General features: G+C 51.3%; 6 protein-coding genes and 1 pseudogene across 13 annotated transcripts in view; 4 read left to right on the forward strand and 3 right to left on the reverse strand.

The window, feature by feature from the left end:
- The first annotated feature begins 307 nt into the window (after window positions 1-307).
- On the forward strand, window positions 308-2198 carry LOC111160737 (G protein-coupled receptor 4). The gene has a single exon (XM_022524064.1). The coding sequence runs from the start codon at window positions 336-338 to the stop codon at window positions 1422-1424; it is 1089 nt and encodes a 362-aa protein (XP_022379772.1). The 5' UTR covers window positions 308-335; the 3' UTR covers window positions 1425-2198.
- A 3413-nt stretch (window positions 2199-5611) lies between these two features.
- LOC111160554 (OPA3, outer mitochondrial membrane lipid metabolism regulator) lies at window positions 5612-49112 on the forward strand. The gene is made up of 2 exons (XM_022523741.1): window positions 5612-5769; window positions 45738-49112. The coding sequence occupies exons 1-2, from the start codon at window positions 5628-5630 to the stop codon at window positions 46154-46156; spliced, it is 561 nt and encodes a 186-aa protein (XP_022379449.1). The 5' UTR covers window positions 5612-5627; the 3' UTR covers window positions 46157-49112.
- Window positions 49113-72915: 23803 nt separating this feature from the next.
- LOC111160591 lies at window positions 72916-74173 on the forward strand (annotated as a pseudogene).
- A 1184-nt stretch (window positions 74174-75357) lies between these two features.
- LOC111160553 (vasodilator stimulated phosphoprotein) lies at window positions 75358-88250 on the reverse strand. 4 transcript variants are annotated; one of them, XM_022523740.1, is made up of 13 exons: window positions 87881-88250; window positions 80956-81127; window positions 80695-80860; window positions 79528-79621; window positions 78980-79029; window positions 78582-78820; window positions 78327-78424; window positions 77708-77759; window positions 77516-77549; window positions 77257-77302; window positions 76996-77086; window positions 76359-76416; window positions 75358-76235 (listed from the first exon to the last, which is right to left on the reverse strand). In XM_022523740.1, the coding sequence occupies exons 1-13, from the start codon at window positions 87883-87885 to the stop codon at window positions 76198-76200; spliced, it is 1143 nt and encodes a 380-aa protein (XP_022379448.1). In that variant the 5' UTR covers window positions 87886-88250; the 3' UTR covers window positions 75358-76197. The 4 variants fall into 4 exon arrangements, with proteins under 4 accessions (XP_022379448.1, XP_022379447.1, XP_022379446.1 ...); XM_022523739.1 differs by having other exon boundaries at window positions 77516-77552; XM_022523738.1 differs by having other exon boundaries at window positions 78327-78427.
- Window positions 88251-92904: 4654 nt separating this feature from the next.
- On the reverse strand, window positions 92905-96560 carry LOC111160552 (protein phosphatase, Mg2+/Mn2+ dependent 1N (putative)). Of its 3 annotated transcripts, none has more exons than XM_022523734.1 (5): window positions 95593-96560; window positions 94667-94784; window positions 94484-94589; window positions 94332-94392; window positions 92905-93176 (listed from the first exon to the last, which is right to left on the reverse strand). In XM_022523734.1, exons 1-4 carry the CDS (start codon window positions 96508-96510, stop codon window positions 94332-94334), a joined length of 1203 nt encoding a protein of 400 aa, XP_022379442.1. In that variant the 5' UTR covers window positions 96511-96560; the 3' UTR covers window positions 92905-93176. The 3 variants fall into 3 exon arrangements, with proteins under 3 accessions (XP_022379442.1, XP_022379444.1, XP_022379443.1); XM_022523736.1 differs by having other exon boundaries at window positions 92912-93176; window positions 94336-94392; XM_022523735.1 differs by having other exon boundaries at window positions 92912-93173; window positions 95593-96510.
- A 1323-nt stretch (window positions 96561-97883) lies between these two features.
- On the forward strand, window positions 97884-105863 carry LOC111160551 (reticulon 2). Of its 2 annotated transcripts, XM_022523731.1 has the most exons (10): window positions 97884-97977; window positions 99672-99716; window positions 99835-100305; window positions 100412-100672; window positions 103030-103237; window positions 103582-103720; window positions 103860-103929; window positions 104067-104113; window positions 105061-105119; window positions 105364-105863. In XM_022523731.1, exons 1-10 carry the CDS (start codon window positions 97944-97946, stop codon window positions 105443-105445), a joined length of 1416 nt encoding a protein of 471 aa, XP_022379439.1. In that variant the 5' UTR covers window positions 97884-97943; the 3' UTR covers window positions 105446-105863. The 2 variants fall into 2 exon arrangements, with proteins under 2 accessions (XP_022379439.1, XP_022379440.1); XM_022523732.1 differs by lacking the exons at window positions 97884-97977; window positions 99672-99716; window positions 99835-100305; window positions 100412-100672 and adding an exon at window positions 101263-101342.
- A 7935-nt stretch (window positions 105864-113798) lies between these two features.
- Window positions 113799-115141, reverse strand: part of LOC111160766 (FosB proto-oncogene, AP-1 transcription factor subunit) — a 4316-nt gene continuing 2973 nt past the window's right edge. The window contains exon 4 of one of the 2 annotated variants that reach the window (XM_022524108.1): window positions 113799-114327. In XM_022524108.1, coding sequence (XP_022379816.1) covers window positions 113866-114327 — 462 coding nt within the window. In that variant the 3' untranslated portion in view covers window positions 113799-113865. The remainder of the gene's footprint in view (window positions 114328-115141) is intronic. The other variant, XM_022524109.1, reaches the window with a different exon arrangement.

Here is a 115141-nt window from a genome sequence, read left to right on the forward strand (position 1 = left end):
GGGCTACCCCTCAACTCCCTCCTTTCCACTCTGTTTGGGTCTGTAAACACCCCCTTGACAAAGCTTTTTTTTTTTAATACCCCCTCCCACCCCAAGCCTCCCTCTGATCATAATTCTATCCTTCCCCTGACTTTTCCCTCTCAAGCTCTCCCCTTCCCTGCCCAGGCCGGTCCAGGATTCACGGTCACCCTCATCTCTCCCCCGTGGACTGCCGCCCACCATGTTCCCCTGAGCCTCCAAGGAGGGGGCTCAGGGGGCCCGATGGCCTCCCGCCCCCCGTGGCCCCACAGCCCCCCTGGGCCGGGGGAAGAGCCTCGGGAGCCCCAGTGCCGAGGATGGGCAACCGCACGTGGGACGGCTGCCACGTGGACTCGCGCGTGGACCACCTCTTCCCGCCGTCCCTCTATATCTTTGTCATCGGCGTGGGGCTGCCCACCAACTGCCTGGCCTTGTGGGCGGCCTACCGCCAGGTCCGGCAACGCAACGAGCTGGGCGTATACCTGATGAACCTCAGCATCGCCGACCTGCTGTACATCTGCACGCTGCCGCTGTGGGTCGACTACTTCCTGCACCACGACAACTGGATCCACGGCCCCGGCTCCTGCAAGCTCTTCGGCTTCATCTTCTACACCAACATCTACATCAGCATCGCCTTCCTGTGCTGCATCTCAGTGGATCGCTACCTGGCGGTGGCCCATCCACTGCGCTTTGCGCGCCTGCGCAGGGTCAAGACAGCCGTGGCTGTGAGCTCCGTGGTCTGGGCCACGGAGCTGGGGGCCAACTCAGCACCCCTGTTCCACGACGAGCTCTTCCGCGACCGCTACAACCATACCTTCTGCTTTGAGAAGTTTCCCATGGAGGGCTGGGTGGCCTGGATGAACCTCTACCGGGTTTTTGTGGGCTTCCTCTTCCCCTGGGCCCTCATGCTGCTGTCCTACCGTGGCATCCTGAGGGCTGTGCGGGGCAGCGTGTCCACCGAGCGCCAGGAGAAGGCCAAGATCAAGCGGCTGGCCCTGAGCCTCATCGCCATCGTGCTGGTCTGCTTCGCGCCCTACCACGTGCTCCTGCTCTCCCGCAGCGCCGTCTACCTGGGCCGCCCATGGGACTGTGGCTTCGAGGAGCGTGTCTTCTCGGCCTACCACAGCTCGCTGGCCTTCACCAGCCTCAACTGCGTGGCTGACCCCATCCTCTACTGCCTCGTCAATGAGGGGGCCCGCAGTGACGTGGCCAAGGCCTTGCACAACCTGCTCCGCTTCCTGGCCAGTGACAAGCCCCAGGAGATGGCCAACGCCTCACTCACCCTGGAGACCCCGCTCACTTCCAAGAGGAACAGCATGGCCAAGGCCTTGGCAGCTGGCTGGGCGGCGGTTCCACCCTCCCAGGGGGACCAGGTGCAGCTGAAGATGCTGCCACCCGCTCAGTGAACCCCCAACTCGTGCAGAAACCCCTCACTCCTCCAGTCTTAGCTCCCTTCCCTTTGGGTCTGCTGTATGCAAATTGTATGTAAATGGAGCTGTGCTCGTATTCATAAGAGTAGAGGAAAACAGGAAAACAGTGAGGTTGGTGGGTCACTGGCCAATCATCAGCCTCTACCATGACCCCCTAACAACTCGGTTGAACAATTCAGGGGCACTGGGTGCTGGGTGGTGCTAGTGACACAGTGGTGACAAATGACAATCCTGGCCCTCCATCATGTGCTCCCACTCCCATGGGGGAGACAGACCTGCCCCCAGAAAGGGATGACCCAGAGGGGGTGAGGCTCAGACAGGGGCACCCAGAGGGCCTCTGACCCAGTCTGAGGGTCAGGGAGGGCTTCCTGGAGGAGGAGACAAGTAAATTAAGTCAAACATTTGGTTTCCAGAAGGTAACGACAAGAAGGGGGGGATGATAAAATTTGGGGACTGAAGAAGATGGGAGAAAAAATTCACCGAGGGGTAGCATGGTCATTTTTGCCCTTGGGAAGCCCCTGGTCTTCTAAGGAAGTGAGGGCATGAAGGGCACGTGTGAGTTTCTGGACAAACAGCATTCTCCAAGTCAGGACTGGGGAGGAGGGAGACTCAGAACCCAAGCAAAGGACAATCGGGGCAGACTAGCTGGAGAGCTGACTAGGCAGGCCGGGGCAGGGGCTCAGGACAGGAGAAGGGTATTTATTCATTCATTCAACAGAAATTTATTTATATCCACTCTTGGCCCAGCCCTGTGCTGGCTGGGGCTGGGGAACGCGAGGGTGACCAAGATAGCCTAGGCCCCCACCCTCATGGGGCTTACGGTAAACAAGTAAATAAAAATAAATATAATGTTTGGAATTGATAAGAGTGCTGGGGGCAAAATAAACTCAATGTGGGGGGGCAGCCACTGGCATGGACTCGGATCTGGAGGAGGTGGTCAGGGGAGGGCTCAAGGGAAGGTGAAGGTGAAGGTTGGAACAAAGAGCAGGTGCTGGTAGGCCCTGAGGCTGTCAGGGGGAAGAGGACTTCGGGCAGAGGAAACAGTCAGTGCAAAGCCTCTGGAGTGAGAGAGTGCCTGAGTTTTGAAGGAGAGCAAGTGGAGCAGGGCAGCTGGAGCAGAGGGAGGCCGGGAGGGTGAAAGGAATGGTTGATGATTGATGGGACTGGCAAGGGACCAGCCGATCTTTTTGGATCTTTTGATCGGGGCTTTGTAGGTCCTGTTGAGGACTTTGCCTTTTACTCTGAAATAAAGGAGAGCCACAAGAGGGCTCTTCGCGGAGGAGGGATGGGATTTGACTTAAATGTTAACAGGATCCCGCTGGCTGCTGAGTGGGAAACAGAATATGGGAAGGGAGCTGCCAGGAGGCCAGTGACAGGTGACTGCAGGAGGCAGCTGAGCAGGGTGGTGGTGGGGTGAGCAAGGAACAGTGGTCAGCGCTGGGATTTGTTTTGGAGGCATACTTCAAAATGACGGAAGAAGAACAGGGCGTTTTGGGATTATGTAACACAAGCCCCTTGCCCATCTTGAGAAAAAGGGCGACCAGGGGCCCTGAACTGGAAGGACCTCTCAGAATGATCCCGGGCCCTGTTCCAAGGCGGTCACTGGAGAGGCCAAATGACTAGGCCAGGGTCACAAAGCTGGTGAGTCAGCGCTGGGGTTATCCTGGGCTCCCTCTCCCCTCTCCATCTCTGCCTCTGTTCCCATGCCCCAGGGTGGCCGAGGCTGCCCGCCTTGGCTGATGGGGTCACCCTCCCTCTCTTGGCCCTCGGGGATCACCAGGAATGGGCATCCTTCCATAACCAGGCTGGAGAGCAGGAGCAAGCACCCAGCTCTGGATAGGCCTTGCCCTTTCTGCTAGGTCACCTCCCTCCCTTCCTCCCAATGGATGTATAATAGGCTCCAAGCTCCTGATGAGATGTGAAGATCCTCCTACACATATACACCCCGCCTTGTCCCAGAAGTTCCCAGAAGAGGTTCCTGGAAACCCTTCTCAGAGAAAGGAAGAGGAGGGCGGAGGGGAATGAGAAAAAAAAAAATGAACTTAATGAGGAAAATGGTTTTACAGGAAGGGAGGGGGGATCACTGAGATGCAGGAAGTTGGGGCTTTGGTACTGGGTGCGGAGAGAAAAGAGGGAAGCCTGGGATCTATGGGGCCCAGTAATTTTCCCACCCTAAAGCCATAAAGCTACTGGGATGGAGATGTAAGGGGCCAGAACCTTTTGGAACACACTGCCCTCGGAGAATCAGATGAAAGCCTGCACTCCACTCCTCCATGAAATGCTCATTCCCATTCATTCAATAAATATTTATTGAGCATCTACTGTGTGCCAGGCACTTTTCTAGGAGCTGAGGAAACAGCAATGAAATAAACAGAAAAAAAGTCACGTACAGTTTGGAAGTTTCCTAAGTCCATCCTGGGAACCTCACCCTTCGAGTAGGCCCCTAGGCCCCCTGACTACCACCCTCAGGAATCAGGAGATGACTTGATTGGGACTCAAGAAATCCCAGCCTTGGCTCCATCCTGATTATGCCTGGAACTTTGGGTAAATCCTTTTCTTCCCCTGGCCTCAGTTGGCCCGTCTGTAAAATGGGAAGGGGGGTATCCCAAGGAGATAATGGACCTTGAATAGACCCCAAGCTCTATCACACCTTCAGTCCAGAAGGGATCTTGCAAAGTGTTGTGGTTAGTTTTTGTTTATTTTTGTTTTTTGTTTTTTTTTTAAAGGTTTTATTTATTTGTTAGAGAGGGAGTAGGGGCGGGGCGGAGGGAGGGGCTGAAGAAGAATCCCAAACAGACTCCCAGCTTAGTGCGGAACCTGACCTGCTAGGCTCCATCTCACGACCCTGAGATCATGACTGGAGCTCAAATCAAGAGTCGGACTCTTAACTGACGGAGCCATCCAGGCGCCGGGGAAGGTTGTTTTTATGGAGTCTTGGTATTTTAAGGAATTTAGAATATCTGGGTTCATGCATGTCAGTGCCATCATTATTACTGATGGAGAAATGGAAGTCTATTTGTGTCAGGGATTTGACAAAAGGACACAAAGGAGCTGGAGTGGATGCTGAGGAAAGCCCTGAAGGCCAAGGGGCCCCGATGGGGTTTCCGCCTACACACCGCTCCGCTGCTCCTCTCTTCCCCTTTCCCTCTCTTAGACGTTCTCAATTACCCACCAAGACTCGCCATCCAGAAATTTCTCTCAACCCTTTCCTGACCTTGTTTATATGATCTTGCTCCCTGCTGGCTAAAGGACGACAGCCTGAAACATGTCCTTAAACTCCTTGAGCCAGCTCCCTGGGGACCCTCGCCCACCAGTGGAGGAAGTGGGGCTGCTTGAGAACGGGTGTGGTTTTAGCAGCCAAGACACGGGGCCATCACCTTCGGGGGCTGAGAGACCTTCTCCCGCGGCCCCCTCTCTGGGCCTCCGCTGGTCAGTTCCTCAGGAAAGGGCTGGATTCGCTAATTCTGGGATGAAATGCACCCTCAGGACAGTGTTCAGACCCGCAGAGCAATAAGGGCTGCTTCTCCGGGGCTTACTGTGCCTGGCACCATTCTAAGCACCTACCACGGTTCCCTCACTGTTTTTACATTCAAGATTTGCATGCAAGCCTTACAACTACCCAACAAGATGTTCTTATAGTTCCCATTTTGTAGATGGGAATACTGATGCCCAGAAAGGTTACGTCACTCGCCTAACATCACAAGCAAGTAAATGGCGGAGCTGGGATCCCAGCCCAGGTCTGTTTCACTACAGGGTCGGTTTCTTCTTATTCCCAGGGAGAGGTCTAACCTGAGAGGAAAGCGTATCTGGGACTCATTATCCCTAATTAGGACTAATTAAGAGCCTCTTTTAAGCGGGGAAGCCACCTAAGTACAAGACGTCACGAAGGAACACGGCGACAGCAGCCAAGGCGGGCGTGGGAATCCAACCACGCTCCCGCGAACAGCCGTTTAACGGCACCGCCCCCTGACCCGCCTCACTTCCGCCTTTATTTGCATATTCAGCGATCGGACGTCAGGCGTCAGCGTCGACGCGGTGACATCAGGGAGCGCTCCTGCAGTGCTCCACCCCCGAGCGTACGCACGTACGCACGCACGGAGACGAGAGGGCGGGGGAGGGAGAGATCGGAGGCGCCCCGCCCAGTCAGCAAGGTTGCGCGTGCCCCGTGCGACCGCCAAGATGGTGGTGGGCGCGTTTCCTATGGCGAAGCTGCTATACCTGGGCATCCGGCAGGTCAGCAAGCCGCTTGCCAACCGCATTAAGGAGGCCGCCCGCCGGAGCGAGTTCTTCAAGACCTATATCTGCCTCCCGCCGGCTCAGCGTGAGTTTGACCCCACGTCCCTCCAACCTTTTCATTCTCCAACCCCTCTCTGGTGGTTGCTCAGGGGATGGACTTCTGTTTACAACCAGTCACAGCCCGAACCGGCAAAGTCCTGCAGCCAATAGGGAGGGATCCTGGAAGAAGGGCATGGGGGTTGCCCAATAGTCGGCTCAGGCGTGGGGCAGGGAGCGGGGCGGGACGCTGGCCCCTGGGTTGGGAATACAAACCAATAGAGGAAGAGAGCGCGTGGAGACTGACGTCCAGACGAACCAATAGTAGGGGAGAAGTGAGTAATATGGTTGGGACATCCCAGGACGAGAGGAGTTGGGGGCGGGACTGAGGAGAGACTTGACCGGGTGGTTTGCCCGGCCGCTCTTAGATAATTTGAGTTCCAAAACCCCACCCCGTGCTTCAGTTGCCCTCTTGTCCTGGGCGGTGAGGTGCCTGACCTGGCATGGCGTTCAGGGAGGGCTTTCTGACAGAGGAGACCTCTGGGCGGGGATCTGAAGGGTGAGGAAAACCTCACCAGACCGCAGGGATGATGTCGAGGGGGAGCGGGGAGCAGCAAGGCCAGGTGGTTAAGGGGAGCGTACCTTTATTCCTTGTGAGTGTGGGTGCACTCACAAGTTTGCAGAATTTTTGGTCCTTTGGTGTTTGTGGGGCCTCTGCCAGAGTTGCGGATCTGAGAATGGAGAAAGTTAACAGAGTGCTCTCCTATAAGCTCTCTCCTTTGACTCTCGCTTGTTTTTGTCCCCACGTCAGGGAGGGGAAATGACTTCCCCAGTTTATAGCAAACAGGCCTCGAGACCAGAAGTGAATTGCTCAGGTCACACGTGGTGTCTATGCCAGGGTCAGGACTTGAATCCCAGAGCGAGTTTCTGTTTCCTGCCACTGGCTTTCCCATAAACCGTGTGATGTGTCTTAGCGCCCCGGTGTAGAAAGTGGCTTCTTGGGTCAGACTGGCATGGGTTCTCATCTGCACAACCCACCCCACCCCCTGGCCCAGTCACTTAACCTCTTCGGAGCTCCGGTTTTCTCTTCTGTACAATGGGTATTATATAATAGCAACATTTAATGGGCACTCGGCTTTGTGCCAGACCCTACGCTAAGCACTTCACTGGCCTTCCATCCTTAAATCCTCACAAATTACGAGGTAGGCACTGTTATTTTGTGTATAGGCTCTGTGCATTTATGCTGTAAATAATACTTATGTTGTTATGAGGAGTGAATGGATTTCAAATGTTAAGTCAGTGGGTGGCACCAAGATATGGCTGTTGTGTAGATGGTGTGGTTACAGAAAAGAAGCAACGGCAAAAAAAAATCTTGTCCTTGGGAATTTTACATTCTTGGGGCGGGGATGGGGTGAGGGAGTAGCCAGCCAGTAAACAAAATAAATGAATATGAATTAAAATATGAATTATATTAGCTAGCAGTACTTGCTCTGGAGAAAACATGAGGGAGGCAAAAAGAGGACTGTCTGGGGGAAGGCTGGAAGTTTCCATGGGGTGTCAGGGAGACCTCAGTGAGAATAGGAGGAGAGGAAGGAACAAGCAGTGCAGGTACCTGAGAAAAAGCATTCTCTCACATGCAAAGGCCCTGAGGTGAGTTTGCCTGGTAGGTTTGATGAATGGCTACATGGACATTGCTCCTGAATGGATGGGTCTCACCAGAAGGTATCAGCGGAGGAGGGACAGGGTCTGAGGCATATGTTAATAGGATCCCTTTGGCAATCATAGGGAGAGGTTGGATGCAGGGAGGAGGTGAGCCCAGTACTCAAGGTGGGAGGTGAGTGGGGAGGAAGGGTCAGTTTCTGGAGACTTTTCTTCTCCCATTCTTTTTAAAATTTCAGACCCTCAGAACAGTTGAAAGAAAAAATGGTATAGGGGCACCTGGCTGGTTCAGTCGGAAGGGCATGTGACGCTTGATCTTGGGATCATGAGTTCGAGCCCCACATTGGGAGTAGAGATTACTAAAAAAATAAATAAACTTAGAACAGTAATTATTAAAAATGAAAGGAAGAATGGGATAGTCATCAGTTACATACCCTTTACCGCCTAGTTCACTAGTTATTAGCTTCCAGCAGATTTGCTTTGTCTTTATTCTTTTTTTTTTTTAAGGTTTTATTTATTTATTTGACAGACAAAGATCACAAGTAGGCAGAGAGAGGGGGAAGCAGGCTCCCTGCCGAGCAGAGAGCCCAATGTGGGGCTCAGTCCCAGGACCCTGGGATCATGACCTGAGCTGAAGGCAGAGGCTTTAACCCACTGAGCCACCCAGGTGCCCCTGTCTTCATTCTTGTATATGGATGTGTTTATATATGTATACACTTTTTTTTGGTGAACAATTGGAAAATAAGTTATGGATGTAACACTTTACTCCTAAATGTTTTAGCCAGTGTTTCCTGAGAGCAAACACATTTTCATATATTACACAGCACCGATATCACACCTGAACATTTTAACATTGATAATAATGCTATTGATACCAATATTATTTAATATATAACTAATATTTAGTATGTAGCTCATAATCTGATTTCTCCAGTTATTCCCAAAATGTCCTTTTTAGCTATTTATTATTATTGTTGTTATTTTTTTTAAGATTTTTATTTATTTATTTGACAGAGAGAGAGATCACAAGTAGTCAGAGAGGCAGGCAGAGAGAGAGGGGGGAAGCCCCGATAGGGGGCTCAATCCCAGGACCCTGGGATCATGACCTGAGCCAAAGGCAGAGGCTTAACTGACTGAGCCACCCAGGTGCCCCTATTTATTATTCTTTTTAATCTAAGATCCGCTCAGGGATCATGCACTGCCTTTGATTAGCGTCTGTTTTTAGTACATGTGCTGCCAAAGCGAGCACAGCATGCCTCTTTACTGTCCTTTAATCTACAGAGCCCAGCAATCCCGCCCACAGCCTGTCTTTGTAAATAAAGTTTTATTGGCACACCCGTTGGTTTGCATATTGTCAGTGGCTTCAGAGATGGGTTTTATGGCCCAGAAATCTAGAATATTGACTCTGTGGCTTTTTACAGAAGAAGTTTACTGATCCTCCTCTCTACTCATGTTCTTGTTTTTCTTTTTTTTTTTTTTTTTTTTTAAGGGCGTTGACATTTGGAAGAATCCAAGCCAGTTGTCCCATAGTGTCTCACAACCTGGAGTTTTCGGACTACTTCCTCTGATTTGATTCACACTCAGCATCTTTGGCAAGAACCCCACACACATGACGGTGTGTCCTGAGGACATCACCTCAGGGGGCTCCTAATGTCTGTTTGTTCCGTCATTTGTGATGGAGACTTGGATCGCTTGGTTAAGGTGGTGACCACTGAAAGAACCTTTCCTTTTCCCCTTGGTAATGAATACCCAGTAGATTTGTTTAGAAGACCATGCCGGCAGGATTTCCCCTGGAGTGGGCGTGACCTGGTTGGACAGAAAGGACCAGGCGCCCCGTTTGGGATAGGTCTAGTGGGCCATGATGTTATTACATATTGGACTGTGCTGATATTGATACTTTAAAAATCACGTTGTTTCCATCTTCATGCTGCTGCTTGCCCTTTGCTGTGCCCTTCCCCGTGTGATCGGAATTTTCCAGAGCTGATAGCAGCTGTGTGTTCTGGGTCAGGCCTCCAGTGCTGACCGGCACATCTAGCATCTGTGCCTCTGGCTGAAGTTCTTTTGACTCAGCAGGGTGGGCTGGCTGTCTTCCCCCAGCAGAGGCCGGAGTGGTGGGTGTGAACAGTAAATGCAGGAGCATAGATCATCAGTGATGCGCTGTGGTGGGGAGGCAGGGATCCTTCTTTCTTTCTTTCGATAGAAATTTATTGGATACACAACAAGGGAGCAGCAGGCAGGACAGCAAAGGAGAGACTGTCTGCCAGGAGGCAGTGGTGGGGGCTACAGTTAAGAGGGGGAGTGAGGAGGTAGGGGAACATGTGGAATTTTCCTTTTTTGGTACCTGTGCCTGGTTATAAGTAACCTGTTGGGCAGCTGGGGCTTATGGATATTTCCAGGTGGGCTGTCTGTTGGGCCTCTGCATTCAGCCAGAGGGTCACCGTGGGCCCTTTGAGCTTACTCAGGTTTCCATTGCTCAAGTCTGTTGCCTAAAGGTGGCCTCTACACTGCTCCCCCCCCCACAACACAGATGGACAGTGATGGATCTCTGGCACTGGGGCAGAGTTCCCATCTTCAGTAGCTGCTTCATGGTGGCGGGGGAGGGGGGCACTGTCCCTTCCTGGACAGGCGGTCTAGCAGGGGTTCTGTGCAGTGACAGACCAGAGCATGGTGTTAGTTTAACATGCTGATAGATGATTTGGGGGAACATCCTTGGTGGCCAGAGCCAGGGGATTTAGGAAAGGGAACCCTGGGATGGTATGGGCTGGAATTCTTGTTGGACCACGACTTGACTCATATATGGAATTGGTGGATTCACTCAGACGCTTAGGAATGTGTCTGTAGATCAAGATGGTGGCTGGACCCACGGGAACGAAGGGAAAAGGTGGAGAGGAGGAGGAGGAGGAAGGTGGCTGAGAGCCGGCATCAGGGGAGGGTCCCATCTGAGTCCATAATGTGTTGTCTGAGGGGTATGGTATGAGGGTCAGGCTGTCGAAGGGCCAAAAAGAGAAAGGAGAAGGGAGGGAAGGATCCCTCCCAAGGGTACGAGGGGGAAATCCTTCACCCTTTGGGGCAAGGGCAGGTGGGCTGGATCCCCCTGGGGCTTCGGATCCTCACCGAGGGGAAGTGCCAGGAAATTCCCAGAGAATCAGGGGAGAGTCCTGGGCTGCAGAGGGTCCCCACGAGGGCCACCAAAGTGGGGCAGCCGCATTGGGTGGGGGCCTGCAGCACGGGCTGGGCAGTGAAAGAATTCACCCGAGGCCCAACAAAGGAGACACAAGTTTATTGAATCTACTGCAAGGAAGCAGTGGGAGAGCAAAGGAGAGCCTGTGTGCCGGCAAGGATCTTTTTAAACACAGCTATCTGGGGGAGAAAAAAATAAAAGGTTGGCGACGCTGGGCGGGTTGGGACCGCTCTTGCTGAGGGCGTCGCTGATGTTTTCCAGAGGGGCCATGGGGTGCGTCTGGGCAGTGGGAAAATTCCAGTTTGTTTCTGCCTATTCATTTAGAGTATGCTGGTCCTTTGTCTAGTGTACTACTCATGGTAGGCCGCAAATTGCCCCCCAGAGATGTCCCCATCTTCATCCCAGGAACCTGCTGAATGTGTTACTTCCACGACAGAGGGGACTTTACCGATGTGATTAAATCAAGGATTTGGGCCTAAGGAGAGTGTCCTGGCTTATCCAGGCGGGCCAGTGTAATCATAAGGGTCCTTGTAAGTGAAAGAGGGAGGCGGGAAAGGGACCGATTTGAATATGCTGCCGGGCTGGTTTGCAAGGTGGAGGAGGGGCGGGCAGCCTCTGGAAGCCGAAACAGGTGAGGAAAAGAATTCTCCCCTGCTCACACCTTGAGTTCAGCCTCCTGAGCTCTGTTCTGAGCCACCAAGTACCCCTCCTCTGGAGCTAGGCCGCCTGTGTGTGGATCCCAGTCCCACCACGTTCCTTGTCACCCTGGCCAGGCCACTGAGCTTCTTTGGGCCTCAGTTTCGCTGTCTGTACCCGTATTGTTAGGCCGATTCCATGGGTTCCTACCCGTGGAGTGTTCAACAGTGCCCCAGCCCTGAAATGCCGCATAAACGTTTGTTGAGTGGCTAGAAATGCCAGGCATCATGGTCATTGCTTCTGTCTTCATCCTCTTCGTCCTCTTAATGCAAAACCTTCCACTGAGATCCTTCGCGTGCACTCCTGGCCTGCAGTACTTCCCACCTGCCCATGGTATGGGTCCCTCTTCCCTCAGTCAGCACTCGCAGGCTGACCACAGGTGGAAGGCTCTGGGCTTTCCCGAGAATGCTTCTCACTAGCAGGGGGCAGTGACCCTGTGTGTCTGATTAGGAGCTGGGGTTGGAGTTCTGTCTCTGAGTCAAGCAGAGAGAGGGCAGTATGGCGGAGTAGAGGGCCTCCCACTACCTTATGCTTCACAGAATACTTAAAGCATCCTTTGAAAGGAATGTTGAACCTGCAGGGAAGGAAACTGACTCCTCCCAGAGCAAGGAGAAAGCAGGAGCAGGGAGCCAAGGAGGGGAGTTAAATACTGAAGGTGGCTTATATACTCATGGGGATATGGGCAGATGCATATGGTCTTGGGGACAGGGGCTATCCTGTGGGAACACTGGGCAGGGGACCATCTTGTGTAAAACCAGATCCCAGGAAAGGTACCCCTTGGGGACAGGGTAAACTAGGAAAAAACCCACCCTGCAAAGGCACAGCCTTAGGGGTGGATGGAGATGGAAAATGTCTCCTCTGAGAACACTGCCTGTCCCTCCTGTGGGCCTGGGGGACCGAATTATACTCTCTGAAAGGCCGGAAGCAGCAAGCTGAGAGTGAATCCAGGTCTGTGTGCACTTGACAAGGACAAGCCCTCTCTGGAGGAGTGCTCCCTCTGACTGAGCCTTGGAGAATTCCTTCAGGTGGAGTTGGGGCCTATCTCGTGATACAGAATTACACACTATACAGAAAAAGAGGCACCATGAGTGAGGGTCAGCAGACACAAAACGTGGGAGGTCAAGACCTCCACTGTGGCTATCAGAATGAAAAGATGTGGGTATAAAATATGTTTATATAGGAAAAGGATAAAATAGGGCTATGGAAACATGAGTGCAATCAGAAATTACCAGGAAGTTGGAACAAGAACCAACTAGAACTTTGAGAAATGATACAGTTGACGTTCAGAGCTCAGTACAAGGACTAAATAAATACCAGATGAAACGTAGCTGCTGAGAGGATTGGTGTGCTGACAGACATCTGAAGAGGGGAAGAAAAGTTTTGTGGGGTGCTCCCCCTAGCTACCCAGTAGGGCCACCTGTGGGTCCTGATTGGGTCCATCTGGGGAAGGAAGGGCTGGACATTTTTATTTTTAACATTGTCTGGAGGATCGCATGAACGTTTGAAAAATCACTTCCCTGGAGTCTATTTATAATCTCGAGAGCAGCACGGGAGTTCTGTTGCCTGATAGCCAGGCTGCTGCTGGTGACCTCCAAACACTGCTTTTATTATGGTCTCTTGGTAAGGAAACATGTTGCGCATTCTCCGTGTGTGTGTGTGTGTGTGTGTGGTCAGCACTATAATACAGTGAATATGTTGTATGCATTTTAAAATGTTAAAAAATTAGAAAGTGTGGGGGTGCCTGGGTGGCTCAGTGGGTTAAGCCTCTGCCTTCGGCTCGGGTCATGATCTCCAGGTTCTGGGATCGAGCCCCGCATCGGGCTTTCTGCTCATCAGGGAGCCTGCTTCCTCCTCTCTCTCTCTGCCTGCCTTTCTTCCTGCTTGTGATCTCTGTCTGTCAAATAAATAAAATCTTTAAAAAAAAAGAAATTAGAAAGTGTGGCAGATGCCTGGGTGGCTCAGCCTGTTAAGCATCTGCCTTCAGCTCAAGTCATGATCCCAGGGTCCTGGATCAAGTCCAGCCTCAGGCTCCATGCTCAGCGGGGAGCCTGCTTCTCCCTCTGCCTCTGATGCTCCCCCTGCTTGTGCTCATTCTCTCTCTCTCTGACAAATAAATTTAAAAAATCTTTTTTAAAAATTGGAAGGTATGGAATTAATATACACATTTTAAAGATTTTATTTATTTGTCAGAGAGGGAGGGAGGGCACAAGCAGGGGGAGCAGCAGGCAGAGGGAGAAGCTGGCTCCCCGATGAGCAAGGAGCCTGAGGCTGGGCACCCGAGCCCAAGGCAGATGCTTAACCCACTGAGCCACCCAGGCATCCCTGGAATTAATATCTTAAAAATATTTTAGTTTATATATTCATGGCTTTCCAAATATTTTTGCTCTCGTTAAAAATATTTTCTTACGCAGACATTGTTAAATACATTTGGAAACTCTTGGTGTAGCCCTTCGTAAGAGTCTAGTTTTGACATTCTTTGTGTTCAGCTGTCAGAGCTGGCAAAGACCTAAGGGAGGCACAGAGAGCCAAATGAGAGAAGCATGCCGTTGGCTCCATATAATCCCGCTGCTCATTTTTCAGGCCCACCCTTCATATGCAGAGGCACTTGTTGGAATTTGCCTGATCTCACGTTGTTTAAATCTTCAGTCCATGGTTTCTGAGCAGGAGTCTTTTTTAGGAAGGCCTTTTGTGCGGGCTGGTTTGAATCACAGTCTGGGAATATCCCCAGGAGTCCATCAGCCTGGGCTGCCTTACGCAGAGTGGCCAGGAGAGGGCGCCCGTGCCGCCCTTTCAGCATCTGGGGTTTGCTGAAGACACCTGTCTGCTGAGAGGCACTAGAGAAGCTCGATTTCTTCTCTTCCAACCCCCATTCCCTTATCTTGTTACTCTTCCCTTTTCCTTCTTCTTCCTTCCCTCTTCCTCTTTCAAGACATAAGCATAAGCATAAGTTCTGACATTTTCTTCCTGTGCCCCAGAGAAACACCTTGTCTACTCCTCTGTGCCCACCCCTCCTCGAGACTCTAGTCATTTCCTGAGAGACCTTCCCTGAAGGCTCGGCCCCCAGGATGTCCCTCTGTCCCTCCCTGGAGTCCTACCCCCCTTCCAGCTTCTTGGCTCCTCTTTTCCTGCTCTCCAGCTCCAGTCAGCCCCAGCTCATACCCCCATATAGCTGGTGATGGCCTCAGGAGCTCCCTCAGTCCCCCTGTGTACTAAGCTGTCCCTCTGCTGTCATACCCACTCAGGCCCTGCCTTCGATGAGCATAAGGCCACAGCAGCTACCCTCTGCTGCGGGCCTAATGTGTAGCCATTATTATTTCTCTTCTTAAATTGGATCAAAGTTTATGTTATTTCGGGGTTTTAGGTTTTTCTTCTCCGTTGAGGTTTTCTTTTTTTAAAAGATTTTATTTATTTATGTATTTATTTATTTGTCAGAGAGAGAGAGGGAGAGAGGGAGCACGCAGGCAGGGAGAGAAGCAGGCTCCTTGCTGAGCAGGGAGCCCAATGCAGGGCTCGATCCCCGGACCCTGAGATCATGACCTGAGCCGGAGGTAGACGCTTAACTGACTGAGCCACCCAGGCGCCCCTCCTTTGAAGTTTTCTGAAGCAACTTACTAAATTTACGAAAGTCATATATGTTTATTGTGAAAGAAAGAGCAAGATACGAATCGGTTTGTGCTCCTCTGTGCTTAATTGAAAACCCAGCCAGGAAATCTTAATTAAACCTAAATCAAAAGGATATTTATTGTTCGTGGAGGAAGGTGACTCTGTGGTTGGTTTGGTGGCTTGGTGGTGTCATTAGGGACCCGAGACTCTTTCTGTCTCTACCATCTTCGTGTTCAGGCAGTAACTCTCCTCAAGGCTTCAGAGGGCTGCTGGAGATCCAGACAGCATGCCTTTATACAGCAGTGTCCAAGGGAGGGAGTGTATGTGTATGTGAGTGTGTGTGTGTGTGTGTGTGTGTGTGTGTGTGTGTGTGTGTGTGGAGGGATGGGGTGGGGCTGGGAAATGCGAGTGTGCTCTTCAGATAGAAGAGCCTTTTCCCTGAAGCCCCCAAGAGACTTCCTTCACTGTTTATTGGCCAGAATTGAGTCTCATACCACTGCTTGCTATTTGGGAGGTCAGGGGGCTGAATGGTGCTTCTAGACTCTAACAGCAGGGAAGGATATTATTAATAAGACAGTAGAGACTTGTATACAGCAGGGGCACCTGGCTGGCTCAGTCAGTAGAGCACACAACTCTTGATCTCAGGGCTATACGTTCAAGCCCCACATGGGATGTAGAGATTACTTAAAAACAAAAAAGAAATCTTTTTTTTTTTTTTTTTAAGATTTTATTTATTTATTTGACAGAGAGAGATCACAAGTAGGCAGAGAGGCAGGCAGAGAGAGAGGAAGGGAAGCAGGCTCCCTGCGGAGCAGAGAGCCCGATGCGGGGCTCGATCCTAGGACCCTGAGATCATGACCTGAGCCGAAGGCAAAGGCTTTAACCCACTGAGCCACCCAGGCGCCCCAAACTAAAAAGAAATCTTAAAAAAAAAAAGAATAATATAAAGTCGCCTTACTGGTCATGTAAGCACGAATACTACCTTAATGGCTGAAGAAACTGAGCAGAGTTGTTCAGTGACCTGATGTAAGTCATGCAAAGCCCTGAATGTGCCAGCTTCCCCACAAGCCAAGAAGAACGATCTCCATTTTGAGAAAGAGGAATTGGAAATGCCAAGAGGTGGAGAAATTCGCCCAAGGTCACAGCAAGTAAGTAGCAGAGGCAGGACTTGAATCCAGGACCACCCGGCTCCGAGCACCCTTAGCCTTGAGCTGCCTCCCTTGTGCCTCCGAAACTCCCCGATGCCGCGTGTACTGAGTCGAGGTGGTCTCTCCGGGTATCGGTGGGGGCCAGCGGTGGGGTTATTCTCTGGGACAAGGACATGCTTGTATAATCCACTCACTCCACGGAGCCTTGCTTAGTGGCCGCTGGATGCCAGGAACTATTCTAGGAGGTTTGACTAACTCTGCAGTCACCAAAACAGACAAAAATCCTCTACTCTCGCAGAGCTCACATTTGAGGATATTAATTAGCTGCCTGGTGACTCTGGGGCCCAGAGAGGTCCTTCTTCCCAGCAGTCCCACCCAGATTCCCAGGTTGAATCTCGGTGGTCCAGATGGCTCGTGCCCATCTTGAGCCAGTCGTCATAGCCCGAGGAAGGCAGTCTGATGGGCCTGTCTGAAGGGCAGGGTTCGTCACTGCTGAATCCTTTGGACCCAGTGTGGAGGACATGGGATTCCCCTAGATGCTGGGTAGACAGAGCCAGTCGTGTCCCCTCTGCTGACTGGTGGCAACGTGTGTCCCTGCTGTCTCCAGAGGCAGTGATGGAGGAGGGGACCATGTCCCTCCGTCCGGGGGTGGAAGCTTGAGTCTTGAAACGCCCGGGGCAGTGTTGGGGTGGGCGAGCAGCGGACTGGAACACAGCCAGGAAGGGCCTTCCTGGACAGGGCATGGCTCGAAGCTATTTACTCTTGATCATAATTTCTTAACTGATGATAACAGTTTTCATTCATTATGGTTCCTATGATCTCAGCAAATATTAATCACTTTATTAGGGAATTTATGTGATTGTCCTGGTTTTTATGAGTGGGGACATGTCTCAGCGAGGAGCAAGTTCCCTGAGGAACAAAGAATAAGAAATCAACCCCTTGGCTCCCACATTCCTCTTGCGTTTAATTTTTATTTTATTTTTTGCATGTCATTTATTGTACAATATCTATATAACAATGTACAGATCTAAAAGGTGTAGTTTAGGGGCGCCTGGGTGGCTCAGTGGGTTAAAGCCTCTGCCTTCGGCTCAGGTCATGATCTCAGGGTCCTGGGATTGAGCCCCATGTGGGGCTCCGTGCTCGGTGTGGCGTCTGCCTAGGGTTCTCTCCCTCTCCCCCCACCCCTCCCCGCCACTCGTGCACGTTCTCTCCCTCTCTCTAAGAAAAATAAAACAAAATGTCTCGTTCAGTGAGTACTGATAAATGCATATGCCCACGTAACCAACTTCCAAGTTCTAAAACATCTCCATCACCCCTGGGGTTTCCTTCCTTTCCTGTTCTGTCACCTGTGGGACCGCCATCACTATACGTCACTTTTACCTGTCATTAAGCTCGCCTTTGTTCACAGGCTGCTTTAGAGCTATTTCTGCTGCAGGTATGAATAGTTTGTTTCTTTTGCTGCTCTTCGTATGTATCTTTTATTCCAACATGTGAGCCTGCTTTACTTGGTTTATCTAGTCTCTTAATGATGGACATTTGGACCCTTGGGTGTCCTTTTTCTTTTTTTTTTTTTTTTTTGTTATTACCAGTAAGGCTACTATGAACATTCTTGTACAAGTGTGTTTTCATTTATTTTGGGTGAATACCTAGGAGTGAGATGTCTGAGTTATATGATAAAGATAAAGTTAATTCTTTTTTTTTTTAATTTAAAGATTTTTATTTATTTATTTGAGGGAGAGAGGGAGAGAGCAAGGGGAGGAGGAGAGAGAGGGGGACAAACAGACTCAATGCCCAGCGCCGAGCCAGACGCAGGGCTTGATCCCACGACTCACGTGATGGGACCCAAGAATCAGACGCTCAACTGACTGAGCCCCCCAAGCGCCACCAAAGATAGGGGGTCTTCATTTTATAAGAAACCACCAAAGAGTTTTCCTGTGGGTCTAGTTGCTCCATGTCCTTGCCAATAATCCTTGTTTTCACAGGTTAATTTTAGCCATTCCAGTTGGTGTAAAATGGCAACTCACTTGCTTTTCTCTGATGAATTGTGATGTTGAGTACTTTTTCGTAGGAAAATAAACATTTATTATCTCACACAGTTCCTAAGAATTCAGGAGTGGCCTTGCTGAGTGGTTCTGGCGCAGTGTCTCAAACAGAAAGCTCGCCAGGCGCTGAGAGGTCTGCTTCCTGGCTGACTCATTGGCCTGGTCGATGGCAGGGCTCAGTTTTTCACTGGCTCTCAGGCCAAGGGCTCCGTTGCTCTGCCCATGGACCTCTCCTTAGGGCTACTCATGGCCTGGCTGCTGGCTTCCCCCAAAGAGAACGATCCGAGACTGAAAATGACTAAGACTGAAGGGTCAGCGCCTTATTACGTAACTGTGGATGTGACATAGACCACTGGGCCATATGCTGTAGGTCACACGGACCAACTCTAGCATAACGTGGGAAAGGACTATAAGGCTGTAAATGCCGGGAGATGGGGATTATCTGGGGGCTCTCTTGGAGGCTGGCAACCACAGTTCTATTGCTACCACGAATGCAAGTTATCTTTTTTTTTTTTTTAAAGATTTTATTTATTGTCAGAGAGAGAGAGAGGGAGAGAGAGCAAGCACAGGCAGACAGAATGGCAGGCAGAGGCAGAGGGAGAAGCAGGCTCCCTGATGAGCAAGGAGCCCAATGTGGGACTCGATCCCAGGACGCTGGGATCATGACCTGAGCCGAAGGCAGCTGCTTAACCAACTGAGCCACCCAGGCGTCCCTATCTTTTTTTTTTTTTAAAGAATATTAAATCAGTCTTGTATTCCGGATAAATGCTGCTTAGTCATGGTATGTGATCCTTTTTATATATTGGTGGCTTTGATTTGCCACTATTTTCCTAAAGATTTTTTTTAATACCTGTGATCATGAGTGATATATTACAGAATTTTATTTTCTTGTAATGTCTTTGACAGGTTTTAATATCATGGTTTTGCTGACCCTGTTAAACAATTGGGAAAATGTTCTCTCATTCTCTATTCTCTGCAAGATTTTGTATAAAATTGGAATGATTTCCTCCCTAAATATTTGATACAAGTGTCCATCTGGGCTTTCATTTTTCTTTAAGGGAAGGTTTTTTATTTTTTATTCTATTTTTTTAAAAAGATTTTATTTATTTATTTGACAAAGATCGATCACAAGTAGACAGAGAGGCAGGCAGAGAGAGAGAGGGAAGCAGGCTCCCTTCTGAGCAGAGAGCCCCATGCGGGGCTCGATCCCAGGATCCCGGGATCATGACCTGAGACGAAGGCAGAGGCTTTAACCCACTGAGCCACCCAGGCGCCCCAATGGAAGGCTATTAATAACATTCAATTTCCTATCTTTGGAAAGGAATTTTATATGTGGTCAGGATGGACTAAGATCGAAATAAATGGATTTTTAAGTATACTGGTATAGGATTGAAATTCTGCTTTTCTCTCTTAAAAAAAAAGGACAGTTTTCTCGGATAAGAAAATGTAAACGGGGCACTGGCAAATTAATTATTAAATAAATAATTTTTAAGTTTCATCATGATCTATAATGTTATTTAAGCATGTGCTTTATAACTTTAGGAGGTTTTTTTAACAAACTGCCCCGAGATTTAAATTGTAAATGAAGTCTCTTTGATTAGGCTTGTTTATTTGGTGTATTATGTTCTGGTATAAGGCCGTCACTTAATACTATGATTATTGAAGTGTTAGGTGTCACAGAAATAACTGGATTTTCTTGTCAACTATAGTATAATAAATTCTAATCAGATCTTTAAAAACAAAACAAAAGTAAATTTTCTTAGTATTTATAGGACTGTTCAGATTTTCTACTTCTTTGTGTCAGTTTTCATAAATTATGTTTTTTTAACATATATAGCATTCATATAAGTTGTTGAATTTGTTGGCATAAACCATTTCATATTCTTTTAGTACTCACTGATAGATTTTATTTTTTTAAGTAGTCACTAAACCCAGCGTGGGGATCCAACTCACGATCCCAATATCAAGAGTCGCACACGGGCCGACTGAGCCAGACTGCCCCTCCTGCTGTATCCTTTTAATAATCGTAGGATCTGTAGTAATGTCTCCTCTTTCATGCCAGATAATGGTAATTTATGTTTGTTTTTTTCTTTATTCTTTTTTTTAAAAGATTTTATTTATTTATTTGACAGACAGAGATTATAAGTAGGCAGAGGGGCAGTCAGAGAGAGGAGGAAGCAGGCTCCCTGCTGAGCAGAGGGTTAAAGCCTCTGCTTTCGGCTCAGGTCATGATCTCAGGGTTCTCGGATCGAGCCCCGCATCAGGCTCTCTGCTCGGCAGAGAGCCTGCTTCCTCCTCTCTCTCTCTCTCTCTCTGCCTGCCTCTCTGCCTACTTGTGATCCCACTCTCTGTCAAATAAATAAAATCTTTAAAAAAAAAAAAAAAAAGAGAAATAGTTGCTGAACGCCTACCTGCCAGGCACTGGGGCTGTATCCATTTAATAAGAGACCCAAGTCTCTGCTGTCCGTATAGTATTGAGCTTCTCCTGATAGGAGACAGATAATAAACAAGTTAAGGAAGTAAAATATATTCTGTGTCTGGTGACAATGAGTAGGAAAGAATGAAGCAAGGAAGGATTAGGTGTGATGGGAGAAGGTAAATGCTCTGTGAGGTTGGGTTTAGGAAGGCCTCTCTGATGAGGTGAGTGACTGATTAGAGACTGGAGTAAAGTGAGGAAGTGTGGATATTTGGAGATGTGTGTTTCAGGCATAAGCCATAGTAAGTGCAAAGGCCCTGAGGGCAGAGCATGCCTAAGGCCAGAGGTCAGAGGGGGAGCCACCAGAGGTCACCCTGAGCCACCTTCCAGAGGTATTCTGTGCATGACCAAGCATAGTCTAGGTATGTGGTGTTTAATTCACATAAACGGCAGTATATTTATTCACTCTCTTTTGTGTCCAGTTTTTTTCTTCTTCATGGCATACCTTGAAAATCCATCCCATGTTCTTTTTCATAGCAGTTAGTACAGAGTGTGAATGTACCAGGCCCTGTTGGTGGACATGGAGATTATTTCTGGGTTGTGCTTATCCAAAAGATGCTGACAGCAGTGCTCCAGCTTATGTGGCACTTGGCGGGCAGCCTTCGGACCGAGGTACATGTGCCCCACATCCACCCTATCCCCGTACTCCTGCTTGGAAGGTTTTAAGGGAATCCTTTCCAGATCTCCAACTTCACCTGACTTGCCTGAGGAATCTGCTGGGTTTTCCTTCCTTTCTTCCCTTTCCGATGGCCCAGCTCTCCAGAAAAGATAGGGGGGATGTAAAGTATGGAAAGAAATCTCTTCCTCCTTTCTAGTCATACAATGATGCCTTGCTCCACGTGTAAAAACCTCAAGAATCACAAAAGAACAATTTGAGATGTCTATGACAAACACATTTTCCAGCCCACCTTATTAAGGCATGTGACTCTGGTAAAAAAAAAAAACTGGGGGGGGTGAGGGCACCCAGCTGGCTCAGTCCGTAGCCGTGCGACTCGATCTCAAGGTTGTGAGGTCAAGCCCCATGTTGGGCGTGGAGCCTACTTAAAAATGAATAAAATTTTGGGGCACCTGCGTGGCTCAGTGGGTTAAAGCCTCTGCCTTCGGCTCAGGTCATGGTCCCAGGGTCCTGGGATCGAGCCCCGCATGCGGCTCTCTGCTCAGCGTGAGGGGGGGGTTGCTTCCCCCTCTCTCTGTCTGCCTGTCTCTGTCTACTTGTGGTCTCTGTCAAATAAACAAAATCTTAAAAAAATAAAAAATAAAAAAAGTTAAAAAAAAATGTCAGTATCTCGCAAATGCCAGAAGTTCATGCTCTTTGCAGTTATTTTGACTTACGATGGAAAAGTGGATAGGACAGTCTCAAAGTTTATAAAGACTATGCTAAGTTTTTTGAAAATTTGGTAAGAGTGTATAGGAGCAGCAGGTTGTGCGGACACTGATTTAGCTACTGCACAGGTGTGTCTCCCTGTAATTATTCCCTGGGTGTGTGTTCTGGGGATGTGAGCGGTATTATCGTTGCTTGCCACCCAGAGTCCCCTCCCCACTGAGCAGCATGGTCCCCTTCCTTTGCCCACACACAGGGCCAGGCCACTTGATCTCTTCCAGTCCAAGAGGTATAAATCAATTTTTCGTTTGCAGTTTCCATTAGTACTTCCCTGTGAACAGAGGTGTACGTCTTCTCATCTGTCTAAGAGCCATTTGAATTTTTCAGTAATCACTCTGAAGTCTCAGCCTGTTTTTCTAGCAAGTCATTGGGGTGTTCATCTAATTAATTTACAGGAGCTCTTTCTATGAGAAAATGAACAAATCTTTTTTTCCAACATTGTCATTTGACTTTGTTTATTGTGTTTTGTTGTTTAGCATGTAAAACCTTTTTTTTTTTTTAAACCTTAGTCAAATCTCTTCATTTTTTCTCTTATTACCTTTAGGTTTTGTGGTGTATTTAGAAAGATTATTTCTAGATAATAAATGGTTTCTCTTCTGTTTTCTTCTAGTAGTTTTTTTTTTTTAAGACTTTTTTTTTTTTTTAATTTGAGAGAGAGAGAGACAGCACAAACGGGAGGAGCAGAGGGAGAGGGAGAGAGAGAATCTCAAGCAGACTCCACACTGAGTGCAGAACCGGTTGCTGGGCTCAATCCCAGGACCCCGAGATCATGACTTGAGCTGAAACCAAGAGCTGGATGCTTAACCGACTGTGCCACTCAGTCACTCCTCTTCTAGTAATTTTATAGTCCTGTTTGTGGACATGTTTAAGTCTTTGATGCATCTGCAGTTTGTTTGGGGTATTAGGTGTGAGGTAGGGATCCTTATTTTATTTTCTCTTGCCGTTGGCTGTCCGCTTGTCCCAACAGCATTGATTGAATAATGTATCTTTTCTTCACCAAGCTGATATGTTTTTATCTCATTTTCACTTTTGTTCTCATTCTTTGAACATACCTCCCATGAACTTCTTTTTATTCCATGCTCTGTGCTAGGTGCCTAGGACACAGGAGTGAAACAAACCCTGTCCTGACCTTGTTTGTTCATCTTTCTCTCATTCATCCACCCAGTGCTTCCTGGAGTCTCTTCCCTGTTGGGTCCTGTGCTAGGTAGTGGTCACTAGACAAGTGGTCAATGCTAGGCTGGGGGAGCCTTGGGGGGAGGGTCCTTAGCGAGTATGGAGCTTGGGGAGGGCCCCCAGAGAAGTGGATGGCAGAGTCAAGGAAGAGTGTGCCAGACAAAGTGGAAAGATGGAGGCGTGGGTAACCACATGTGCCAGAGTAAAGCTGTAACGGGGAATTTATGGGAGGCTGGCTTGGCTGAAAAGTAGCCAGTGGGACCGGAAGTGGTAAGAGCCTGAATGGCTCTTCAGGGACAGATCATGTTAACACATTTAGACTTGATCTTGAGGGCAGCGAGGACCCTGTGTCATGGTCACAAAAGAAACCGAGGACAAAAAAGGAATGAAAGAATTTGCTTTACTGTTTTTCAAAGACAGTTGCCCTTACTCTGTGCAGAAGACCTACCCGTGTTTATCCGCCTAGGCTTTTTGCTATGATGTTGGTGCCTACTTGAGATTTCTGTCTGTCAAATAAATAAATAAAATCTTAAAAAAAAAACAAAACTTAAAGGGTCAAGGTCACAAAATACTGTTTCTCTGTGCTGTCTTCTTTCTCAGGCAAGCTCTCTCTTTTGGGGGGACAAGATGGCCTCGGTGGCTCCAGGTTCACATCGTGTTCACGAAGCAAACCCAAGGGAAGGAGAGGATGACTCTTCTGACATTCCAGGAAAAATCCCAGGGCTGAAAGTCAGCACCTAAAGCTGGGGGGTGGGGTTGGCCTTCCCTGAACAATGTGGAGGAAGAGTGAGGGATGGGCTTCCCCCAAAGAGAGTTAGGGGCAGTTTTCAGAGAAAGGGGAGTGGATGGTGGGCCAGCAACACTAGCTAATACCCATTTCACTGTGGCTTTGGAGGGCGAGAAGGGAAGGGTCCCTGTGTTCCTGGAGAGGGGAGCAGGATCTGGAAGTTACTGAGATGTCCTTGGCCCAGTCTTTCTGAGCTCCTGGGATGACCAAGGCTCGTGGTTGAGGAGAGCCCTTTTCTGCATCTCGTGGGAAGGCGTGGTTTCACCCCCAGCAAATCCATGCAGGGTCACTGAGGTTCAAGTCCAAGGGCTAGCAGATGCCTGACCTCTGTGCATTGGCCACCAACCCCATGCCAGAGGGGCAGGCCTGTGTTCACCATGGTCCCCCGCCCTCCACTGTTCCTGGAGTCCCCCTGTTTCACCCTCTGAAGTCTCCTATGTCAGGCTTGGGGGGGGTCCTGGGAGTCCTCAGCTTATCTCCACTCTCAGAGTGACCTGGTGCCTGCTGTTCTAGTCTCTCGGCTCAGCTGCCTCTCGTTGCCCCCCACACCCCTCCGTGGGTACCCAGAGCCTCCCTTCTGGCTCAGTCACCTTGCCGCTGTCCGCGTCCCCTAGCTAGGCCTGTGTGGATTTCCTTCCCTTCGCTTCCCTCCTTTCCCCAGGGTTCACGTGACTTCTAGCTTCTTTCTACCCGACTGCTGTCTTTGTGGGCTTAAGGAGAAAGTAGTGTTCAATCTAACAGGCTTGACCAGGAATCCTGGGCTTGGGGTGGTTTGCTTGTTGACTGATTGATTGTTGTTTGTTTGTTTGTTTTTTTAACCACAACCTGTTTAAAAGATAATCAGTTCGCATGCCTTAAGGTTCAAAAGAGGATGTGATTGGTAAACTCTCCCTCCACTTCTGTGCCCTGGGCACCCTGTTCCCCTCCAGGAGAGCAAACCACTCTTACCTTGTGTGTTTTCTGGGAAAAAACAAAAACAAAAACTGCCTTTCCAAGCAAATGCTGATACGCACCCCCCTCCACCTCGCCTTTTTTCCCCATGCGTAGCAAACTGAATGTCCCGTGCTGGACCTCACTGCTTCTCACCTACCTCGGTACCCGGGAGAGAGGCACCGATCAGCACGTAAACACCCTCCTTACTCTTCCGTTCAGCTGCTGGCTGAATGACTGTAATTCAGGAGGCCGGAGGTAGTCTTGGAGGGTCTCTGCTGGCTTTTCTTCATTGCTTCTGTAAACGGTGCTGCAGGACTAACGTGCCGGGCCAGGCTTCCCCACCTGCGTGGGTGAAGCTGGCATCCGTCCCCAGAAGGAGAGTTACTGACTCTGGGGTGCATAGCGAGTAGAGAGGCTCCCTGTAAACACGGAACCACGAGCAAACCCAGGAACAAATGAGTCTCAGCACGGTCACCGCCACGACGGACCTCATTCATGGTTTACCAGTTTTCCCACCAGTGTCCTTTTTCTGCCCCAGGATTTTATCCAGTTTCCCTTTGTATATAGCCGTCCTGTCTTCTTGGTCCACTTTAATCTGTGACAGTGTCTCAGTCTTTGTTTTTTGTGACCTTGACCCTTTAAGTTTTTTGTTTTTTTTTTAAAGATTTTATTTATTGATTTGACAGAGATCACAAGTAGCAGAGAGGCAAGCAGAGAGAGAGGGGGAGGCAGGCTCCCTGCTGCGCAGAGAGCCCGATGCGGGGCTCGATCCTAGGACCCTGGGATCATGATCTGAGCCAAAGGCAGAGGCTTAACCCACTGAGCCACCCAGGCGCCCCACCACATCTTCTTAATCCTTTCGTCTCTCAATGGACACTTGGACTGCTTCCGTAATCTGACTGTTGTAAATAATGCTGCACAAACATCAGCGTGTATGTATCCCTTTTAATTAGTGTTTTTATATTCTTTGGGTAAATACTCATTAGTGTGATTATTGGATCATTGGGTAACTCTATTTTTAATTTTTTGAGGAACCTCCATACTGTTTTCCACAGGGGCTGCACCAGTTTACATTCCCACCAACAGCGTTAAGACGGTTCTTTTTTCTCCACATCCTTGTCAACACTTGCTTACTTGTGTTTTTTTATTTTAGCCACCCTGACAGGTGTCAGGTGATATCTCCTTGTGGTTTTGATTTGCATTTTCCTGATGACAAGTGACGTTGAGCATCTTTTCATATGTCTATCACTTCAGATGTGGCCATCTGTATGTCTTCTTTGGAGAAATGTCTGTTCATGTCTTCTGCCCATTTTGAATTGGATTGTCTGTTTTCCGGCTGTTGACTTGTATAAGTTCTTTATGTATTTTGGATACTAGTCCTTTATCAGATATGTGATTTGCAAGTGTCTTCTCCCATTCCATAGGTTGCCCTTTAGTTTTGTTGACTGTCTCCTTTGCTGTGCAGAAGCTTTTTATTTTTTTAATTTTTTATTATTTTTAAAAAATTTTATTCATTTATTTGACAGAGCTCACAAGTAAGCAGAGAGGCAGGCAGAGAGAGAGGGGGAAGCAGGCTCCCCACTGAGCAGAGAGCCCGATGCAGGGCCCGATTCCAGGACCCTGAGACCATGAGCTGGGCCAGTAGCAGAGGCTTAACTCACTGAGCCACCCAGGTGCCCCCAGAAGCTTTTTATTTTGATGTAGTCCCAAAAGTTCATTTTTGCTTTTATTTCCCTTGCCTCAGGAGACATATGCAGAAAAATGTCACTGTGAGAACTTGGCCCTTTTGAAGAGTACTGATTAGTTATTTTATAGACTGTCCTTCGTGGTTTTTTTTTTTTTAATTAAATTTTATTTTATTTTATTTTATTTGTCAGAGAGAGAGAGAGAGCACAAGCAGAGGAAGTGGTAGGCAGAGGGAGAAGCAGGCTCCCCACTGAGCAGGGAGCCTGATCCTGGAGTCGATCCCAGGACCTGAGCCAAAGGCAGGCACTTATCAAGACTGAGCCACCCAGTGTCCCTGTAGACTGTCCTTCGATTTGAGTTTGTCTCATGCTTTCTCGTGATTGGAAAGAGCTTCTGCATTTTTGGCAGTAATGCCCCAGGAATGACGCTGTGTCCTCCTCAGCACACTGCATCGGGACATCACAGTGTCAGTTTGTCTTATTTCTGATCGTACTGCCCTTGGTCATGTGGTTGCTAGGTTTGTCCACGGTATTACGTTTTTCCCTTTGTGAGTTAATAAATATCTTGGAGAAGATAACTTTGAGACGATGCAGATATCCTGTTTCTCCTCCAACTTTTGCCCACTAATTTGAGCATCCATCTATGGGTGATGATGGGAAGGTGAAGCATGTGCTTCTGGAACCCCTTACCCAGAGTTCTTTGTGGCAGAGGAGACATGCTAACATCTGTTAGCAAGCGCGCAGGCTGAGCTGAAGGCCCCAGGCTGCCGAGTGCACCCCAGTGCGGTGTAGGAGCTTCTCTCTGCAGTTCCTCCTTCCTGGCAGTCCTCCTGAGCTGGGGCCTCTCCCTGGACATCCTCATTGTACACTTGGTTGAGCATCCGACTCTTGGTCTCAACTCAGGTCATGATCTCCGGGTCATGAGATCGAGCCCCGTGTTGGGCTCCACGCTGAGCGTGGAGTCTGCTTGAGATTCTCCCTCTCCTTCTGCCCCTCCTGCTCGTGTGCACTCTTCGCTCTCTCTCTCAAATAAGTAAATAAATCTTTTTAAAAATTCACCAAGAGGGGTACCTGGGTGGCTCAGTGGGTTAAGCGTCTGCCTTTGGCTCAGGTCATGATCCCAGGGTCCTGGGATCGAGCCCCGCATCAGGCTCTCTGCTCAGCGGGAGCCTGCTTCTCCCTCTCTCTCTGCCTGCCTCTCTGCCTACTTGTGCTCTCTCTCTCTGTCAAATATATAAATAAAATCTTAAAAAGAAATTTAAAAATTACCAAAAAAAAAAAGAAGTGGTGGCAGGCTCAGGAGGAAAGAGGAGAGGTCGGGAGGGGAGGATGCTTCCCAGGACCTTGTTGTTCTTCCCATTGTATTTCCTGCAGCCGTCATGTTCTGACTTGGTGTTGTCCTTGGGGATGATGAGGATATCTGGGGTGCGCTGCACCACTGCGAGCCACCCACAGCAGCCCCTCATGCCATCCTGGGGGCCCTGACCTCCGTGTGGATCACGAGCACCTCTCCTGGGCCGCCCTGGGACCCCTCTCCCCTCCTCCCTCAAGTTCAGCTCTTCTGTCTGTTTAACTGGGGGGGAGGAAGGAACCGGCTCCGGGGCTGCTGAGAGCCGCACAGGCGGGGCTCGTGGTCAGATCTGCAGCCCAAGGGGCTCCTCAGTCTGGGGTCTGCAAGCTGCAGGTGGAGGCGGGACAGTTGAGAGGCAGAGCGGTCAGTGCAGGCCTCAGAAGTCCAGGCTTTCCAAGCCCCTGGGAGGCTGCCCTCAAATAGGGTCAAGTGCAGCTCTCATCTACCTTCCAGGAACTGCTCCTCATCCCCCTGCCAGCTCTGACTCCTCCTTCCTGGCCGACTCAGTCTATCTGGCTCTGTTTTATTCTCTTCTGTTTCTTTTCTGTTTGATGGCTCCACTGAAGTAGAACTGACGTACAGTAAGTTCATATTTAAAGTGTACAACTGGTAAGCTTTTCTTAAGATTTTACTTATTCGTGAGCGAGCTGGAGCGGAGAATGGGGAGGGTCAGAGGGAGAGAATCTCAAGCAGACTCCGTGTTGAGCACAGAGCCCGATGTGGGGCTTGTTCCCACGACCCTGAGATCATGACCTGAGCCAGAATGAAGAGTAATCCATCAGAGAGTGGCCACAGCAGGAGGCAGGGGGCTTCAGGGGAGAGGAGAGTGAAGGCTGGCTGCCGGGGTCCACCTGAGGAGCAGAACCAGTGTCTGTCTAGCGGGAGCAGCCCTTGGCCCCAGCATGCTGGCTGCTGGCGGAGCCCACTGCCGTGCTGGTACATGACCCACTCGGTGGCGGGAGAGCTTCCCGATGGAGATCCAGAGGCCCCTCACATCCCAGCTGACGTACTTCCCACTGAACATCCCAAGAACCCATCATCCCAATGAGGATTATTCACAGTAACCTTGCCCTGTGGCCATAAGACCTTTGGGTCACCATTTGCCGTGCACCACTCACATGCCTCTTGCTGTAAAAGTCACCCGTCCACTCCCCTCCTTGGAGTCCCAGCAATCCTGTAGGTCAGCCCCACAGGGGCGGCTGGTGCTCACATTGTGTCCCCGTCCACTAGGGGCTGAGGGCAGAGCAAGTGCCTGGCCCGGATGTTGAAGGAAGCTCCCCGCTAAATGGGCCAGGGGTGTGTGGGGCAGGGATATGTTTCTCTGGTATCTTTCGAAACTTTATATAAATCCATGCTTCCTGGGGACGCCTGGGTGGCTCAGTTGGTTAAGCATCTGTGTTTGGCTCAGGTCAGGATCTCAGGGTCCTGGGATCACACCCCGCGTCGAGCTCCCTGCATAACGGGGAGTCTGCCGCTGCCTCTCCCTCTGTCCGCTGCTCCCCCTGCTTGTGCTCGCGCACTCTGTCAAATAAATAAATAAATAAATTCTTTAAAAAGAATCATAATAAATCCCTGTTTCCTTTCTTAGAAAAGAAAGTGATAAACTCCTAGAATCAGAATTGTGGTTCCCAGATTATACAATAAGCATTTTTCCATGTTTATTGTAGAAAAAACTTAGAATATAGATAAGAAATAAAAAGACCGCATACTCTGTATGCTAGTGCTGTTAGTGCTGACTGATAACCAAAAGTTAATGTTTGGTATGTTTCCTTCATTTCTTTTTTTCATTCCCTGAACCCTCTGAATGCTTACTCTGGGTCCAGTCTCATGCTGGACATCCCTGGGGACACAGCAGCAACCCAGACAGCCCTGTCCCACTGTCCTGGGACTCAGAGTCTATTGGAGGAGACAGACTCCTCCTTAGACAGTGATGGCCCCAAGTGGGCATAACTCAGCTCCGGAGGCTGAGAGAACCCAGAGGGGTACCTGACTTAGCTTAGGGGTCAGGGAAGGCTTCCTGGAGGAGAGGCCCCTGAGCTGAACCCTGGGCCGAGGGAGCACACATAAAAAATGTTTTGAATATCAAATATAACTCTGTGCATTTGAAGGACTGGTAGTAGAAGATATGCTGATCATATATATGGGACCTGTAGGTCATTTTAAGGAATCTGGACTTTATATCTTGGAGTCAGTAGAAGCCATTGAAGAGTTTAAGCAGGGGAGTACCTTGATCTGATGGTCTGTTTGTTTATTTATTTATTTATTTTTATTAAAAGATTTTATTTATTTATTTGACAGAGAGAGATCACAAGTAGGCAGAGAGGCAGGCACAGAGAGAGGGGGAAACGGGCTCACCGCCGAGTAGGGAGCCTGATGTGGGGCTCGATCCCAGGACCCCGAGATCACGACCCGAGCCGAAGGCAGATGCCCAACCCACTGAGCCACCCAGGCACCCCTCCGATGGTCATTTTATTTTATTTTTTTTTAAGATTATTTATTTATTTATTTGACAGAGATCACAAGCAGGCAGAGAGGCAGGCAGAGAGAGAGGAGGAAGCAGGCTCCTTGCTGAGCAGAGAGCCCGATGTGGGGCTTGATCCCAGGACCCTGAGATCATGACCTGAGCCGAAGGCAGCAGCTTAACCCACTGAGCTACCCAGGCGCCCCCGATGGTCATTTTAATATGTTGACTTCGGATGTGGAACATGCATGAGGATCGGACCAGAGATCGGGGAGGCGGCTGGGCCAGGGCAGAGGCCTGGAAACCCAAATGCACTGTTTATGTTTCTGGCTTGGACAAGTTGTTTGGTTTTGTGTTATATTGAGGTGTAACTGACATACACGATTATATTAGTTGCAAGTATAGAACATGATTTGGTATTTGCTTATATTGCAAAATTATCTCCACAGTAAGTCTAGTTAATACCGATCACCGTGTGTAGGTATAGAATGTTCTTTTTTCTCATGAGCACTTTTAAGATTTGCTCTCTAAGCAGCTTGCAAATTTGCAGAACAGTATTATTAACTGTAGTCACCATGCTGTATGTGACACCCCCAGACTTGTGTATTTCATAACTGGAAGTTTGTTCCTCTGAACTCTCTGTGTGCACGGGCCTCCCTCCTGCCCTCTACTCCTGGCAACCGGAACCAGTCTGTTCTCCATATCTGTGAAACTTTTTTTTTCTTGATTTTGTTTTAGATTCCGCCTACAAGAAGATCATACAGTACTTGTCTTTCTCTGCTGTGTTTCACTTCGGGTAATGTCCTCAGGGTCCATCCATGTTGTTGCAGATGGCAAGATTTCATTCTTCTTTTATGGCTGAATCATATTCCATTGTCCATATATGACACACTTACCACATTTTCTTCATCCATTCATCTGTTGATGGACACTTCGGTTGTTTCCATACCTTAGCTTTTTTTTTTTTTTTTTTTTTTTTGAGATTTTACCCATTTATTTGACAGAGATCACAAGTAGGCAGAGAGGCAGGCAGAGCGGGAGGGGGAAGCAGGCTCCCTGCTGAGCAGAGAGCCCGATGCGGGGCTTGATCCCAGGACCCTGAGATCATGACCTGAGCCAAAGGCAGAGACTCATCCCAGTGAGCCACCCAGGCGCCCCTATTGCTGGGAACTTCTGTCTTAGAACTGCTTTTGCTGCGTCCTACAAGTTTTGGTACATTGTATTTCATTTGACTCAAGATATTTTTGATTTCTTTTTTTTTTTTTAAGATTTTATTTATTTGACACAGAGAGAGAGATCACAAGCAGGCAGAGAGGCAGGCAGAGAAAGAGGAAGAAGCAGGCTCCCTGCCGAGCGGACAGCCTGATGCGGGGCTCAATCCCAGGACCCTGAGATCATGACCTGAGCCGAAGGCAGAGGCTTAACCCACTGAGCCACCCCGGCGCCCCATTTCATTTCTTTTCTGATTGCTTCGTTGGCTTGCTGGTTGTTCAGTAGCATGTTTCATGTTGACGTACTTTTGAATTTCTCAGTTTCCTTTTTGTAACTGATTTCTAGTTTTATACCACTGTGGTCAGAAAAGATGCTTGATACGATTTCAGACTTCTTTTTTTTTTTTTAAGATTTTATTTATTTATTTGAAAGAGAGAATGAGAGAGAGAGAGAGAGAGAGCATGAGATGGGGGATGGCAGACTCTCCGCTGAGCAGGGAGCCAGATGCGGGACTCGATCCCAGGACTCTAGGATCATGACCTGAGCCAAAGGCAGTTGTCCAACCAACTGAGCCACCCAGGTGCCCCAAATTTCAGACTTCTTAAATTTGTTTGTGGCCTAACATATGATCTTGGGGTTCATGGGAGGGTCTGGGTTACCCTGGAAGTGGATGCAATGGAGAATGTTCCATGTGCACTTGAGAAGAAAGTGTACTTTTTTTCTTTTAGATTTTATTTTTAAAGTAATCTCCACACCCAGCGTGGGGCTCAAACTCACAACCCCGAGATCAAGAGTCACACGCGCTACCCACTGAGCCGGCCAGGCGCCCCATGAAGAATGTGTATTCTGTTGCTTTTGGATGGAATGCTTTGGCTTGGGCAGGTTTTTAAAAATGTGTTTCTGTTTTAAACATTACATTAATTACTGATGTTTCAAAGGAGTACAAGTACTTAGTTTAAAGAGTCAAATACATTTGTGATTTATGATAAAAAGAAGAAAATGCAGGGGCGCCTGTCTGGCTCAGGCTGAAGGGCGTGCGTGTGTGCGACTCTTGATCTCAAGGTCCTGAATTCAGGCCCCATGTGGGGTGTAGAGATTACATAAATAAATAAACTTTAAAAAAAGAAAAAGAAGAAAATGCAGCCATTTCCTTCCCCACCTCAATTCCTGCTCCCCACAGGTATCCACTTTAACTCTTTCGGCTGGTTTTCACATTTACCACCTTATTTATTTAGTTAGTTTTTTTAAGATTTTATTCGCATTTACCACCTTATTTATTTAGTTAGTTTTTTAAGATTTTATTTATTTGACAGAGAGAGAGAGACCTCAAGAGAGGGAACACAAACAGGGGGAGGGGCAGAGGGAGAAGCAGACTTCCCGCTGAGCAGGGAGCTCGACGCGGGACTCGATTCCAGGACCCTGGGCTCATGACGTGAGCTGAAGGCAGACACTCACGGCTTGACCCACCCAGGCGCCCCGACCACCTTATTTCTTTTTATTTTTTTATTTTTTTATTTTTATTTATTTGACAGAGATCACAAGTAGACGGAGAGGCAGGCAGAGAGAGAGAGAGAGGGAAGCAGGCTTCCTGCTGAGCAGAGAGCCCGATGTGGGACTTGATCCCAGGACCCTGAGATCATGACCTGAGCCGAAGGCAGCGGCTTAACCCACTGAGCCACCCAGGCGCCCCACCGACCACCTTATTTCTAAAGGAGGTGCCGACACTCCCAGTTTTTAAATTTTTCCTTTTTTTTTTTTTTAATTAACTGTTGATCTCCTAATACAGAAGATAAGGATTCAGTGCTTTTATTCCCCTCATACTTCAAAAGGCGCTTCTCTCTCAAACAGTTAACTGTCCCGTTACCAGTGACGTCCGTTAGCAGTTCCGTGCTTCATGTCCCTGTCGCGGCCCTTCCGTCACCCGGGCCACCCGCGCAGTACGTACGCTCCGTAGGCAGGGTGGTCACGATGACCCTTCATGGCCCACAGTGGGGTGATGGCCAGTGTTAGGAACGCGCTCCCCTCGTTTTACGAGGAAGCAGTGAGCGTGTGTGTGCAGACGAATCTCCAGCAGTGGGGAGGAGGCCTGTGTCAGCCCCCAAGGTGCCCAGCCCCCACTGCGGAGGAAGAGGAGCCCTTGTCTTCGCAGCACAGTTTCCTGAGGAAAGAGCTACATTCCAGCCACCTGCAGTTCCATGCTCAGGAAGACACTTTCACAACGGTTAGCTGTGGCCAAGTACTTCATCTGGATGGACTCCATGGGTTAACATAGCCTTCCTTTCCCCTGGAGAACTCCTGGGTCGGCCATCGTGCTGTGGCCCGGAGAGTCCGAGGTGCCCAGGGCCTGGAGCTCTGGGGCTGAAGAGGGAGATCCGAGCCCTGGAGTTGGGGTCATGAGGGTCTGAGTTGCCCCTGGAAGTGGTTGTGATGGTTGAGTTTGAAGAGGACCTTGGGCAGCAGTGTCCTGAGACGTAGCAGTCCCTAAGGCCAAGGAAAGGCTTCTCACAGGAGACAGATGGGCAAATGGGGCAGTCTGAGGGGGGAGGGCCTGGAGCCAAGAGATGCCAGCACCTCCCAGAGGAGTGGGTGCTGTGCAGTGCCTCCTTGTGTTGAGGGGACAGATGAGCTGGAAAGCAGGAGGGACATGGGTAGAGCCAGGTGAGAGGGAGCCATGCCTGGGGTCCATGGCTGCCGCCTGTGGACTTCCACGGATCAGCCCTTTCATTGAATACCTGCGCTGTTCCCCCCTAAAGGCTGGGGACACTGCAGTGACCGAGTCAGCCCCAAGCCCAGCCCTCATGGGGTGCAGTCCGGTTGGGGCAATAGGTTTGTCACCACACAGTGATTACCCAGAGTGGTCAGAGCTTTGGCAGGGGAGCCCAGGGCTCTGGAAGTCAGGGCAGGCTTCATGGAGGAGGGGATGCCTGAGCTGGGATACCCTGTGGTATGGAGGACAGATCAGAAGGAACAAGACTAGGACACAGAGACCAGTGAGGAGACCGAAAACTATTTTATGTAGCCCAAGGTCAGAGCTGAGACCAGTGGGTAGGACATATTTCCAGGAATAAAATTCCAGACAGGAGTCAGGAAGAGGATGCTAGGTTCACATTTACTAAACGGAGTGATTTCTCACTTAAGCCTCTCATCGCCATTCTCCCAGTCCTCACAGTTGCGTATTTTGACCCCCAGTTTACTGATGGGGGAACTCGGGCTCCGCTGGCACATCCCGAAAGTGAGAGAGCCGAGATTGGAGTCCAGGTCTGTCAGACTCCAGAAGCCTCACTACTTTCGTCCAGCCTGGCCCTGAACTGAGAAGGTTTCTGCAGATCTCATTTCATTATTTCAGCAGCACTGTCCCGCAGGTGGAAGGGTCCTCATTTTGAAGATGAACTAATAAGGCTTAGGGAAGAGCACTCCTTTGCCCGCCGGTAACTGGCAGGACGTGGCCAGCGGGTACACAGGCAGGAATTAAAAGCTGCACGCAGGGGTGGGGGTGGGGGTATTGTTAGAAGTCCCAGCTGGGTGACTGAGGGCTGACGAACAGGTTAGACGAGTATTGCCTTTTCCAGGGCTAAAACAACCTGTTACATTCTCTCCCCCTCTGGAAAAGCAGCATTCTTTTGATTCTTTGGAGGCAGGCTAAACAGCAAACTTTAGTAAAAGTTTAAAATCGGTAACAGACAAGAATGTGAGAAGATGTGGATGCTCATAATGACATTATATACAGCGAATTTGAGGAAACTTCAAGGAAAGATGGGCAGTTCGTCTATTCATTAAACATTCCGTGGTGCCTTCTTGATACCAGGTTCTGGGCTGGGTGTTTCTGGGAAACGGTCTGCCCTTTAGGGACTCATAGTACAGTTTCCAGGCAGTGACAGCTGAGTTACCCATGGAACAGGGAGAATTTGCCAGGGCCTCAAGGAACTTGAAAACAGTGAAACCAGCCTTTGGGGGCTGGTAAGATACATAAGGCTAGTTGAAACATATTTATGTAACTATTTTAAGAAAGAAGAGAGTCTGGATCATATTTTAAAAATAATTTAACCCAGAAGAAACAGTGTTGTGATGAGGGCAGCGCAGGGAGCTTTGGGAGCATTAGAGATTGTGTCTGACTTGGCCTCAGGATCAGGGAGGGCTTCCAGGAAGAAGGGCTGCTCCAGCTGAGATCTAAAAGATGAATTAGGGTGAGTTAAGAAAAGAGGAGTGGGGGAGTGTTAGCCCTGGCAGAGGTTAATTTAGGTGTGAGATGGAAGGGTGAGCCCAGCCGTTGCAGAGCCCATGATCCAGTGGGGGAAACAGATGTCACCAGGGACACCCAAGATTGATCAGGGCTGAGATGTAGGAGCCCACGGGGCATCTGACTCAGTGCCAAAGAGGGAAACACCTGAGCTTCCTCCTTGCAGGACAACTAGGAGTTAGCAGACACGTAGTAGAGAAATGCAATAAAACCAAAAGATGGTCCTTTGAAAAAATTGATACTACTCAAGGGAAAAAAAACCCATAAATTTCCATTAAAAGGAATGAAAAAAATGAGGCATTAGTACGGATCCTAACTATAGGATGACAAAAGGATACTGATCAACTTTAGTCAATAAATTTGATGATGCAAAGGAAATGGATGGTTTCCTTGGGGAAACACAATTTAACAACATTGGCACAAGACGAAATAGAAAATCTGAATAGTAGGGGTGCCTGGCTAGCTCAGTAGAGTGTGTGACTCTTGATCTCAGGGTTGTAAGTTTGAGCCCCACATTGGGTGTAAAGATTACTTAAAATCTTTTAAAAAAAAGGAAAATCTAAATAGTTCTGTATCTGTTAGAGACCTTGAATCGATAATGAAAGACCTTCCCGTGAAGAAAACTACAAGCCCCAGGCGCCTGAGTGGTTCAGTTGGTTAAGAATCGGACTCTTGATTTTGGCTCAGGTCATGATCTCAGGGTGGGAAGATTGAGCCCTGCGTTGGGCTCCATGCTCAGCAGCAAGTCAGCCTAAGAAGATTCTCTCTCCACATGCCCGTCCCCCAGCCTGCGTGCACGCACCCTCAAAAATAAATAATTTTTTTAAAGAAAAGAATACTACAGGCCCAGATGGTTTTGCTGGTAAATTCTTCTAAACATTTAAGAAAGAAACAATACCATTATCTAAACTCTTCTAAGTAATAGGAAAAGTGGAAACACTTGTTTAATGAGTCCAGTAGAATACTGATAGCAAAAACCCAACAAAGTCCTTGCAAGAAAGGAAAATTTCAGGCCAAGATCTCTTGCAAACATGGGTTCTGATATCCTAAACTAAAGTATTAGCAAGCAGAAGCCAGCAATATGTAAGAATAACAAGTCATGATCTAGTGAGATTTATTTCAAGACTGCAAGGTTGGTTTGCATTTATTTGAAAAGCAATCAATGTAATTCACCTTAGGAATGGGAGAAATGAGAGAAACCATATGATCATTTTATACAGGAAAAGCATTTGATAAAATCAGCACCTACTCATGATAAAAGTGCTCCAGAAACTAGGAATAGAGAGGAGCTTCCTTAATCTGACAAAGCTTATTTTATCAAAGTCGTCCAGTTAACACCATATTTATACTTAAAGATTAAAATGAATACTTTTCAGGGCGCCTGGCTGGCTCGGTCACTAGAGCATGTGACTCTTGGTCTTGCGATGTGAGTTTGAGCCCCATGTTGGGTATAGAGATCACTTAAAAAAATAAAAGCTTTAAAAAAGGGGGGGGGTGCCTGGGTGGCTTAGTGGGTTAAAGCCTCTGCCTTTAGCTCAGGTCATGATCCCAGGGTCCTGGGATCAAGCCCCACATCGGGCTCTCTGCTCTGCAGGGAGCCTGCTTCCTCCTCTCTCTCTCTCTCTGCCTGCCTCTCTGCCTACTTGTGATCTCTGTCTGTCAAATAAATAAATAAATAAAATCTTTGGGAAAAAAAAAAAAAGAGAGAGAACACTTCCCCCGACATTTGGAATACGACAAATTTCACCTCTTCTCGTCAATATAATATTGGAGGTTGTAGCTACTATGAAAAGGTGCACACACACACACCCAGAAAATTAAAATTTTAAAAAAGCTAATTAAGAAAAACTAATTAAGGGGCGCCTGGCTGGCTTAGTCCATAGAGCATGTGACTCTTGATGCTGGGGTCATGAGTTCAAGCCCCATGTAGGGAACAGAAAAAAAAAAAAAAAAAAAAAAAAAAAACCCAAAAACCTAATTAAAAGCATACACATTGAAAAAGAAGTAAAACTGGTTTTTGGCTGATGATAGGACTATGTACATAAATAAGCCAAAAGAGCCTAAAAACAAGCCATTAAAATAAATAGATGGTTTTTGGAAAGATTGCTGGATACGAGATGAATACACAGAAATCAGTTGTATTTCGATAAGCTGCAAACTAACAATAGGACAGTGGGTCCTAAAATACCGTTCACAATAGCACCAAAAGTCTTCAACTATCTAGAAATAAGTTTGACGAAACACGTACAAGAACTCTACTCTGATGACCTAAAATATGGCTGAGAGGAATTTAAAAATCCTTGTAGAAAACAGATAAAGAGGCAGCTGGCTGGCTCCATTGGTAGCGTGTGACGCAGTCTCAGGGTTGTGAGTTCGAGCCCCACACTGGGTGTAGAGATGACTTGCAAAGAAAGTCTTAAACAGTAACAACAACAACTACCAATCAGATATTACCCTGTTCGTGGACTGGCAGACTCAGTGATGTTGTTAAGGCTCCGCAAACTGAACTCTAGATTCGGTGTAACCCCAGTAAACATCTGCACGTGCCTTTTTGTTGTCAGGAACAAGTTGATTCTAAAATGTGTAAGACATTTAGAGATCCTAGAATAGAAGATCTCAAGGAAGAACCAAGTTGGAAGATTCACATGAACAGACCTAAAGACTTTATTTTTTTATTTATTTTTATTTTTATTTTTTTAATTTTTTAATTTTTTTAAAGATTTTATTTATTTATTCGACAGAGATCACAAGTAGGCAGAGAAGCAGGCAGAGAGAGATAGGAGGAAGCAGACTCTGCTGAGCAGAGAGCCCAATGCGGGGCTCGATTCCAGGACCCTGGGATCATGACCTGAGCCGAAGGCAGAGGCTTTAACCCACTGAGCCACCCAGGCGCCCCTATTTTTTTATTTTTTAAAAGATTTTATTTATTTATTTGACAGACAGAGATCACAAGTAGGCAGAGAGGTAGGCATGGTCTGGGGGAAGCAGACTCTCCGCTGAGCAGAGAGCCCGATGCGGGGCTCGATCCCAGGACCCTGAGATCATGACCTGAGCCGAAGGCAGAGGCTTTAACCCACTGAGGCACCCAGGTGGCCCAAGACTTAGCTTTAAAGCTGACGTCATTAACACAGAGGAGTGTCGGTGCAAGGACAGACAGCTAGACCAATGGGACAGGATAGACTGTCTAAAATTAGACCTCCACGTGAGTGGCTTTCCAACAAAGGTGGCACTGCACCTCAGTGGGGGAAGGATGGTCATTCGGTAAATGGCGCAGTTGCATAACCATATGGGAAAAAAACCCTTGGTTCCCTCCTTCTCTTGTACGTTGGCAATGTCGGGACATACGTTTGGTTGTCAAAACTTGTGGAGGGCTACTGGGAGGGACCAGGAAGCAAAATTGCCCCCCAGCTGAGAACCCCTGGCGTGTACAAGTGTAAAAAGTCATGGAGCTGAACTCAATGGGGCATTTTTTGTATCTCATTTCTCAACTGAGAAGTGAAAGCACACACACACACACACACACACCACACACCTCTTGCTAAAAAATCAGCCCCTCGGTCTTAACCCTAGAGAACAAACTGATGGTTACCAGAGGAGAAGTGAAGGGTAGGGAATGGGTGAAATAGGGGGAAAAAAGTCGTTTCGCATGTTCTATAATTATACATCAGCTTAAATTAGACTGAACTAAATCAAAATATTTCCTTCAAGAATTTAGATTTATGTCTTCTAAAGATATCACACAATTTAAGGCTACAGAAAGTGTATTCATATTTTCTGCGATCAGATGATAAAAATAGCATTCTGCTTTGTGTGTACTAAACACACCTAACAAGAGAGCTGTGGGGGCACCTGGGTGCCGCAGTCAGTTGAGGGTCCGACTCTCGGTATTGGCTCAGGTCGTGACCTCAGGGTCGGAAGTTGAGCCCCGCGTCTGGCCCGGGCTCAGCGTAGAGTCTGCTGGAGCTTCTCTCCCTCTGCCTCTCCTGCTCGTGCTCTCTCTCTCTCAAGAGAATGAGTACATCTTTAAAAAAGAAAAAGATGGGGCGCTGGGTGGCTCAGTGGGTTAAAGCCTCTGCCTTCGGCTCGGATTGTGATCCCAGGGTCCTGGGATCGAGCCCCGCATCGGGCTCTCTGCTCGGCGGGGAGCCTGCTTCCTCCTCTCTCTCTGCCTGTCTCTCTACCTACTTGTGATCTCTATCTGTCAAATGAATAAATTAAAAAAAAAAAAAATCTAAAAAAGAAAAAGAGAGCCATGTACTTTAATTTGTCTGATATTGAACGAGCTGGTCTGTCTCCACCTTATTAAACTTTATTTATTCATTACCAACATTTTACTTCATTTTGCAAGAAGCCTTTTCTCTGCTTTTTATTTATTGACGACCTCAAGAGCATCCGTTGCAATTCCGGGCGTGATGAGAGAAAATAGAGAGCTAATAAAACCTACTGTATGAATCAAAAAAAACAAAACAGACCAAAACAGCCTCTCGAATTCTCTGGAACTTACCTGGGAGGCAGCAATGAAGGAACCCACTGAAGTCAAACAGTGAGCTGTGGCCCTTTTCACGTCCCTGGGACAACCCCAGCTGAAAGGTCCCCCTGCCCTGGCCGCTCTCCCAGGCTCTGTGAGTAAAGCAGCTGATGGATAAAGAGCGCTGCCTCCCCGTTTTCTGTCTCCGGGGTGAGGCAGTGTCCTGTGACTCAGCCATCTCAATGCTGGGAAAAGTACTGCTCTAGGCTCCCTAAATGCCCACGGGGAGGGCATGGTCCCCACGGGTCCATCCACACGATGAATGACCACTCTGCGATAAAAGGCAGCTACGAAAGCCCACAGCAACTCAAGCGATCTCACAGACGTAACACGAGCAAACGGGGACAGAACAGGGAACACAAATGATTTACTACGAAGAAGTCAGAATAGGACTTGAAGCGTATATGTATATCTATGGGGGAGGTCAGATGGTGGTTTGGGAGGGTACTGACTGGAGGAGGGCTTAAAGGTAGGAAGCCTTTTGGAGTACAGGAATGTTCTAGATCCTAATCAGGGTGATGCTCAGGTAGGTGGAATGTAGCAATGTTGGGAGTGTTTGAGCCCCACATTGAGTGTAGAGATTTTTTAAAAATAAAATCTTAAAGAAATTTTAAGATTTAAAATTTAAAATTTTAAGAATTTTTAAAAATCATCCCTCTCTACACTTGCTAGTTGTGTATTTTATGTAAGTTATTTTTCATTGAAAAGGAAAAAAGAATGAATTTACTGAGGTCATTGGTTAAAAAAAACCCATTTACGTAACTCAGTTGTATTTCTGTAGGCCAGCTGCCACCAAATTGAAAGTGGAATTTTTTTTTTGAAGATTTTAATTTAAAAAAAAAGTTATTTATTTATTTATTTGAGAGAGAGAGGAGCATGACTAGGGGAAGGTGCAGAGGCAGAGGGAGAAGTAGGCTGTCCGTTGAGCAGGAGTCTGATGCAGGACTCGATCCCAGGACCCTGAGATCATGACCCGACCTGAAGTCAGATGCTTAACTGACTGAGCCACCCAGGTGCCCTGAAAGTAGAATTTAAAATACCATGAATAATAACATTTTTAAAAAAATCAGTACCTAGGAATAAATATAATCAAAGAGACTTGCAAAGAAGAATTATTTTATTATTTTTTAAATTTAAGTAATCTCTGCACCCAACATGGGGCTCGAACTCACAACCCTAAGATCAAGAGTCCCGAGACTTGCAGAGAAAATTAGAGGCTAAGTGGAAATCAGATATTACATTCGTGGGTTGTGGATTGAAAGACTCAGTATTGGGGAGAGGTCGCTATCCTGGAAATGATCTGTAGAGTCACTGGAATTCCAGTCAGAGGCTAGGACAGTGACTTTCAGCCTTTTGCCTGGGTTCCAGTTACACATGCAGTCACACACAACACAAGAACAAAAGTTTTGGGAAACCATACGTGTCCTGACTAAAGGTTGCCTTTGATGCTTCTGTTACATTCTAGAGTTTTGGGGTTTTTTTAATTGTATCTGTGAGCTTGGCTTTGTTGTTATTTCATTCCACATATAAGTGAGATTATAGGATATTGGCCTTCCTTGGACTTATTTCTCTTAGCTTGATGCCCTCAAGGGCCATCTGATGGTTTCTCTTAGATTCTTGATCATATATATATATTCTTAAAGATTTTATTTATTTATTTGACAGAGATCACAAGTGGGCCGAAGGGCAGGCAGAGAGAGAAGGGGAAGCAGACTGATGCGGGGCTCGATCCCAGGACCCTGAGACCATGACCTAAGCTGAAAAACCCACTGAGCCACCCTGGTGCCCCTCTTGATCATATTTTTTTTTTAACTTTATTTTATTTTATTTTTTCTTGAGACTTTATTTATTTATTTGACAGAGAGAGAGAGAGATCACAGGTTGGCAGAGAGGCAGGCAGAGACAGAGGGGGAAGCAGGCTCCCTGCTGAGCAGAGAGCCTGATGCGGGGCTCGATCCCAGGACCCTGGGATCATGATCTGAGCCGAAAGCAGAGGCTTTAACCCACTGAGCCACCCAGGTGCCCCTCTTGATCATATTTTTAATGCCGGTCTGAAATGGATTGCATGACCCACTACTGGGACAGGACCTGTGGTCTTAGCAATATCACGTGAGGGTAGATCAAATTCTAGAAAATCATTGTTCAGCTGAGAGCCGACTGACACATGGTGGAGTTCTCAGTGGCATGATGGAACATCAGGATAGAGACATCACCTGACTTTGCCACCAAGCCCTCTGCTATAGGCGGACCCCTTCACAACACAGTCACATCGCACTGGGTGGTGTGTCCGTCATCGTCACGCTGTATGTGGTCTTTATTTTAAATTTTTAAAAAATATTACACAGAGTACAAGGGGCCTTACTCTAGCCACCAAACAACCCGTGGGCCAGACCCGGGTAATGTGGAAGAATGATCTGGCCTAGGGATGGGGGAGCGGAGGAGCGCTCGGTAGGAAGGAGACCGTGACAAGCGAATAGTACAAGAAATGTGTAAACGTCATCTGTGAAAATGGGGAGGCGGAGGACAGCCTGCGTGGCGACAGAGAGCTCGTCTTTTATACCAGGGCTGGGGGCTCAATAGAAAACGTGTAAAAAGCAGCAGATTTCCAGGTGAAAAACTCAGAGGCGAGCGACCTACACTTATTATCAGATGTCAGGGTCATGGTGCTAGGAGGAAAGAAGGCCAGTTAGGGCAAGATTCAGGGGACCGTTGGGGTGGACCCGAGGATGGGGCCTCTGACTTCTAAGCTTATAGCTTGAGTACTTGATTTTTCATGTAGTGTGTTAATTTTGTTAATGAAAAGAATGGCGGGTTTTTGTGTTTTGGTTGTGTTTTAACCAGCTTCTAGCACAGTTCAGGGGCAGGGGCGGGAGGCTGGGGTGGGGACCTGCTGACGCTTTCAGCAGGATATACTGGGGGTCGCCTGTGTGCCTGGCCTGCTGCTGGCAGGGGACACGCAGTGATTGGGACAGCCCCGGGCCCTGCCCTCATGGGGCTCACGGGCCGGCACAGAGTGCAGGCAAGTGACTGGATGAGCAGATCGGTCCCAGTTGTGACAGGTGCTCTGAAGGGAAGACACAGAACGTCAGGAGGGACCGACGTTCCTGAATAGGGAGCTCAGGTCAGGGGACATGGGTCAGCAGATGGGGTGTGGGAGAGACGTTCAGGAGATGGAGGAGACACGTGGCTGAGAGGCTGTGGGGGCGGGGAACACCTGAGTCCCAAGTCTCTGGCCTGGTGACGGGATGGACCCAGGAAGAGGAGCAAGTGTCTGTTGGGGGTGGGGAGCCGGGGTCAGGTCTGGACACAGTGAGGGTGAGGTATCTGGGAGACGTCTGGGGACCTGTTGGATGCCCAGGTCGGGTGCTGTCTTGTCTTGTCCTGTGCTGGCTCCTCACGGCTACCCCTTCTTGCCAACCCCCCATTCCCACACGGACCTTGTTTCCTGAGCCCCAGATCCGAGACTGCCATCGGCCCCTGCTCTGAAAGCCTTCTCTCACACACGCGCTCTTGAACTTTATTTCCTGTGCCTGCGAGTGTGCCGGCACCCCGCATACCCACTCCCATTTGCACACCCAGGCTCGACCACTGACCCGGCTCCTCCTGCTCCGTCCACAGTGGGATGCCGGGGTGGGGGGTGTGCGGTAGAAGCTGGCACTGTCTCTCCTCACCGCTCTCCCGCCGCTCTGCCTTGTGGTCCTGACAGGCTCACGTGACAACGGCAGGCCCGGCACCCCAGGGCTGGCGTGTGGTCATCACCTCCCTGTTTTACAGGGGCAGCCCGAAGTGGGCTGTCATGGCAGTAGGTGACAGAGCTCCAGGGGGACCCCAGGTTGGCCTGAAGCTAGGGACCTCAGTGTGGGAGGGGTTTGCACAGCCCGGACCCCAGGAACCCCACTGCACCAGGGCCTCTGTAACAACTAGCGGAACAGCGACCTCAGCGGCGGCAGTTTCGGGGGGACCCTGGGAATGCTCCTCAGATCCTCCTGCTGGCTCCAGGCAGAGCTCGTCAAACATTCCCGCCCCCCCCACCCCTTTCAAACAGTGAGAAGTTACATACCCTCTAGTGCATTTTCAAGGTGACAGCTAAGGCTTCTCCATGAATTCAAGTAGACGCAGAGGATATAATTTCTGATGTGTCATGAATATTGATGTTTTCCCGAGTTGGCGCCATCCTTCCTTCAAAGCATGGAATGCAATCCGCATAACCCTTGTGATTTGGCGCCTGCTGCTCTTGGTTTGAGGAGGGGGGGGGTTAAATGAACAAGCTGTTCTCTTACAGTCAGGAATTTCATATGGTTCCTTGAACTTTTGTCCTTGAACTTCTATTCACGCTTCCCTTACAGAATTCTGTCTAATAAAGTGTGTGCCAGCAACCACAATAGGTACAGCCATCCATATTTTAATTTGTGCTTCATTTCCGGGGACCATAAGGTTATCAATGTCCAAACACCTTTCTCTGGATTTTCAAAATCACTAGCGCACAATTCACGTAAAACAGTTCATATGTTAGGCATTTACGTGGATGATTGCGAAACGTTAGAAGCGAAGTGCTGAATGTTGGACCTGAATCTCCACGTGAACTAGACTGCAGTTCTGTGTATCCGTGTCTCCTGGATGGATGAGAATTACTGCAGGAGGGAGTCAGGGGCCGGCATCAGCTCTGCCTTGGTTTTTAAGACTCAGATGCCGAGCATCTCCCTGCACAAAGGAGCAGCTAGGCAAGAGGGCTTTGGTTCCAGCAGCCGCAGTGAGCTCGTGAGCCTCGTGCAAGGTACGTGCCCCACACCTCACGGCAAAGAGCTCACGGGACCGTTCGCTCCCTCCTCAGGGTTGGTGAAAATCAGGGATGGGAGCCACAGGACTTGCCGAGAGGCTCAGTTAGCCCCGTTCACCGTTGCTTCGCATGTGTTCCTGCATTGCAGGGGCCCTTTCTTTGGAGCCAGGAGGACCCTCTACCCTGCAGCCCTAACTCTGAATTTGGGGAAGCTTTGGAAAGAAATTGGTGGGGGGGGGTCTGCCTTTCTCCTGAGAAGTGGGTTGGATGACTGCTGCTTAGCAGTCCCGCTGGGGGCTTGAGGGGAAGAGCACAGTCTGCCCTTGAGCCTTTACCTTCCAAGGACTTTGTGTCCTGGGAGCTCCTTGTAACCCTGCAAGGGCGTTTCTGCCCCATCCCCCCGCCCCACCCAACAGACCGAGGACTTCCCTTCCTGGGCAGGGTTTCTGATTCCCGGCTGCTCGGCGGAATCCTCTGGGAAATTGAGAAAGATACCCCGGGGCGACCCCAGGCGGCTGACTCAACGTCCCTGGGCGAGGCCAGTGCGGTGTTGTTTAAGGTGATCCCGCCTCCTCCCAGTTCTGGCAGTGGTGTCCCCAGTGCTCCAGCCTGGATGCCCCAAATGCGGAGGGGTGGGGCTTGTAGGAGTTCCTGGCACACAGACCTGACCCCTGTCTTCCCCCGCAGTGTACCACTGGGTGGAGATGCGAACCAAGATGCGCATCATGGGCTTCCGGGGCACGGTGATCAAGCCGCTGAACGAGGAGGCCGCGGCCGAGCTGGGCGCCGAGCTGCTGGGCGAGGCCACCATCTTCATCGTGGGCGGCGGCTGCCTGGTGCTGGAGTACTGGCGCCACCAGGCGCAGCAGCGGCACAAGGAGGAGGAGCAGCGCGCGGCCTGGGACGCGATGCAGGACGAGGTGGGCCGCCTGTCGCTGGCGCTGGAGGCCCTCCAGGCGCAGGTGCAGGCGGCGCCGGCACACAGTGCCCTGGAGGAGCTACAGGCGCAGATGCGGGAGGTGCGCGCCCAGCTCTGCGCCCGGGACCCGCCGGCCACGCCCCAGGCAGCATCCGCGTGCAAGGTGCCGGAGTCCGCGCAAGCGTGAACTTGGCCATGGCTGTGTGTGCCCCGATGTGGCCTTCTCCCCGTACTGCCCCCGCCTGCGCTGGCCCTGCGGAAACCCCGGGGATCTTGATGGAACTTGGATTCAGTCAGCCCCTCCTGGCCCGCGGGACCTTCCACGGGGGCCAGGCCCCAGCGGTGAAGCCGTCCCCCCAATCGCCCTCCAGCCCTGACTCATCGGTACAGCCCACAGAGCTCAGCGCTCCACACCCTCCCTGAAGCACATGGACCTGTGCGGTCCCAGCCAGGAAGACAACAGGCTCACTCTTCCAGCAGGAGGAAAAACGAACCGGACTTAAGCTGAATCAAGCTGTGACCCCACTCCCACCCCACCCCCATGTCTGTGACACCCTTCCCTGGGACGCTCATCCTTGTCACTGGGACACCCCTCCCCCTTGGTGGGTCAGCACAGACCATTGTAAAGAAATGCAGCGTCGTTTGTGCACTTCTGTCCCCAGCGTCTAAGGTGGGCTCTAGCTGGGTTTCGCCACTCTCTTTGAGGGGCAAACGGGGGATCCTGGCTTGCAGCTGATCCCCCGAATGTTCTGTCTTCCCCCTTAACCGGAGCTGAGGTGCCCCGCTGCGACCCCAAGTGGGAGATTCCAGAAGATCCCCCAACACCCCTTTGTGGTGGAAGAATGGCTCCTGCCTAAGGCTAAATCCAGCCCTGGCCCCCTGTTTAGCTGTCCTCCAAGTCCCTCAGCCTTTCCTGACATGCCCTCTTCCGTGGCCTCTCCCGACACACACTGCCATCACATTTCTCGTGTGCCGTCCAGATCTGCTGACCTCTGTGCCCTTGCCCTTCTCCTCTGGGGCTCTGGACCGGTTCGGCCGTCCCCCTTCGCGCAGTGGCACCCTCGTGCCTCCAGAGGCCTCAGCCCCACCTCCATCCCACTAGCCTAGGCCACCCGTTGGTCTTGACCTTTCTGAGTTTCCTAGGGCTACCATAATATGACCACAAACTTGATGGCCTAAAATCGCTGAAATGCGTTCTCTCACAGTTCTGGAGGCCAGAGATCTAAAGCCAGAGTCTCAGCAGGGCCGCGCTCCGTCAGCGCCCCATCCAGGGCCATCCTTCTTGCCTCTCCTGACTTCCGGGCACTTCAGGAATTCCTTGGCAGGTGGCTGCAGAGCTCCGGTCTCTGCCTGCATCTTCACACGGCCTTCTCCTCTAGAGTCTCTCATAAAGGCACTCGTCTTTGGGTTTAGCCCCCCTCCCCCAAACCTAGAGTGATTTCACTTCAGGGTCCTTAACTTAGTTTACAGAGTTGGGTTTTTCTTCCCAGATATGCTCACGATCACAGTTCCGTGGGTTACTGTGTGGACATGTCTTTGGGGGAGCCACCATTCAACCCACTACACCTCCCCACCCCAAAGAGGACGCTGGGACTCTTGCCAACCCCACGGGACACGTGGTCTATCCCCACAGGGATGATAGGAACAATCCAGAAACCAGCCTTTACCACTGGGTGTCTCTCCCGGGAACCTCACCGACACGGGAGGGCTGTGTTATGTTGCCCTAATGAAAGAGCCCCAGAGTGAGGAAGTCAACTTCAGGATGTGTCTGAGGACATAGGGATCTTCAGAATGGGGGCAAGTCTTGTTAAAATGAGAGAAGCCGATGTGTGTGCATGGGCAGTGATCCCATGAACTCTTTCTCTGATGTGGAAGCTGAGACCCAGGGGAAGCAAAGGGACTTGCCCAAGGCCACGAAGCCCGCGAGGGACCCCGCGAGGGACTGGCCGACCAAGGTGGTGAAGTAATCAGAGCAGAGTGGGGGTTGGGGCTCAGTGAGGGCGATGGAGAAGAAGGGGTGCAGGTGCTAGAGAGCCCCGGTAGGGGAGAGGGGAGCAGGGAGCCGGTTACTGGGGAGGAAGGGTGGTTAAGGATCTCCACAGAGACCCAAGGCATTTCCCAGAGGCAGTGTTGAGAGTGGGGGTGGGGGGCTCAATTTCCATTCCAAACAGCCCCAGACCACACCTGAAATCTCAGCATTTAGTGAGCAGGGTCAGATCCAAGATCCATTCTACCTGAGCTGGGTTCCAGCAGCTCGAGATGAAGCGGGGGGGGGGGGGGGCAGGCTTTCTCTCAACTCCTTCCTCCCTCACCTCTCTGCCAGGGCGGGCTGGGGCAGGGGGGCCCGGGCGGGGGGATCTGGACACAACTTCTACCCAGACAGAAACCCAAGAAACTGGGGTCCTGAAAGATCATCTTCGTCTTCTAGATAAAGCTGATTGTAGTGGGAGCTGAGGAGGTGGCTTCTGGATGGAGGTGTCTTTACGATCGGAAGTGACCTGAGTGGGTAAATGAGAAGAAGATTCAGAGAGAGTGAGCACTGTGTGGATGGGGTGAGGGACGGAGCCAGGTGAGCGGGCTCAGTGCCCGGTTTCCATGACTACTCCTGGGGGTGCCCTGGGGCACTGACCCATCTCTGGAGCACAGGTCGGGGGAGGTCAGTGACTGTGATGTGCTCCCCACTCCCACGATGGCCATAGATAGTGGCCCTTACCAATATTTTCTTCATTGCATTCATGGGAAAATGGAGGCACAGAAAGGGGGGTCATCTGCCCAAGGACCTACTTGCAGGAGAGAAGCAGGAGTGGGACCAGAGATGGACAGTCTGTACCAGAGCCCAAGCCCCACACCCCTACGCCGCTCTTGACCCTGATGCGCCATTACTGTCCCGTCTCCGAGACTCAGACCTCAGAACTCAGCCCTGCGCGTCCTTCCATGTGGCCAGACCTTGTGGGATGCATCGGCTTCACGCACTGGGTGGGATCAGGGTGTGTGGAAATGCAAGGAATCCCCTCTCGACGCACGAGGCTGAGACGGGAGCATGCTTCATTACTCTGGTTTCCTACTAGCTGAAGTTTTGTATATATTTGTGACTTGGGGAGAGGGGTAGAATAAATTCATAAATGGGGGTGCTTGTCTTCAAGTTGATGTATTCTTTTTTTTTTTAAATCTTCATAAAACGCCTGTTGCAACCTTAGAAAAAAACATCTTCCGACTCCTTTCATTCAGGAAGCTTTCAGGTGTCCGCCGTGTCCCCCACCCTGCTCTGTGTCGTGCTGGGGTCCCAGCAGTGAGCAGGACAGCCACAACCCTGCCCTTGTGGCATCCCCAATCCAGCGGGGGGATGAGCATATCCAGACTTTGCTTTTACAACGTTAACCTGTGTGCCCTGCGGTGATTTGGGGAAAAATTGCCTCATTGAATCCAGACGGGACTCAGGACCGACGTGGGGGGTTGGTGGGGGGGGGGGAATCCATTTCCCATTTACACTGGCTCACAGAAGCCTCAGTGTCTTGAGGGCTCTCTGCCTCTCCCATCTCTGCCTCGGCTCCATTGTCCCTTCTGCCTCTGTTGGTTTCCAGTCAGGCAGCCCCTTGCCTGGAGAAAGCCACCACTAGAGAAAGTGGACTTCAGTAAGCCTGTGCCTGATTCATGGGCCCATATGGCCAGCCGTGGGCGCTAGCCACCGTGACTCTTGAGGGGCCAGGCCTGGGCCCCCGACCTCAGTGGACAGAGGGAGGGAAGCGTGCCCAAAGGAGAATCGAGGGAGCACCTTCCACCCACTCTTTACAGACAAATGTTTACTGAGCACGTACTGCATGCCTGGCCCCATTACAGTAGCTGGGAATTGGCCAGGAATGAGATAAGGGCTGACCTCTAGGGCAGGAGATGGGCAGGAGAGTCGTAAAGGACTGATCCAATGGCAGAGTTCAGGAGTAAAGAGTTTACTGTCCTCTGGAATATAATAAGGGGAGTCAGGGGAACGAAGACCAGCACCCTTGCCTCAGTTGGCCCAGCTCTGGAGGTTCCTCCCAGCTCTGGGCACCCCAGAGGACTGGCGACTTCATCTCGCCTCAACTACTCCAGACCCAGCTCTGCTTCCTTCCCTCCCCACCTGCAGGCGTCATTCGCCAAAGACTCGGCCGTGACCCTGCTACACACGGATCTCAAGTCCACCGGGTGCCTGGGTGGCTCAGTCGGTTAAGCTTCCGACTTGATTTCGGCTCAGGCCATGATCTCAGAGTCATGAGATCGAGCCCTGCATCAGGCTCTGCACTCACCTCGGAGTCTGCTTGTCCCTCTCCCTCTGTTTCTCTTCTCTCTCTCCTTCCCTCTCAAATAAATAAGATCTTTTTTTTTTAAAGATTTTATTTATTTATTTGAGAGAGACAGTGAGAGAGAGCATGAGCAAGGAGAAGGTCAGAGGGAGAAGCAGACTCCCCACGGAGCTGGGAGCCCGATGCGGAACTCAATCCCGGGACTCCGGGATCATGACCCGAGCCGAAGGCAGTCGTCCAACCAGCTGAGCCACCCAGGCGTCCCAATAAATAAGATCTTAAAAGAAAATAAAGAAGTCTCCATCTCAACCCATGGCGGCAAGCCACAGTGAGAAGCAGAGTTTACGCCATATACAGAGCTATGTAATTTACAGTTCACACTCGATGTGTGTATTAAAAATAGGGCATAATTCATGCATTATGTGCCATAGTATATAACAATATAAAAATATTTTTATGTAACATAACATTGTATAATATATGTTGTGTGTGTGAATCATTGGAATGAAAATTTCACCAAACACCCTTAATATGTACCGTGCGGTCTGATACTTCTTACCGTGTATTCCCTTTCATGAAGAAAAACGACAGCTACAAAAGTATCCTACATACCTAAGATGTATTCTTTTTATTTTTTAAGATTTTATTTATTTATTTGACAAAGACACAGCGAGAGAGGAAACACAAGCAGGGAGAGTGGAGAGGGAGAAGCAGGCTTCCCGCAGAGCAAGGGGCTCGATCCCAGGACCCTGGGATCTTGACCTGAGCCAAAGGCAGATGCTTAACAACTGAGCCACCCAGGCGCCCCCTAATATGTATTCTAAACATATAAAATCTGTTATATGCATTTGATAACACAACGTATGTTAACATCATACATTATATATTACATACATGGTTAGAACAAAAGTTCTGGTAAATGGTAATTGCCCTCACCATGGGCAATGCACACTTGTTACTTTCTATTTTATTCTGTCTCATAAAGAAGAGCATATACGTCTGTGTGTATTATATAGACCTACATAAAGTGGGCTGCTGTGCACCTTTGGCTTTTATTCTTGGCAAGGCAGGAGCCCCTGGAGGCTCTGAGCAGAGCAGGGACAATGAGCTGACTTAGGACCCCCCAAGCCTTGACGGGCTATGGGGGGCAAAGGTGAAGGCTGTCAGTCGGGTAAAGAGATGACTGTGATCGACCAGATGTGGGGGGCATGGTGGCTGGACCGGGGGAGACAGTGGAGGTGGGGAGATGTGGGATTCTGGGCATATTAATATTTCAGAGGTGGAACAGACAGGATTTGCTGAGCGATGGGATGTGGGGAGTCACTGACAGCTTCTAGGTCTTTGCTCTATTCACCTAGAAGGGAAAGCCTATGAGGGAGGCTGCAGGAGAGCCCCCGCCCTCCCCCATCCCCAGCTCAGCTCAGATTTCCAGATTTCCTCTGGCAGGTTTTTGTTACTCTGAACGGTGGCCAGCAAGGGCTGGGAAGACAGTTCTCATCTTTACTCATCTCTGATGTCACTGAGCTCACCCTTGTGCTGTGTCTCTGACATTCTTTATCTCAACCACACCCCCATCAGGGGACGCTCCTGGTGTCTATTTGGGACCTCCTGGAGGAAGGAGGAGAGTGGAGGTGGTGGGCTGGGACTTGGGACCCCTGGGCTGAGAGCGCCGCTCACCCCTGGAATGGTAGTGCCCAGGCCAGTCTCCCCGGAGGTGCCTCCACTGGGTAGGGGCGGCAGTGGACCTGGGGGGGTGGGGGCGTGGTCCCCGATGGCTCCGTCACATCCAGTGTGCCCACCTTGCTCGAAGAGCCCATCCCTGTGCTTTGAACTTTGCACACTCTTCATCAAAGTTCAACCATTTCAGAGAAACCAAAATCCTCTCCCTGAAAGGAGTCTTGCCTCTGGTTTGGGGGAACTCTGGCAGATCCCCTTTAGGAACGATCTGGTCATACTTGAGATCCCCTTATGAGCTTTCCACTGCTTTCCGCTTTTGATACTCAGCCGTCTCCAAGTGCTTCTCTGCCCTGCATGAGTCTTTCCTTAGGGAGATACCAAGAGCTGAAGGAACCGAATGTGTTAAACATTATTTATAGTTAAGAAAAAAAACGCCCTCAAAAATTCTGCGGAGGGGCAGAGGGACTATCAACGCTTGGAATGATCCAACTTGAAAAATTTTCAAGCCATAGATGTGCACATGGAATGTAATTGTTCTTTTAACTTGTATTTTCTTTTTCTTTTTTTTTTTAAGATTTTATTTGTTCTTTTGACAGACAGAGATCACAAGTACGCAGAGAGACAGGCAGAGGGACAGGCAGAGAGAGAGGAGGAAGCAGGCTCCCCGCTGAGCAGAGAGCCCGATGCAGGGCTCAATCCCAGGACCCTGGGATCATGACCTGAGCCGAAGGCAGAGGCTTTAATCCACTGAGCCACCCAGGTGCCCCTTAACTTGTATTTTCTGCTTACCTGAACGCCAAGCCGTCTTCGTAGCTATTTATAGGACATTTGTACTATTTTTGGAAAATGCCTGTTCTCATTGTCCCTTTAATGTTTGTTTCTGGTAGGCCTCTTCCAACTGAAGTTTTTCATCTTAAAATAAGCAAATCCAGGATGCCCGCCTGTCTCAGAAGAGCAAGCGATTCTTAGCCTTGATGTTGTGAGTTCGAGACCTGCGTTGGGAGTACACATGACTTCAATAAATAAAAATAAAATAAAATAGGGGTGTCTGGGTGGCTTAGTGGGTTAAAGCCTCTACCTTCGGCTCAGGTCATGATCTCAGGGTCCTGGGATCGAGCCCTGCATCGGGCTCTCTGCTCAGCAGGGAGCCTGCTTCCCCCTCTCTCTCTGCCTGCCTCTCTGCCTGCTTGTGATCTCTGCCTGTCAAATAAATAAATAATAACTCTTTAAAACAATAAAATAAAATAACCAGATCTATTAGTCTTTTTCCTTTCAGGCCTTTGGTTTTTTTCTGTCCTTATTTGAGAAGGACTCCTTTGCCTCAAGGATATCTGACTACAGCTCTATTTTATCATAGTTTTCTTTGTGTTTCAGTCATCTATCAAGAGTAGCTTTTAGTTCTGTAATGTTTTGGTTTTTGAAGAGTGTAAGTTTGGGATCTGTGTTCTTCAGTTTCCGAATGATCGGTTGGCCCGTGTCTTGAAGTGTGAGGGATGCTCTATCCTTTCCGCCTCCCGCAGGAGTGCACAGCAGTACCCACTACATCTCCTTGACAGTGGTGCCTGTTTCTCGGTCCTGTCCCAACGTCCGTTTGTCTGTCACACTCAACACCATCTTGTTTTAAATGACAAGAGTTTGAAATTTTATATAAATATATATAATTATAAATAAATAAATATTTTAATTAAATAATTATTAAATACTTAACTAATTAAATATTTAATTAAATAAAGATTTTATTTATTTATTTGTCAGAGCAAGAGAGCGAGCACAAGCAGGGGAAGCAATAGGCAGAGGGAGAGGGAGAAGAAGACTCCCTGCTGAGCAGAGAGCCTGACTTGGGACTCAATCCCAGGACCCCAAGGTCATGACCTGAGCGGAAGACAGACACTTGACCCCCTGAGCCACCCAGGCGCCCCTGAACATATGTTTTGATCTCTTCTCAGCCACCCAGGTGTCTTGTTCTTATGTTCAGATTTATCGGAGTTATTCTTGTATTTTTAGAAAGTTAATAGACTTTATATTTTTTGAGCAGTGTTAAGTCTCCAAAAAAATTGAGCAGAAAGTACAGAGAATTCCCGTCTGTCTCCCCCCAGCAGTCGCGTACATTCACAGCTGTCCCTGTGATTAACGTCTGGCGCTCATATGGTGCATTTGTTACAGCTGGCGAGCCAATATCGACACGTTACTAAAGTCCGTAGTTTTCACTGGGGTTTCTGCTCAGTGTTGTACATTCTACGGGTTCAGACAAATGAATATAGTATCATGTCTCCACCATTACAGTATCACACAGAATGGCTTCACTGCCCTAAAACTCCCCTGTGCTCCACCTGCCCCTCCCTCCTTCCCTGAACCCCTGCAACCCCAGGTGTTTTTACTGCCTTTTCCAGGGTGTCAGTAAGTTGGCACACGGACTTTTCAGCCTGGCTTCTTTCACTGAACAATATGCGTTTAAGATTCTTCCATGTCTTTTTTTGTGCTTGATCGCCCATTTCTTTTCATCACTGAATAATGGTCACTGAATGGGCATACCACAGTTTGTATATCCGCTCTGCTAAGTGTTGGTGCACGTTTCCACAACAGCTTCTCCACTGGCTTGGAAAAATTTGCTCTTTATGTTGCAAGACCGATTTGGGGGAGACTTTGTGTCTTTTACCTTAGGGGTCATGTTTCCTGCAGAACAGCTAAGTTCTGTGGAATAAAATAATAATAATAGTAATAATAACAGCATCAGTCTGTTGAGGCTTAGTATTGAGCTGGGTGGTCTGTGCTCTTTGTCACAGACTCCTTTAATCCCTCCTGTACCTCCACCCCTGAGCTTTGCTTAGCAACTCGAAGTGCTGGGAATACTGGTGGGACTGAGAGCGGCATCAGTCCTTCCATCTGGCAGTGAATGTCACGTATTATCTTAAAAGCTGTTCCAGGGGGAGATGCCACGTGTGGCAAATCTGCCAGATGGAGTTGGGAGGGGCGCGGCATCTAAGCAGAAGTCGGAGTTCGTCTTCCAGATTTTGGCATGCCCAGAATTACCGTGTCCCGCGCAAGCATGAGCATCTCCTAGGGACATTCCACCTGATGCCATGTCACCCCACGTCTGTATCTCCCTAGGGGCACCTACAGTCACACGGAAACGTGGTGTCTAGCTAGTCATGCCTGAGCGGGGAGACAGTGGTAGGTGATGGACGCTTAGCTCTCTGCAGCTTTCCTAAATTAAGTTCCGGGTATGTAAAACCAGAAAAACGCAACATCATTGAGAGCAATGAGGTTCAGGCCAGGGCTGAAGTCACCCCAAGGCTCGACATGTGCACAGTCCCATTTGCAAGGAGGCTTACTCATGCCGCCAGCAAATCGGGGCTGGCTCTTGGCAGGAACCTCTGTTTCTCCCCACCAGGACCTCTCCAGTGTGGACCCTTTCCTCCTCCCTCCGTCACTCACTAACTCTCCTGCATTTGCTGAGTCAGCAAATCCATGAGTATTCCAAGATACCCGGCCAAATCCCAGCCAGCCTGTAACCTCCAGCCTCTTCTCCCCTGACCTGGCATGGGCAGAATGGAATGGTGCCCCCTGTCCTCGGAACCTGTGAATGTGACCCCACGTGATAAAAGTTTTGAAGACGTGAGGAAGCTAAAGATCTCAAGATGCAGAGATTTTTCTGAATTGTCTAACCCGGATCTTAACTGCCATCACAGTGTGCTCCTGAGACATGGTCAGAGGGAACACACACACGGGAGAGGCCACATGAAAATGCCTGTGAGGATGGGATGGGGCCTCCGGGAACCCAGGAAAGCCAGCAGCCACCAGAAGCTGGGAGACGCAGAGAACTGACTCTCCTCTTGAGTATTTTGGAGGGACTGCAGCCCACCTGACACCAGTGATGTCTCTTTTGGACTTCGGCCCTCCAGAACTTCGAGAGAATGCATTTCTAGGTTGAGTTGTCAAGTTCGTGGTTGTATGTTACAGCAGCCAGAGGTGACTAATACACTCCCACAGTCTCTCTCTGATGGCTACCCCCAAGACCCTGCTCTCCCAACAGCTCTGACCCCTCAGGGAAAGAACAAGCCTACTCCACTTTGCTGGCAGAATGGGAGGCCCAGATTTTCCAGAGATTCCTTGTGGCTTTCTGCTCTGTTGCCTGGGAGAAAAAGTAATTTCTCAACTATAGACATGTGTATTTCGCCAGCGCATTTAAGTAGTATATACTGAAAGAATAATTCTACCTTTGCTGGGTACATTTTACTGAGCAGCTTATTTATTCTAGATTGTCAGAGCTCTGTTTCTATCCTCGGGTCATTTTCCTTATTGGATGTTTCTCTTTTCTCCTAATTATGGTTTTAGTTGAAAAAAAAATAAACATATGGTAAAGTATATAAGCCGCACTGGTATATGTCTCTGTGAATTCTTACACACATGGATATACATAGTAACCAGCACCCAGATGGAGACGGGAGGTTTCCAGGAACGCTCCCTTCTGCTGCCTCCCTGGCAACACCCCCTCCCAGCTGGAACCACTCTTCTGGAATCTGTCACTGTTGATCAGTTTTGCCTGTTCCTGAACTTTGTATCTGGTGGACTGGTATGGAATGTTCTTTTTTTGGATCTGACTTCTTTTGTTCCACGTAGTATCTAAGAGATGCATCTGTGCTGTTCTGTGTTGTAATCCTCTGTTCTTTTTTGTTGCCGTGCGGTATTCCGTTGTCAACTAAAACACACTGTACTTACCGGCTTGTCTCTGTTACGAGCAGAGCTGCTAGGACTGACCTGGCACAAGGCTTTGGTGGGCATTGCGCTTGGTTATATCTAGGAGTGAGTCATAGGTCAAGAGTGTTTACCCTTTCCTTTTTAAGATTTTATTTATTTATTTATTAGAACATGAGCATGAGTGAGCATGCACAGGGGGAGCAGCAGAGGGAGAGGGAGAAGACTCCCAGCTGAGCAGGGAGCCTGATGTAGGGTTCGATCCCAGGACACTGAGATCATGATGTGAGCCAAAGGCAGTCTCCCAACTGACTGAGCCAAGGTGTTCCAAGTGTTTACCCTTTGGAGAAAATGCCAGGGTTTTTTTTTTTAAGATTTTATTTATTTATTTGAGAGAAAGAGAGAGGGGAGAGGGAGGAGCAGAGGGAGAGGGACAAGCAGACTCCATGCTAAAAGTGGACACGAGGCTCGGTCCCAGAATCCTGAGATCATGACCAGAGCTGAAGGCAGATGCTTAACTGACTGAGCCACCCAGGTGTCCTGTCCTCCCTCCCTTAAGGGGAGAACCTGTTCCTTGCCTCTGCCAGCTGCTGGTGGCCCCCGGCACTCCTGCACTCGTGGCCATGTCCCTCCCATCAATGCCTCCATCCTCACACGTGGCTTTCTGCTCTGTATCTGTGTCTACTCTCCCACCTTTTATGAAGACACTTGTCATTGGGATTAGGGACCACCTGGGTAATCCAGGATAATCTCCCCATTGCAAATCCTTAATTCACTTCATCACATCCATGAAGTCCCTTTGGCCATATGGAAGACTCAGAGCTTCCAGGCATTGCAGAGGCGGACGTGTTGGGGGGCCGTCCTCCAGCGTCCCACATGCACCTTCTGTAGGCTGCCCATTCTCTCTCCTAGTGATCCGATGTGCCCTTCATAGAATCTGCACGCTGTGTTTGAGATGGGGAGGCTTTCTGGCAAACCTCTCACTGGAGCTGTGCGGTAAGACGCTTAGCGTGGGGGACTCTGTCTGTGCTTCTCTGATGACCCCTAGCGGGTTCGGCGTATGTTCAGCTGTTGATTGGATACTCCAGTTCCTGTGACGAATGCCCGCTTTACTTGTCCTTAATGCTTGTTTAGGGTGTCTTTTGTTCTACAGATTTTGTTTTTGTTTTATTTTGATAAGCCAGATTTTCTCATCTTTTCTTTTATGGCTCTTACTTTTCCTCCCTTGTTTGAGAAGCGCTTCTTCACCCCAAATTATAAACATCTCCATCCAAAGAGTACAGGGCGATTATGACCCCCCCCATTTTACAGAAGAGGATGCTGAGGCAGAGGAAATGACTGTCCTAGATTTTTTTTTTTAAGATTTTATTTATTTATTTGAGAGAGACAGAGGGGGAAGCAGGCTCCCGGCCAGGCAGAGAGTCCAATGCGGGGCTCGATCCCAGGACCCTGAGATCACAACCCGAGCTGAAGGCAGAGGCTTAACCCACTGAGCCCCAGGAGCCCCAGTGACTGTCCTAGATTTCACATTTATTGGGTTACAGGTTCTGTGTGAAGGATCTTATAAGAACCACATCTTTGACTCTTTGACTCTCTTTGTGTTGGGGGTCCCCCAATGATTTGCTAGGACTCACAGGACTCAGAAAAACTGATACTCATGTTGATTCCAGTGTAAGGACACAGAATGAAATCAACAAAGCGAAAAGGTGCATGGGGTGAAGTCCAGGGTAGGCCAGATGCAGAGAGAACAGCACATGCAAAGGCCCAGAGATGCCAGTGGGAAGGAAATTCATAAAAACATTGTTTTTTTAATGTTCCCCTCCCTGAGCATAGAGTGTGCAGCCTAGCGGGACAGGACTGAGAGGTCGGTAAGCAGGTTACACAGGCTCTGGGCCACGGAGAGGAGGGCATGCGGGGAAAGGAGGCTCCGCGTGACCGGACACCTGTGAACACTGCTCTGTCCAGAAATGAATTCCATTTGGGTCATTTCTTTGTTTTCCAATCATTATTTTCTACATATCTCAACACACAGCAGCCTCCCTAGGAAAACTCAGCAACAATGAAAAGCATAAAATGGAAGGATAAAAATCATCTGTGATCCTACTATCCAGAGATGATCAGTGTTCACTTCTAGCTGTGTTTCATGTCCTCTGCACGTGCATGTGTGCATGCACTGTGTCTGCAGAGAAAAAATTATGCACTGTATAGATTTTGATAGATATGCGTGCATGTACAAAGTGAGAATCATTCTGTCAAGTGTTCTGTGTCTGTCTTCTAAGTGATCGGTAAACAGTCTCAGAGGAGAGGGAAGAGATTTCAGTACAGGATGCAGGTGTCGGTGAAGGGATCCAGGGAAGGATATTGAGGCACCCAGGGAGCGGGCACAGCAAAGCTGAGAACCATCCCGAGATCTCGGCAGAGCCCCAGGAGTGATAAACAGCCAGAACGGCAACCTCAGGTCACGGGCACAGCCTGCCGCTCTGGCCCTGTGGGAGAACAGGAGAGATGGGCCCTACCAATACCTTCTCCCATCCCCCTCCTGTCTTGTGGGCGCTGCCCAAACCTCCCCGGCATACAGAGGACGGTTCATGATGATGCCTTCCCAAGCACTCGGCCTCCTGGGAGCAGACAAGGGCGGGCAAGAATGGAAGGGGTGGGACTTAGGGAAGTGTCATAGCCCCAGCGGTCTTTTGTGGGGAGCATGAGACCAGGCACCCCAATGCCTGCTGCTCTGGGGCAGAACCTCCCCGTCCAGTTTGCGTTGAGTGTTGGAGCCCAACCAGTTACTGTAACCGGAGCCAGCGAGAGTTGGTCCCCCACGTGCAGCAAGCCAGCCGAGACTGACACTGAGCGAAGGGTGCGGTCTTTATTGGTGACACAGGATCCAGGAGAAACGGGCAAATAACAGTAGAATCTGCTTATCAAAACCCATTCATGATATGCACCTTCGTTTACACGTTGCAGCGTCCGGGTATCTTCACACGAGAATGCGCACGGGTCTGCGCACTGGTTTTCCTGTTACTCTGCAACATGTAGAGAAGAGAAACCCAGACACCCTGGTCATGACCAGTCCAAGTTTAGAGACAGGGTTTCCCTTGACCTTGAAGTACCCCTGGGAGACCCTTGAAGGGGCAGCAGGGGCACGGCTGCTGGATGGTGGCCACCGGGTGATTTCCACTTGGCCATGACTTCCTACAACCAGATGAGCCTCTCCACTTTGCCCACACTCCCTTTCCTACCTACTTGTGGAGTCAGACATTCTTGTGGGACACCCAGGGGACTTCCCATCACACGCTTGGCGATCTGGGACCTGGTGGTGGGGAGGGGAAGGGGTCAGGAGAGGGCAGAACACCAGAAGGGCTGCCCTGTTGACTTGCAAACAGATAGGACACACCCCTCTAGACCTGTCAGCAGGGTAGGGACCTACCTGGGGTTTCCTGGGTGTACGTCCTGCAGTCCTCAGCCTCGGACTTCTGGGGGTCCATGGGGATGACAATGAACTTGTCCCAGGTCTGGCAGCACCGCTGCGTGGGGCCGTGGAAGGGGTAGAAGTCTCTGCAGCAGCTCCACTTGAAGTCCTTGGGGTCCAGGGCCACAGTGCCACCGAGCAGCCACCGCTCCCTTCTGGTCATGAGCACCTCCCCTGCGGGCCACACACGGCTTAGCTTCTGCCCTTCTCCCTTCTCCCGCTCCTTCTTGCCCTTGCCCCCCCCCCCTTTTTTTCCCCTCTCCTTTTAAGGCGCCAAGTGGGGTTGAACTACAGGAGTTTTCATAGAAAAGCTTCACCAGCTGGGCCCCTAGTGGGACAGGCCTCTTGACTTTGGCTCCTGACTCAGCCCAACACTCCCCTTCTCTCTCTGAGCCCCGAAGACATACCATTTCTGCTCCCACCCAAGAAGCACGCCCTGCCCCCAGCCTTCACATGTAGCTCGAGGAGGGATCCTCACCAGGGCTACCCCAGAACCCAAAGTGGGGAGCAGTGGGAGGCAGGTCAGAACTCAGCCGCGAGGCTTACACCGCAGCAGGGCAGGGGCACCTGGTAGAAGGTAGGCAACGCCCTTGCCCTTCCTTTCTACGCCCCACCCAGTGCCTTCATAGTCCAGGCCCCTGGGGGCCAAGGACGGGGTCCCAAATGGCAGCTCTGTCCTAGGGCCAGCCCCTTCTGCCTTTATGGTTTGTGTCTGAACTTGGCACAATCCCGGTTTATGAGAGCCCCAACCTTCAGACCCTGCTGTTCCCCTGACTCACTCACGGAAAGCCAGCCCTGCAGGGTCCCCTCCAGAGACCACAGCCTGTGCTTCTGCAGGGACCAGAGCCCTTCTGTCCCTGCCTGGGGCTCCCAGCCCCTCCAGAGACCGAGGTTCAGCTCACCACTCTGTGTCTCAGTTGAACTGGCTGATATTTCATGTTTGCCTCTTAGATGTTCCCCAGAAAGCCCTCCCATCCTCTGCCACCCCAGAGGGGTCAGACCTCCCTGTCCCCGACACCGTGCTCACCTCTGGGGGGATGGAGCCTTCCGTGCAGGGATGGGAGCAGCAGGAGGAAGAGAGCTACGAGAGAGAGAGAAGGGGGGGTGGACGTGAAGGTGGGGGCTCTGTCGGGAAGAGGCAGGTGATGGGAGGCCCTTACCCAGGAAGATGAGGAGTCGGGACTCCCAGCAGATGCCCCTCCAGAGCTCTGGCCTGCACTGGGCAGCCCCTGGTTGGTGCATAGCGGGGGAGCCACGGCTTGTGTGTGTGTGGGAAGATGTCTGCTGAGTACCTCCCTTAGTCTTTGCAGGGTGATAAAGAAGATATCTGCTAACCAGATTTACCTGTTCTTTTTTTTTTTTTTAAGATTTTATTTATTTATTTGACAGACAATGATCACAGGTAGGCAGAGAGGCAGCCAGAGAGAGAGAAAGGGAAGCAGGCTCCCTGCTGAGCAGAGAGGCTGATGCAGGGCTCGATCCCAGGACCCTGGGATCATGACCTGAGCCGAAGGCAGAGGCTTTAACCCTCTGAGCCACCCAGGCGCCCCCAGATTTACCTGTTCTTATAAAGCTTCAGAAGCTTTTGTTAAATTCGTAAGTGATAAGTATATCTTTGTTAGGCTACCAAGCTGAATCTGGGTGGGGCTGGTGGAAAGACCTAGCATAAGATGATGAGGAAGCCAGCCACAGTCCCTCCTACCCTTTACCTGCTGCAATTGTAGGTAGACTGTTTCCGGAGCATTCTGTGAGTGGTTCCAGTGAAGTTTGGGGCCTGAGGGGGCTTGTGGGAGCCCCCTCATTTGTCCCTTGGGAACCCACTTGGCTGCTACGTGGAGTGGGCGGTGTCCTGGGGGATGGAGCCTTCACCCCATGGAGTCTGCTCGAGCTCCGGGTGATTGGTGCCAGAATGGCAGTACACCGTGCTTGTTGAGCAGTTGGGGTGAGCAAGAGCAGTACCCAGGCTCATTTCTCTTTACCAAAGTATCTTTTCTTTTTTATTTTTTTAAAGATTTTTATTTATTCATTTGACAGAGAGAGAGAGATCACAAGCAGGCAGAGCAGTAGGCAGAGAGACAGGGGAAAGCAAGGTCCCGGCTGAGCAGAAAACCCAATGCGGGCTCGATCCCAGGACCCCGAGATCATGACCTGAGCCAAAGGCAGAGGCTTAACCCACTGAGCCACCCAGGTGCCCCTCTCTTTTCTTCTTAAATTGACAACATGTACATAACACATCAGGAATCATTCTAGCCATTTTAAGTATACAATTCAGTGGCATTGAATACACGCCCAATGTCGTCTAACCATCACCAGCCACTCTCTTTGTGCAGAACTTTTTCATCATTCCAAACAGGAACTCAGTACCTTTTAAACAATCGAGTTATTTTATTATTTTTTTATTTTTTTGCTACACATTGGGCCCCTTAGTCCCCTCTTCAGAAAGTAATTATAGGGAGAATGAATTACTGCTATCCTTTGACTGTTTGAGGGGGAGATAGAAGATGGTCTTTTGGAGGAAAGTGAGAGAAGAGAGGAAGGAAGTCTTTGTAAGCTGTGTTAGTGAGCAGGTTAATTCTGTGGGCATCTGATGCTTAATCTTACAGGAGACAGTGGACAAGGCACCTGAGGATTTACTCCCTGCCCCCCTAACTGCCCATGGGTCTTGAGGTTTGGTTTTTTTTTTTTTTAAGATTTTATTTATTTATTTGAGAGAGAAAGAGAGAGCATGAGAGGAGAGAGGTCAGTGGGAGAAGCAGACTCCCTGCCGAGCAGGGAGCCCGATGTGGGACTCGATCCCGGGACTCCAGGATCATGACCTGAGCCGAAGACAGTCGCTCAACCAACTGAGCCACACAGGTGCCCCAATTGAGGTTTATTTTTATGTGTGTGTGTGTGTTTTTTAAAATTTTTTGAGTCCTCTCCCCACCCAGTGTGTGGCTCAGACTCATGACCCCGAGATCAAGAGTCACCTGCTCCACGGACTGAGCCAGCCACGCACCTTGGGTCTCAAGCTTTAAACTTAGACAATGGAGCTCTCACACACCACACACTGGCACAGCCTCTCCTTGCCCTGGAGGGCACCACCCCAGCAATTAACAGGAAAGGACCTCCCTAGAGAGCCATGCTGGGCCTCAGGGGCCCTGGGCTAAATCTTCGTGCATCCCATTGTGAGTTTCTTAAGAATAATTCCTGGAAATGACAACTGCTCAATCTGATCATGTGTGCATTCTGGGTTTTCCTCTCTTATTTAACTGAGCAAGTCCCCAGTATTCAGAGGAGAAAATTTAAACATCAAGACCATCATAAAACCTAATGGCCAGAAATCATCAGCACTTTTTTACATTGTGGTATATTTTCTTTATGTACTCAATTTTTTTTTTGCATGTATTTCTCCCCAACATCTTATTTGGAAAATTGTCAAACCTACCAAAAAATGGGAAAAACTATGCAGTGAACACCCAGATGCCCTTACTAGAGTCACTGCTTGTTCCCATCGTGCCATGTGTGTGCCCTTCAGAGATCTTGGATCTGCGGGCTCAGCAGGAATTTATTTTTTCACCATTCTGGAGGCTGGGAAATCCAAGATCAAGACACTAACAGATTCCGTTCCTGGTGTCCTGCTTCCTGGTCTGTAGACAGCTGCCTTCTCACGGTGTGCTCATATGGCAGAGAGAGAGGCAGGAAAGAAAGCCCTGGTTTCTCTTTTCTTCTTCTTTTTTTTTTTTTTTAAGATTTTATTTATTTATTTATTTGACAGGGAGAGTTACAGTGAGAGAGGGAACACAAGCAGGGGGAGCGGGAGAGGGAGAGGCAGGCTTCCCTCTGAGCAGGGAGCCTGATGTGGGGCTCCATCCCAGAAACCTGGGATCATGACCTGAGCTGAAGGCAGATGCTTAACAACTGAGCCACCGAGGCGCCCCTCTTTCTCTTCTTATAAGGACACGAATCCCGTTCAGGGGCCCCTGCCCTCATGACCTCATCTAAACTGAATTACCTCCCAGAGGCTCCACCTCCAAATACCATCACACTGGGGGTTAGGGCTTCAACATATGTCCTGGTTTGGGGGGGGGGCACAAACATGTAACCTCTACGCTTTATGTCTCTATCTCTGTCTCCATACGTACACAGATTTTTTTCACTGAATCATTTGAAAGTAATTTGCAGATGTCATAGCACTTTACCCTTAAAAACTTAAGTGTATGTCTTCTAAGAATAAGAACCTTCTCCCACACAATCCAAAAAGCCATCATATACTAAGAAAGTTCTTTTTTTTTTTTTTAAGATTTTATTTATATATTTGACAGAGCATAAGCAGGGGGAGTGGCAGGCAGAGGGAGAAGCAGGCTCCCTGCCAAGCAGATAGCCCGATGCGGGGCTCTATCCCAGGACCCCGGTCATGACCTGAGCAGAAGGCAGATCCTTAACTGACTGAGCCACCCAGGCGCTCCACATTAAGAAAATTCTTAATAATTTCATAATGTCATCTAAGATACTGCTTGTTTTCAAATTTCTCCAACAATGTCAAAATATATTTTATAGACCTCTTTTCCATACAACCCAGGATTCAGTCATGGCCCACACATTACATTTTACAGCCCTCTCTTTAATCTTTTGAAATCTAGGACAGTTCTGCCTTTTTTGGACTTGTAGGACTTTGGATTTTTGAAAACTTCCAGCTCAGTTGTCCTGTGCAAAATGACCCATGCTCTGGACTCATGATTAGATCCAGATTGAACATTTTCAGCAGGAAAACTCTGTGGGTGATGCCGTGTCTGTCCCATGCCACCTTCCTCTGGTCATGATGTCATTTTGTCCCATTATGGATGACGCTCAGTTGGACCACTCGGTTTGAGTGCTGACCCTCCGGTCTGTCCACTGTAAGAGTACCCTTGGCTCTTTTGCGGTTGGAAGGTTGTGTATTCATTGGTTGACTGATTGATCGATTGATTAACTGATGTTTTTAATACATATTCCCCGAGTACCTGCTCTGTGCCTCACCCCTTACTAGGCTGTGCTGGGGATACAGGAGTGACCAAGACACTCTTAGCCTTGCATTCCTGGGACTCCCAGTCCATGGGGGAGACAGACCGCTCCCCAGATGGTGACAGCCCAGAGTGGTTGGAGCTGGGTTGGCAAAGCCTTTACGGAGGGTGACAGACCCAGCAGGGTGGTCAGAAAGGGCTTCCCCCAGGAGGAAGCATCTGAACAGGACCTAAAAATTCATGATGAGTGTAGGAAGGAGTGTGTGTTGCAGGCAGAAAGAACAGCATATGCAAAGGCCCAAAGTTGAGAGAGAGCAAAGGGGCCAGAGAGCACTGAATGAGGTTCCTTTGGAAATAGCCAGAACATCAACAATGGGATAGATCACATGCACCCTTGTGATCACTTTAGAGTCAGGACTTTTTCTCTCTGAGCAACAAACTCTCAGTCCTTCTGTCTGTTTCTAAGCTGCTTGCCCTGCCTTACCTTGGTTTCTTTTTTTCCTGAAGCACCTTTAGTAAGGGATCAGTGACGCACAGTATAACACATGGACATAAAGTGTGTAATGACTTTTTACCTGTGTATGTCCTTGAGAAGCCACTTCCATGCTGGAGATCGTGAACATATGTCATCACTCCCCAAGTTTGCTCAAGCCCCTCCTCGATCTCCTCCCTCAAGCAACCCACGATGGGCTTTTGAGGTCTCACTACCCACCACAAATGCCAGGCTGCAGAGCCTGTGGTGGGCACGTGTGTTCTCACTGTAGCTTCCTGCAGTGGGCGGAGCTCCAGGAGTGGGAGGAGCATCCTGGCCCACAAGCCTGAGAGCTGGTTGCCAGGTGGGGAGAGAAGCAAAGAGTCTTCTTGGCAGGGGGCTGTAGAGACAGGTGAGAGCCCACCAGCGAGCTCACTTTGGGAGACACTTGGCTTCTTGCCAAGTCGCCCTTCTCCCCTGCCTCTCCATCATGAGAACCCCTGTTGGATTAGGTATAAGCATGTGGCTAGCCAAGGGTGTTGGACTCCCCCGAAGGGAAGGGTGGATCCATGACATGAGGCCAGTCTGCTCCTTGGGGTCTCCAGGAAATCCAGTGGCTTCCTCGTAAAAAGGGAGAGATCAGACGCCCATGCTTTCTGACCATCCCCGCCCTGCCGTCGGCTTAGAAGGAGGATAGGGCCCCCCAGGGGGACAGCAGGCGTCTTTGGGGCATGTGGCTAAAATCCCCCATCACAAGGGAGGTAAGGCTGGGACAGCGTGAGTCAGGGTCCCCGGTGACATCCAGGGGCCACCATGGCAACCCTGGCTGGTCTCACGCCCTTTGGGTGTGGGAGAAGAGTAATCCCCACCTGGAGGAGCCATGGGGGGCTCCGGGTTCTATGTCCATTCCTGGCTGACAGCAAGGGCGCATCCCCAGGCCAGGAGAGGGGTTTCAACTTTGGAAAACTGAACACGCCGCAGATAGGAGCACTCGTTCCTGAGGCCCCTGGTGCTTGGCAGGGTCCCCCTTGGGCTCAGCAGGGAGCCGTCGTCATCAATCTGAGAGCCCTGCTCATGACAGCATCAGCCCCTTTCGGTGGCAGACGCTCCAAGACCCCCGGCGTTTCATTTTGTTTATTTAAACAGTTTTATTGAGGTGTAATCTACTTGCCACAAAATTCCTGTTTCCAGTGAATGCTTTTATCATTTTTAGTAAATTTATCCAGCTGGGCGACCATGACCAAAATTCAATTTTAGAATATTTCTTTCACTCCAAAGAAGTCCCGCGTGTCCATTAATAGTCACTCCCTCGCCCCCTCACCCCTACCGTACCACTGCCGCCCCCACTCCCACCCCAGCCACCACTAATCTACTTCCTGTCTCTATAGATCTCCCTGTTGTAGTCATTTCATATAAAAGGAACCGTTAACACTACATGGTCTTTTGTGTCTGGTTTCTATCACTCAGCATAATGTTTTCAGGACTCATCCATGCTGTAGCCTGGATCACTGCTTCCCTCCTTTTTATGTGTTAAGAATACTCCACTGTAGGGGCGCCTGGGTGGCTTAGTCGTAAAGCATCTGCCTTCGGCTTAGGTCAGGATCCCCGGTTCCTGGGATCAAGCCTCGCATCCAGCTCCCTGCTCAGCGGGGAGCCTGCTTCTCCCTCTCCCACTCCCCCTGCTTGTGTTCCCTCTCTCGCTGTGTATCTCCCTGTCAAATAAATAAAATCTTAAAAAATAATAATGATAATATTCCACTGTATAAATACACCAGATTTTATTTACCCATTCACCAGTCAACAGCCACTGGGTTGTTTCCACTTTTCAGCTCTTGTGAAAACGTTCCACTGGGAACATTTGCGCGCAAGCATGTGACGTGTGTTATTTCTCCTGGCGTAGATACCCAGGAGTGGATTTGTTGGGTCTTATGGTAAATTGATGTTTAACTTTTTAAGCAACTGCCAGACTGTTTTCCAAAGTAGCTGAACCACTCGACATTCCCACTCAAGGTAGATGAGAGTTGCTTTCTCTCTGAAACCTTGAAAGCAGTTGGGTTATTTTTTTTGTCGTCTTGATTATAGTTATTCCAGTGGGTGTGAAATGGTGCCTCATTGTGGTTTTGATTTGTGTGCCTCTAGTGACTAATGTGTTGAGCATCTTTTGATGTGCTTAGTGGCCATTTGTATGTCTTCTTTGGTGAGATGTCTGTTCACAACTTTTGCCCATTTTAATTGGATTGTTTATCTTCCTAATGTTGAGGGTATTTTTTGTTTTTGTTTTAAGATTTTATTTATTTATTTGACAGACAGAGATCACAAGTAGGCAGAGAGGCAGGCAGAGAGAGAGAGAGGGAAGCAGGCTCCCTGCTGAGCAGAGAACCCGATGTGGGGCTCGATCCCGGGACCCTGAGATCATGACCTGAGCTGAAGGCAGACTTTAACCCACTGAGCCACCCAGGTACCCCAAGAGTTCTTTATGTGTTCTGGATACAAGTCCTTTATTAGATAGTAATTAAATTCTTATGATGATATTATTAGATAATAAATATATTATTATATATCAATTTATAATAATATTACTGTATATTATTTGTAATATTTTCTCCCAGTCTGTGGTTTTCCTTCTTACTTTCTTAATAAAAGAAAGTATGAAATTCCCTTTTTTTTTTTTTTAGATTTTTATTTATTTATTTTGACAGACAGAGATCACAAGTAGGCAGAGAGGCAGGCAGAGAGAGAGGAGGAAGCAGGCTCCCTGCTGAGCAGAGAGCCTGACTCGGGGCTCGATCCCAGGACACTGGGATCATGACCTGAGCCGAAGGCAGAGGCTTTAACCCACTGAGCCACCCAGGCGGCCCCCCTTTTTGTTTTTTAAAGTAAGCTCTGTGCCCCAAAGTGGGGCTTGAACTCCCGACCCTGAGATCAAGAGTTGTGTGCTCCACCCAATGACCCAGCCAGGTGCCCCTAAAATTCCTTTAAAAAAAAAAAAAAGATTTTATTTGTTTGTTTATTTACTTACTTAGAGCATAAGGTGGGGAAGAGACAAAGGGAGAGAGAGGCTCTCAAGCAGACTCTACGATGAACACAGAGCCCGACACGGCTCGATCTCACCACCCTGAGATCATGACCCGAGCTGAAACCAAGAGTTGGATGCTTAACCAGCTGAGCCACCCAGGTGCTCCTAAAGTTTTTTTTTTTGTTTTTTTTGGTTTTTTTTCTAAGCAGTCTGTACACCCAGTATGGGGCTCAAACTCACAGGTCTGAGATCAAGAATCGCATATTCTACTGACTGAGCCAGAGACTAAAATGAATTCACATACCTCATTGATGCTTTGCAGTCAACTAACAGAAACTCGTCCTGGCCTGCTCTGGAATGGGGACTTCCCAGGGAACAGACATCTCCTACGAGTGTCCTAGATTAGCATCCTGCTGGTGACTCTTACCTTCCCCAATAGTTCAGGGTCAAAGAAACCAACACACTTCTATCACAAGATGTCTGCTGCTCATTTAAAAATTAATTTCAGGGGCTCCTGGGTGGCTCAGTTGGTTGGGTGACTGCCTTCGGCTCAGGTCATGGTCCCAGAGCCCTGGGATCGAGTCCCACGTTGGGCTCCCGGCTCCATGGGGAGTCTGCTTCTCCCTCTGACCTCTCATGCTCTCTCACTCTGTCTCTCTCTCTCAAATTAAAAAAAAAAAATTTAATTTCAGACAATAAAAGTCTGTATGAAAATAGGAAATGTTGGTAGGGGCTTGGGAATGGGTGAGTTCTTTCCAAAGATCACCCTGCAGAGATGTTCAGAGACCTTAGACATCATGCTAGGGACTTTGGCTTTTTTCCTGAGGACACTGTGAGCCACAGCACATTCTGAGCAGGGGAAGGTCTTGGTCAGATCTGTACTTTAGAAGGACTCTTCTGGCTACCTTGTGGGGGCCATGCTGGAGGGGGCAAGGGTGGGAAAGGAGAGGCCTGGATCAGGGCAGGGGCTGCAGGGAGGGAAAGGAGCTCCTAGAAGGCCCCAGGAGAGACACTGCCTTTGGGTCAGCACCCGGTGTCAATCCTGCCCCGATTTTGGCACTGGCTGGGCAGTGCCTGCACCCCGTTTCCTGCACGGTAACCTCAACTGCAGTTAACTTCCAGTTAACACAATGGGCCCACATGCCGGGAGTTCTCACTTAGCTCACTTATCAAGATGTTGATGTGATAGAATCGAGTGGCGACTCTGAACTCGTCTGCATGTTTGGATCTTCTATAATACCATGTTTTGATAAGGAAAGATGATGAAAATCACAAATATGGTTGCCAAATCCCCCTGAAACTGCTGGATGATCTGAAAGGAGAAGTCAATGAAAGCTACCAGGATCTGGAGGAAGGAGGAAGGGTGAAGAAAACAAGAAGAGGGACATCTAGAGGCCTGGAGGGTCAGTGCAGGTGGCGCCTCAAATTGGGTGAGTTCCAGAAGATATAAAGGGGAAACGGAGAGCAGGAAATGCATAAGATGTACAAAGTGAGGGGCTCATTAAGTTCACCCTTACTTCTGACACCAACTGCAAGCTCGGGGGGGACCCCACGACAACCCCCAGTTTCGATAACTTGCTAGAAGTCCTCACACAACTCACTGAAAACTGTTATACCCCTCCTTACAGTTAATTACCGTGAAAGGATACAGATTTTACCATCAGCCAAGGGAAGAGACACGGAGAGCACAGCCCAGGAGAATTCCAAGTGCAAGCTTCCAGCCGTCTCTCCCCGTGGAGTCATGGACAGCACTAACTTCTCCCAGCAACAATGAGTAATAAACATACGGAGTATTGCCAACCAGGGAAGTTCCCCTGAGCCGTGGCATCCGAGGTTGTAGTGGGGATGGGACATATAGACGAGATTTACCACCTGTGTGGCTGACCTTAGTTTCTAGCCCTTCCAAAGGCTGAGCTGATACCACCTGGCCCAAAGCCCCCACCATAAATTACATTGCCGGTATAGATTATCTGGTGAACAAAGATGTCTTATCTGGCAGGACATTCCAAGGGTAAAGACCAGATCTCTGTTTTGGTAAGGTTAATCCTTAGATGCATGTACAAGAAAAATCCCCAGGACTAAAGAGAGAAACAGGGTTCAGATAGAAGGGTATAAAATAAGGGAAACTCACTCATAGGCCCATTCTGGTGCAATGTCGGTGCCACAGGGATGACAAGAAAGCCTGTCTGCCCATTACAGATAATGAAGGTCTCCAAACTGTTGAGGAATATGGCTTTGTCTTTTGGTGGTTTTTTTTGTTTTTTTGTTTTTTTGTTTTTTCTTAATTAAAAAGAATTGGATAGAGTGAGCACAAGCAGGGGGAGCAGCAGAGAGAGAGGCAGAGGCAGGCTGTCCACTGAGCAGGAAGCCTGAGGCTGGAATCAGGACCTGAGCCAAAGGCACGTGAGTAACCCACTGAGCCCCCCAGCGCCCCCAGGCGTATGATTTTTGAACCAGTAATTCTGACCTAAAAACTATCATCTAGTCCAGTGCGAACGTGGAAAAAATTATTTCAAATATGCAAAGATTCAAGGGTACCAAGCACCCTTTCTGAGAAGGGTACTTAGGGAGAGACTTCAGCCAACCTAGGATGGAATTCCACGAAGAATCAGTTCCTCAAGAGGAGGAACAGTGTGAAGGAGAGCAATGTGAAGACAGGATGAGAGGATGGCCCCTCTGCAGCCCAGAAAATAGCTCACAGGTCTACAGCTGACTATTTGGTAAAGAGAATGGGGGGAAAAAAGAGAGAGAGAGAGAATAGGAGCAAAGAGCTGGATGGTCTTGGTCACATAGTCAGCTAGGCATTGGTGGGTCACATCGGGCATTTGTGATGAGAAACCAGTCTAGGGAAAACTAAAAGCTTCATACAGTAAAATAAAACTCTAAATATGAGAAGACTGGGCACCTGCTTGGCTCAGTCAGAAGAGCATGCATCTCTTAATCTCAGGGTTGTGAGTTCAAGCCCCATATTGGGCATGGAGTCTACATAAACAAACAAACAAACAAATAAAAATAAGTATGAGGGACACCTGGGTGGCTCAGTCGGTTAAGCCACTGCCTTCGGCTCAGGTCATAATCCCAGGGTCCTGGGATCAAGTCCCGCATCGGACTTGCTCAGCAGGGAGCCTGCTTCTCTCTCCGCCTCTGCCTGCCACTCTGCCTGCTTGTGCTCTCTCTCTCTCTCTGACAAATAAATAAATAAATAAATAAAATCTTTAAAAAATAAAAAGGAAAAATATATAAAAAATAACTATGAAAAGACTAAAAATGTGACATGACATGTAGCAATGTTTAGAGCCACCAATTAATGTTACTGCTTCAGAATGCAGAAACAAAATTACATCTACGTTATGGGTTCCCAGTGATTAGTATTTACATAACCTTAATTATATACATGCTCTATATTTTCATTTTCAGACTCAGTCTGTGTACCAAGCACTGAAGACTTATTTTAACCTTAGAAAGACACTATGGCGGGGCACCTGGGTGGCTCAGTCGGTTAAGCGGCTTACTTTTGACCCAGGTGGTGGTGATCTCGGGGTCCTGGGATCGAGCGCCACGATGGGCTCCCGGCTCGACGGGCAGTCTGCTTCTCTTTCTCCCTCTGTGCTTGCTCTCTCTCTGTCTCTCAAATAAAGACGGACAGACAGACACAGTGGCAATGTAACAGTAATAGTATGGGGCACTGACCATAGAAGGGGGGAGACTGGGGGGCAGGGTAGGGCAGTTAATATACTGATCGGTACACTTGGCAGGAAGTTCAGGCAATAGGCACATTATCTACAATGACAAAGATTACCAATAAACAGTAAAAAAGTAGCTTAAATTTAACTCACTTGTGAAAGTTGAGAGTGGGGGAAGGAGAGGATCCAGAATTGGTGATAAAGTCACATAAGGGCCGAGTCGGAGCAGAACAATCAAAACAGAATATTTTTTAAAAATTCAACTTAGTAAATCAAGAAATGGAGGTATAAGCTTGTTATTTGGCATCGGGGCGATAAGCTGGAAGTAATCAATGCAGAAAGGACCAAAAGTGGTGGGAGTGGGAGCAGGGCTGAAGCTGGAGGTGGGAAGGCGGGCTTGGGTTTTACAGTCTAGCCCCTTGCGTGTGGTCTAAATCATTCCCCCCACGTGCATGTGTTACTCTTCTACCTAAAAGGAAGGAAAGGCAGTCATGTCAGGCTGGTTGCGGTGGCAGGGGAGAAGTAGAAGATGTTTTCCTTAAATTCCTTCCTTAATGAGCCCGGGGACCCGTATTTTCTCGGTCAGCAACTACTTGTCTCTGGATGGATATTAATGATTCCCGGAGTGACTCGGGTTTCAACATCTGTGTTGCGCTTGTGTTGTGTGCATGGACGATGACAACGCTCCCAGCCCTTATTCAGCTGAGTAAGTGATTAGGTAAAGAAGTTAGCACAGCCTGGCTTAAGCCCCAAACCCCGCAGCCGACGCGCGTCGGGAGACCGCGAGTGTCAGCGCCACCTTCAGGGGAGGAGGGGAGGAGCCTGGAGGGCCCTCGAGCGCGCTGGGGAAGGAGCTGAAGCAGCAAGTTTTACACCTACCGGTGATCTGTGACCCCCCACCCCCACCCCCGAGGTGCGGCCCCCATTCAGGACCTCCTCTGCAGAGCAGCATTTTCTCATGCCTGGCTGCTCGCCAGAATCTTCTGGACGCTTTCAAAAGATGACCCCCGGGCCACCCCAGGCCAGATGACGCCCTCCGCCCCAGCGCCTTTCCTCTTGAAAGACGCCCACTCCCTAACGCCGGCGATTCTGGCTGCCCTGTGCCCATTGCTCCGGCCCGGACACCGAGGCGTCGAGGGGCGGGGATTTCCGCGGCTCCCGCGCCAAAGATCCCTTACTCCTCTTCCCCCGCAGTGTACCACTGGGCGGAGATGCGCACCAAGATGCGCCTCATGGGCTTCAGTATGCAAGCCGTCAAGCCGCTGAACGAGAACGCGGCCGCGGAGCTGGGCGCCGAGCTGCTGGGCGAGGCCACCATCTTCGTGGTGGCCTGCGGCTGCCTGGTGCTGGAGTACTGGCGCCACCAGGCGCAGCAGCGGCGCAAGGAGACAGACCGGCACGCCGCCTGGAGCACGATGCGGGACGAGGTGGACCACCTGGCGCTGGCGCTGGAGGCCCTGCAGGATCGGGTGCAGGCGGCGGCGCTGCAGAGCGCCGTGGACGAGCTGCGGGCGCAGATCCGGGAGGTGCGCGCCCAGCTCTGCGCCCGGGACCCCCCGGCCGCGCCCGAGGCACCGCCCAAGGAATAGAGGCCGCGCGCGGAACCTTGGTCTTCGATGTGGCTGTGGTGTCTCCGACGTGACCTCCTCCTGTCCACACTGTCCCTTCCTGAACCGGCCCAGCTAATACCACCCAGTCCTTTTAGGGGCATAAGGGAGGCTGGAGGGGTGCTGGGGCCACCAGGCTTTTTGGTCACGTCCCGACTAACCTGCTCGGTGGCACCTTCCACAGGGACTTCACCCACTAGTGGGTGGAACGTTCCAGCAGTCCCCCTGCCTTCCCAGTCCACTGATTCAGCACTGTGTCATGGAAAGACATTGTCTTCCATTGGATCCCACCCACCCACTACTAGATGGGCCAGCAGGACACACGGACCTAGCTAACTCATTCCGTCACTCACACTTCCACTCATGTGAGTGGCTTCCCGCCCCCCATCCATTACACCAGGACACCCTCTCCCCCTTCATTGGCAAAGACCATTGTAAGGAAAATGCAAACTCCTAGGGGACTTGCAGACCCCATCATTTTCCATCTACCTCACTTGGAGGGGGCAGACTAGGATCGATCTTGGGACTGTCTTAGGTTGAGTCCCCCCTGTGGACTGTACCACCATCCATTGGTACCAATGGTCAAGTGGTCATCCCAACAGATACCCCCCCCCTTTAGTTTGTGCCGTAACACACAGAGGAGCTGTGCAGGCCCCCCCCTCCACCCGATCCCCACCTCGACCTTCTGTGGTCTGTTCCAACTGGAGTTGGTCCTCCAGGGTAGAAAAATTGGTGGTGCCTAGGGATGAACCATTCTGTGTTTTGGTCTTAGCTTTGTTTACCTGTCTCAAGTTCTGGACCTACTATTGTCCTTGTCCACTGTCCTCTGCTGGCCCCTCATAGGAATCCCCCACCTGTTCCCTTACCTCGTGGGGCACCTGTCACCCCCATCTCCCATCCAAACCTGCTCTTGAATACTCAGGGATTCCTTCTTTCTTCTTGCCTTCAGACCGATCACCCAGCTCACCCTCACCTTCCTTCCTACAAAGGCTTCCTCCAGTGGGACAACCTGCCCCACAGCCCTGAAGTTCCCCACCCCCATCCAAATGGAAAATTCCAACCAGGCTATGACCTGCCAACCCACTGAACCACCAAAGGGGGTGTGTATGAGCTGTCATTTCTGAATTCTGATTTTTTAAAACTGTTAAGTTTCACAATTAAAGGCACTCTGGGGTAAAGAAGTCATTTGTAAGAATGTGTCTGAGAAGCATGGCGTACATCTGCAAAATGGGTACAAGGCTCACTGGTTTTAGCAGAGAGGCTGGGAGGATTCCCAGAGGAACTGGGCAGAGTCATACTATAAGCTGTTTCCCAGATGAGGAAACTGAGGCCTGGGGGTAGCAAAAGGACTTGCCCAATGCCACACAGTGAGGGACTGTCCTTAGCTTTCTCAGGGTGGTAGATCTGGGAACTGGAACAGGTACAGGGTGGGAAGGAGGAAGAGGAGGGGAAGGTGGATTACTGTGGGAGGGGCAGCCCCCATCCTCATCAGAGCAGCCCTTTGAATCAATCCAGCAATCTTCACATTTATAAAAAACTGGCAGATTTATTCCGTTGGGGTCCATTTTCAAGAAGCTAAAGGTGAAGGTGGGAGAGGAGAAGTTTCCTCCCCTTTTCCTTTCTCCCTCATCTTATTTTCCCCAGGGGGTAAAAATAGCCTGGACCCCAAAACCTACCCAAATAAAAAACCAAAAAACTGAGGTTCCAAAAAGTTATAGCATCTTAATTCCTCATAGAAAAGGGGAAGGAGCCAAAGGGAAGGGAGCTCCCTGGGGTTAGGGTAGGGGAGGTGCCCCCAGCCTGGTAGGCCACCCCACCCTTATATAGCTGCCCCGAATGAGACAAGCCTGGGGTACAGCATTTAAAAATATTCCCCACACCCCAATTTTATCAAAACCAAAGAGAAACAAAATTTCCCTTCCCCCCCCCAACCTAAATATATATATATATACTTTTTTTTTCTTAAAAAAACAAAAATTCGAAGGCATTAAGCGTTAAAGTGAATCTAGAACAAGGGAATGTGAAATTCCCTCTTTCCTTCCCCCTTACTGTGGGGTTAATTGGTACATCCCCAGCAGAGGAACCAGCCCCAAGGGGATGGCAGAGGGGAAGGACCAAAGGGAGCAAAGGGTGGGGGCCTCCCCAGCCAATCAGCAGCCAGTATGGGTGTGGGCGTGGGGGGGAAACCAAGGAAGCCACACCCCTTTGGAATTTTCCAAGTAGGAGGGGGAGTGGGGAAGATGCGATCCTGTGTAGTCTTCAGCCAATTCCAAGTCAAGTCGAGGCAGGGAAAGCGGGGTAACAGGCGGGTGTGCAGAAAGGAGATATGGGATCTTCTGGGGCCTTGTGGTCAGGGAGATCCCCGCTTCCTCAGCTCCTGGACAAACGCTGGAAGGAAACAAGGGCCAGAGATCAGGGGCAGAGCCTCTTCCTCCTTCCCTTCCAACACGGGGCCCTTCCAGGAGGCGCAATGCCTCCAAAATATATGCTTAAAATAAAAAACAACCTCACCTTCAATGATTTCCTCTTTTACTTTCTGTAATTCCTTCCTCACCTCTTCCAGAAGCTCCTGGAAATAATGGGGTACAACCAATCAGAAAGGGCTCCTGGACTGCAGAAATGAAGCTGTCCCATCTTAATGACCGAAGGGCCAGAGGTAGAAGGTTCAAGACCACCCCCCTACACACACACACACACACCCCAAACACACACAGTGACATCACTGATAAGGCCACAGAGTAACTGGAGAATTCTAGGGGAAAATTCTGGATCCTTGGAGCCAGATGAAAAGGACTGGAGAGCATCCAGTACCAGGGCTGGGAAATACAATCCAGTCTCCTGCCAGTTCCAGTTGGTGCTGGCTGTCTGGGTCTAGTGTGCTGGAAAGGACTCTGGGTGCTCATCCGGAATGAGTGCAGTGGTAGATTAGTAAGGTCTGTCCCCAGCACAGGAAAAGGAGTTGTGGTATGTGTGTCCTCCCCGCTCTGATTCAATCTCTCCCTTGCTCAGGCTGGAAAACTGAGGTTTCTGAGGCCTTTTCATAGAATCCCAGGACAGGTTGGTGTTAGAGTTTGGACCCAGATCTCCTTCCTTCCTATGGCTCCTTTCTGGCCCCCAAACTTCACCTTGGGGCCCCTCCCCAAGCTACCTGTTTCACTCTCTCCAGGTCTGACTCATCACTGGAGCTGGGTGTAGAGGGATGGGCCTCAGAAGTGGTCACGGAAGAAGAGGACTTCATCCTAGGGGAGTCGGTGGGATTTGGAACAAAAATGAGGTTAGAGAGAGGGGTCAGGATCCCTGCTTCCCAGTCCGGGAGTCCCACTGTGCTCCTTCCTACAAGGAACGGTACACAAATTTGGCAAATCCCTCCTATTTATAGGGGGGTGGGGCCCCAGCATGGATGGCCCACCTCGGCAAGGTTGTGCTGTTCTTCTCCCAAGGTCTCCGCACAGGTTCTGGGGGAAAGGCGACGAATCAGGAAGATCAGGGACAAGGAATGCCCCGCCTGCATCTTTCCCCCCAGCCCCATCAGTCCCTACTCCAAGAACCTTCTTAGGACACTCGAATTCCCATCATTGTTTGCACAGACTCCCCCCATCAGGGGGCATTCCCTGTGAGAACAGGGCACCCTGAGACTCAGTTTCTGCAGGGTAGACTGGCTCACTCACCGCTCTGGGCTGGGACTCTGGCCTCTGGCTCCTCCTGCTGGTGGGAAATAAAACTGTCATGAGACCGAGGGCTCATTCTCCTCCTCTGGCTTCAAACCCCGCCCATTCCTAGCGCACCCCCGGCCCTCCCCAGTCGCCCTGCCCGAATGGTATGGCCTAAGGTGCGGATGGCAGGAAGAGCCCCTAACTCACATTAGCGGATTCATCCTTGGGGGGTTTCTCCCCAACTTGGGTGGCTTTCCTTCTGCAGGAGGGACAGGCAAAAACAGATGACTTCAGCCCTCCCTCAGCCACTCAGTAATTCTTACCAGAGTTCTAGAAAGGTGGAGTCTAAGGTGTAGAGTTCTGGAATTCTCCAAGGCTAAGGAAACTGGAGTTTTAGAAGTCACCGAATAGTGCCGCTCTCCAGCTAGGGTGGGGGTTTATGAATCTCGCATTTAGGAATCACAAAATTCTAAGGGTGGAAGCCTCTGTCTCAGGCAGCTGGAATTCTGGGGATCGGAGCTTCCAAGATTCTGAGGCAGGCTCTCCTAAGGGGAGACCTCCTGAGGTCCTAGAATTCTGGGTTTCAGAACATTCTGGAGGCTACCTCGGTGGTTCCAAACCTCAGCCATCTCAGGAGAATGGAATCTCCAGCATTATACCCAAATCTGCCTGTCAAAGAGGGAACTTTCACCCAAAGAAACAGACCAAGCCGGAATCTGAGCCCTCCCCCGACCTCGCCCTACTGAACTGGAATCTCCAGGTGCTAACTGCGGGGGTTTCTCTCCAGAGCTTTCCAAGGCACTGATGGCTCCAGGCTCAGGCTCACCTCCGGGCCAGCATGGCGTTCATCTCTTCCATGAGCCCCCCACCTGTGCTCCGAGTGCTCTCTGTTTTGGGGGCTGAGGGCCCCCCTGAGGCCTCCTCCTGCTGGAGAAATTACAAAGAGGAGGGGGCTTTATGGGTGGGCTTCTTGGCCCCCTCCAGCCCTCCTGTGATGCACCCCATCCCCAGCAACTCTGGCCTCATCCCATTATTCCATCAGAGCTGTCACCCCACATCCTGCCCGGCGTGGCCCCCTCACCTTGCTGACTTTCCTGAGTTTAGCTCCAGCGATGGCTGCCGCAAGGCCGGGGGCCCCTGTTCCCCCACCACTGGGGCCTTGTGCTGTGGGGAGAGGGGGTGCAGGAGGCGGGCCTCCCCCTCCTCCATGCCCTGCGGCTGAGACCCCTGAGGGGGCACCAGGGGGTGGAGGGGGACCAGGAGGAGGAGGAGGTCCTGGCGGTGGGGGTGGTCCCCCAGCCGGGGGAGCAGGTGGGCCTCCTGGAAGAAACACAGAAAAGGAGGGTGTTAAGAGAGGAGCCTCGCGCCTCCTTATCCAGCTGGCGCACCCCTCCTCAGGGAGCCCCCCCACCCAGGGTCCCCGTCCCCCCCACCTCCCCCATTCCCCCATTCCCCCCAAGGCCACCGAGTAATCATCACCTGCATTGGAGACTCGGCGCTCCATGTGCTCTGGCGGGCCCGGCTGCTGCCTGAGAAAGGGTGACGGAACGGCCATCACTCAGGGCCCCAAGATGGCCAGCAACCTCCCAGCTCCTCTCCCAGGTCTCCAGGGAGGTGGACTGCCAATCCCCACCCTTGCCTTCCTCCCCCAGGGGCCCAGGAAAGAGATGGGGGGGAAGGGCAGGGACGGGTGGGACCGAGATGTGAGCATTCCAGTCATCAGATTGTCAGGAACATGGAAATTACAAAATGCCCCAGATCTTTTAAACAACCACCTTTTGGACTCGGGGTATGTGAGGGACCAGGGCTTGAGGGGGTCAGAAGGTTCTGCAACTCTGAGTGGGGGAGTTTCTCAGACTCCTGGAGGTGGGGTTTTCTGAAAGCCCTTCATTTCTAGCTCCCCAGGGAGTAGTAGGAACATTGTGGAAAGTGAACGCTGGAGCGTTCTCCACTCTGGGAGCCAGGGGTTCTGGAACATCCTAGAACTCGGGCGCTGGTAAGGTTCTCCACCCAGGGGCTGGCCCCACCTTTTCTGCTGCTCCACTTCCTCTGGGGTGGGACCGTTCTGGACAGACCAGGTGGAAGGTGCCGCAGGTGGTGGGGGTGGGGGGGGCCCCCCTCCTGGAAGGCGAGAGTAGAAAAGCATGGTGAGTCAACCCCAGACCCTGCCCCACCCCGTGACACTCTCCCTTGGCTCTCCCAGGAATCCCTCCCAGAGGTGCTCGCTTCCTCCTTCCTCCAGGACCCTGACCCTGGGGCTGCAGTGTGGGACGCAGGTCAGGCCTGGGTGCAGGATGAGGGTGGGCACCAGCCTCCCTTGTCCGCGCAGAAATGAGGCCGGTGCTGTGATGACTCCCAGCAGAAGCCCAGTCACTTGCTCCACACCTTGCAGACCAGAGCTTGCGTGAACAAGACCAATTCAGGCTGATTTCTAGCATCAGGGCTCTTAAGCACTGTCTCCGCCACTCAGACCCCAGCCCAAGCATGCTTGAAAGGTTGGGAGTCTCTTCCTCCCCCCACAACCTGAAACACCCACCGTACTCTTCCGTACCCCCAGCCGAGCAAGCCCTTCCCCACTGGCAAGGAGCTTACCCCAGAAAGCAAACGACTCTGCCGTTGGGGGGATGAGAAGTCCGACAGCAGCCCCCCGCCCAGACCCTGGATGCCTCACGGTCTCCTAAAGCCTCGCCCCTCAAAGTCTGGATGGACAGCCTTATGACCAGAGCCCGGGTTACAGATGCAGAGGCTTGGGCCGCACCTGGGGCCCAACCGAACCAGAATCTGCGTTCACGCACCTGCCCCAGGGGATGCCTGTGCGCGCTCACATTTAAGAAATCCCAACTGGTGATCTCTTTCTCAAGAGCGAGGCCAGAAAACTAACCCATGACCCGTCACTACAACAGCTACCTAGTGAAAGGGTGCAGGGGCCTTCCGGGGGCTGGAAGGATCCGGATCCAGATCTGGATCGGGGAGGTGGGCCCCCGGGAGTGTGTGTGTGTGTAGACACATCCCTCTAGGAATCGTGCATTTTACGCACAGGTGCACGAGGGGCACACAAGAGCCTTGACAAAGTTCTCACTGGATTTCTCCAGGGGAGCAGTGCAGAAGCAATTAAAGAGAATAAGGGGTGATTTGGGGGTGGTAAAGCAGCAGCCCCCAGGCGGGGCTCTGGAGCTCCCCCCACCCCCACTCACCTTCCAATGCCTCTAGGGCGCCGGCCATGGCTGCCGCGAACTGTGCCGCGTCCTCCTTGCTCCCGAAGTTGAGGCCCCAGACCTGGCGGGCGTCGCGCCACTGGTGGAAGCTGGGGGTGGCCTGGTTATACTTGATACCCCGGACGATGGCACAGTTGATGACCACCTTGGCAGGAGGGGAAAGATGGGTGAGGATGCAGGGTTGCACGGGTGGGGGCCAGGAGCCACAGAGGGAGAGCGAGAGGGGGGCAGAGGCTTCACCTGCTGTTCCGGCTGCATCTTCCAGCCGACCACACGGAAGGAATTGGCTGTGGGGTTGTGGTAGATCTGGACGCGGCTGAAAGCCTGGGGGCCCGCGCCTGCCGGCAGCCATCGCTTGTTGCTATCATCGTAAAGCATGACAGTGGCCCAGCTGGAGCAGATAACCGTCTCACTGCGGGAGGGGAGCAGGGCCAGGGCAGGTTAGCAAGGGGAGCACGGCCCCCACCCTCCAAGGGGCCCATCAGCTGCATCTGGGTCTCCCAGGGACACTCAGGGCTTCCCGGCATGTGAGGGGGAGGCAGACACCCTGAGGGGGGAGAAGGTCAGAGACAGGCGGATGGGGAGACCAAGCAGAACCTGGGAGAGAGAAGCTGACAGGTGGGACAGGGACAGACTGGAAGGGAGACAGAAACACAGGCAAACTGGGAACATGAGGGAGAGGAAGCGTCAGACAGACAGACGGGAAGAGACAAACATACGAACAAATGGATGTGGGGGGAGAGGGGAGAAGGGAGAGACAGAGACAGACCGGGAACAAATTGGAAAGGCAGGGCCTGGAGAGACAGAGAGCACGGAAGGGAGTCAGACAGACAAACAGATGGAGGAAGACAGAGTGGGGAGACGGACAGACAGATGCAGAGGAGCACAGGTGAGCTAGCTGGATGAGGGGACTCAGAAGTGGGACAGTGGGGACCCAGCAGGAGCGCCGGGCAGCACTGGGGACTAGCCTGGTGCTCTCAGACTCGGTTTCCCTGTCTCTGCCAGGGTGCTTGACCCGTCCCCAGCCCCGACTCCCTGCTCAGGTCAGAAGAGGAAGCCAAGGCTCAGGGAGGGGAAGGGTGAGGTCTGCAGGACGCTGGGCATGGATGCTAGATCCCAGGCTCTTCCGCCCCATCCATCTGGCTCCCCCGGGGCACCAGCGGCCATCAGCAGACACTCCCTGCTCTGTCAAGCCGAGGTCTTGGGCAATGATCCAGACAGCCCCGGCCCTGCCCTCCAGGGCAGGAAACGCTCCTGTCCCCAGATGGTGCCAACCCAAGGCCAGGGCTGGGGTGCCCAGAAGGAGCACCTGCCCTGGCCTGGGAGTCAGGGAGGCCTTCCTGGAGAAAGCGTCATCTGACTCAGGCTTGGCGGGGAAGGGTCAGGAAACTGGTTCAGAGTTCAGGATCTCACACCGACAGACCTGGGTTCAAATCCTCACTGAGACGCCTACTCCATGTGACTCAGGGAAGCCACCCTCCCACCCAGGTAACTCTTCTTCCTGGCCGGCAAAGTGGGGGTCTTCCAGCCGATTCGCAGGGCAGTGGGAGGGAAAAATGGAGTCTGGGCACAGAAAGCTCTTGGCACAATGCCTGGCACGTACCGAGTGCTTAGTAACTGTCAGCATCCCTTTCAGGGCACCCTGAACACAACCCGCCGGGGAGCCCCCACCAGTCCTTCTGGGCTGGTCCCAAGCCCCCTCCCCCAATGAGGAAACTCAGGCTTCCAGATGGGAAGTGACTTGCCCAAGGTCACACACAGACAGGGGGAAGCACTAGTCCCCACCCCACCCCAACCCCCAGCAGACTTTTTCCTGAAAAGAGGAAGTCGGTGGTCAGGGGTTTCCGGGGAGATAAATTATACCGGGCACGGGCAGTGGCTCTGTCTCGGCCGGCGCTGGGGGCTGGGGTGTGACGCTAGCCTTGTAGAAGGCAGGACAGGAAAAGCCCCTCGGCAGACCCAGCTCCTGGTCCCTAGGCCAGGAAGCTGAGCACCGCCCCCGTCCCCGGTCCTCCCCATAAGTTTATACAATTGATGCACCTCCCTCTTACTGGGCTAGTCCGGTGCTCTAAGCCCTTTCCAGAGACACTCATTTTATTCTCACTGCAGCCCTCCAAGCTGGGCCCTATTTCATCTTCGTTTTGCAAGTGAGGACTGCAGCTGGAGGCCCAGAGAGGTCCAGTGACTCGGCCAGGATCACACAGCTGGTAAGCAGCAGAGTGAGCATTTGAACCCGGGCCACCTGGCTCTCAGGTCCCCAGTCTTAATCGCCGGAGACTGCGTGGGCCCTACCCCAATTTCAGGTGCTGTTTCCAGACAAGTGTAGCCGCAGGGACGGTTTCTGGCTCCCAGTGCCCTTGGCAGGGCAAAGTTAGGACCTTGCCCACACCTGCCACCCACACCCAGGGCAGACTCTGGCCAGGAGCCCGGGGCTGGAGTTGCTACCCCACCCTGGCTGCACTTTGCTCTCCCAAGCACACTTGCCCTGCTGAGTGTCGGGCCTGGCTGGAGAACTGGGCGTCTGCTGAGTGACCCCAGGCTAGTCCTGCCCCTCTCCAGGCCACAGTGTCCCCATTACAGTACAAGGAGCCTGTTAGAACACAAGTCAGACCGTGTCCCTCCTCTTCTCGGAAAGCTCCCGTGGCTCCCCGCGGAATAAAAGCCACTTCTCTCTGTGGTCTGCATGAGCTGTGGGATCTCTGATCTCATCCCTTCCCTCCCTCAAGCTTGCTGTTCCAGCCCCACCGCCCTCTCTGTTCCAGCCCCACTGGCCTCCATGCTGCTCCTTCAGCACTGCCAGATTACCCCCTCGGGCCTGTGCATTTTTCTTCCTCAACCTGTATTCTCACCTCCTTCAGGTCTCCACTTACATGTTACCTCTTCTGAGAAGCCCTCCCTGACTACCCTATCTGGGAAAACCCCTCCTTCTGGTCCTGGTCCATAAGTCACAGCGGGGATCCTGCCTGTCGGATCCCTGTCTCCCCTACCAAACTGTCAGAGCAGAGATTGCTTTTCTTTCTGTTCCCAGCTATGTCCCCACAACCCAGAAGGCTGCCCGGCACACAGTACATACGTCTTCGCCACTTAGTTGTTCATGGTTAAAAGGAAAAACTCTCCACGAAGGCGCTGACGTTCATGGGTTAGCTTTGTGTCCCAGACACTGTTTTAGGCACCGGGCCCCCCTTTGCCCGCGACCTCATGGCGTGGGCTCTGGTGCTCACCCTTTTCACAGAGGAGCAGCCGGGGGCACAGAGAGGTGAAGACGCTTGTCCCATGTCATTCAGTAAGAACGAAGAGGGGCTCAAATTTGAACCCCGGTCTACCCAAGTTCTTAACCCCATTTAAAGATGAGGGAACAGGGGTGCCTGGGTGGTTCAGTGGGTTAAGCCTCTGCCTTCGGCTCAGATCATGATCTCAGGATCTTGGGATTGAGTCCCGCATCAGGCTCTCTGCTTGGCAGGGAGCCTGCTTCCTCCTCTCTCTCTGCCTGCCTCTCTGCCTACTTGTGCTCTCTGTCAAATAAATAAATAAATAATCTTAAAAAAAAAAAGATGAGGGAACAGCTAAGCTGAATTTTTTAAGAGGCGAGGTAGAAACGTGTGGATCAGAGGTTTAAAAAAAAAAAGGTGAGGGGATATAAATACATGCGATCGTGGGTGGGGGGGGTTGGGGGGGTGAGGTGACTTAGGCAGAGGTTGCTTCTCAGGAGGCTACCCTCGAAGCTGCCTCAGAGGAGGGCCCCCGCCCACCACTGGGCTGCCTGAGGAAGGAGGGAGGAAATGGATGTTTTGTGCTGTTTACCCTTTTGAATTGCTTATTTCTTTTCTCTTTTTCAACCACGGGGCAGGTATTACCTAGAAAACACTAATTCATTACTTAGGTTCAAAAAATACAACTAAACCAGGCGAAAGCTTGAATGGAAAAATCCCAAAGCCCAGGAAGCAGGGAGCTGGTCCGAACCAGGGGTTCGCCTGATTCCCATGGGCTCCCCCTCGATTTGACAGGAGAGAGCCGTCTCTCCCAGCCAACCCAGGACCCCACACCTCCCCCAGAAGTCCCTATGTTCTAGAAAACTCGCAAACATGTGGCGGATGACAAAGGGCGCAAGTGACTCCCTTGCTACGTGGCTCCATGTCTCTGAGCTGCGGTTTGCAGCCCTGGAAACCAGAACTCACTGGGTTTGCTGTAAGGATATAGAGCGATAAGAAAAACCCTAAGCTCAGAACCTGGAACTTGGTACAGACTCTGCTCCGGCAGCTAAGCGTCAAAACAGGAGGAAGAGGGTTTCTCATCACTGGAGGCAATCAAGCATAGTCACTCTGGTTTACTCAAGCCTTCCAGATTAGAGGCTTGCCCTTCCCTCACCCCTTCATTCCCCCTCCTCGGGATTTAGCCCATCAAACTTGTAATTCACCCCACAACTCCAACCCTTCCAGACTGCAAGTCTTTGCAACAAGCCTGGGTAAGGAACCAGATCTAGAGTCTTTGGTTTTCTGTGGCTTCACTCTTGTCTCTCCTCCCCAATAAGCCTCAGTTTCCCACAAATGAACAGGAAGCGAAAGGGTTCTTTTTGCTTATCTGCAGTATCTTAAGTGTTCATATAGAGAAAACCATGTTACCTGTGGTTTTATTTTCCTTTTTCTGTCATAGCATAATAGTCTGGAGACCGCCCTAAATTCAAATCCAGAGTTGCCTACTTCCAAACTGAGTTTAATAGGTGATTTACTTAATTTCTCTGTGCCTCAGTTGTCCCGTGCGCGGGTGGGGGGTGGGGACACAGTCATAATAATACAGTGCCTGGCACAGAGTAGATGTTTGATCAAATGGTCTCTTACTGTTCTTTAAAAAGAAATTTAAGGTAACAATAATTACCATTACTGGAAGAGGAAAGAAATGGACCCAAATACTTCTTGAGTCCCTTCTACCCTGAGACTCTCAGACCTCTGCCCCCTTTCTCAGCCTTCCCAGAATCCCAGCTGAGTCCCGCACACAGCAGACACTCAACAAATATTTGTCAAACTGGGAGAAAAAGAACGATATCTTGTAATTTTCCATTTTAACATCCTGTCTTCCAACTGCCCCCAAGGCTGTCCCTGGCCAAACCAGACAGAAATCAGGGGATCCCAGTCCCCTCCCCTCCCTCAAAACTGCCTGTGAACTGCTGAGGGATCCTGGGCAGACCTTTCTCTCTTTGAGACTCAGTTTCCCCAGGTGTCCTCATACAGGGGCATGGGTCTTTTGAATCCTAGCTGTCCTGGAAGAGGGGGCACAGCCCAGCAAGCTGGGTGTGGCCATCGGCGGGGAAGACCCCTCCGGGAGGTGGAAGTAACCCTCTGGTGGGATTCCTGCCCACCCCCCAGGAGGTGGGAGGTTTGGCCGCAACCCGCAATAGGGGGGCCCTGTGGGAGGGCCAAGGCCTCCGGGATCGGGGGAGGGAGGGCGGCGGGAGGCCGGCCCAGAAACTGCTCCTGCCCTTTTACGGTCTCACAGTGAGTGAGGCAGCACTAACTCGGACATCCGCCATCCGCCTTCCACCGTGCCTGGGACCGGAAACGCGAGGGGGGGGCGAGGGGCGGGGCTGGGGAGCAGTGGGAGAGGAGAGTCCCCTGGGAAGAGGGTGAGGGAAGTGAGCCTCGCTCCCGGAAAAATGCCCCCTTTCCAGGGCAGGCCTTGAAGAGATGTTGCTATAATGGGGATAGGCAGGAGACCTTGAGGGTGTCTGTGGCTTCCTCCTGGCTCCAAATTTTCCAACACTTTCACATCAGGAGGAACACATGAGGAGGGGACTGTCTAATGGTCATAAAAAGCAGTGCCACTCTTGATGTCAGAGGGCAGAGGCATGAGAACGTAAGGGGAAAGTGGGAGGATGTGGTCAGCAGGGGGTTAATCCCCAGTCCTCCTCGGGGGCCTCCCCCTCAAGCTGGGGGCTTTGGGGGCAGGAAGTCCCTGAGAGAGTGGAGGAAGGGAGATAGTATTGTCAGGCTCAGTCCCCAGGGGAGAGATTATGGGGGGGGAGGGGGGGAGGGGAGAATGGGGGAGGGTATACTCCGGCCCCCCAGCCCACACTGGCCCCGCCCTCAGGTAAGCCCAGGAGTTCCGAGGGAGGACTGGGTAAGACAAAACCCCTCTGGGCTCCCCACCCCTAGGATTAAATTCCTGGGAAGATAGCTGGAACTGTCTTGGAAGCCTGAGTCCCACGGGGAGAGGGCTATGACCTTGAAGCTTTACAGCGCCCCTCCCAACCCCACAGCTCCCGATGGCCAGGAAGGGGGGTGGTGGTGAGAGGAGGGGGAGGCGCGTGGTGGGGAAAGCAGCCGGCCCACAGCGCTCCTTGCCCGCTCCCCCACACCAGCTGTCTCGACAGGTGAGTCAGGAAGACAAAGGCCCCTCTTCTCCCAGCTGCCGCGCCCCCTCCCTCTCCAGGACCGCGCAGGTCGGGGCGAGGGGCCGCCCTTCTGGCCCCGGGCCGGGGAGCCGCCCTCCGCGCTGAGCGCAGGAGCTCGGTCCTAGGCACCGCTCGTTTTAAGCAGAATGTAGGTGGGGAGCGGCGGGGGAGGGGAGTCCCAACCAGACCCTCGAGGCTGCGTCTGGATCCACGCGTGGGTCCATCCGCACCAACCTCCACAGGAGGACAAGAGCCCCCCCCCCAATTTAGGGGGTTAAGTACCCGAAGTTAAGAAGCGAGGTCCCACTTGGTAAGGCTTTTTACAGCGCCACGTAAAGGGAGACCCAGCAAACCAAGGTCTACGTCTCAAATCTCTCTTCCAGGTCCCAGGGACCCCCAAACCGGTCCCCCCATCCCTCCCAGACCCCAAGTTAAGATTTGGGGGGAGTCTGAGCCCTGCGTAAATCCTGGCCTCTATGCAGGGAGTATCTGCCAACTTGGAGGTTCTCTGAAAAGTCTTTAAGAAATTCGGGAGTCCTCAGAGCGCCCCTAAATCTGAGGGCTTCCAGGAGAACCTCCCAGGCACCACCCCCAGCCTTAGGAGTCATGGCGAAGTGGTCAGTATTTGGAACTGGTCCAAGGGGGCTCGGCCTCAAACCAGAGGCCCCCAGTGTCCTGTCCCCAAATTCCAGCCCGGAGCAAGCTGGGGGAGGGGGGACAAAGGCGGGGCGGGGAGCCCGCGCTGAGCGCGGAAGGGTTTGGAGACAGTTCTAGGCTCACCTCATGGCTGCTCAGCAGGAGAGCGGCGCACCCACGGGTGGGTGCTCCCGGGGCGCCCCTGGCTCAAGGTTCAGGGGTTCGGGGCTGGCTCCAGATTCTGCTCAGTCTCCCCCAGGGTCCCGCCCCATAGAGTCCGGCTTCCTGGGGGGAACGTGGACGGGGCCGGGGCGGGTCCTCAGGCGCCTCCTCCCTCTGGAGGTTTGATCCGGGGTCCCTGCGGCAGAAAGGGGGTGCGGCGTCCGGTCCGCGGCGCGCCCCCTCGGCCGGCGGCGGGTACAATGTTACTCTTACTACTGTACTTCTCTTCGCTACATTTCGTTCCAAAATTCCACTCCCCGCACCCACAATGCCCTGCGCCTTAAAGGGGCCGCGGACACCTCAAGACGGCGGGGGGTGGTGAAGGGCGCTTAAAAGGGCAACGCGGAACCCTAGACTTCCGCTATCTACCTTCTTCCCCAACATTATTGCATAGGGATGCACGCCGAGGGTCACCCCCAAATTAGGGGGCAAATTTGGTGGAGGGTAAGAGATCCTTCCTGATTCCTCGTTCTCTTCCACGATGGGAATTCTTAGGAGGATCTTAATGGGGACACAATTTCTTCTCACTCTCCCCAACGATTTCTCCACTTCTTCACATTCTATTCAATTTGAAGGGGCGGGGTGGGGGGGCTAAGAGGATCCTCTGGTGAAGCATAGGTTCTCTCAAATTTTGTCCCTTAAATGCTATCTTCAGACCCGCAACGTCTCTCTTCTGTGCCAATTTATGAAGGGTTATTAAGGGGTGAACCCTCCCTTCCCCAGCACGGGAGGGGGATGGGCGGGGAGGGCCTGGTCCTTCTCACCGCCCCCCGCCCGCCGGGGGAAGGTGAGGAGGAAGTGGGCCGAGGGGGCGCGGCCCGCCGCTGACTCACAGCGGAGGGGTGGGGGTGGGGGTGGGGGTGCAGCGCTGGACCTGGGTGGGGATGGGACTCCCAGGTTCCCGTGTGGATAAAGCCCCTAGACGTCTCCCCACGCACGCCCCGCCGCGACTCAGTTTCTCCCGCAGAGGATGGCGGGATCATCCAGCAATAGGAGGGCGCCGAGGCAGGGGCACCCACCCTAGGGCTGGCTCCTGGGAACCCCCTCCCCATGCGGCAGCTTGGGGTTCGGCCCCAGCACCCTCCTAGCCTTCCGCAGCGGGTCCCGCAGGCCCCGCCCCATGTGACGCCGCTAGTGGCCACTCCCCTCCCGTAGAGCGCCACCTGGCCAGGGTCAGGAACCCGAGGCTTGGGCTGGATGCCTGGGAAATCATCAGTGCAACGTGCCCAAATGGGTAAACTGAGGTCTGGAGGTAAAGAATAAATCTGGGCCGGAGCCCTCTTGCCTGACAGCTCAGAACCACAGTGGTGCCTGGGTGCGAGGCAGGAGTGTAAAACCAACAACAGGGCCCAGTTGACCAGGTAAGGGAATCACCTTTCCCACTCCTTATTCAAGCGTGGCCACCTACCTGGGTGCTGTTCTGACCTCCTTCACCTCATCCTTCGAGGCCATGCTCTGACATTAATTCTTCTCTAAGGAACTGAGTAATATCCCCTTCTCTCCCTTGCTCTGGGACATCTTGAACAGTGATTCACCTAGGTTATGATTATTTCCCACTGTGTCTCCTCAGCTGTGAGTTCTTTGGGTACAGGGATAGACGTGATCAGTTTTTATACCTCACTCAATCCAGCAGAATGAGAACCCCAGTTCTGGGTGACCTCGGGCAACTTTTTTCTCCTCTCTGTTGCTCAGCTTTCCCATCTGTGAAATGGGAGAGCTAGTGCTTTCGTGTGCCACCTTGGCACTTTGGGCCGCAAAGTTTCCTTTCTTTTTTCTTTACAATTTTATTTATTTATTTATCAGAGAAAGAGAGAGAGAGCACAAGCAGGGGGAGCAGAAGGCAGAGGGAGAAGCAGGCTCCCTGCAGAGCAAGGAGGCTGATGCGGGGCTGGATGCCAGGATCCTGAGATCATGACCTGAGATGAAGGCAGACACTTAAATGACTGAGCCCCCCAGGCGTCCCAGCAAAGTTTTCTATAAAGGTCCAAATAGTAAGTATTTGGGGCATATCAGACATAGTGTCTTTCACATATTACCTTTTTCCTCCCATCCTTTTAAAAATGTAAAAACCATTCTTAGCTCAGGCGCCATACAAAACAGGTGGCAAGGGGCACCTGGGTGGCTCAGTCATTAAGCCTCTGCCTTCCACTCAGGTCACGATCACGGGATCCTGGTATCGAGTCCCACTTCGGGCTCCCTGCTCTGTGGGAAGCCTGCTTTTCCGTCTCCACTCCTGCTGCTTGTGTTCCCCCTCTCGCTGTCTCTCTCTGTCAAATAAACAAATAAAATCTTAAAAAAACAAAACAAAACAGGTGACAGGACCCCTACCTAGAGAGACTGACCTATGTACACAAGAAGATTGATCAAGGATCAAGCAGCTGCGATGTCAAAGCAAGAAATTGAAAATAGTTTAAATATCCATCAAAGGGCACCTCAGTGGCTCATTTGGTTAAGTGTCTGCCTTTGACCCAGGTCATGATCTTGGGGTCCAGGGATCAAGTTCCATGTGGGGCTCTCTGCTCTACAGGGTCGGCTTCTCCCTCTCCTTCTGTCCCTCCCTCCTGTTTATTATCTCTCTCTCTCTCTCATAAAGAAATAAAATCTTAAAAAAAAAAATGTCCATCGGGGCGCCTGGGTGGCTCAGTGGGTTAAGCCTCTGCCTTTGGCTCAGGTCATGATCTCAGGGTCCTGGGATCAAGCCCCACATCGGGCTCTCTGCTTAGCAGGGAGCCTGCTTCTCCCTCTCTCTGCCTGCCTCTCTGCCTACTTGTGATCTCTCTCTCTCTGTCAAATAAGTAAATAAAATCTTTTTAAAAAAATGTCCATCGGGGCACCTGGGTGGCTCAGTGGATTAAGCGTCTGTCTTAGGCTCAGGTCATGATCCCAGGGTCCTGGGATGGAGCCCCAAATCAGTCTTTCTGCTCAGCAGGGAGCCTGCTTCCTCCCTCTCTCTCTGCATGCCTCCCTGCCTACTTGTGATCTCTGTCTATCAAATAAATAAATAAAATCTTAAAAAAAAAAAAGTCCATCAAGAGGAGGATGGATATCGGGGCGCCTGGGTGGCTCAGTGGGTTAAGCCGCTGCCTTCGGCTCAGGTCATGATCTCAGGGTCCTGGGATCGAGCCCCACATTGGGCTCTCTGCTCAGCAGGGAGCCTGCTTCCTCCTCTCTCTCTGCCTGCCTCTCTGCCTGCTTGTGATCTCTCTCTGTCAAATAAATAAATAAAATCTTTAAAAAAAAAAAAAAAAGAGGAGGATGGATAGTGAAAACCATTGTAGATCCCCTTGTCTATAGTGCTGGGCAGCAGTGAAAAAAAAAAAATGAGGTGTTTGTAAATAGCATGAAAGTAGTCTCCAAGGTATCATTGAGGGGGGAAAAATAATTGTAAAGTGATCTACAGTATGAAAAAAATTAAGAAAACACCAAAGTTCCCACATACATGTGTGTACATGCAAAGTAAAAGGTCTGAAAAGAGCCACGCCAAACTCATTACAGTGGTTACCAATAGGATAGAGAATGGGCATTTGATGGTCATAGACATGTCAAGACATCCCAAGCCTCATCTTGAAAATGCCACGTTCCATCCAGCCTCTAGGCTTTTGCACTGGCTGTGCCTTGGGACACGCTTCCCTGGGATATTTGCATGGCTGGCCCCTTCTCAGAGAGCTTCCCTTTTTAAAACCCCAGGTGGAAAACTGAGTGGCTGAGGGATAGGGGGCATAAAGACTTTTCATTTTTTTTTTTTTAAAGATTTTATTTATTTATTTGACAGAGAGAGAGAAAGAGCACAAGCAGGGGGAGCTGCAGAGGGAGAGGGAGAAGCAGGCTCCCCGCTGAGCAGGGAGCCGATCTAGACTCAATCCCAGGACCCTGGGATCATGACTTGAGCTGAAGGCAGATGCTTAACCGACTGAGCCACCCAGATGCTTTCTTTTTCTTCTTCTTCTCTTTCTTTTTAAAATTTTATTTATTTATGTGAGAGAGAGAGAGCACAAGCAGGCAGAGTGAGAGAGGGAGAAGCAGGCTCTCCGAACAGATAGACCGATGTGGGGCTCCATCCCAGGATCCTGGGTTCATGACCTGAGCAGAAGGCAAATGCTTAACTGAGACACGCTGGTGCCCCAAGACATCTCATTTTTGTACACCATTTTGCACCCTTTGAAATTGGAACCAGGTGAACTTTTCCCCCAATCAAAAAAAAAATTTTTTTTTTTTAAAAACCAACAAAGTAGGGGCGCCTGGGTGGCTCAGAGGGTTAAAGCCTCTGCCTTCGGCTCAGGTCATGATCCCAGGGTCTTAGGATTGAGCCCCACATCGGGCTCTTTTCTTGGTGGGGAGCCTGCTTCCTCCTCTCTCTGCCTGCCTCTCTGCCTACTTGTGATCTCTCTCTGTCCAATAAATAAATAAAATCTTAAAAAAAAAAAAAACCAACAAAGTAGTCCCCCTAGACATCTTATCACCCTCTCCTGTTTTATTTTCCTTGAGACACTTATCAGTATCTGAGATACTATCAGTTATCTTGTTCAGTGTTTCCCAAAAAAGGAGGTGGCCTTTCCCCCACCCCCGCCGCGGGAGGGGAAGGGGCGGGATCTCAGTGGTTCTGCCAGGCTGAGAGCAGCCCCTCCCCCTCCGCACACAGCAGGTGCCTCAGTACGCATCTGCCAAATGACTAGACAAGTAATGTCTGGGTTGTTTTTGTTTTCTACAAGAGAAATTTATTTTGAGTTCTATATCATTAAAATTTAATAATCAATACTCTTCTGTAACTCCTCCCAAAGCATGAAAAATTGGAAGGAAGAGAAGGTTATTGAACTGAGTGATCACGTAAGGGTCCATTTAGCTCAAAATATTTCAAAAACACTTGATTTCGTTTGGGGTGGGTTTTTTTTTTTTTCCTTTCTTCCTTTTCTTTTCTTTCTTTTTCTTTTCTTTCTTTTTTTTTTTTTTTCAGTTCAGAGGGTGGTTGGAATTTCCCCTCTCTTAAGACTTTCTGTGAGAGGGAAGTAGGAGAAGGGGAAATAAGCATTCTGGGGTTCCTCCCTCCGTTTGTCTTCCTTCCGCTGGTCTGTGTAGCTGGGGAAGGAGAGTTTTCTTTCTTAGTTCCTTTGAGGCCCCGGCTGGGCAGAGGGTCCCCAAAGGGCAACAGCTGTCAGGCCTCCGAGTCCGAGGAAGAGTCCGAAAGGGTGCTAGTGGGTTTTCCTGCCCCATGTGGGCCCTTCTGGAACAAAGAAGGTGGGAAATGGCTACTAAGAACCTCCTCTTCGTTCTCAGTATCTGCTCCCCTCTATTCTGCAATCACCACTCCTATTTTCCTATCTCCCCATCTCCCAATCCATCAGGTTTGGGTGGAGTTGATCTCAGCCCCAAGCGCTAGGCATCCCCATCTGGCCCAGCCTGGCCAGTCAGAGACGGGGTGACTGGTAAGACAGGCGGTCCGGGGTGGTCAATGAGAACCAGCCGCAGAACCAGGGCTTCTGCTACTGGGAACCTGGTGAGCTCTCTTCGCTGGGGATGTTGGGCTCCTGGCACTTAGGAGGCTAGAGCTGCAACTCTCTGCTACCTCGTGCAGAGATCCTGCCTGCAAATGATGTCAGAGATGAGAAAGTAAAACTAAGAGGTGGTTCCTGATGACATTATCTGACAACTGGAGTAGTCGTGCCTTCAGTCCTTGAAGTCTTCAATTACATGACCCAGTAAGTTCCCTGTTTCGCCTTCCCAGGTGGAATTGGGTTTCTGTCAATTGCAAATCAAATAATCTTGACAAACACCTCCACTGCTGCTGAGGAATTATCATCAATCACTCCCAGATGGGGGCTATTTACCTGAACTCCCTTTTCTACCTTGCAAAGGACTGGGGGCTTGAGCCCTGGCTTCCTCCCTCCCATTTCCTCCCTGACTCCCATCCCCTGCCTTAGTTTCTGTGGCTCTACCCACCACCTCTTCCCAAAGCTCCAAGCTCTCTCTGAGCCCAGTTCGCCACTTATCTCATCCAAGACCCAGACCATCCTCAGAGATGTCCCCGGATGGTCTCTGTAGCACATTCAGGGTTTGGGATTAGTTGTAAACATTCCTGGAATTTCTCTGCCTTATTTATGGATGGAAGCGGTGGTGCTTGGGATGATGGGGCTTTACAGAGTAATGCAGGGGACACATTTCTCAAGAAGAGGAGCAGTCTCTTCTCTGCTTCTGCTTTCCTCCCTCCCCTGCGCCCATCATGTCTAGCACAATGCTTTAGGGCTAGGAGTGAGAATTTATTAATATATCAGGCAAGTCCCTTGTCTAATCTGGCCTTGAATTTCCCCAACACTAAAAGAAGTAGGAGGGCTGGGTTACAGGCTTCCAAGAGCAATATTCAGGAACATGGGGTCCTTACCTACCAGCGGCGTCCTGAGGCTTGGCGGAGCTGAGAATAAGCTTCAGCAATGACCGTGGCCCTGGAGAGCAGAGAGAAGCTCTTAGGAGGGGACCCTCCTTCTACCACCTCTCCCCCCATCCCACCTCCCAGCCCCCCCCCCCCCCACTCACTTGCAGTACAGCCCTCCCCCAGGAGGTAAGTCTGGGATGTCCTCTGAGGCTAGAGTCCAGAAAACCGTGTTCAGGCTGGGGGGCTCCTGAGCAGAAGAACACAGCTCTGAGAGGGAGGCAGGATTACGGGGGTGTCCTTGCCCGCTGACCACCCCTCCCGCTAGGCTCCTGGAGCCTGCTCACCGGCGACCCTGCGGCCCAGGGCTGCGTCCAGCGCCAGCTCCTTCCTGATCGCCTCCTCACAAGGCCTTGGGGCCCCAGGAAAGCAGACCAGGATGCAGGTCATGTTGTCCCGGCTGCCCTGGAGAAAGTGGAGAAAAGGGAGCCTGGTGGGACACAGCTGAATGCCCCAGCATGGGGCTCCCTGTCCTTGGAATTGGAGCTTCCCAACAATCTCAGCGTTCTAGCGCCCTCCTCCCGTCTGATTAGGCCCATTTCTCTCAAGTCTCACCCATCTGCCAGTCTAAACCAAGTCCTCGGACCAGGACCAGACACCTAGACCACGCCCCCCTCACTGTCCTAGCCTCACTCTATCATGGAACCCTGCCCCTTCGCTGAAGCTCCTCCCACTCCGCCACCCTGTTGCTTTTCCTTCTGGCACTAATCATACCTCAGGACCCACTCCTAAAACCCAGGGCAGCCCCGTTCCAAAAGGCCTCGCCCTTTCTGTTAAGTCCCTCCCTCTTAACCTATCCAGCACCACAGGGCTCTCCCACCTCGCTTCAAGACAGCCCTCAGGGGGCGCCTGGGTGGCTCAGTGGGTTAAAGCCTCTGCCTTCGGCTCAGGTCATGATCTCAGGGTCCTGGGATCGAGCCCCGCATCGGGCTCTCCGCTCAGCGGGGAGCCTGCTTCCCCCTCTCTCTCTGCCTGCCTCTCTGCCTACTTGTGATCTCTGTCTGTCCAATAAATAAATAAAATCTTAAAAAAAAAAAAGACAGCCCTCAGTGTCCGCCCCCTCCATATTTTGGCCCTGCCTACTCCGGCAGGCCACGCCCTATGGTGGACCCTTACCCGTCCTCTAGTTTGAGGAAGCCTCTCCCTCAAAATCCTTTTTCCCTAGATCCTTTAAATTCTTCCCCTCAGTGACTCCAAGCCCCGCCCCCAGGACCTTGCACAGACACGTGTCCAATAGCTGCGCGCAGAGAAGCTCCGGGGCCAGGCCTAAGCAGAGGCGCGACGCCACCAGTCCCGCCAGGGCAGCGCCAGACATCGCGTCCCACACGCCGTCAGAGGCCAATAGCACGAACTCGTCCTCAGCCTGGCGAGCCAGGGCGGTCACCTCAGGCTCCGCGGAAACGCGCTGCAACTCAGGGGGCCTTCCCGGAGCCTCTTTGTAAGCAAAGTCGCCCAGCGCTCGGGATATTGCCAGAGAGCCTTCGAGGCGCCGGCGGTAGATGGTGCCTCCCGCGTTATGGATGCGCTCCCGTTCCCGGGGCCGGAGGGGCCGATGGTCCTCGGTGCTGAAGGCCATGGCGCCGGCGCGACTCAGCATCGCTCGGGAGTCACCGCAGTGCGCCAGGTACAGAAAACGCGGGGAGACTAGCAACGCCAAGGCGGTGGAGCCCCCCGGCTCGCCCCGAGGCCAGAGCGCACGCAGCCGTGCGTCTGCGCTCAGGAAGGCTTGGCGTAGCGCCCCGCGCACTCCCTCGGGTTCGCCAGGCGCCGGGCCCAGTGCCTCGAGCACGTGGTCCGGCAAGTGGCGCGCGCCGAAGAGGGCAGCTCGCGCCCCGCCGTGGCCGTCGAGGACCGCAAAGAATGCCCAGCCTGGCGGTAGCCCGGGCAGCGCGAGCCAAACGCAGTGCGCATCCTCCATGTGCGCGCGCCAGCCTTGCACAGCACTCGCCCCGAAGCTCAGGCCGCAAGAGGCGGCCGCACCCCCGTGCGGCCGCTGGACGCATCGCGGCGCGTCCAGGAGCGACTGAGGCCGGTGGTGAGTCCCGTGCCCCTCCTCCTCTTCCTCTTCTGACTCCTGTTTTTTAGAGGCTGGCCAGAGGAGACGCTCCAGCAGGCGGGCGAAGGCAGCCATCCTTCAGCCCTGGGATCAGGAAGCCTCCACCCTCTGCACCTGGACCCCACCCCCCCACTCCATTAATCCCCTCCACGTTGAGATTTTAAACCACCTAAATCTCCTTCCTGTGCCCTTGACCTGGACTCAAGTCGAGTTACTAGAAGAGACTGGACTCCTGGGTGTCCTCTCTCTTGCACCTTCAAAGTGATGTTTGGGATCTGGGTCACAGGAAAATAATAGTAGTAAACAGCACTTACCATGTGCTACCACTATTTACATAATCTCTGATTTAACGAAAAGGAAACTGAGTCATAAAAGAAGTAAACAATGTGGCAGGAAAACGAACTCTAGAATTCATGCTCTCTCCACTCTTAGCTTTGGGTCCCAGCTTTGGTCCCTCTAAGATCCTCCTACCTCAGTGGTCCCGCCCCCAGTTTCAAAATCTTTAAGTCCTTTATTTATTCTGTTCGAACTCTGCACTTCTGGGTCTTGCCCCGGGACTTAAGTTGCGTCTGTCCCAGGTCCTACCCATCCATTCAAGCACACAGCCTCAGACGCTACTAATTTCCGCAGTTTTAGCTCCTCCTCTTAACTACAGTCCCAGTCCCCACATTCTGGAGAGCCTGGCCCCCTCTCGGTAGGTTACGTCTACCTTCTGGGTACCCTCCCCAGCCTGTAATTTCCTATTTTTTTCTAGGCCCTGCCTCTACCTTCTTGGTCTTTGACGTCGCCTAACTACCTGCATAATTCTAAATTAACTTAAGCCCCACTCATATCTGAGCCCCTCCCCTTGTCTCAAACTTTCTGAGTAGTTTCACCTGCCCGCTATCCCACTCACTCTGAGGATCTCAGCTCCGACCGTACCTCGGAGCGGTAGTCTTTACACCTTCTCCTGAATGCCTCCCCTGGTTCCACCCCAACCCACTCTGAGATCCTCGCCCTTATTCTAGGCGCCTTCAACCATTCTCCCCCGGAGCCCCTTCCCCTGCTCTACCCTAGGCTCCTCCTCTCTTCCGCTAGGGGCCGCGCCTCCTTCCATCAGGCCCCGCCCTTCAAACCTCCTTCCGCGCCTTTTCCTCCCAGTAGTATAGCCTTGCTCCGCCCCTTTCGTAGAAAAGCCACGCCCCCTCCCTTTTCCCTCTGTGTTTACCCGCGGCCCCCCCCCCACCGCCCTTAGGTTCCGCCCCGCTGGTCCACTGGCCCCGCCCCCGGCCCGGCGCTGCAGTGCTTTCCCAGCCGCGGCCCCGCCCGCCCCCGCCGAGCGGAGCAGAGGGCGGCGGCGGCCGCGGCTGCTGCTGCTGTTGCTGCTGCTGCTGGAGCGGCCCGGGAGGAGGAGGCGACGAGGATGGCGGCGGCGTCGTGGGCGCGGCGGAGATGAGCGCCGGCGGCCCCAGGCCCAGGGCGGCGTGGCCGGAGTGGGCGGGGGTCCCGATGCAGGCCGAAGGAGGGCCATGGGGCAGGTCCTGCCGGTCTTCGCCCACTGCAGTGAGTAGGGGGAGGCTCAGGCCTGGTGTGGGGCCCAGAGGCCCGGGTGGGCTCCTTCCCAGTAACCCCTCCGTGCAGGGTCGCGGGAGAATTGGGATGAGGGAGGAGGCAAAAGAGACAAAGGAAGCTCTCCCCTCCCCCCCGCAGTCTAGCGGCGATGGGGGCGACTTGACCCGGAGGACCTGAGTGAGTCAAGACGGAGGTGGAGTGCACTGAGATAGCTAACGGGGGTCGCGCCTGACTCTGGGATATGGCGCCGGACCCCACCCAGAGATGAGTACGGTCTCCGGGAGCTGTCCCTTCGCCCTGGTGCTGGCCGCGGCCAGCGGTGGTGGTGGGGGGGGGGGGTTGAATGGAGGGGTAGAAACAGGATAGAGAAGAGGGATTTAACCACCAGCCTCCATCATCCATCTTCGCATCCCACCTTCGTTTTCTGCCCAGACTCAGGCTGCCCCGACCTCGCCCAAATTGTCCAACATCCTGCCCCTTGGAAACAGCCATCCCTGGGTTGGGGCCAGGACTCCTGGGTCCTTACTGAGCTTTACCACTAGTAGTAACCCTGTAAGACACCCATTCTACCCTGGGCCTCCGATTCCCCAGCTGCCAAAACGAGGTGGGGGGCGGGAAGGGCATCTGATTTCAGTTTCCAAACAGTATTGAGCATCTCATGTAGGCAGAAGCCCCAAGCTAGCTCTGAGGGGCTAAGTTCCACAGTTGAAAATACCTTATCTGATCCTCGTGATCTCTGAGACCAGGGCTCTAACAGTCCTCGTCTAACATTTTCTGTCTCACACCCCTGTGGTTTCCGCAGCTAAGAATTTCAGCACTCTCAGGTCTGGCCACTTGCATGTCCTAGGAGTCCAGATGCCAAAATTCTAAGCATTTGTTATTTCAGCATTAAGCGTTATCATCCCAACATTCTAAAATCTTGTCCTTACCTGGGCTTGCAAAGGAAAGCCATACCTGATCCTTAACACCACCACCTCCCTGCCCTCCTCTCCCACCCTTCTCCCTCCCAGTCACTCTGTTCCAGTCATTTCTTCTCACCTCTCTGTTGCTCAGATTTGCCAGGGATAGTGCCTGCCTCAGGGCCTTTGCACTAGGCTTTTTACTCTGCCTGGAAGACTCTTTCCTAGACATCTGTATGGCTCCCTCCTTTCATTCAAGGCTCTATTCAAATGTAATCTTACCAAAGAAGTCTTCCTGACCACCCTATCTGAAAATAGCACCCTCTCACTTTCTCTTCCCTCACCGTGCTCTATTTTCCCCCACACACTTAGCACCCAGCATCATATATGTGTGTGTTGTCTTTCTCGCCAGGAGAGTGTAAGCCCCAGGAGGGCAGGGATTTTGTCTGTTTTGTTCACATTTGTATTCTCAGTCTAAAACAGTGCTTGGTACAAAGTAGGTGTTCAATAAATGGTTTTTGAAAGAGTGAACTAATAGAAACCTCCTAAAATTCCTAATTTGAAAACTCCTGAGATTAAGATTCCTTGATTTGAATTTATAAGGCTGAGCTTCTGGTAGCACTATAGTAAGGTTTTACAGTCTGTATGTAGAATGTTCTAAAGGTCCTGTGATTCAAATATTCTAAGATTCCTTAATTCGGACCATCCAAGTTTCCAGGACTGGCACACTTCTGTGATTCCGACAGTCTAAGCTTCTAAGAATCTTCGATTCTTTCCCTCTCGCAGAAGAAGCTCCGTCTACAGCGTCCTCTACCCCTGACTCCACAGAAGGTAAGGGTGGGGGAATGTGAGAGCGGGACTTAAAGGGGCTCACAGCTGGGAAGGGGAGTGAAGAGAGTGGGTCGGGGTCCCGCTTAGAGTAGCTCATACCCTCCTTTGCTCACTGCAGGAGGGAATGAAGACTCAGATTTTCGGGAGCTTCACACAGCCCGAGAATTCTCAGAGGACGACGAAGAGGAGACCACGTCGCAGGACTGGGGCACCCCCCGGGAGCTGACCTTCTCCTACATCGCCTTTGACGGTGTGGTGGGCTCTGGAGCGCGCCGGGATTCAGCTGCACGCCGCCCCCGGCCCCAGGGCCGCTCAGTCTCAGAACCGCGAGACCCACTCCCTCAGCCCGGCCTGGGCGACAGCTTGGAGAGCATCCCCAGCCTGAGCCAATCCCCGGAACCTGGGCGCCGCGGTGATCCCGACACTGCCCCTCCGGCCGAACGCCCCCTGGAGGACCTAGGGCTCCAGCTGGACCAGCTGGGCTGGGCAGCCCGGGGAGCGGGGTCCGGAGAAGACTCTGCCACCAGTAGCTCTACCCCACTAGAGGACGAGGAGCCTGACGGGCCAGAGGCTGGAGAGGCTGGGAAAGGTGAGATGTCAGAAGGTGCTGGGACCAAAGCCACAAGGGGTGGGTGGTCTCTTCTCAGGGCACCTCCAAGGTGAAAGCTCACAGCGTTCTCTTTCTAACGCGCCAGAACTGGACCTACAACTTGGACTCCCTCAGTCCTCACCGCCGCCGGAAGTCTTGACTCCGCAGCCCAGCCCTGGCTCTGGAACCCCCCAGGCCGGTACCCCGTCCCCACCGCGATCCCGGGATTCGAACTCTTGGCCTGATGAGCCCTCGCTGGACCAGAAGGAGGAAGAGCCGTGGGGGCATCTGGAGCGGGAGCCAATCACGGGGCAGTGCCTCGATAGCACGGACCAATCAGAATTCACATTGGAACCACTCCTTCTAGGTACAGTGCCTGAGCGAAGGTACTCCCTTGGACTATAGTTAAGGTGGGAGGGTTGGAATTTAAAGGGACCAACCTTGTGAAGGAAGTGAGAGTGGAGAAGAGGAGGTATTGCTATTGGCTAGATATAAGCTCCGCCCTTCAAAAATATTTTCCCGTTTTCTAAGGTTGCCATTGGCTCTTTATGTAGTTCTCCCTCCCACTTGAGCTGTGAGTCCGCCTTTGAGCATTGGGATTGGCCGACGGCTAGAAAAAAACAATCCCTCTTTTGGAGTGCTCCTCCTAGAGGCTGATTTTGGACAGGACAAACCCCTGAAAAAATAAGGCTGTCTTGTGGTTATGGCCATGGGACATTTGCAAGTAAACTCTATGCCTTTTTAAAACGCTATCCTTCCCTGCGTCCATTGGCCAGTTGCAAATAGAGCCCGCCTTCCTCTAAAATACGCTTACCCTCCGCCGTTGTGATTGTAGACATCATAGCTTTTGGGTGTTTACAAAGAGAGCCACCCCTTTTTGGAGCTGTCCCCACCTCTCTGGAGAGCCATTGGCTGGGTACAGAGGGACCCCGCCCCCTACTCCCTCCCTCCGGGTTCCACTGAAGTGGGCAAAATCCCCGAGAAGTAGCAGTGTCCTGTCCTCAGCCTCTCACTTGGAGCAGAGATGGGGAGTAAAGGTGGGCTTGCGGAGCGGGCCGGTGGGACCGGGGTTGGGGGATGGAGCAAATGGGTCCAGATTTTCTCTCATCTCCCTCAAATCGGCGGGTATGTTTCCTATTGGTCCCCGATTCCCCAGAGCTGCAGGCTGAAGCTGGGGGGTTGTGGGGGTGTCTAGAGAGGGAGTGGAGTGAGCGTGGGGTCCCCTCTCCCCCGAGCCGAGGCTTTGGGGCCCAAGAGCATGGAGGGCCCCCTCCCCCAGTCTCAGGCCCAGGCGGCGCTGTCACTCAGGACCCGGACAAGCCAACACAGCTGCGGGCCAGGCACCCCCCCCTCCCCCCAGCGTGCCTAAACTTAGCCCCCGCCTCAGGCGACCCGGCCCCTCCCCCTCCCACTGGCACAGGCCTTGGGGAGGCTACAAGGGAGGGCCCTGCGTGGCAGGTAGGGGGAGGCCTGCCCTAGTTAGAGGTGGATGGGATGGTGTGTGTTAGAACAATACAGAAGTGGGGGAAGTCAGATCCTGAGGAGGACCCGTCAGGACGGGTCAGAATTTGAGCAGAGTGGGGGTGTGTGTGTGGAGGGTCTGGAAGGATATTGGGCTCCCAGCTCAGGGCTGAGAGGGGATCACATTATTGTCAAGGCTGTTAACGTTTAGATGGCAAAATGAAACATGGGAGGGGCACCCAGCTGGCTCAGGGGGTAGAGCCTGCGACTCTTGATCTCCACTCTTGATCCTGGGTCCTGAGTTCAAGCTCCACATTGGGCACAGAGCCCATTTATGGGGGAAAAAAAAAGAAGAAGAAACATTGGAGTCCAGAGGTCAGGGCTCAGGTTGGGCTTGTGAGGTGAATTTAGCATCTCAGAAAGGGGTCAGAAATTTGAATCAGGGCTTAGAAAGGAGGATGTTGTTATTAATACATGTAGGACTCAGAAAAGAGCGTGTGGGTGGGAGTATCAAGAAGATACCACTTTACACTTGTTAAGTTGGCAAAAAAAGAAAAAGAACAATAACACCCATTGCTGGGCAGGATGCTGGGAAAAGATCATGCTCAAGTTGCTCATGGAAATGAAGATTGTTAACAGTTTTGTTAGTAAACAATCTGTTAGTATTTATGATGTTCAGAAACACAGAACTAGTCCACCCAGCGATTTCTCTCTGGGATTCTATCTCTGAAATAGACTCTCTCTGCAGGAAGATAAGAATATCTGTAGAGGGCTGGTGCTTGCAACACTGTTGAGGAATGGGGGTTAAGAAACCAAGTGAATGACCCAGCAATAGATAAATGTTGAATGAAATGAACGATGGCACAGCCACATGACAGAATATTGTGGAACCCTTATAAAGAATGAATCAAGAGCTCTTCCAACTGCCAAGGAGGGACTTCTAGGAGGGAAAAGAGTGGGTTGTGCGTGAGGCAGAAAAGTGTATAGATGATTCCATTTTTCATAAGTAATGACCAAAAATTGTATCCACACATGATATACAGGCAGGACTTGCTAGACGGTTAACTTGGGTTTTCTAGGAGAAGAGAGGAAGCAGCTGGGAAGAAAACAAGATAATCAGAAATCGGGAAATTGAGTTCAGGGGCAGGCCAGGTGTGTCCAGAGGTCAAGGTTCAGCCCTGAGACAGGAAGTGGGAGGTCAAGAGATCAGCCAGGCCAGGTGCAAAGCCCAGCCTGAGCGCCCGACCCCCTCTCCTTCCACAGTGGCGGACCTGCTGTACTGGAAGGACACAAGGACGTCAGGAGTGGTCTTCACTGGCCTCATGGTCTCCCTGCTCTGCCTCCTGCACTTTAGCATCGTGTCCGTGACCGCCCACGTGGCCCTGTTGCTGCTCTGTGGCACCATCTCTCTCAGGGTTTACCGAAAAGTGCTGCAGGCTGTGCACCGAGGGGACGGTGCCAACCCTTTCCAGTGAGAACCCCTGGCCCCTGACCTTGACCTCTGTCTGGACCTCTGTGTTGACCAAAGGGGTGGTCTGACCCTTGACCTCCAGTCAGGCACGGCTCATGCTGACCCTGACCCTTCCTGTTCTTATTTCTGTCTAACCTGACTCTGACCCTGACTTTCCAGCCCTAACCTCTGATCCTAACTTCTTAACCTTAATCCTTGATCCCATCTCTTGCCCCTGGCCTTGGCTGTAGCCCACTACATCTGGCCATCTCCTCAAAACCCTATTTCTTGCCCTTGTCCCAGCCACACCCCTCAGCCTGGGCTGGTCCACAATTGAGGTTTCTGACACCCCTTTGTCCTCCCAGGGCCTATCTGGATGTGGACCTGACCCTGACTCGGGAGCAGATGGAACGTTTGTCCCAGCAGATTGCCTCCCGAGTGGTCTCTATGGCCATCCAGCTGCGGCATTTCTTCCTGGTAGAAGACCTCGTGGATTCCCTCAAGGTGCCCCTAAAACCCCCACTCCCTCCTGGGTTCACCTTGCTGCACCTGGGGGGTAGGGAAGGCCATTGCTGGGGAAGTTCACAGGCCTGGGGAGGGCCCTGTAGACTCTGCTGACCCTGACCCTGACCCTCACCCCCAGCTGGCCCTTCTCTTCTACATCTTGACCTTCGTGGGTGCCGTCTTCAATGGTTTGACTCTTCTCATTCTGGGTGAGCTGGGAAGGCTGTGGGGGGCAGGGTGGGGAGGTGGGTCATTGGGGTTTGGTGGGAGACAGGGTTCTAGATGGAACTGTTAATCCCTTGGGAGGACCCTGACACACCCCTCCCCCCCATTTCTGTGCCTACAGGAGTGATCTGTTTATTCACTGTCCCCTTGCTGTATCGGCAACACCAGGTGGGTGTGACAGGCTCTCAGTTGGCAGTGTCCTGGCCAAACATGGGTGGTCTGCCTAACCCGCTTCCCCACCCCCCAGCCAGTGTCCTACTGACAGATGTCCAAGCCAGAGACAGGAGGATCAACCAGTATTTCCCCCTCTGGAAGAGTAAGGTCTGATTGACAGATGTCCCAGTCAGGCACAGGTGTGTCCCAGGTGGTCTGCTGTGGATCTTACTCAGTGCAGCTAAAGTCTAACGAATATGTCAGCAGCCAGAGAGAAGTGTTTTGATCGGTGTCCCCTGTGCAGAGCCAGGATCCAACTGACATGCCCCAACCCAAGGCAGGTGCTCTAACTGATGCTTTCACCCTGAAACTGCCAAGGATGGTCAACACTGAGTGGGGCGGCTGTTGCCCAGAACACGGAGAGAACCAAGGCCAAGTGACATATATCCCACCCAGAGACTGGCAGATGGACTGACGTTCCCTTCTCCCGCACAGCTGAGACCCAAACAATACACATGCTTACCAGAGAGAGTACGAACTCCCTTGTGTGCTGGAAGCCCCAAGACTCTCAGAGTTGGTCACACTGTGAATTAAACTCGTGTTTAAGTCAATCCACGCAGGGACTTGACAACCAACACCAATGGCCCACACTCTCACCTGACTCACACACAGACACACGCACGTACAACTCCCTCGAAGATTCATCGTCATGCTCAGGAAACAGAACTTACTGGCAAAGTCCTGTGTGTCTGCCTGACGTCATTCCCCACACAGAACTTGGCCCAATGTACTGACACTTCAGCTTGAAGTTCCAAGACTATTTTATCAGGCTTAGAGTTGAAGGTGGAGTAATGGATCGCTCTCCCCAATTTCTCATTTGGTGTGTGGGGGGGGTAGGAAGCAGCCTCCTGAATGAATCAGGGAGAAGAACTCCTCCAGTCTCTCCTTCTTGGTCTCCCCAGGCCCAGATGGACCAGTATGTGGGACTGGTGACCAATCAGTTGAGCCACATCAAAGCTAAGTAAGGGCATGGGATGGAGATGGATGGGATGGGGACCGGGGAAGCTCAGGAACTTTTTTCCCAGATATTACCTGTCTCTAAATCTCTTGGGGAGGGCAGGGGCTGGGTTTGGCCACTCAGGTCCTCCACCCTGCCCCCTGCCCCCTGCCCCCTGCCCCCCACCCCCGTCCAGATTTCCCCTTAGTTCTCTGATCCCTCCAGGTCATTTGCCCTCCTCTGTGACTCCCACTTGTTTCTCCCCCAGGATCCGAGCTAAGATCCCAGGGTCCGGAGCCCTCGCCTCGGCAGCAGCCGCAGTCTCTGGAGCCAAAGCCAAAGCCGAATGAAAGGGGTGTCTCTGCCTTCAGGACGCCTGCCCCCATCCCCCGCAGCCCTCTGCCCAATTCCGTCTCCCTTCTATCCCCACCCTCCCTCCGCCTCCACCCCCGCCCGAGCCATTTCCCCGGCGGGTGTCTGGATCACCCGCATCAGGGAGTTTGTGGGAATTGCCTGAGCGGCCAGGACTACATCTCCCGAGAGGCTCTGCTCTAGGAGTCCCGGAAAGGCGAAGCACCTTGGCTGTGGCGCCTGCTGGGACTTGTAGTTGCCTAGATAGGGCACCCGCCCTGCACTTCCGTGACCCCGCCGCTGGAGGCGCCGTGAGAGATTGGTGTCTCCTGGACGCCACTAGCCCCAAAGCCAGGGCTTTGCATGGGGCCCAGGGGAGGCCTGAGCTTGGATTTACACTGTAATAAAGACTCCTGTGGAAAACCCAAGGCCTCTTGTGCTTCCAGCCTCCTCCAGCTTTCACTTTTCTGCACCAACAAGCACCTAAGTGCTATTCCAGGAGGAACCTTCCCCATCTATCCAGAAGGAGCTCCCTCGTAATCTGTCTATATTATGAAATGATTGAGGGGAAGAGGCCAAGTGACCTTTCGTCCCAGGGCTAGCCAAGCCTTTGACAGCTGTTTTCCGTTCCTGTGCCCAAAGCAGACATCACTAGTCGATCCCCACACTCTGCCCACACGGCAGCCCTCTCACTGGAGCCCCAGATCCGTGCCCAGGTGCTTTCTGGACGGCTCCCTCCACAAACACATCCAAACCTTTATTTGTCCTATCTCATTTCCAGCTCAGGGATGTCCGCTCTGCCACTTTGTCATCAGGCTAGAGACCTCGGTGTGGGTGGCCCTGGATTCCTATTTCCTCAGCCCCAACATCTAGTAAGTCAGGAGATGATGCCTATCCTCTCTCTCAAATGTCTCTCATCCCACCACTTCTCTCTATCCATTTACCATGGGACCGAATAAAGGGCCTCGTGGCCTTTCTGGGCCTCAGGTTCCAAAACCTAGGAAGAAAGGTGGCAGGAGACTGGGTTCTTTTTTTTTTAAGATTTTATTTTTATTTATTTATTTATTTGACAGAGATCACAAGTAGGCAGAGAGGAAGGTAAAGAGAGAGGGGGAAGCAGAGTCCCCGCCGAGCACAGAGCCTGTCACGGGGCTTGGCCCTAGGACCCCAAGATCATGACCCAAGCCAAAGGCAGAGGCCCTAACCCACTGAGCCACCCAGGCCCCCCCCCTTTTTTAACATTTTATTTATTTACTTGACAGCACAAGCAGGGGGAGCAGTAGGCAGAGGGAGAGGGAGAAGCAGGCTCCCCGCTGAGCAGGGGGCCCAATGAGGGACTCAATCCCAGGACCCTGGGATCATGACCTGAGCAGACGCTCAACCGACTGAGCCACCCAGGCACCCAGGAGACTGGGTTCTAATGACCCACAGAACTGGATTTGAATCCCGGCTTCACTACCTCTTGGCTGTGTGACTTTGAACAAGTGACTTCACCTCTCAAGGCCTCAGTTTCCTCAAATGGAAAACTGTTACCATAACCGGATAGATGTGGAAAGCCCTTGGCAAAGGGCCTGGCATATACTAAATGCCCCGTAAACAGAACCTGCTTGTGAGCTATGACATTGTTTCCCAAATCTCGGTCATCCGCTCACGACCCTCAGGATCTTTCTGACCCTCGTTCTGCTTTTCTTCTAATATTTCCCTTTAAATTGGTTAATTAAAAATAAAACAAATGTCTTTTAAAAAGAAATGTTACTTCACCACCAAGGAAGTCAGTATCACTTGCCAGGAATAGAAGGTAACAGTAAAAATAAACACAAAACTATTAACATTTAAACTGTTTGTTCATGCATCACCTAAAATCATCACACTTGCCTCTAGCGACGCATGTCACATTTTAGGAGACAGATAATGATGTTGTAGGACTAGTAGTTACAGCCCGTCTCTGTGTGTGTAGGGGTTGCCTAGCAGCAGCTATGGAACAAAAAAGAAAAAAGAAAAAAAAAAGCTCTTAAGGGGGCTTCTCTTGGATCTAGATCTGCTAAGCAGGGACTATGCTTTCAATTTCCAAATTAAAAAATAGCGAAATTTCCAAAAGATGCTTTTATTCACACTTTCCATAAGATAGTGTTGCTTTGTAACGTAGAATGGAGGGGGACACCTGGCGCGCTCAGGGGAGTGTTCCACGCCTCATCTTAGGATTCTGAGTTTGAGCCCCACACTGGGAGTTGAGATTACATCAAAGTAAAATTAAACAAACAAACAAACAAAAAACTATTAAAAAAAAGAAAAAGATGGAGGAAGAGGGACTGGTTGAAATTATGGGGCCAAGAATGGCTAAAGCCCCTAAGTCCGTCCTTGGCTTCTAGTGAGCCCACCCTCACTAGAAGCTGGAAACAGTCTGGAGTTTGAAACAGCCTTTATTGAGTGCCTCCCCACACTTTTATATCCATCTGCTCACTGTGATTCCTCTAGTGAAATCAGATGTACAAATCTTGTTTTCCAGATGGGGACCCTGGGACTCAGAGAAGGATAATGTAATAATCTTATATTCACCCTACAAACTTACCAAGCATGTGCTAAGTTCTCAAGCACTCTTTAGGCAGTAGGGACTCAGAAATAAGCCAAAACAAAGTCCATAGTTTCATGGACGTGATAAGTCCAGTGGGAGCAGACAGAGAATAAGAAAACAGACGTAGTACATGGCGGGTGGTGCTCAGAGGGAGGGTGAGAAGCCCATCAGGGAAAGGGGATGGAGTAAGAGGACTTGTCACTTTATCAGGGAAGACTTCACCAGGTGGTGGTATTTGAGCAGAGGCCAGAGTGAAAGAGGCAGTGAGTCAGTGAACGCGTGGGGGAAAGGAGTTTCAGGCAGGGGGATCAGCAAACACAATGGCTCTGAGAAAGAAGCACTCCTGATCCTGGTGTGTGCAGCAGGAGCTCTGTATGGCAGAAGCCAAGTAAATGAGCAAAGCAAACTAGGAGATGGTGTCAGAAGAGGGAAAGGAGCTAGCATACAGGGATTTTTTTTTTTTTTTAAAGAAAGATTTTATTTATTTGACAGAGTGAGAGAGCGCACGAGCAGGGGTTGCTGCAGGCAGAGGGAGAGCGAGAAGTAGGCTCCCTGCTCAGCGGAGATCCCAGTACCATGGAATCATAAAAAGGCTGACACTTAACCAACTGAGCCACCCAGGTATCCCAGTATACGGATTTTGTAGGGCTGTGGTGAGAACTTTGACTTTTACTCTGAGATGGGAGCCCTGGGTGGGTTTCATGTGGTCTGGAACGATAGCGTTGTCAAAGGATCCCTGACTTAGGTTAGAGAAGGGTCAACTTTTTTTGAAATGACAGGATGGCACAGGTTTTATTCCCCCAGGTGGATAGGCTGCGTGAACTGGGGTACGGTACGAGCCGTTTCTAAGCGTCGGTTTCCTTGGCCATAAAACACAGGCAGAAACTGATGATCCCTAGTGTCTTAAGCTCAATGGGGACAGAATTTCTGTCATGCCGCTGCCTAGAACAGTGCCTGGGCTTTAGTAGGCGCTCAAATATTTGAATGAACCTAGGACTCGGGAGGTCGTTGAAGTTCCAAAAAGGAACAGCAGGTGTCGCGCCAGCCCCATAACCGCCTACCCGGAATCTCCGGGACTGGGCTAAATCAAACTCTAGCAGGAACTAGCTCACTCGAACTCGGATTTTTTTCAGAGAAGGGGCTTCTGAAAGCCGACTTATGACTTTCTTCTCTTAAAAAACAAACTTCTCACCTGGAAAAAAACGGTTTCGGACACTTTTACATCTAGAAGCGAGGGAGCCCCGTCCTCGAACGCCGCTTCCCAGCATGCGCGGCGCTATGCAAATGAAGGCGGTTTCCAAAGAGAGGATGATTCATGCCCATGCAAGAAAAAGGTAACATTTTGGAAGGATATATGTCGTAGTTGGGGAGAATTTATAGATATCGGAGTCAACAATATCACACACTCCCAAGTTATGTGACCATAACTGTAAAAAGATAACAGTTTTTGAGTTTTATATAGCTGTGTGGGAGGGAGTTTCTCTCGCCCGGATGATCCTCAGTGGTCTGGGGTGCAGGCTTCAAACCTGTAGCTGTCTAGCGACAGAGTGGTTCAATTCCACCTTTCGGGCGGTACCACCTTACCTTTTTCATATTCCCGTGAGACTGGACATTAGATCAGGTTGTTAGGGAGAAGTTTCCTCCTGCTGGCGCCTATCATCGTTGTAATCACAGATCAATCTCCGCCCCGCGGGTCTCATTTCCCACGTGGAGTATCACTTATACTGGGAGTATCAGATGATTCCAAAAGATGATGAAAGTCATCCTGGATCTCTCCCCTTCGCTTGCTTATTCTCCCATTCAATCATGTGCTCACTCACGTATTTAATCACGCATACACTTATTCATGGGTCAGATACTCTATTCATTCATTCATTCATTCATTCATTCATTCATTCACGCATTCATTCAACAAGTATTTGCTAGGTGCCAGGGGCTGGGAATACAATGTTGATCACAGCCCCCCCCCCCTGGCCTCATGGTGTTCTCAGTCCAGGGGAGGAGATAAACATTCAATAATCATTAATTACATATTTAGTGAACAACTGCAAAGATGATAACTACTGGGAAGGCAAGTATCGAACTTAGAGGCCATCTAATAGGGAGACCTGAGCCCAGGTCGGATGTCAGGGTTACATGTGGGCAGACACTTGAAGGATGAGAGGGGATGAACCAACAGAAAAGGGGAATATTCCAGGCCGGGGATCAAAGTGGCCCCAATAAGAGCAGTAAGGATAGTGATGACTGCACCTTCTTCGCTCTGCACTCGGCATGGGCATGCATGAGCTCCCTGATTCCTCATAGCCCCATTCTGCAGCTGAGAAAACTGAGGTTCACAGAGATGAAGCTTCTTGTCCAAGGTCACCCAGCTTTGGTAGGCTCTCAGACTCCTGGCCCAAGCTATTTACTACTTACTGCCCTGTGCTGTCTTTCTGAAACTAGCTTTTCACTAAGTCCTCTCTGTTCTGCCTCCTACTATCTTTTCAATTCCCATCCTCCTCTCTGATTTCATAGCCCTCCCCTGTTCCAGGCTTCCTCACCCTAGATCAGTGTCCCCACCCTAGAACTTCCCTGGCCTCCTGCCCCAGTCTTGCCCCTTTCTCTGCCAGCTACCCTCAACTTAGTGGTTAAAGCTGTCTTTCTAAAGCACAAGCCTGCCCCTACCTTTCTTGCACTCAAACCTGCTATGGCTCCCCAGTGCCCAAAAGAGATGATCTAAATTTTTAGTCTGGAATTTAAGCCTGCAGAATCTGGTCCTTGCTGAACAATTTCTCCATACCTTTTTCTCTGTGAACCTCTAGCTCCCTTACTATATCAAGCCCTCTCCCCACCAACTTCTTTGTGCTCACTGCATCATTTTCTATCCCCTTCTATGTCCTCTGTGTAGCCTCCAGGACTCAGCTCAGCAGTCCCTCCTCAAGGAAGTCTTTCCTTGTCTCCCTGACCAGGTTACATGCCCCCACTGGGCTCATGGATTCCCCCAACTCTGTGCCCTTGAGATCATCCCCGACAGATCTGAGTCCCTCTCTGTACTGTGAGCCCTAGGAGGGGAGGGCCTGGAGATGTCTCAGTCCATGCCGTGTCCCCAACACTGCCCAGCACTGGGGTGGGCACACAGTAGGTACCGAGGAAATGTTTCCTATTGATTAATAAATTAAATGAGACAGTATCTTTGGTTCAGCCCATTTTAGGTGGACCCCTATAAGTTCATAACCCAGAAAATATGATTGTCTGAAAAGCAAAAGGAAATTCATCTTCAGTGTAAAGTGGTCCATGTTTTTGTGTCTCATAAAACCCCAAGGACTGATAGGCGCTGTCTGAGCTTTGGTCCTGTGGGATGTGTGCTTCAAATTTCTCGATCTGTTCCACCTTCACTCAGGTCATCCCCAGCCCACAGGGTCTGGGTGAGTTCCTCTGTTGTCAAGAAACTCCAAAAAACACCCTTTGGCATTTCAGGACCTCTCGCCCACTGTTCTGCCTCATCCCCTCAGAGAGGAGGCAGACCCTGTAGGAAGTCCTCTGACTCCCTACCCTCCTCTGTCCTGTTGTCCTGCTGTAGACTGATTCACAGGTGGGAGTCTCACAATGTGTTGTGTGCGGGCGAAGCCCCCTCATCCGGAACAGCCCCTACAGCTTGGCAGACTCATATTTAAGAGCTTTTTATTGGCGACAGTGCAGAACCACGGCGGGAGGGTAGTGGCCCAGTGCCAGCCAGCCCCAGCCCCCCAGGGTCAGGTGCAAAATACAAAAAGAGAATCACAATACAGCATGGGGCGAGGGGTTGGGATTCAGCAAGTTGTGGTCCAGCAGGGGCAGGCCCCCCCCGCTCACAGTCTCACATTCACACCCAGAATCCTTAAAAGATACAGACTGTAGAAGTCTATGATTCCTCAGGCTTCACTCTCAAAAATAAAATCTCACGTCCCCAACAAAGCCAGAGTCAGGAGACAGCTGGAGGACCGGGGACAGTCAGCAAACAGACCCCAAAAGACCAGGAGAAAACAGGGAGAGAAAAGACGGCCAGAGACTGCCCCGAACCACCTAAGGGGCCGAGACAATCAGGAGAGACAGCCAGAGACAGCCAGAGGAAAGGGATCCTGAAACAGGCTGACTCGAAGTTTCCCGAAGCAGTGTTTCCGAGTCAACGGGGCGCTGCTTTGGGGGCCAACGTGACGTAGGCCGACGTTGCAGAAGCGCTCACACACTCACGCGCACACACGCACGCACACACCCATATATAATATATTTATTTATACATAATAGATATAAGTGCCTTTCGGAAACCAGGAAAGGGATAAATAGCCACGGGGCGGGGGGGGGGGGGGGGGGGGGGGGGCGCGGGACAGGGCACGTGGAATGTTTCCCATGCAGCACAGAAGGCGGCGTGGCCCACCCGAAGTTAGAAAAGTATCAATCCGCCTCAGGAGAGAATTCTCGAGAGGTGAAGCACAAGGACAGGCGGGGCGGGGGAGCCCGAACCCAGAATCAGGGCTTGGGGGGGCCTGGGGCAGGGAAGCTGGGACCGCGGGAGTCCAGCCCCTTCGAGTTTGCCAGTCCGAAAATACTGGGGCTTGGGGGGGCCAAAGCCTCGGCCTTTAAGTCTTCTCCCGAAAAAATACTGGGGGTCCCCTGGCAACCTCCCATTGTTCCCTTTCTAGAAAGGATGTAGGGGTGCCACGGGAGGGAGAAGTTGGCGTCCTAGGCCGGGGTAAGGGGACAGGCCTTAAAGAAAAAGGCCAGGGATTGGGGCTGGGGGTCCTGAGGACAGAGGCCACGCGGATGGAAAACTGTCACCCCCACTCTCGATCCTGTCACCCCTGGAGTCTAACTCACTGTTGAGGGGAGGAAGGAGGCAGCTGGGGCGAGGGGAGACCAAGGAAAGGATTTGAGGCGGGAAGGGGGCACAATCCGCTCCCCACCAAGGGTTCTGTTCCATCGGGCTCCCCCCGCCCCCCACCCCCCACCCCCAATCCCGCCAACTCGGTTCACAGTATAAAGCACTCCAGCAGGACGGGCGTCACAGCGCCCCCTGCTGCCTGAATCAGAGAGGCCCAGCAAGGAAGGCCGGGAGGGAAGGCTGAGCCAGGCTGGGGAGGCTTGGGGTAACACTGTAATCAGAAAAGGAGGGCTGGGGGCCGAATTGGAATTGGGGGGGGGGGGAATCCTTAGGAGGCCAAGAATTCAGATCAGAGCCACTTCTGCCGGGAGGGGGAAGGCTGGACAGCCAGGGAGCGAGGTTCACATTTCAGACTAAGTCGGTGGGAGGGAAGGAGATTATCATAAGGGGCATCAACTTCCCTTAAAGGGAGGCTCAATTCCGAGGAGGATCTAACCACGTGGAAATGTTGGATAAATAAGCTAGGGTCGGGGGAGCAGGGAGAACCAGCCTGGTCACCCCCTGAAGGGTGGGTGTGGGAGGCGGTGGGGCAGTGGTCTGTGGCATTTCCTTGTCGGGCCTCTCTGGAGCAGAGTTCAGCCCACCCCGCAGCCCACCACCAGCACCCCTTTCCCTCCGCCCAAAGCGAGGCGCCCCCCCCAAACCCCCCCCCCATCCCCAGAGGTTGGGTTGAGGAGAAAGGGCCAACAGGCAGCTGGGGGCGGGGGTTAATTCCCTCCCCGCCCCCTGCCCCCAAAGTCACCAGCTTCCTGGCCTCCCTGGGCCACAGAAACAAGAGGCAGCACAAAACACAAGGAGGTCCTCCTGTCGGATGACAGTGATCGCAGAGAGTCAGACAGGAGAGGCAGGAAGGCCACACACCCGCTTTGTCTCTTCCCCTCTCTCTCTCTTCCTCCTCCTCTTCCAAATCGCTCCCCCTCGTGTGTTTGTTTGTTTTGTGTCTAAAGAGTTCACAGAGCAAGAAGGGAGGGCGAGTTCAGGGGGTCGGTGGGCTGGTCACTGCCGCTGGGGCGTTGGGCGCCGGTGAACGCGGAGACCTCCGGGCAGGTGAGGACAAACGAGGAAGTGTACGAAGGGTTAACAACGGGGAAGGGGTCGCCGAGGACTTGAACTTCACTGTGTGTAAAGAGAGAAGCTGTCAGGTTGGGGGATGCGTCTTGGCTGGTCTGGAAGGGCAGGGGCGGTGGTGGCGGGGGCGGCAGCAGCCAGCTGAAACCATCTTCCTTAGTGGATGCCGACCCCGGCAAATCTCTCACCTCCGCCATCGGGCCGGGCCCCGGCCCCTCTTCGTAGGGGATCTTGCAGCCCGGTTTGTGGGCCACCAGCACAAACTCCAGACGCTCCTTCTCCTTTTGGAGCTCAGCGATCTCCGACTCCAGCTCTGCCTTTTCTTCCTCCAACTGATCTGTCTCCTGGGGTCCAGTCACACGGAGGAGGGGGAAGAAGGAGAAAAAGGCCATGAGTGACCAGACAAGGTGGGTCATGGCTGAAACCATGTCCCTTACACCTGCTGCTGAGGCCCCGGGCTGGAAGGCAGCTCGGGCTGGAAGGCAGCTCGGGGCTGAGTGGCAAGACCCCCTGATGTGGGGTCCGGATGTGCTACAGGAGTCGGGGCAAGGGTCGCGCCTGCCTTCCGGAAGCCTGTCCCCCCCCCGCCCCCCCCCATGTGTTCAGTGGGAACTGAGAAGGGCACAGGGGCACATGGAGGGCTCTGGTTGCCAGAAGCACTCAGAGGTTTGTTGAATGAATGAATGATTGTTCCCTGTTTGTAATGCCACCTCTTCCCCGCCTTTCCCCTTCCCCCTCTGTCTCCCAGGGAAGAGACCCAGCGGGAAAGGAGAGGATTTTCCCAATTTCCTCTAGGGGCAGCAGGTCACCCTGCAGGAACCAGTCCCAGACCAGGTTAGTTGTAAAAAAGGGAAGGAGGCGTTGGCGCATGCCACCTGCCCCCCCCCCCCCAGCAGTCTGGGTGTGTGTGGTAAGAAACTGACATGGGATCAAAGCTTTTGGCTTCCCAGACTCTCCAGAATGTCAAAGCTAGAAGGAGCCTGGAAGATTCCAGGAGGGGTGGAAGAGATGGAGAAACCGAGGTAAAAATGGGCTATGGCTTGCTCAAGCCCAAAAGGGAGAAGAAAGGACAGGACTTCTGGGAAAGGTCATAAAGCGACCGGCATGGCCGGGTGTGTGGGAGGGTCTGTGTGTGCGGGGGGGGGGGGGGGGGGGGGG

This window comes from Enhydra lutris, unplaced genomic scaffold, assembly GCF_002288905.1.
Source record: "Enhydra lutris kenyoni isolate GAN:26980312 unplaced genomic scaffold, ASM228890v2 scaffoldscaffold77, whole genome shotgun sequence".
Lineage (NCBI taxonomy): Eukaryota > Metazoa > Chordata > Mammalia > Carnivora > Mustelidae > Enhydra > Enhydra lutris.

Coding starts and splice junctions, on each gene's coding strand:
- LOC111160737 (XM_022524064.1), top strand. CDS start 336: ATGGGCAACCGCACGTGGGACGGCTGCCACGTGGACTCGCGCGTGGAC.
- LOC111160554 (XM_022523741.1), top strand. CDS start 5,628: ATGGTGGTGGGCGCGTTTCCTATGGCGAAGCTGCTATACCTGGGCATC. Junction 5,770..45,737: donor CTGCCTCCCGCCGGCTCAGC/GTGAGTTTGACC, acceptor CTTCCCCCGCAG/TGTACCACTGGGTGGAGATG.
- LOC111160553 (XM_022523737.1), bottom strand. Junction 79,030..79,527: donor GAAGTGGAGCAGCAGAAAAG/GTGGGGCCAGCC, acceptor ACCCTTTCTCAG/GCAGCAGCCGGGCCCGCCAG. Junction 77,553..77,707: donor CCAAGGATGAATCCGCTAAT/GTGAGTTAGGGG, acceptor ATTTCCCACCAG/CAGGAGGAGCCAGAGGCCAG.
- LOC111160552 (XM_022523734.1), bottom strand. CDS start 96,510: ATGGCTGCCTTCGCCCGCCTGCTGGAGCGTCTCCTCTGGCCAGCCTCT. Junction 94,785..95,592: donor TGGACACGTGTCTGTGCAAG/GTCCTGGGGGCG, acceptor CACTTTCTCCAG/GGCAGCCGGGACAACATGAC. Junction 94,590..94,666: donor CCTGGGCCGCAGGGTCGCCG/GTGAGCAGGCTC, acceptor CCTCCCTCTCAG/AGCTGTGTTCTTCTGCTCAG.
- LOC111160551 (XM_022523731.1), top strand. CDS start 97,944: ATGGGGCAGGTCCTGCCGGTCTTCGCCCACTGCA. Junction 103,238..103,581: donor GACGGTGCCAACCCTTTCCA/GTGAGAACCCCT, acceptor TTGTCCTCCCAG/GGCCTATCTGGATGTGGACC. Junction 105,120..105,363: donor TTGAGCCACATCAAAGCTAA/GTAAGGGCATGG, acceptor TTTCTCCCCCAG/GATCCGAGCTAAGATCCCAG.